The sequence below is a fragment of the Poecilia mexicana genome, unplaced genomic scaffold (assembly GCF_051168715.1).
Source record: "Poecilia mexicana isolate PSO_F unplaced genomic scaffold, ASM5116871v1 scaffold_2, whole genome shotgun sequence".
Classification (NCBI taxonomy): Eukaryota; Metazoa; Chordata; class Actinopteri; order Cyprinodontiformes; family Poeciliidae; genus Poecilia; species Poecilia mexicana.
The window spans coordinates 52,298,521-52,418,434 of record NW_028263371.1 but is presented as its reverse complement, the minus strand read 5'-3'; the positions used below and the strand labels follow the sequence as shown (position 1 = coordinate 52,418,434).

Genomic DNA, 119,914 nt, shown 5'->3' with positions numbered 1-119,914 from the left:
TTCACACAGTCTACGTAAAGCCCCCCCGGAAAACGTCCCAGTTAAACAAATCTATATCTAGGGGTGTGAGAATCCTTGTTAAATGACATCTTAACTAAAAAGTGTGAGACGTTTAACTAAAGTCCTACGGGGTTTAGAGTCCCAGTTGACGGCGTTTCAACTAAAAACCTAGAGGTTGGAGTCCTTGTCAAACGGTGTTTTTGACTAAAGTCCCAGAGGGTTAGAGTCCCAGTTAAACAACGTTTAACTGAAATTTAATTTAATTTTTTTATCTTTTTTTTCTTTATAAACTTTTTCAAAATGTCTTTTTCTTTCTCACTGTTTATTCAATGTCACATGCTGTTTTTATTTTAATTATGTAAAGCACTTTGAAATGCCTTGCTGCTGAAATGTGCTAAACAAATACAATTTGATTGATTGATTGATTGATTGATTGATTGATTGATTGATTGATTGATTGATTGATTGATTGATTGATTGATTGATTGATTGATTGATTGATACTAGTATGCTCATTCTTAGGGCCAAAAGACTCTTAATGGTTTCTGTAAGGAGTTTGAATTATAAATATGGGAATTTCGTGGATTTGAATATATAGTATTTAAGAGGCTAGTCCATTATTGAAAGTAATTGGATGAACATTAAGATAATATCACTTTTACTATAACCACAAAATGTTTTTCTATCATCATTATATCTCAGAAGGTTTATAAAACAATTTCAGTTAAGAATTTTTTAACTGGCATTGCTGTACATCTTTTATCTGGTCATTTTGTGCAAGATTGAGCAACTAACATCAGAAAATTGCACAGAACAAGAATATTTTTTTTCCACTCTGATTGGCTCCTGTAAGCCCTACCGATTTTAAGTTGAATGTCCATTGCATTTTTCGTAGATGTCTGTAAAAATTATTTCTATTCCCATGGCTTTTTTGTTCTCTGGAAAATTACTTTGGATGATAAATACAGAAACAAGCATAAAAATCAAAACATCAACAATAGTGATATTAATATTAATAAAAAATAATAAAATTCAGTGCAAAGTAGTCTACAGTTTGTTTGATGGAGGGCGGTGAGGGACCTGCATAATGGATATGGCGGCGATGGCCCAAAAAGGGTTGAGAAACACTGCTTTAACTTATCAACCATAAATCTGATTTCTAAGATGTCTGGACTTCCACTAATCTTAAATAATTGTGAGATGTTTTCCCAGAAGCTCATCCACGATCACTATTTAACATAAAAAGTAAAAAAAAAAGAAAAAAAAAAGAGATAAAATACTTGGGTCTAGTGATAAAGAATAAATCGTTATCTGATATGGTCAATTTTTTGAACAACATTGACAAATACAAGTAGATTCTAATAAGTGACTGCAGAGGAACAGCTCAACCTTTGGTAGGATTTTATGGGATGAAGAGTCTCTCCAGATTTATCTTCTCGGCTTGTTTTCTTCCTGTATTGACCAAGATGGTTAAAGCTATTAATAAATAAAGTTTTAATTTTATTTCAAGGCATAAAAATAATCATATATACAAAGATGAGCTGACTAACCCATAAAACTTATGAAGTAGGTGGAGGAAATGCAAGATACTTTGAAATTATAAATGGTATTTTAATTTTTTTTTCTCTCTAGCTCTCTGTGAAGGTGGACGCTTTTTTCCTCTCCTCCCTTTCCTGCCCTGCTGGATCGATTCTGTTGTCTTTTACTCTTTTTTGGAGCCTTTCTTAGGACATATTCCAAATCTACAAATTATGGATCTGGTTAACTGGTCACTCAATACAATTGATGAACTCTATTGATCAATTGTATTGATCAATACAATACAACTGATCAAGTCCACTTGGCCTGTGGGGACTTACCAACGAGATACATTTATTTATTCATGAGAACAGGATTTCTGCTCTTTGGAGCTTGCGTATACTTAACGTATCAACAAATCTGTGACGGACTTTACTGAACTAGCAAACACTCAGACTGACATACTGTGGGGCAGAGACACAAGGTGGATGTGAGTGTTGCTGAGACTCAGGATTCTTCTGGAGGAGCTGGAACAAGTGGCTGGGGAGAGGGACGTCTGGGCCTCGATTCATAGGCTGCTACCCCTGTGAATTGACTCCACATCACCGGAAGATGGATGGATGGATGGATGGATGGATGGATGGATGGATGGATGGATGGATGGATGGATGGATGGATGGATGGATGGATGGATGGATGGATGGATGGATGGATGATAATTTTTCATCAATTTTCAATGGATATTTTTTCCCAGAGTCTTGATTCCATTATATTTTAAAAGGAAAAAAGCTACAAGAGCAACAAAATGCTTAATCCTGAAGCTCAGCCCTCACATGTTCCCTCACCACTCAACACAATCTTCAGGAAGCTACATTAATGAACAGAAACCAGAGCACAAGAAATAAGTTTAAAAACAAAAGAATAGCACAATCGGCAAGACCATAACAAAAGTAATGAACAACGCAGAAGTGATCAGAATGGAAACAAATTGAAAACAAATGCTAGTAGATTGTGACAAAGATTGTCACAGAATAATCAAAGGACACTGAATGCAATTAAATCCCATGAAGATAAAAGAAGATGGTTGCAGAATTCTTGCATGGTGAATGTTGTCAAAACTTTTAAAGTTTAGGAAACAAAGATCAGTTTGATGACTCTTCTTTATCATTGTGCTGTAAAGCAAATTCCCCTCAAGGGAGTTTCTGGTTTGATTCACACTGACTTCTCTGGAAACGCAAAGAACAACAAGAAAAGAATGCCAGAAACCGGTTCAGGAGGTCCAACACACCCACACACTCTACTGTTTCCTTCTCACCTTTTCCAAACCTGAAATCAGCTCTAAAGGCTCTACATGAAACTAGTCTTTAGCTAAGATTATTTTTTCCGTGTGATCAAAGAGGGTAAAACATTTCTGGAACAAAATTTCTTTAAATCCATGAAAAAAACTCCTTTTGATAACAGAATGAAGTATTTTTAACACTAGTGCATGACTGTAGAAAATACAGGCTCTATATGTCATCACAAATGAGTTTAGGTTATTATTTTTAATCACTCAGAGGGATTTTTATAAATTATTTATCCTCAAACCAAATTAAGTTGTGAATTGTCTTAGTAGTGGCCTGTTTCCTCATTTTTCATGCCACTTTCTGTGGAATAGCTGGAGGATTGAGGTCAATGTGGCTGATGATAAAACACATTATTACCAAGGACGAGGTGTATATCAATGAAAAAACCACTGTCGAGAAAAGTCAAGCTCATCCCACTTCCCCATGCTGGAAATTTTAGTTTAATAATAACGATGAATAAAGTTATCTTTGAAAATAATTACACAGGTGACATCAAGACCCAACAGTAGACTCAGACGGTAATAAAATTAATCTGGTTGTTATTGTGTCCTACAAATTTGCTTTAATTCTACTTTTTTCTATTTAATCATAAGAAATCATAGTCAGGCAGAAAAAGAGTCATGGAACAGGAAGAGCAGGTTTCCTGAAGAAAGGGGAAGTTTCCAGCCTGCATGGGTATAAAAATAGTTCAGATTGCTCATTTTAAGCATTAAAGGTTTAAATAATAAAATCTAAACATTTTGAGTAATTGGATAAAACCCAGAGTAAAATTAATAATAATGACTTATAATTAAGTTAATAATTAATATTGGTTTAACCAGTGGTTGATGTTGGTTTGATTATAAGAATATTTACACTTACCCTTAAACTTATGGAAGTACTTAAAGGTGAAACAAGTAACTGTAACTTTGGTATCAAATAATTAGAATAATGGATTATTCTTGGTTTCTTTTCAGAAATGTCTGTAATAACTCACATTATGATTATAATAGGAGTAACTAATAAGTAATGGTTATTACAAAATTATAAGTGAATGCTAAATCAGAGAAACTAAAAGATTATAAATGTGTTTTTGACATTGAACTTGAAATGGTGTAAAATGTGTAACTAATTAAAGGTCACTGATGTTGTGTAGGAGGTAGATGGTAGGTGAAAGGTCAGGGGGAAAAGAGGAACCGAAAGGAGAGCGGAGGTAACCAAGACATTAGGTCATTAGAACAGACATCATGTCTCCACCCTGTTTCTTGGTGGGTTTGTGAATTGGAACAGCCAGCGACTATAAAAGGCTGCATGTTGGCCACAGTGGGGGTTGCTGCTCAGACCCTTGGCCACTGTAAGCAGGGTTGTTTGTCTGTTAAATGTTGGTGAATAAACACCCAGTGGGTTTGCACAGTTTCTCTGCCTCAAGTCTCCTACTTCCTCCAGCCGCTAAGGGCCATCCTAACACTATTTTTCAAAAGATGGACAAACATTCTTGTTTAAAGAAAAAAGTCCAACAGCCGCATAACATTCAAATAAAAATAAGGGTAATACAAATTTTCAATAAAGTTCAGGTTAATGATTCATTTTCACTAGTCATTATCCTGAACTTCTACCTTGATAATAAACTGGTTTTAGGTTTATTAATCATATTAATTTAGTAAAATGTTTTTCAAATAACTGGAAATCCATAATTTTTAGTAGATTTTATTTAATTTCTGGGGCAGCAGATCCCACTAGGACTGTGTCACTCTATAGCTGCTTGTGTCTCATTGATGTTAGCAGATTTTGACTGTATGATGTAGTCTGATTCTGTTTCAAACTGAGAATATACACCTCTGAAAAAAATTTAGTTTCTCTGATTTTACTCTTTATAAGTTTATGTTTGAGTAAAATGAACATTATTCTTTTATTCTATGAATTACTGACAACATGTCTTAATTTTGTTTGTGAATGTATGTAAATAAGCAGTTAGATTTAGAAAACTGCAGCAACAAATATCTTCTCATGGGTCTTAGTCGTGCTGGGGGCTAAGCACCCCTGAAGAACAGATCCTAGAATCGCCCCTGCTGGACACCACACATTCTATCCCATTATACTGTACCTATGATTTTTGTTGGCTAGTGTGTGGTCTCTCATGTTATGAAAATTCTAAAATCGTGTAGAGTGATATTTACACATTGAAGTTGTTGTCCGACCGCAGCAGCATATTGACAACTTAATCCTCACATGATCTGTCATGCTGTTGTTTTTCTTCCCGCTTGCATGTATCAAGACGCAGAAGAGTGAGATTTGTTGAGTATCAGTGACGCTCAATTTGGGTGAATGAGACCTGAACGTCAGGTCGCATTTGAATCGGATAGGTATCAGATATGCGTCGCATTCGAAAAGAATCTGACCTGTGCTGTTCAGGTCAGCACATCTGACCAGGTCAGCTCTTCTAACAGTTGCTGTTAGAAGAATTGCTGTTCTGATGGCAACTGTTCCGTTACAACAGCAACGATACCAGTAATGTGATATGAATAGGTGGATGTTAGTTATCACTTCTGACAGTGTATGTCAAGACTATAGTTGTTATTTAGGATTTAACCGTTACTCTTGACTTTGAGCAGTTAGAGCCAGATTGATTCCAGGTACTATTCTGCATCATACACATATAAACAGAACGGTCTATTTGCTCACTTGTGTTATTTTTTTTACATTTATATAATATATCACAACAGTAAATCAGAACTTATTTGATTTATTACTTATTTTGCTCTATTGTATACTGGAATGCACTATTGTACATCACAGTTTGTCAGCAAGCCCAACATAAATGACTGATGACCAGCATGCTTTCTGACCCAAGCCCTGTAGCGGTCAATTGGGCAAATAGAGTAACAGAGGTCAAAATCCTCAATACCTTGTTTGTCAAGCCAAACTTCCAAAAGGAACAACTTGTTGCAAATGTGCCATTGGCATAATTGGGATGGAGGCAAAAGAGAAAGAGGCAAAACTTTTCCAAATATGATGCTTGGAACATGGTTTATTAACACATTGCATCAAGCAAAAGACAAAGCAAAGTTATGGAACACAGAAATAAGTTTGTGCTATATAATATGCTCAACTGAATGCATTCCTCATTTTCTAAAAGCAAAAAGTAAAAATGTGAACCTGAGCACAAAGCAATCTTCATTACAAATAAGATAAAAGCACCATGGCCTGTAATATAAAAGAGCCCCAAACGTTTCTTCCTTTTTAACTGTGAACACCTGCAAGTGTGATATTATAAATGTTTCACAGGGTCTTAAGGTCAAATTTAAGTGACCTTTTCTCTCCAGTACTCAGGTCAGTCCCTGTAGCTGTTATCTCTGGGGAGCCAAACTTTAGTTCCACTTTCACTTTACGTTCTTTGTTTCTTTCAGGATCACAGAGTTTAACTATAAATGAACCTACTTCTTCCACCCCCCAATCATCTACATATCTTGGATTTTTTCTTTTACTTCTAAACAATCTAACACTCATCTGTGTCTGTTTTGGATCTACTGCATCAAGGACATGCTCTCTGGTTTCATCCCAGCCCACATCTTCACCTTCTTCCAGCAGTATTTTAAAAACGTCCTGACACCACTCTTTTCCATCAGCTGTGATTTTCTTCTCTTGTCTATGTTCAGACTCATCAAACCTTTCTAATGTGTCCACCCCATAAGTAAAGCGACTTCTCCGAGATGCCACTATCTTTGGGTTTCTTCCAAACTCTACAGCTCCTCTAAGAATCGCTTCCTGAGGTCTAACAGGACACAGGATCTTATATTCTTCTCCAAACTGTTCATTAATGAGCTGACGCAGTATTTGACTCTCTGCAAACCCCCCCACTAAGAGAATGAAGCCAATGTGGAGATCTTTTTTTAATATTTCTCTGAGACTCATAGTGATCCCCTGAAGACTCTCATCATAGAAAGTTTTCAGTTTCTCTCTGGTGATTATGATAGATCCTTCATTCCACGAAGCTCCTTCTACCGACTCAAAGAACGTTTCTATGTCTTTCTTTTTCCGAGCCAGTTTCCCCAGATTATATGGACATGTGATCTCAATATCATCATCTACCTGTTTGAGACGAGTAAAATCAAATATTATCCTCTGAACCTCACTGGGATATTTTTTTTTATATTCATCCCAGACTCCATCAGAGAATATTTGTTTGAGGAACTTTTTAAACTTTCTGTCCACTGCTTGTCCTCCCAGATCATTTCCAGATGCCTTGTACAGCTCCTTTAAGGCTCCTCCTTTCAGGACTTTATGAACAGTGATGTCAATGGTTCCTCCTGAAACCCACAAAATGTCATAAAGCTTAGTATATAATGTAGATCACTGTTAGTCGTCTTCAACAATCCTGTCACTATTAAAAGTTTTACTGTAGCATAGCTTTACAGACGATTACCTCCACAATCAACAATAAGATACTGAGTTCCTGGAGTCTGATCCAGAGAATCTCTCCTGTGGTTTTCTGAGATGAATCCATCAGCTGGAAGTTTCTTACACCAGACTGAAGCAGCTTCTGGTTCCAGTGCAATCACCAGTTTTTTATCATATCCTTCAGGTACAATTCCTGCCTGGATGAGGAATATAATAAAATCAATCCTGAACATTTCAGAACTTCATTGGTCTCTGTAAAACCTGATGTTACCTGGGTTGCAGCTTCTCTCATGAACTGTTTTGCTGAAAAATCCCAGATGGCAGGAACAGTCAGGACCCAGGTGAAGTTAGAGGAAGTCAATTTTGTTCTTGTTTTGGCATTGATTGTTTCCAGTGCGTCATCCTTCAGGAATCTCAGGGATTCAGAGAAAACCTTCAGAGCCGTCATTTCCTCACCATTTGCTGCTTTAATCTTAAGGTTCCTGTTAAGATCCTAGAAGATCACAATTATATGAAAAAATATTTATTAAACATGTATGACTGAGTTCTTTTCAACTTCATTCAAAACAGCATAAAATCAACAAATGCAGTGTTTTGGGGTACTTTCTTGGTGTTGTAAAATATTTTAGTTCTTTCTTACTATCCGTATCTTATTGTACTGTAAATAAACTATAACCCAACACTAACAAACGCACTGCTTTTATTTCCGGGTTTGTTAGAGAGGCAGATTTTCTACAAAAAAATATATATTTTTCTAATCTTATTATTACTTCTATGAACACATTTTGTTTTTACACTGGGAATATTAAAATTGCTTAAAGGTGTAATTTTCAGCAGCCCACACATTCTCAGTTAATCTGCTCTGCTAACAATTAACAGCAAGTAATGAAATGTCATGTATTATGTTTCCCCTGATTTTATTCAAGTCACCATAAGCTTCTGTTTTAGTGTGTGGAAAAGTATGGAGTTTAGATCTCACTTAATGTGCTAAATAAACTGTAAAACCTTTTCATTTAGAACCTAAACAGGCATCTTACCCATATCGCTCCACTCCTTCCTCAGTTACCTTGAGCAGTAGTCAGAAAATATTAACAATAAATATTTAAATTATAACTCACTCTGTCATATAGGATCAATTTGAATCCTTCAAAGAAATAATGTTTCTTTGCTTCTTCTCCTCTCATTTTGATGTATGTTGTTTTGGCTTCATAACCAAACTTCAGAAATGTTTCATCTTGATCAAACAGGATGCAGGTTGGAGTCTTTGGGGTGTCCAGTCCATGTTTTGCTCCCCATCTCTTTAAAATGGGATCACTTTCTTCATCTCTGGCTGTGATATTGAAGGCATATCCACTGTAAGCAGTACCAAAGTCTATGGCTATAACATAGGAGTCACCCATTGTAGAATCATGTTCTGCAAGTCAGGATGAAAACCAGAATACCAGTGGGAGCGCTAACAGCTTGTTTTTTTTTATCTGTCAGCTCCTCCTCCCTGGAGCTGCTTATCTGGTCAGACAGGAAAAGTTGGTTTCAATGCAGAGACTTCATTCTCATTTTTAAGAGATTTATATTTTTAAATTAATTCTTGACATTTATTTTTACCGATCAGAGAATTGTGTTTGAATATCACATATGGACTTGTGATATTGTGGACCTGTTGTTTAGAGATTAGACAGTAAAGTTCCACAGTGGAAACAAAATTCTCACTGTGTCTATAAAGGTTGACTGTTGTGGTGTGGACATTCTGCTTCACAGAAGCTTTGCATGTCTTTCTGCTAATTTTTCCTTGTTTATTGCACTTTAGAGTATCTTCTTTGTGGTGTCTCCTCTTTGTGCTGGGATGTGAAGTTTAAAACTCCTTCCCAGGGGATTGTAATACAACAGAAGAGATATGATTTCGTAGTTCTCTGTCTTAGTAGATGTGGACTTCAACTATTCTGACTTGAGCTGCTTACAGGTTCAAATTATCAAGTTGTGTAATTTGATTCCCAGTAGCCATTGCCATGACAATGGCTACTCTTGGTCCACATCATAAAAACATGACAAAAACAGCTACACATTAATTCATGCCACATCAGTGCATATGTATGTTATATAATTATGCATATAAATGTTTAATTAAATAACACTGTGATACAATGATTTAACAGAGATTTTTTAAAAGTTGTAGCAGTTCTGACTTTTAAAAAAAGATCAAAATGTTTTTGTCACTTGTTGCTGCTGAGCCTCCCCTGTTTAGATGGAGTAATTCACCAGGTCTGGTATGTACAGAGAGCTGAATTCAACACTTTGAACGTGTCTATGTTGGTCCACTCTTGATTGTGTTAAAATGACACTTTTGAAACTGTTATTTGTGATAAGGTTGAATCAACACTCTCAGTAATTGAAATTTAACACACATTAGTGTTGATTTACTTAACACTAGTATATAGTGACAAAAGTTAACACAATGAATGTGTTAATTTGACACAGAAGTGTTAAATATAGATCAGCATAGAAATCCGAGTTTTAAAATACTAATGGTAGGGTGTGCTGTGGTGGTGCAGGGATTAAGCACAACCGTCATACACTGAAAGAAATAACTCTTTGGATTAACATAAAAAAATCATGTTAAGATTTTCCACCTGATTACTTTGCTTTATTTCAGCACTATGTAATTCTGTTACTCCAATTTAAAGCAAATGTGTTGGCTCAACTTAATTTATTAAGGTTATTCCAATTTAAAGCAAATGTGTTGGTTCAACTTAATTTATTAAGGTTATTCCAATTTAAAGGAAATGTGTTGGTTCAACTTAACTTTTGTGGTTGATTCAACTTATTTACTTTAGTTGGACCCAATGTAATTTAATAGAACCAGACCAACTAATTTGCAATGTTTTGGACCAAATAATTGACTTCACTTGATTAAGATGAATGCAAATTTAGTTGAAACCAACTTATTTAACAGTGATACCTTCACACTACTTAATTAAGTTGATCCAACCCATGAAAATTAAGTTAGCTGAACAAACATGCTTCATGCTGAAAGAAAGCTATTTAATCGTGTGGAAAATCTTTCCATGATTGAATTATGTTAATTCAAAGACATTTTCTTAAGTGCTATTAAATTAAGTGTTTTAACACCACACTGAAAGAAGAAAGAACACTCAACAATGAGAAAAAGTACAACATGAACTGTATTTTCAAAATTGTTATCCATTTTCTTTTTACACAGCACAAAAAACAGCTGAGTTGAAAATTGAAATAAACAACAAAAGGTCAGTTTTGTTTTTCCAGAAAAAAACTGGGCTGTGTTTAGCATAGATCAAATTCTTAACAACATAAAAAGTGTCAGTAAATTCGCTCAACTTTGCGAACTGTAACAGTTAAAATTTAGTTTTTGATTGCGGTCTTTAGAAAAACATATAAAGATGCATTGTCCAAGTTGTTCATCACTTCCACCCCGTCCAGGAGAATCCCAACATCCTCATTGGCATCGCCAGGCTCTGCACTCTCCGGTCGAATAACGAAGATTCCACAGACGGTCTCGGCCATTTGTGCACCTTGATGATGGGAACATGGGTGGGGTTTTGGGGGGGAGAGATTTCACATCTCATTAAATAAAAAAATAACTTTACACTTATTTGGCTGACTCACCAACAGCTAAGGTCCATCAAAGACCTGTCTGTGTTAATTGTGAGTCCAGTGGTAAGATTTCCCATTTAGAAAAGGTACCATATTTTCTACATTTTCACAAAAATTGTCTTATAATGCGGTGCACCTTGTGGTGCGGAAAATACGGTATATTGTCTCATATGGAAAAACATGAAGAGAAGGGATGAATCCCAAACAGGCCCCATATTCCATGGCCTGTTCTCCTCAATTGAAATGACAGTCTGAGGATCCACCACACAGACTGTCATTCCAAACCAGTCCTACTTATGTGCAAGTACAAAGCCCTGACTCTGTACACAAACCAAACATCTTATACATGAAGAACCTGTCTTATTTTCTGGATGGAGGAAATGTCATGACTATGTGTGGTAGTTATTTCCAAATAGATCTGTACTAACATCTTAGGTAAAGTTACTTAATATTTTTGTCTGCGTATGAAACAATGCTGTTAGAAAAAAAGGCTAAATAAAACAGGCCAAAGATCTTTTTGTGGACTTTAACTCACCTAAAAATCCTCATTTTAAACCCACTTAACAATAACTGTAATTATATCAATCTTACTAATGATTATCCTTTTCTGTGGGAGAAATCTAAAAGCATCTCAAAAGTCAAATTAAAATTGAATGTACCCAAGTGAAAAAAAGAAGAGTTTTAATGATCTTCTCTTACTTTAAATTTATTGGTAATTCACAGGAAGTCCAATTAACTCCAACTATAATCACCTCTTTTGTGGACACAAAGATAAATTAACATACCATGTACTCTTTCTCCAGCTTCTCTGGATCTTCATTCAGGTATGCACACAGACCTTTTAGGATCCACTCTCGTCTGACTTCAGCCGTGTTTTCCTAAATATGCAGATCAGAAAACAATGAGAACAACCGCAAAAATCCAGCAGTATAGTATAGGGTCACATACTTGAAAACTTAGCTAAATTGAAATGAAGTCACAACGAAAGTGATCAGTGGCTTGCAGCCTATTTGAAAGATCTTTAAAATTGTTATTCTCCTTTCATTATGCCATGACTAAAATTAAGTTTAACATTTTATTTAAACTTCTAACTGAAGCTGTCACCTAAGAAATATTTATGTCTGAAACAAGGGTACAGTATAGGGGGATATACTGTGAAAAATCTATTTCCTCTGCCTTCTCCCAGTGCTAGAAACAACCAGTCAGTGGCAGGAGAGTTTTAGTGCTGTCAATCACAATCTCATGTTGCTGCTCATCCTTCTTCCCCCTTGCTCTGTACTATTCTGTAGCTAGCATAGGACTGATAGCAGCTCATATCTACTAGACAGAGAGAGACAACACTCCTTACAGTTCCACATCCCCACGCAAATAAAGACAAATAAAACTGACTTGCCAAATACAAGTTTAGCTGAACCCTTATAATCGCTCTAACACTAGATTCAGTCATTTTAGATCTGGCAAAACTTACCATTAGCCACTGCAAACTAAAACTTGATGGCCGATGACCCCCTTCACCAGTGCTTATGTAGGTGGATAACAGACAGGTGATGTTCTGAAAGAGATCAGATTTTCAAACATTAAAATATGTAATTCACCGTGAGCAGAGTTGTATCTGAACATTCAAACTTTTAGTACAAGTCTCTTGAATGCATCATGAATCAATCAATCAAATTTTATTTGTACAGCACATTTCAGCAGAAAGGCATTTCAAAGTGCTTTACATAATTAAAAACAGAAACACAGAGTCATGCAACATTTAATATACAGTGAAACAGATAAAAAGTAAAGTCAAAAACATTAAAAACATTGAAGACATTAAAACCGCACTAAGCCTAATTTAGCTATAAGCAACTCTAAACAGGTGGGTTTTAAGTTGAGATTAAAGGCACCCAGTGTTTCAGCTGTTCTGAAACTGAATATAACCACTGGGCACATGCAAGCATGTATGTGCAGAACAGTGGTGAATTGAACATGGTAGAAAGCAATGAAAATATAAAACATAAAAACCAAAACAAAAACCTCAACATTTCAAAATTAAACCGATAAACTTAAAAATTGTTTTTGAACTACAATTATTTATGGAAAAACAAGTACAATAACAAAATACAACTTTAGAGCAGAGGAATATATGCATTTAAAAAAAAGGAAAGCTCAAGTCTGTTCATGGACTAATAGGAATAATGGACAATCCTCTGAGTGTTTCAGCCAGAAGAAAATACTAGAAATCCATAGTTAGAAGGTGGACATTTATGTGGACATTGCAAGCACATTTAAAGCTCTAACAGCAAATGTTTCCACAGGTTCCTCTGACTCAAATTTAATACTTTTTATTATTAATAAGTGAAGAATCTGTATTACGATAGAAAGCCACAAAAGTGTGTGTGCATCCAATGTCCACTCTGCATTTACCTACATAATAACAGTACTGAAATAAAATAATAATAAAAAAAAACATTTAAATAGACTTATGTTTGGCCCCAGTGTTTAAAATCCACTAAACCTCAGACTTCAGAGTTTGTATGGCACCAGATGCTGAATTTACATCAGTCCAACTTTTTTCCAGGGAGTTTTAACAACCTGAGGAGGAGCAAAACTGTGGGGTTACATTTATGGGGTCCGTTTTTCGTCTTGACAGCAGCTTTGTGACCCTTACACTGCTTCATGTGATGTTAGCATGATTTGAGTACATCAATTACATAGAAACGTGACCGAACATAGAAAAAAATGTTTTGTTTTAAAAGTCTGATGATTTTAATTTGCATCTTTTTATTTCGATTTTTATTTTGATTTAGACGGATGAAAATGGACTGAATCTTACCTTTTTCAAATTAAGCAGATCCAAATCAGGAATTTTCCCGCTTCTCTTGAAAGAACAGTTTGAAGTTTTCCGACACAAGATCTCGCGTGATCTCGCTAGCATCTCGCGCATCTCGCGTGATCATCCATAGACATGTCTATGTGATCATAGACATAATATAAGGATAGACGCCTCATGGACCGTTCTCGCCTATTGTCGCTGACGAGATTTAGGGCGGCCATCTTGGAGCGGTACTCCACTCCACTCAGCCTTATGTGTTTAGCAGGCACAATGACGTATCAGCGGATTTAATCGATCATAACACACTTTTTTGTTACTGTAAACCATATTGAAACATCTATCAAAGCAACATTTATAAACAATTATATTTTTTAAGTATGGTTTTAATACATAGTTCATCATATTTAAATATGCTTAGTGGCTATAACAATAGAATAGGAATGGAATATTATGATATCGATGTATGATGAGCATATTAAAAAGCACACAGCCGTTCATAATTTATTTAATAAATTATTTAGTAATATCAATATATATTTATATAACTATACAAACACTAATAAATAAAGATTAATAATGGCACAAATAAATGATTAATACTGAATTTTATATATATATATATATATATATATTTATAAACTAAAATATGTTTTTCAGCCGACGAGTCCAAAATCCGATGCGAGATTTATCCGTGCTGCAGTGAATCCGTCTCTCTGACTAGGGTTACTTGAGTAGTGGCATTCCAACAGATCCATGTTTTCGTCTCTCGCCCATTTCCGTCTTGTTCCAGTAGCCCATTTTTCATCTGGTTCCCCAGCACCTGACGCAGACCTTGTTTGGCCGGGCGACGTCTGAGCCGGCATGTTATGCATATCAATGTCTCTCATGGTATGAGGTAGGCTATATAGCTCCAAGGGTCTTGCCTAAGGACCCACACTGCATAGCTCAATTGCACTGTTGTAACTCGCCCCAGCCCGGATTCGAGCCCCGGTCTCCCGGGTGGTAGACTGGTGTCCACCCACTGAGCTATACAGTCAGCTATATATATATATAGCTGACTGTATATATATATATATATATATATATATATATATATATATATATATATATATATATATATATATATATACTGTATAGCTATATATATATATATGTTTTTCAGCCGACGAGTCCAAAATCCGATGTGAGATTCATCTGTGCTGCAGTGAATCCGTCTCTCTTTATAGATTTCTCCCTCTTCTTCCTCACATCGTGTCTTTAGGAAACTTTCAAAACAAAAACGGAAGATTTAGGATGTATCTTACTTTTGACAGAGTGAAAGAATATAAATAATAGTCTTTACCACCTGTGTAAACTTTGCCGGTGAATGTTATAACACATAATATAAGTTTTATAATATGTATTATATTGTTTCCTTTCTAATATAGGCCCTTGTGTCAGATAATCTAAGTCAATGTTAGAGAATAATTAATTTTTTTAGATTTACGGAATCTCAGTTAGCCTTCATAGCGGGGCTGAACCCGTATTACACCAAGCACTGTAGCTAAAATTAGCTGGTATCTCGCCGGTGGACATAAATACAGTAAACTAATATTCTAATCACAATATATACACAATAATATGTCCATCTTACTTGTGAAATGTTGTCTGTGGAGCCCTCACATCAATAATCCATCGACCAGAACAACAATATCCCTCAGTGCTGAGGCATCTTCTGCTGTTTTGATTGAGCAAAGTAGGAGGGTATACCGCTCCAAAATGGCCGCCGTATTTCCTGCGCCGGAGCGGTCCATGAGGCGTCCTTACGGCTCGTGTACAGTCTCAGGGTGCTGGATTTGGGGTGGAACCCTCCATGCATGGTTAGTAGCTTCCGAGTCTTAACATCCGTGGCCTTCATTTCTTCCATTGGCCAGCTAATTATTCCGGCAGGGTATATAGCTGACTGTATATAGCTATACAGCTGACTGTATAGCTATATACAGTATAGCTATATATATATAGCTATACTGACTGTATATATAGCTGACTGTATAGCTCAGTGGGTAGACACCAGTCTACCACCCGGGAGACCGGGGCTCGAATCCGGGCTGGGGCGAGTTACAACAGTGCAATTGAGCTATGCAGTGTGGGTCCTTAGGCAAGACCCTTGGAGCTATATAGCCTACCTCATACCATGAGAGACATTGATATGCATAACATGCTGGCTCAGACGTCGCCCGGCCAAACAAGGTCTGCGTCAGGTGCTGGGGAACCAGATGAAAAATGGGCTACTGGAACAAGACGGAAATGGGCGAGAGACGAAAACATGGATCTGTTGGAATGCTACTACTCAAGTAACCCTAGTCAGAGGGGCTACATGCAAAGACTGAGGGTGGAATGGTTACTTCGACACCCACAGTCTACAATGACTGCCAAACAACTAGTAGCTCAGTGCTCCAACATCCGCAAACGGCAACTGCTATCACAACTTGAGATTGACGAGGTATAACACAAATGCTACGGCAAAAGGGAGGAGCCCAAAGGTAAGGTCAGGGGGGAGTTAACTACAACTCCCTACCCCGAGACTGGGTATGCAGCCCCAGTAATGAACGAACTATCGAAGCTGAACGAGACAGCAACTGACCTGAGAGAGAGAATCGTGGCCCGAATTTTCCATGATGGAAAAGACGGTTAGAGGCTAAGATCAAGATAACAAGGACTCCTTTGAGAGGAGGAGTCCCTTTGCTCTTCTCCACCCAACCAGCTAAAGTGTACTCTCAATGGCAGGGTACTAACAACAGGCTGGAGACTGAACGATGTGCTCAACGAATGTCTCAGGGGCTATTCCTTACCAGTAATCAGATATCCTGCAGACATAATTAGCTGGCCAATGGAAGAAATGAAGGCTATCAGGAAATCCTACCAAACTGGAGCAGTTTGGGGGTGACTGCTCCAGTTTGGGGCCAGTTGTTCCTGTTCCTCAGACATCTCAGTCCAGTATTAAAAGTGTCATAATTTAACGAATGACGCTTTATGACAACAGTCATAAATATTCATGAAGGCTTATTCATGTTCATCACAGGTGTTATGTCATGTTACGCCCAGTGTTATGAGCAATTTTCTGTTGTCCTTCCATAAGTTGCTGCTTTAACATGACCACAGAACTGCCAAAACATACGTTCAAAAATCCTCAATAAAACATAAAATATTAGAAAATCAGACAGCAGACAAAGTGAATCACAGCAACGTCATTAGCCAGTGTAACTCTGATCTGATGCAGTGAAGCTACTAGTAGCAGGAGCAGAGCTACAGGCTACAAACACTGAATAGAAGAAGAGCTGCCATCGATAGAGTTGCAGCCAAGGATGTTTTAATGTTACAAAACACAGTTTTACCAAGTTGCTCAAAGTCTAAACTGGTATTGTTGTGATTGTAAGGTGTAAAGTTTACCTTCGACCAAACGCCCCCAAAGGAATCCCAGCGCCCCACTTTTGTAAAAATTTCTGCTAGCTTCCCGTCTTGTCCCCTGTCCTCTAGCCATCCCCAGCGCCACTTGTTTTTAATTCCTTTCTCAAGTAAACGTGTTTCTTTACCAGGTGAGACAAACTCCACCTTCTTTCATATTGCATACGAAGCTGAAGTTGGTTTCCAATTCTAGCTTCCAATAGCTAAAGGGCAATTCCACTTAATTTTTCACAACTTTCCGCATCTATAATCAACTCTAGTTTAAAAACTGATTTGTGAAAATTCAATAAAGTTCGATTTTCAACATTTTTGGCACCTCTTTCATTACTACAACTGCTCTAATAAAAAAAAAAAAAACTACAACTCATATACTCTTCAAACCTGGACTAGGTTTGGGATTTGTGAAACCTTTTTCTGATTTGTGAAACTTCAATAAAGGCTGATTTCGGACATTTTCACAAATCAGAAAAAGGTTTTGCAAATCCCAAGCAAGGTTCTAAATATTCTGCTTGAAGAGAAGAATAATGTATTCCATGTTTGAAGTGTCTCGGAGTTGTAGTTTTTTATTTAGAGCAGATCTATAGTGATCCAAATGAAAAACAAATGGTGAAATTCGAATTTTACTGAGTTTTCACAAATCAGAAAAATGTTTTGCAAATCCCAAGCAAGGTTCTAAATATTCTGCTTGAAGAGGAGAATAATCTATTCCAGGTCTGAAGTGTCTCGGAGTTGTAGTTTTTTTAATTAGAGTAGATGTATGGTGATCCAGATGCCAAAAAATTGTGAAAATTGAACTTTTGAGTTTTCACAAATCAGAAAAAGGTTTCACAAATCCCAAACATGGTTATAAATATTCTGCTTGAAGGGGAGAATAATCTAGTCCAGGTTTGAAGTGTCTAGGTGTAGTAGGATCTACAGCACTGACACCAAGATCTGCAGCACTGACACCAAGATCTACAGCACTGACACCAGGATCTACAGCACTGACATTGGGATGTCATTCGGACTAGAGAAGTGTGGCTGGATGGTTACAAAGAGAGGGAAGGTCGTCCACACAGAAGGGGTCTCACTCCCAGAAGGAACAATAGCAGACATAGAGCACAGCTACAAGTACCTGGGAATACAGCAAGCAAATGGTAACCTCGATGAGGTCACAAGGAAAGGAGCCACAGCCAAATACTTCCAACGAATAAGGCAAGTCCTGAGAAGCCAGCTCAATGGCAAGAACAAGATCCGTACAATAAACAGCTATGCCTTGCCAGTAATCAGATACCCTGCCGGAATAATTAGCTGGCCAATGGAAGAAATGAAGGCCACGGATGTTAAGACTCGGAAGCTACTAACCATGCATGGAGGGTTCCACCCCAAATCCAGCACCCTGAGACTGTACACGAGCCGTAAGGAAGGAGGCAGAGGACTAGTGAGTGTGAGAGCCACTGTCCAGGATGAAACATCCAAGATCCATAAATACATCAAGGACAAAGCCTCAACAGACGATGTGCTCAGCGAATGTCTCAGGCAGTGGGGAAATAACTGAAGTGGCTGATATCAGGAAATCCTACCAATGGCTGGAGAAAGCTGGACTCAAGGACCGCACAGAGGCCCTCATCCTGGCCGCCCAGGAACAGGCCCTAAACACCAGAGCAATAGAGGCTCAGATCTACCACACCAGACAAGACCCAAGGTGTAGGTTGTGCAAGAAGGCCTCTGAGACAGTCCAGCACATAACAGCAGGATGCAAGATGCTGGCAGGGAAAGCGTACATGGAACGACATAACCAAGTGGCGGGCATAGTGTACAGGAACATCTGTGCAGAATATGGACTGGAAGCCCCGAGGTCAAAGTGGGGAACATCCCCAAAAGTGGTGGAGAATGACCGAGCTAAGATCTATGAGGGGCCGTTTAGGACAAAATTTAGGTTTTGTCCCTCACACACTACCAAAAAGTCTCGCATACTCCAAAAAAGTAGCCACGCACACTCCAAAAAATTACGTTTTGTCCCTCACATACTACCAAAAACTCTCGCATACTCAAAAAAATTACATTTTGTCTCTCACACACTACCAAAAACTCACGCATACTCATAAAAATAGCCACGCACACTCAAAAAATACTCACGCACATTCAAAAAATACTCAAATTGCGTATACACATACTACTAAAATGTCACACACACACACAAACGTTAACTTTCTCGCTCACATACACTACTACCAGCTCGCACACATACACACAAACGTTAACTTTCTCGCTCACATACACTGCTAACAGCTTGCACACACACACAGACGTTTATCTCTCACATACACAAGACTAAAGTTGAACACACACACAGTACTAAGACTCGTTTTATGTATGTGTGAGAGCGAGACTTTTTATGAATGTGTGAGAGCGAGACTCTTTTTGAATGTGTGAGAGTTGTCACGGAAGAGGCGGGGCATAATTTTTTGATCAAACTGCGCATGCGTAGATCCTAAACTATAAGTTTCGATTGTTGAGTCACTGTATGTTCTATTACTTAGTATATTTGTGCTTTTAAACATATATAGAACGTTTAACTTTCTTGTAGATTAAATGTGCTATAGAAATAAATAAATCTGATTGATTGATTAAAAATAGCTAAATTGCTGTAGTACAATCTGTCCACTGGGTGCCAGAAGAAAGAGTTTGCTATACCGAACATGGCTAACTCTAACTCTACCGCAGTGGTACAGTGGATTCAGAACTCTCATCTCTGTTCCGTTCTGGAGCGGCCAGAGATGAGAGTTCTGAATCCACTGTACCACTGCGGGCAGTCGTTGAATCGTTTAATGCGCCTGTCAAAGTACTGGTTGCCTCCGGAGAAGATAGAATGGTGTTTAAAATGGCAGCTGCCTGACCAATTCTCTCTCGTTTCGAATTACAGTTAGCCATGTTCGGTATAGCAAACTCTTTCTTCTTCGGCACTAGTCGGCGCCAGTGGACAGATTGTACTACAGCAATTTTGCTATTTTTAATCAATCAATCAGATCCAAAAATTATGCCCTGCCTCTTCCGTGACAACTCTCACACATTCAAAGAGTCTCGCTCTCACACATTCATAAAAAGTCTCGCTCTCACACATACATAAAACGAGTCTTAGTACTGTGTGTGTGTTCAACTTTAGTCTTGTGTATGTGAGAGATAAACGTCTGTGTATGTGCGCGAGCTGGTAGTAGTGTATGTGTGCGAGCTGGTAGTAGTGTATGCGCGTGAGCTGTTAGCAGTGTATGTGAGCGAGCTGGTAGTAGTGTATGTGAGCGAGCTGGTAGCAGTGTATGTGCGCGAGGTGTTAGCAGTGTATGTGAGCGAGAAAGTTAATGTTTGTGTGTGTGTGTGTGACATTTTAGTAGTATGTGTATACGCAATTTGAGTATTTTTTTGAATGTGCGTGAGTATTTTTTGAGTGTGCGTGGCTATTTTTTTGAGTATGCGTGAGTTTTTGGTAGTGTGTGAGAGACAAAACGTAATTTTTTTGAGTATGCGAGAGTTTTTGGTAGTGTGTGAGAGACAAAACGTAATTTTTTGGAGTGTGCGTGGCTACTTTTTTGGAGTATGCGAGACTTTTTGGTAGTGTGTGAGAGACAAAACGTAATTTTTTGGAGTGTGCGTGGCTACTTTTTTGGAGTATGCGAGACTTTTTGGTAGTGTGTGAGAGACAAAACGTAATTTTTTGGAGTGTGCGTGGCTACTTTTTTGGAGTATGCGAGACTTTTTGGTAGTGTGTGAGACAAAACCTAAATTTTGTCCTAAACGGCCCCTCATAAAGATCCTGTGGGACTTCCAGATCCAGACAGACAAGATGGTAATGGCGAACCAACCGGACATTGTGGTGGTGGATAAAGAACAGAGGAAAGCCGTTGTGGTGGATGTAGCAATACCAAGTGACCACAACATCAGGAAAAAGGAGAAACTGGAGAAATACCAGGGCCTCAGAGAGGAACTGGAGAAGGCCTGGAAGGTGAAGACCACAGTGGTGCTTGTGGTCATCGGGGCCCTCGGGGCAGTCACCCCCAAACTGGAGCAGTGGCTCAAACAGATCCCAGGAACAACATCAGACATCTCAGTCCAGAGTGAGAGAGACTTTCTGAAGGCTGAGTTTCAGACCCAATTTAAATTAGGAAGTAAACTTCCATATGTCATATTTACTTTAGAGCCACCATATATAAAAATTGAAGGAAATGTAGTAGTTACTTGATTGTACCATAATGCTGCACTATGTGCATGGAAAACGTAAACTAATGTTTCCAGTCCTGAACAAATGTTTCCAAATTAGAGACTTTAGTGATGTTGTAATGGAAATTGTTGGAGCCAAATACAGTCAAGGACAGAGTAGGGCTGAAACGATTCCTCGAATGATTCGAGTACCTCGATTACTAAAATTCCTCGAGGAAAATTTACCTGCCTCGAAGCTTCGTTAATTTATGTTTTATTAGTTAGCGCACCATGTTCCGGCCGGGACTTCATTTGCGTTGCGCGGAGCTCTCACTTCCGCCTCTGAGTTGTTGACAAAAGCTACGTCTCAGCGGCATAAAGTCCAATCTTCAAGATTGGCCCGTGGGGATTTTATTGATTGATGATAATGCCCGACTTTTGATCGTTTTTGGGGAACCAATAAGCATCCTTAAAATGACTGGGGAATGCCTGGAGTACGGCAGCATTTCTCCTCCGGGGCTGCTGGTTGAAAGCGAACGGCGGGAAGAGCGCTGAGGTGAGCGGATAGCCTGAACAGGGCGGGCGGCTGAGTAGCTGATGCTTACCGTGTAAATGTAGCTTTACCGACGAACCGCACAATAAATTTCATATCCCGGTCTGAAGAAACGGGTGGCGGAGCGCATCGTACATGGCTGGTAGATGAGTTTCTGAGTGTGACTAGTGAAGGTGTCGTAAATATCCCGTATTGCTTCCCCCGTGTTCGTCCCCCGGTCTAACGGTTCGTCAGTCCGCTGGTCTATTTCCTCCCCTCCACCCCATCTTACGTTCGTTCATTCGCCCTCTCCTCCCACTCCAGGCGGCATTTCCCGTATTTTCAAACCCAAAGCGTGACAGGTTAGGTGGCAAGGTGAGTTTAATTAATCTATTAAACTCACTGAAGATGAATACATAAACTAAAAGCTGGGTTGTAGACATTTTTTATATGCATATTTGTGAGCCTGCCTCTTTGTTATTAAATTCAATATAATTTCAGATTTTTCTATAACTTTTCTTCTGGTTAACTTAGAAAGTGAGCTATTATTGTTACAGGTTAGTTTTCTAAACTACAAAAAAGCAACTGTTAGGGATGCTCAAATATGAAAAATTGGACTGATATTGATATCTGATAGTAACACCGGTATTATGCCAGATTTACCAATATTTATTTATTTTTTTTATCCGATTACTCGATTAATCGTAAGAATAATCGTTAGATTACTCGATTACTAAAATATTCGTTTACAACAGCCCTAGGACAGAGTCTGAAATAGGTTGATTTAATTAAACAAAACTTACTAAGCAAGGGCATAAATCCACATTTAAACCTGAAACAGAAGGCAAGCAAGAAATTATAGATTATGACTGATTTATGAATACATCTCTTGTAAAACTAGTGGTGCTTCATCTTTTGCCTATAATTTATCAAACACAGGAGATATTTGACATTGAAGCAATTGGGAGTGCCTTTGTATATGGCACATAATTGGGGAAATTATGGTTGCCGATTTTAAAGAAGAGTTATGGATTCAACACATTGGTATGACACGTTTTATGAATTGTGTGATGCTGTGAGAGCTGGTGGAGCTGCACATAATTGATAGTTGATCACATGACTTGTGCGATGAGAAGAAAATGTTTAGGTAGAGCTGAAAATCCAACTCCTAGAGCAAAAACGTTTTACTGAAAAACATGTTTTTTCAAAATTGTCTTTCCATCAGGCTAATTTATTTTCTTATTTTCAATTTCCATAATTAATCGTTTAATGGAAACAACTAATTACTGACAATCAAAGTCAAATACATACTACAAAAGTGGATCAGTGAAATGTCCAATTATACAGTCAAAATAGTTGAGAGGGAAAACCAGAGAACATAATCGAAACATTTCCTCATCATCTCCATCTTCAGTTACATCAAAAACATTTTTTTGTTCAACTTTTATTAGATAGTTATATCAATCATGTACAAATGTATTTCAAACCTGTTTCATATATTTTTTGTCAAATTGACACATACATCCCATCTTAACATGTCACATCAAGTTCAAGAAGAAGTTCAAGCATCAGTTATTGTGACTTACAAACTACCCTCAGACATAACCAAAGGTTTAACCACTTAAGAGTGATGCATAATCAACAAATGTTTATGAGACTATAGCTACTGTCAACATAGAACTAACTCTTAATTATGTACAATAGTTCTCCAGCAGAAAATGGTAACTGTACAGATTGCATTGTTTGGACAATTTTCAGCAGCAGATAGTTGTAATCTCTAAAATTATTTATTTAATTTATTCAAATCCAAAGACACATTCATCTGTGTTAATGAAGATGCTGACCAAAAAAACATCTTCTTTACAACTGTTTTCCCAAATGCTGAAGACTATTACCAGAAAATATAGTTAAAGAAACTATTTTTTACTCTTTAAATTTTTCACAAATGAAATTCAACCAAGCTGGACGTTTCCTTTGAGGCTCCACCATCTCTGGGTTTCTCCCCAGCTCTACGGCTCCTTTCAGAATCGCTTCCTGGGGTCTAAGAGGACACAGGACTTTATACTGACGTCCAAACTGATCAGTGATGTGCTGACGTAGAATCTGGCTCTCAGCCAATCCTCCCACTAACACAGTAAACCCAATGTTGGGATCTTTGTCTAATATTTCTCTGAGGCTCTCTGTGATTCCCTGCAGACTCTCATCATAGAAAGATTTCAGTTTCTCTCTAGAGATTCTGATATATCCATCATCCCAGGAAGCTCCTTCCACTGAATCAAAGTATGCTTCAATATCTTTCTCTTTCTCAGCCAACTCACCCAGGTTATATGAACAACTGATCTGAATATCTTCATCCAGTTGTTTAAGAGAAATAAAATTATACATAATTTTCTGAACCTCGCTGGGGAAACTTTGTTCATATTCATCCCAGACTCCATTAGAGAAAATTTCTTTCAGAAACAATTTAAATTTTCTGTCCACAGTTTGTCCTCCCAGTTGGTTCTTAGGGGCCTCATACAGCTTCTTCAGGGATCCTCCTTTCAGCACTTTGTGAACGGTGAAGTCAACTGTTTCATCTGTTTACAAACAAAGTGAGAGGACCGATTAAAATCCTCTAAAATATAAGAAAAAGGAGTTACACATTCAACAAACACTCAAAATGACAACATCAATACAAGTCTTGGTATTTTTTGTGCCAATGCAAAGGTTTTTCAGATTTGTTTCCTTTACAATTATTCAATCTTGTCTTGATCTTTCTGAAAAAAAGAACCAGATTTGTTCTGTGTAATTTCTGTCCAGTAAAACTATAAATCTATAAATCAGTAGACGGGTCTATTTAAAAATATCATCCATGTTTCTATCCTATATATGGCATTAAAAGGAACTTTTGTTTTTCAACTGAAAGCTCTGGTTTGCACAGTAAATGCCATGTGGGAAAAATTTTATGGATGATCCTCTGATGTCCCATTCTCCTGAAGGCAGCACAGAGCTGCACCACCAGAAACCAACAGAAACACTGAAGAGAAGAGTTAATGTAGCTGCCATTGACAGTTATACAGTTTGGTTTAATTTCATGATTTAAGTTAGTGTAGACAAAGTGATGTAAAATACTTTATGTTTATTATAAGTTGTGCAGAGGTTACCGGAGTGGAACCAATGTTTAATTTGTTGTTTCATTTAGGCACATATTTTTAGTTACATGTCACACTCTGTAGAGGGCAGCATGCTTTATTTTTCTAGATAGATTTAGTGAGGCACCAAGTATCGTTTAGCTGGATTGGAAGAAGAAGCTACACGGAGTTTCTGTGTTAACCCTTTCAGGTTGAGGTACACATTTTTGTATTTTAATTTTGTTTGTAATAATGTTTATTTTAAGAATTTGTCGAGTTTGTTAGCCAAGTGTTTTAAAGATGACGTAATGAGTCTTTTTGTAAGTCAAGCCACTTTATTGTAAATGTTTTGCTGTGTAGTAGCTGTCTATTCTTTATGTGAATGTTTTTCGGTAAAAATGTGTTATGTTTTTGTACAGTTCTCACGGCATAGTTTATTAAATGTCAGTAAATTTCAAAGAACAGTTAGAATAGTTAAGATTAATGTAGTTACAGTTCTATCCATGTTTTAATGTTGCTGAGCTCAGTCGTTTTGCAAATAGATCAAAGTTTAAACTGCCATCTTTTGTCTGTTTCATTTTGTGCAATATTTAACTAGAAAATGGCACAGATCAGTATTTTTTCCACTCTGATTGGCTGCTGTTAGGCCTACCGATTTTAAGTTGAATGTCCATTCATTGCATTTCTCGTAAACACCTGTGGAAAGTTCTATTCCCAGGGCTTTTTTGTTCTCTGGGAAATTATTTTTGATAAATACAGAAAAAAGCATAAAAATCAAAACATCTACAATAGTGATAGTAAAGTCAGTGCAAAGTAGCTTACAAATTCTTTGGTGGGGCGGTGAGGGACCTGGATAAAGGCTGGGGGGGCGCTGGCCCAAAGAAAGTTGAGAAACACTGATTTAGATATTATATTTTATTTAATTCATACTCTATTATTACACATCCACATTTATAAAGAAATGGCCCCCCGAGTACTTTATATAGTAGGCTGGCCCTGTCGTTGTTTCACTCACGGTGTTGCGATATTGTGCCCAACTGCTTTCTGGGTAACACAGACCAACCGACACGCTGCCGCCGCAGTCTCTGTCTCTCTTCCCCTGCCCCTCCCCCCCCTGGCTTTAAATGTATTATCAAACTTTATTAACAAACCAGTGTTCTGACAACTATCCCAGCATGCACCGCGCACTTCTTCTACGGGGGAAAAAGAAGTTGGCGGCTGCTTACCATAGTGGACCAACTACTAAGCAGCCTACTGCATGTCTGTGTAAACATGACGTCTTTCATTTCGATCTGAGTTAATTAGTGTAGCATTTCTGCCGGATTTTCACAAAATATCAGCCAGGACAATGGACAGGGGAACCAACAAGTTCATGTCATCTTTTTTGGACGACATCAAGGTGTTTGAGCCACGGGATGCCTTCAACGTTGTGCGCGTCACAGCTAAAAGCTACCGACAGATGAGGAAAACAGCAGATCCTCACATCCTCAGCATAAATATAGCTGTGGACAAGATCACTGATGCCTGTTGTTCTTGCAAGGCTGCGTAAGTCGGCATTCATGGTTTTGATGGTCCGCAATGTACATTAGCATATGTTTACTACTGTAGCTTGTGTTTGTGAGACGGTCACGCACGTGGTAGCTGCGCTGTGACGTAAAATGGGCATTAGCCAATGAAACGCGGCCCCTGTGGTAAGGTCCGTTGCTGGACCTGTTGTGGCTCAATATTGGTCCATATATAAGGCGCACCGGATTATAAGGCGCACTGTCGGCTTTTGAGGAAATTGAAGGTTTTTAGGTGCGACTTATAGTGCGGAAAATATGGTAACTCGTTTCCTCTGTGATCCACAGATATTGGTTACACAGGGTTTTGCCTGTGTGCCACTTGATGCTGGCTCAGATTCCCTTAGATCTGGTGCACGTAATACATGCACCACAAATCTGGAACAAACTTCCAGAAAACTCCAAAAGAGCTGAAACACTGAGTGCCTTTTAACCTATACTAAAATTCCACCTGTTGGAGTTGCTTTTGAACCAATATAAATCAAATGTTACCACTTTGATGTGCAACAATGGCACTTAAAATGTAATGCTTTACTTGTTCACTCTGTGTTTTATGACTGTATTTTTGTGTTTTTATTATGTAAAGCACTTTTAGCTGCCTGGTTGCTGAAATGTGCTATACAAATAAACTTGACCCATTGATTGAAAAACATCTAATAATGGCGTGGTCACCTTTTAAAGGAGATTTCTGTAGAGTATTTGCTCTCCAACGGGGTCCCCCAGAAAAAGGACACACCATTTTTTACACTTTCTTTGTCAGGTTTCAACAAAATGACAGGACAGACTCAGGATTTGCTCAAACAAGCTTGATACCAAAGAGGGTTGCTTCATGGAGTAAGTTGTGGTTGTAAGTTGACTTGGGATAACGGCTATCTGACTTTCTGAAACCAAAAATACAGGATATGCACATAGTTACCCTAGGACTTATTCAAAAGTTTCATTTAATTCTGCCTTTTGAAATGGGGCCCTGATGGTTTTAAACTTCTAAAATTTAATTGATTTTATTTGTAAAGCACATTTCAGCAACAAGGCAGTTCAAAGTGTCTTAAATCATAAAAACACAAAAATACAAAGTCATAGAAGACATCACGGTGTAAAGATGCCAAGTACCATCATGACACATGAAAATGTTGGTTAATGTTTAACTTGTCAAATGTTTGAATAATCATGAGTAACATGGTTACCTCCACAGTCGACAACGACATATGCTTTTCCGTTTCTGTGATGGTTGTTCAGCAGATCTATGGTTTCTTCTTGTTCCATCTCAATGTCTACTGCCTCCTGACTTTTGGGTAAGCCTGTAAAAACAAAGAATTTGCATCTGAAGCTCCATTAAACAATCAGATAACAGATTGTTGGTCAGAAGCCTGTTAGTAGTATATATTCTCCACTCTATTGCAGTATCACCACAAGTTTGCCCAGACATAAGTAATGTTCATCTGGGAAATGTGAAGAACTTAAAGAGTTTGTACAAAGGGTAGGTTCACTAAAAAGGACTTTTTGATCACATTTGGCAAGACAAAATGAGCTAACATAGTGAAATGTTTGGATAGTTTGTGATTTCTTTTCACTACTATCCACAAAAAAACATACATTTCTAGTTTTGTTGCAAATATACCATAACATTTTGCTGGAAAGCTTTTGCTGAAACAAAAAAAATGTAGAAAGCCATATCCTCCTGACTACCTGGAAAAAAATATTGTCCAATCACCATTTTTTAAATCCCACAGTCTTTGTAAGGTAATAGGTGTTATGCACTTACTTTGTCTCTTCCCATAAAATGTGTTATTACTGATGAACACCATTTTTATGAATTAGAAAAATTTCAGTGATCATTTAATTAATGTCAGACATGGACCTTCAGCCCATGGGCGGTTCTATACGGGGGCCATCAGGGTTACAGAAGAAATTATGCTAAATAAATGTCTTGTTAATACTCAGTGGTGGATTTTTTTAACCTTAATAATTTTACTTTAACATTGAATTAAAAATTATAGTGCTGCACTTTTAGCTGCTGTATGGGATCACACTTTCCATCTGCCAGGGATCTGCAAACTGTATCTCTGGAGACACAAGTGGCTCTTTGGCTCACTTGATATAACACATTTTGAAATATTGCTCAGTTTTTTTTTTTTTTTATTTGTTTCATTTTTTTAAGTGTCCCTATGAAAAAGCACCAACTAACTTTGGCCCTTGTGGTAAATTTGATCTAGAACCAGCCTTCAAACCTAACTACTTATTTGTATAAATATTTTGATAATACTCTTTACGTACCATAATTTTCACATAACTTATGCTTTTGGAGCCCTGTCTGAGGACACATATTGATTATTAAATCAGGTATTATGATCAGTTACTCGGTACTTGAGCAGTTTATCAAATACATTTTACATTTGCTTAATTAAACTTGTTTAAGGTATGCTCTGATTGGAGTAAAATTTTGGAGTGCTCTATGTATGAATGATTGCTCTATGGATCACTTTTTAAAAACAAAAACACTGCCATAAAATATTGTCTATCACTGCAGCGGCCATCCCACCCATGAGAGTAGGGAGACACGCCATGGTGGGCGTACCTTGTTACTTCTGAAAGGTGGCAGCCCAGCCTGAGCTGTTGAAGAAAGCTAAATGTTAGCAGTATAATGTCCAATTTTCAAGCTCGGCCTGGGAGGATTTTACTGATTCATGATAACGTCTGGGTTTTTGTCTTATTTCGGGGCACCAGTAAACATCCTGACGGGACCAATGCTTGGAGTACGGCAGCTTTTCTCCTTCCAGAGCTGCTGGTTCAGAGCGAAGGACAGGAAGAGTGCTGAGGAGTATTTATACAGGTGAGCAGATACACTGAACAGCTGTGCTTTAGATGCGTAGCTTTACTGAAAATACTGGAAAATTAACTTCATATCATCCTGATCGCAACAAATGGGTGGCGAAGCCCATTGTGACGTTACATACCTGGTAGATATTTCTGTGTGACGAATCATCACGCACATGTCAGCGACCAGTGATGGCATAGTTTGAAAAAATAACTTTAATCAGATTTCTAACTTAGTTAAATTACTACTTGATTTGGAAAGTAACTAAGTTACACTAAAACTAACTTTTTTAGTTACTCTCAGAAGCTCCTGTCAACAACGCTCCAACCCCTTTGAAAATTACTTTGACCTTTGCCAATGCTTAATTGAAAGTTATTTTATAATATCAATAATGTATTTCCACTTATAAGGTTGAACTGAAGGGGACATTGTTTATGGTTACAACAGTACAAAAAAGTTTGTAATTTGTGTGCTCCACTATTGTGTGGAAAACTAAGAAGGATTTAAAAATATCTTAACTTGACATTAACAAAGTCACAGCGGGACGGATCATCTGGGAAATGATGGACAGGGAGAGTCTGATGTAAACGACCTGGATGGCAGATGCATTCTGGGATTTATTGTGTCTCTGCTTATTTCCAAGCCCATGTGAGTAACGTCACGTTCAAAAACGAACCCAAAAAGCACAACCCGCGACTCATTAAATTTGCAAGCGACTTTAGAAACAAAACAAGCCCAAAGCCTCTTATAATAATCGGACTTGGCAACGAAACCTAAAAATAGTTCCTGTTTTTATAGCAACGAAATGCACATCTCCCTCCATTGTTTACATTTCTGTCGCATTTCTTCTATTTTGGCATTTTTCTCTTATCGTATTTGTCTCAGGTAAATGAATGTATGCTTTCTGTTGTTTTGTTTTTGATTAAACTCTGTGATGTCAAACTCTGATTGTTGTTCTGTGTGGTTTCACTTCGGCTTGTGAGAGATCTGGGAGAGCTTGGGATCTCAGAAAAGAAGATTGTGCCAGAGGTCTCTTCAAAATATATGTACCCAGAGTTCTCGTGGAGAAAATTTGATCAATTGCATTGAGATAATTTGTAGATTTGGAGGATATGCAAAGAAAGGATCCAAAAACATAAAAAGACAGGAGAAAAACAGAGCAAGCAGGACAGGGAGGAAGCAGAGGAAAAAAGCATCCGCCTTCACGTAGAGCAAGAAAGGGCGAAAAAAGAGGTACTCAGTGTTTTTTCAAGAGAATAAAACAAAACAAAAAAACAGAATACTTCATCATTTTATATTATAAGTGAGCCAAAGAGCTACTTGTGTTTCCAGAGATCCAGGTTGCAGATCCCTGACTTGGTAGATGGAAAGTGTGACCCTATTTTGATACAGCAGCTAAAACTGCAGCACTGCAATGTTTAATTCAATGTTAAAGTAAAATTGTGAAGGTTAAAAAAATGCACCACTGAGTATTGATATAAGACATGTAGCATATTTTTTTCTGTACCCCTGATGGCCCCCATCTAGAACCACCCATGGGCTGCAGGTCTGTGTTTGACATTATTAATACATTGAATAAAAACTGAATTAATAAAATATGTCAACATTTCTTAATAAAGTAAACAGAAATCCCTAACAAACATTTTCAGAGTATGAAATATGTATTTACTGTTAATCTATTTGTATGATTTGTTCTTTAAATGGCCACTTATATTATTTTGGCTGATATTATTATACATTAAATAAGCAAATAATCAAACCAACATAGTCTACTAAAAGCACAATAAGAAACTTAATCATAGCAAAATGGTCTGTACCATATCAGCCTCAAGACATGGTTGAGGGATGAAGAGAGACTGATATCTGGTTCTTTAGGTTCTGACGGTTCTTCAGTGTTCCTCGTCATGTCTTATCTATAAAACAGGATTAATAATCCTCTTTTATTGCAGAATGGATTATTAATCCATTCTGTTTTTTGAATGGATTAGTTCTGTTCATTCTCCCTGACATCATACAGCACACTGCACCAAGACGAACATGTTTAAATTGCCTGTATTCATCCTCACACTAACATTATTCAGCCTGGGATTGGTGCCTTTCTTCTCAGGTCTGTATCTTTGAGGTTTTGCTTTTATTGACATGATGGCATCGGGTTGAGGATGTTTTAAAAAGATGGGGGTTGATAGCAGCTCACTGCGGCTGCGTAGTGTCTGTCTCAGGCAACCACAACAACCCTCAGAACCCGTCCGTCTGTAGCGTTCTGGGGGGTCTTATTTACGTCCCGCCACGACAATTTAACAGTCCTTAATATTTCCTGTGTTTTATTTTGGTCATTATTGTTACACTTAGTGTTGATATGTGTGTGATAGGCATGTCTATCGGACATTTATAAAAATCGTGTCCTGTATCGGTTCAATCCGGGATGCAATATTTAACAGCCAAAAGATTCTGTATACGGGTGGCAGCCTTATTCCTATCTCCCATGAGGCTTTGTGTGATTTATGGGCACAACTTCCACCACAAACTGGAGCCACCATTTGTTTACATGTTAGCAACTCGCTAACCAGCTTTCCAAAGAGGTTTTAGGCTATAAAATATGTGGGAACTCCAGCTATCACAGCATACATGTGGCAATATTGTTTTACTGCAGCCTACAGCTAATGCAGGGAGGGATGCTATGGAGTGAAAATAGTCTCAAAATATCTGTGCATGTGTAAAAAGATTTGTGTGTGTGTAAAAATGTCTATTATATCTATGTGTGTGTAATACTTGATTTGTAAAACTTAAAAATAAAATAAACCTTTTCCTACACCTATACATGTTGAAAAAGTACACACAAATCACCTGGTATACAAAACTGCATTTACACACATCCGTTTACGAGTGCACAACTATTTTTGAGACTCATTTAACGCTTCAGGGAAGCTCCCAGATTTGTGTAGATGGTGCGTTTACATGCTAGTAAAAGGTGGGACATCTGAGTTTTGCTCTGAGTCTAGTCTTCTGACGTTTCTCACTGTGCTTGTGCCGAAGTTAGTTAAATAAGTTAGTTCGCTGGAACACGGTATATCTCAGCACTTCCTTATAATATCCTAAAATTATTTATAGACATATATTGCGTTTTTGAGCGGTACAGGAGACTTAAGTAGTCTGAAAAGCGACCACTGGGTGGCGGAATGGTTCCCTGCCGGGAAAAATAGCCAGACAAACCCAGAAGCAAGACGGAGCGTCCCGGTGGTCTGTCCTCTGAAGTAAGTAGGAGCTAAACCTGCAGGCTTTGCCCTCCGATTATAATGAGACATAGAGTAATTATAAATGATATCAGGTTACGTTTTATATGTCTGGTATTTGATACGCTGCCCTCCTCATGTTTCTGTTAGCGGGAGCTAAAGTTTATGTCAGCTATGCTACGTTAGCTGTTGGAAGCTAATCGTGGATTTGACACAGTTTGATAGTCTGTCTTCAGTCTTAATTTTAACCCAGGTTGATCTAGTTTTATGATGCCGAAGCATCTTCAGGAGATTATGGCAGTTACGGATGTTGGTCATTATCACTGAAACCGTATTTTGTTGCTTCAGCAGTAATGAAGGTAGATCTGTACCTGCAGGAACATCATCTGCTGCTAGACTTTATTCACCAGAACAAAATGAAAGTTATGTAATTTATGTTGACTTTTCAACATACTTAAGGATTTAATCTAATGTTCACACATAGGCCTGTCAGAATAATCAATTAAACGGATGATAAATTAATACAAAGTCAATCATTTCCATGAGCCTGATTTTTTGTTTCTCTTTTTTTCTCTACCAAAAACTGGATAATTTCAAAATTCACTAGTTTTATTTATTCTGGATATTAAAAATGTCTTCCAGTTCCAGTGTTAAATGTTCATTAGAATCTGAGAATGTGTTGCATTAGTATTTCATCATTACCATTATATAACTTAAAAAATGGTCTCAAAAGAACTATAATATGTTTGTTGAGAACTTTGGAACAACTTATACAGTAAAATGTTTCATGGTGACAGACCTATTCACACATCCTCCAGAATCTTCAGATTAAACTGCTTGTGTCTGAACCTCCTTTCATTGACCCTTAAACAAATATATACCTTGTCTGCAAACCAGGACAAACCTGCTGCTCCTGTTTGTCTTCATTTCAAGTTGATTAATATAAATGGTAAAATGTATGTAGATGGTTTAGATTTTCACAAGCAGTAAATTTATTTCTCAATTGATATTATGGACACGATTAACAGCTAATAAACACATACTTAAGAAAATAAATATTTTATGCATTTGTAGCACATCTGCAAAAATAGCCTCCACAGAAAAACATTTAATGTAAAACCTTTGATCAACATAAAAATAAACATTTCTACATACATTGTGATGATTCAAGTCATTTTCAGGTTCAGTAATGTTCTGTCAGTCAGGTATCTTGGTGCATCAACTGTTCAGGAAAATCAACATAAATTTTTCTAACACTGTCTATTTTTCTCTGCATCTTCAGCCAATCTGCAGCAGCTGAGATTCTAGGAGGTTCAACACCAAAACCTGAAGCTTCAAACTGAGCCGTCAACTGAACCAAGACGCCTTTCAAACTACAGTAGTTAACCTGCTCTGGTGGTAGATGTTATGGTATATCCTCAATCTGTACAGACTGGCCTTGGTTCTTTGAATACACAGTTTTATGGTGTTTTCCTTTGTTAATTGATTATAGTCAATATTTGAACATCCATGTAAGTTTTAAGACATTTCATTGTTAACTTTAGGTAGCTGTGACCCATGTAAATCTGAACTTATTTTGTTAAAGATTCAACATATTTGTTGCATTCTTAAATATTTAATCTGTCCTTTTTGTGCAGTAAAATGAACTTTAAAGTTAATTCAGGAAACACTTTTGTCACCTTCTTTCTACAGTACAAACTGAATGATGCCTCTATTAAAATCATATATTTGTGACATCAAACTTTGTTTCTGTCATAAAGCAGTGGTCAAACTATGGCTAAATGTTTGTAATTTACTTTCAACAAATGGAAACCAAAATGGTTTTAAAGTAAAGACATTATGAATACACCTCATCTACGTCAACACAGGTAAAGTTTCCACTGTATGCAAGTAAATGTGATTACGATTGAATAACAATGGACCTTACCAAGCTCCGCCTAGAAACGCCCCTCTGCATGTCTCACAAACAAAGCCTCGCGGGGCTTAGTTTCTATGTGTAAACATGGCGCCTTTCGTTTCGATTGACTCTCTACAAAGTATTTCTGAGTCGATTAGTGTATCCTTTCTGCCTTATTTTCACAAAAATATCAGCCACGACAATGGACAGGGGAACCAACAAGTTCATATCATTTATGGACGACATCAAGGTGTTTGAGCCACGCGATGCCTCCAACGTTGTGTGCGTCGCAGCTAAAAGCTACCGGTCGATGAGGAAAACAGCAGATCCTCACACCCTCAGCATAAATATAGCTGTGGACAAGATCACTGATGCCTATTGTTCTTGCAAGGCTGGGTAAGTCGGGCATTCATGGTTTTGAGGATTACTTTTGAAATCAGTGATTTCTGTTGTTGGCAAATGTTTGAGTGTGCCTAGGCCTGTTACTCGGTACTCAGTGCTAGCGTGGCTAACACGATTACAGTTTAGTAAAAAGCCTTTTCAGGTCAAATAAAATCTTTAATGCATATCAGATACGGTACACATTGCATATTGATCTGTTCAGCTAACGTAAGACTGTGTAACAGACAGGCTTCAAGGTGTAGAAGTTGTATCGGTACTGCCATTATGCTGTACTTAGCTAAAAGGTTTTCATAATGAATGTGTTTATTATTGACTTTTTTTTCAGACTTGGGGGTCATTGTTCACACATTATAGGCCTCCTTAAGACTTTACAATATTTCAAGCTTCAAAATTCAAAAGGGATCGGGAGGTGCTGGTGCCTATCTCTAGCTAACGTTCCGGACGAGAGGCGGGGTCACCCTGGACAGGTCGCCTGTCTGGAAGGGCCACTCAAAATATCCCCATTCACTAAACACAAAGAAAGCAAAGTAATAATACTTAGACCAGCACACACTCCTTTGTTTTCATTGATCTTACGACGGTTGAGCTGCAAATGCGGTCGTGCACAAGCTTTAATCCAAGCTAGGCATTCCGTATCAGAGTTGGGAAATCTGTGAATTTTATTTCCACAAATACAATCAGGATGCCTGACATCGCCTGTACAGATTCCTCACTGACAGTGGAGAACCATTCTTATTTGAGTTCTGTCGCAAAAACTTTGTGTAGATTGTGGTCTGCTAGTCCACAATGTACATTAGCATGTGTATACTACTTTAGCTTTTGTTTGTGAGACGGTCACGCACTGGTAGCTGCGCAGTGACGTCAAATGGGCATTAGCCAATGAAACGCGGCCCCTGTGGTAAGGTCCATTGTACAGCAGGGCTTTAACTCCAGTTCATAAGGATTGGTGTCCTCCAATCTTAAGATGTCTCTTCTTTAACACACCTGAGTCAAATCATGAGGTCAGAGGTCATTATCACAACTCTGGAGAACTTGACTGTCCTAAGCAGCCATTTAATTCAGGCGTGCTGGACCAGGACGTATCTAAATGTTGCAGGACACCAGACATCAATGTCTGGATCTGAGGATCCTGTTAGAGGATCAGTGTGTTCCTCCAGCAGATCCATCGGATCAGAACCAGATCTGAAAGATCCTGATGCTCCAGAAAGTGAAATAACACCAGAACCCGAGCCAACAGTCAGCTGTTTCGTCCTGTGTAGAGATGAATATAAAATGCTATTTACACACATAGAAACTCAATAAACTAGAATCGAAAGGCAATTTATTTCATTTAATTTTATTCACTTAGTGAATAAAGTAAAACGCAAATCAGAATGTCTCACAAACTATATATACAAATATCAGTCAGCAACATGACTTAGGAATCTGATTGGAACCTTTTGGGCAAAACAGATACTGTAAGAACCACACAGATATTTTTTTTATGGATTAAAGATTCAAACTGTGGAGAATGAGACAATAAAAATCCACGTTTGGCTTCCAACAGCTAACGTAGCATAGCCGACATAAACTTTAGCTCCCGCTAACAGAAACATGAGGAGGGCAGCGTATCAAATACCAGACATTTAAAACGTAACCTGAAATCATTTAGAATTACTCTATGTCTCATTATAATCAGAGAGCGAAGCCTGCAGGTTTAGCTTGTACTTACTTCAGAGGACAGACCACCGGGACGCTCCGTCTTGCTTCTGGGTTGCCTGGCTATTTATCCGGCTAGCGAAGCATTCCGCCACCCAGTGGTCGCTTTTCAGACTACTTAGTCTCCTGTACCGCTCAAAAACGCAATATATGTCTATAAATAATTTTAGGATATTATAAGGAAGTGCTGAGATATACAGTTTTCTACCGAACTAACTTATTTGGCACTTCGGCACAAGCACAGTGAGAAACGTCAGAAGACTAGACTCAGAGCAAAACTCAGTTGTCCCACCTTTTACTAGCATGTAAACGTACCATCTACACAAATCTGGGAGCTTCCCTGAAGCGTTAAATGAGTCTCAAAAATAGTTGTGCACTCGTAAACGGATCTGTGTGTAAATGCAGTTTTGTGTGTGCGTACCAGGTGATTTGTGTGTACTTTTTCAACATGTATAGGCATAGGAGAAGGTTTATTTCATTTTTAAGGTTTACAAATCCAGTATTACACACGCATAGATATTTTTACACACACACAAATCTTTTTACACACGCACAGATATTTTAAGACTATTGTCACTCCATAAAATACTGCCTATTTGTTTCACACTTGCTGCAGCCACAAATTAAACTTGGTCTGATTATTAAAGTGCAGCCACGAACAGCACAACAGTTACTCGAGCTCTACAAGGGCATCTTACATTTTCCAGTGGAAAGTTGCTCTCTATAACAGGTTAATGTGTGATTCGGTTCAGTTCTAGTCCAGTGGGGAGATTCTCTGTATTACGGTCAGGAGCGCAGCAGCTGCGGTTATTTCTCCACTGATCTGCAGCGACACTCAGCAACTGAGAACCTCGAGGTTCTGGTTGTGATGGACTATATAAACCCATATATTTTATTTTGTCATAAAAATGTATTGCTGGCCCAAATATAAATGATAAAAACACAGATGATTAACTATTATTTTTTAAATCCTAACGAAAAATAAAATTCACATCACACCAAGCTAATATTGTGTAGTTCTGGTGTTTAATGCTGTCGGCACAAACCTGCAGCTGAGATCTCTGACCAGCTTCTCTGCTTTTCTCTTTATTCCTGTCAGTTCTTCAGAGAAAAGAGCTGCTAATTCACGGTCATTCCGTTACAAAACTTAACGATCATGTTCCTGTCGCTCCCTTTGATTAAACTCACAATTATGATCCTCTGTATGGAGCAGCTCTCTGCGTCTGTAAACATGTTTTACTAAATATTGTATTATAACCGAAAAGAGAGATGAAACTTCCATCATGAATATGGATTAGTAAAAAACCCTACAAATTACATTAAAATATTGCTACTTCCGGTGGGCAGAATCAAAGCATCATGGGACGTAGGAATAAGTTGGATAGAGCTTTGGAACGTGACATCACTGTTGTAAACATTCTCTGCAGCGAAGGATATGAGCGCCATTTTTCAGGGCCATAAACATAACCAGCAAAAACAACTTTCTCTCATATTTTTTTTAATTGAAGCTACTTAAAATAATTTAGCTATGGTACGAACTTGCTGCATTATTGGTTGTAATGTCTGATCACACGACTGAACGGTAAAAAGATGAAAAACAGATTTTCGTTTCACTGTTTGCCTGCCTGGAAACAACACGAGGAGGCTAAGCTATCAGAGCTATCAAAAAAAAAAAAAAAAAACCTAATGGCCTGGGTATCAGCGGTTGAGACGTCCTATTATTACCTTCTATAAAAATCCCCAGACACAAGTTTCCTCCAGACATTTTCATTCTGGTGAGTGTCTAAATTTGCTTTGATGGTTTTGCATCATACTTTTTTGCTAGGATTTTGTCTGAGTATACTCACATTCAGTTTCTGTTGAGTTAATTTAAGTGTTGTCAACCTTGTTTATATCGGGCTATAATTGTTTATGTAGCGTAGTCCGAGTTTTGTCGGTGGACATCGAGGTTCTTACATCATTGTGAAGTAAACTATTTTACTAGTGTTATCAAATTTACAGCTTTAATACTGATGTGTGTTCTGATATGTCCTCTTGAAGGCAAACCGATGTGTGAAATGGATGAGCTCAATCCTGACTGGGTTCCAGCGCTGAATATGGGTCATTGCGAGGTAAACGACATGGGCGTCAATTAAAGAGGCGATACAGCAAAACCATCAACAAGTGGGGGAGCAAGTTACTGAGACTGATTTCATTATTTACCCCAGAAGAGGTAAATAATGAAAACAGAGTAGCGGAGGCAACAGAAGAGGAGCAAGTTGGAGAGGCTGAGGAGGAAACCCCAGGAGAGGAGCTCAGCAAGGCTGCAGACTCTGAAGAGAAACATGAACCAGCAGCAAAAAAGCAACAAATAGAATGTCACTTGTGTGAAGAGAGAAGAGAAGAAATAAATCGCTTGTTACAGGAGAACAGGGAGCTCAGCTCAGAGCTGAATAAAAAACAGCTGGCCACAGATTTTCTTAAGGATGACACAAAAAAAAAACTATTATACAGGACGTCCTTGCTTTGTCATCTTGTTATTTAACACGATTTAACAGGCCTTTTCTGTTGGCATCAAAAAACCTTTCACAGGTTCAAATAACTTTACTTACACTAATGCATCTAAGACTCGAACTGTTCAGCATCTTTGCCATCTTTTTAATGTGTCACATAAAACTGTCTAATGCCTTTGTTGACACCCTAGATGTGTTGTATGCGCACCCTAAGCCCATGGTAAGCTGGCCTGATAGGCCACAATGCCTCCTCAGTTATTGGAAACATTTGGAAAATGTGTGGCAATTATTGTTCGCTGTTTTGAATTAGGAACAGAAAAACCCTCAAATTTAAAAACGTGCACATTCCGTCTCTTGGTACAATGGCAGACACACTATGAAATAACTACACTATGAAATACATTCTTAAGTAAGAATGATGTGTGCTGAGGTCAAAATGCCATCATTCACTAAATGGAGATCTCAACTTGATGCTAAAGATGTTGACACACAAGCTGTAGCTCTCCTCAGAACTTATGTGGGAAGAGTGATTGGTTGCATGAGGAACAAATACAAAATGTTACACAGAACTATAATGATTAGTTTGCTGCTTACATGTGAGGGTGAAGAGGTGAGACTTCTTGACGAGATCACATAAAGAATCCAATCATATGTACAACTTGTCCAATCAAAAAGTCTAAAACCTGTTAAATGTTTGTCTGCCAGACGTTACAGATCCACACAGTACCGTTACAGCTGGTATCAGGTTCTGCTGCTCCTGCAGGTTGATCTTGTGAGTCTCTGATCCTGTCAGATTGAAGCTTCAAACACCAGGTCAAAGCTGCTTCTGACTCCAGAACAACCATCAGTTTGTCTTTAGTGGCGTCTGTTACAAGACCAGCCTGAAAAAGAAATTAAACGTCTCATTGTTCTGAACATTTCAGAGCTCTGCTGCTCTCTGAAATTATAATATTACCTTGGTTGCAGAATCTGTCATAAACTGTTTAGCTGGATGACCCCAGTTGGCAGGAACAGTTAGGACCCAGGTGAAGTCAGAGGCCTTAAACTCGCCCTCTTTGGCCTGGGCTTTGATGGTTTCCAGAACGTCATCCTTCAGATATTCAAGAACGTTTGTGAAGACCTCGAAGGCCTTAAAGGACTTATTATTGGCTGCTTTGATTGTCTGATTCCTGAGGTCCTGGAAATATGTTTTAGTAATTAGATTGTATTCACACACATATTATGTTGTCAGATTTAAAGAAGACTACACTGGCCGCCCTATGTAAAACTATACATCTATAAAGATCTTCAAAGTAAGTTAAGCTCTTGTTCCTACAATCTGGTTAAGTTTTGTAATTCATATCTCAAAGCTGGCAATTAAAAACATATCAGTCCATTTTCATTTGCTTCTGTTTTAATGCAACATGCATATATCATTATGACTGGCATTGTAAAGTTTATTATGCAAACATGATTTTGCAGATGCTAGTCTCTGATTGGTTCCCTGAAGACGACATCCAAGAGGTGACGGATATAAAAGCTGCTGACGGACTTCCTGCCATCCATCCTCAGCTCATCTCAACTGGCAACATGCTCCTCCGCAGCACTGATTGGCTGAGCAATGTAACGTGATTGATATTGTATTAAGTGATGCATTAAGTGATGACAAAGCGGGGCGTCATCACGACTTTACACAAGTGTGTCTTTACCACCGCGGCAGAGGCTCCACCGAACCCCTGAGACCGAGTCCATGATCGAACCCAGGTTAAGAACCACTGGTCTAGAATGAATGTGTTATATTGAAAATGCTCAGGTATATTCTATAAGTGTTTTATTCTTAAAATCTGTGCTTTGATCCAAGGGGATGCTGAAGTTCTGAACCATGTTGCGCACCAGACTTTATGTCAATTTAAAATTACTGCACTGATCTGTATTTGTAGGAATTTGCCCGGCAGGAAATAAAATAGGTTTAAGACAGGTTGGCTTTTGGTTGAACTCTGGTAAATGACTAGAGACTTTGTTCCAACCAGGTATTAGGTAGGAGTAACATCATATTTCAAACTGGCAGGATGTCATAAGGTGTGGTTGAGGTGGTGAGGAGAGACGCAGAGACCCATGTAAGAATATGAGGGGCCGTTTAGGACAAAATCTACGTTTTGTCTCTCACACACTACCAAAAACTCACGCATACTCAAAAAAATACTCAAATTGCATATACACACTACTAAAATGTCACACACGCACACATCTCGCACACATACACTAACAGCTCGCACATTCACAAAAATGTTTATCTCTCATACACAAGACTAAAGTTGAACACACACATACACACAGTACTAAGACTCGTTTTATGTATGTGTGAGAGCGAGACTCTTTTTGAATGTGTGAGAGCGAGACTCTTTTTGAATGTGTGAGAGTTGTCACGGAAGAGGCGGGGCATAATTTTTGGATCAAACTGCGCATGCGTAGATCCTAAACTATAAGTTTCGATTGTTGACTCACTGTATGTTCTATTACTTAGTATATTTGTGCTTTTAAATATATATAGAACTTTTAACTTTCTTGTAGCTTAAATGTGCTATAGAAATAAATGAATCTGATTGATTGATTAAAAATAGCAAAATCGCTGTATTACAATCTGTCCACTGGGTGCCAGCATTACAGGAATTATTAAGAGGTCTTGTGAGAAATTCTGTTCCCCCGTGAAAATCTGTTCCCCCTGTGACGGGAGCGCGCATTGCAGCCAGAGACGCGGATCCGGTGAATCTGACCATTTTCACGGCGCTTCTGATCGATTTCTCGGTAAAAACTACTCATATGATCATATCAATGTGTAACTTTGAGTTTAATCGGCAGCTATCAAAATAAAATACATACATAAATAAACGAGGTCTGGTGTGGAGGTCTTTTTTTGCTGTTTTGTGTTATTTTGAAAGCGAAGAGAATCGATCTTTTTTCAGCTTTTGTCTCGTAAGCCTGACAAATAAAAGTCAGTCAACAAACACAGGTTCCCAACACGTAGTGTGCATTTATAATTTTTCATTTCTGATAAAGGAGGAGGGAGATTAATATATCTGCAAGATCTTTTACTTTGTTTTCAAAATATTTGCACTTCATTGTGTATGTTTGACATTTGTTCTTAACATAGTTTAAATAAGGTAGCTATTGAAAGATAGTTTCAATCACACAATTAAGTGCAAATATTTTGAAAACAACAGGTTCCCAACACTACGTGTTTTTACCGAGAAATCGATCAGAAGCGCCGTGAAAATGGTCATATTCAGCGGATCCGCGGTGGAACGAGAAACACCTGGGAACAATCAACGGGAAAGACTCAGAGACAGAGACTCACAGGAAGGAACTAAACACAAAAAACTAAAAATAAACAGAAACATGGATCCTGACACAGAAGAGTTTACTCTAAATGACCCTATAGGTCTCTCTTGTCTAGAGAAGCACAGTAGCCCTGAAATTAAACAGGTCTCAGAAGGTAATAAAATTGCTTCAGTTGTCCCAACTTAGTAATTTGAAACAGTTGTAGCCGTATAAGGGAAACAACACGCCTTAATTTCATAAATTTAAAACAAAAGGAAACACCCTTTTGAATAAAAGAACCCCAGAGGAATAAATCAGATTTGCTTTTGCAATTCTCTAAAGACGTCTTTGCTTTTTGTTTGTCGTTTCCATTTTCCTCTCTCAGGTAAATTCATGTGGTGTTTGTTGTTTGAGAGCACATCTGATGTGTTGTGATGTGCTCTTGTGGTGATAGTATGCATCTGTCTTGAATAAATATTGATTATTGGGACGCTGTTACCTCTGTGTGATCTCAGTTTTTTTGCACACTGGATTTTTTGAATTTGGGCATGAGAGGATATAACGAGTCAAAAGGTTTTAAAAAGGGTTAATAAGCTTTAAAATTTTCCTCTCTCAATATTGGTTAATATTAATATAGTTTTCTTTTGCTTGTTTTTGGCATTATAGCTCACTCTGAAGTCACATGCTCCACTTGTAACATCTCAAACAAAAATACATGTTTTTAAGATAAATAACATAAATGTTCAACTTTGTGTGTGTCGGCTGCAGGACGGATCCTTCATGTCATGATCAGACCACCCCTTGATGGATTGTAATCACACTTCTGATTGTGATATGTTGTGATTTGTTACTGATAAAACAATGACTGTATTGTGCAACAGTATTTTGCATAATACACAATAAGTGGCTAGGGCAATTGATAGAACTGTAACTACATTAATCATCTGTCAGCTCTGTGCTGCCCTCAGGCAGCATATCATCCATAAAAATTCACCCACATGGCATTTACTGTGCAAACCAGAGCTTTCAGTGGAAAAACAAAAGTTCCTTTTAATGTCATACAAATATGAGACAGGAACATGGATTATATATTTATATAGACCTGTCTATTGATTTATAGATTAATAGTTTTACTGGACAGAAATGACAAAGAACAAATCTGGTTCTTAATCAAATCCTAATGGGTCAAACTGAACGCGTCATGGAGTGTCAGCCTCATGACAATAACATTGACATGAAAAATAATATTGAAGAAATAAATATATCAAATTAAAAACTTTTTCAAATTACCCCGCAGATAACATGCATTTCATGCGCTTCGGCACACAAACCTATGCATTGCATCTTTATGTGACAAAAACTGAGTAGATTTACTATTTATATTTGAGTGAGGTTTTCAAAACTTTTATTTATTTTGTGTGTGTTTGTGTGTGTGTGTGTGTGTGTGTGTGTGTGTGTGTGTGTGTGTGTGTGTGTGTGTGTGTGTGGGGTGTGTGTGTGGGTGTGTGTGTGTTGTTATTGTTTGAGGATAAATGTCATTCAGTTACATCATTTAAGTTTAAACAATAAAAGATTGAGATAATGGAATAACATTGGGTTTGATGCTTGGTCTAAATAACACAGACTGTCAGCTTTCACTGTATTTAGGTGAGTTTTGTGCTTTGTAGTTATTTACAAAATGGGTTTGCATGGCTGATGCACATTTTCATGGCAGGTAAGTGGTTGGATATATTTACATTAACTTTAATGCACATTAATTTTTATACCTGCCAACATGTACGCATAATAAGGTGCTGCAAATGTTTTGTATGTATGCGTGAGGCCCCTGATCATTCTTCAACTTACACTGCATTCAAGGGCCGTCTTGAAATTTTCAAAGAAATAATGTTTCTTAGCTTCTTCTTCTTCTCTCATATTATTAAATGCTGTTTTAGCTTCATAACCAAACTTCATAAATTTTCCACGTTCATCAAACAGGATGCAGGTTGGAGTCTTTGGGGTGTCTAGTCCAAGTTCCTTTCCCCATCTCTTTATCTGGGTCTCACTTCCTTCCTCTCTGGGTTTAGCATTGAAGGCGTAGCCACTGAATCCTGAACCAAAGTCTATGGCTATGATGAGAGAGTCAGGACCAGCTGGATGGAGGAGAGGAGAAAGTTAGAATATGAAAAAAACAGAGACTATTGATCTGATTGAATAGTTTTGATCACAATTAATTATGGCCTAATCAAACTTAAGACTATCCATGATAGTATACATAAGCTGTTTGCATAAAAACAGAAAATAGAGATCACACACTGAAATTTTAACAAATTACAAAAGTTGAACTGGGAAAAAATTACATATATATTCAGTTTTTTCTTAGTTGTCACAATTATATGTTTCAAATTATCAAACTAATTTTAATATCAGAAAAAGTTAACCTAATAATCCAAATGAAACATTCTGTTTTCAAACAACAATTTTACTTTTATAGGCAAAACAAAAATCTATTCAAACCAACCAGATCCAATGTGAAACATATTCAACCTGAAACCAGTTTGGCTTCTCTGACAAACTTTCAAGGTCCACAAGACTCACTGAGCTGAGCTCCTGTGAAACCCCTCCCACTGCAGCGAACATCATGGTGTTTTGTCCTATGTGTAGTTTACAACAGTAAGCACTGCAATGATGGCAGAGAGGAATAACTATTACGGATTCACAAGTTTGGAGGAAAAATGTCTCCTGGAAGCAATAATCCACCTTCCTAAGTACATCCTTGTAAACACTTTTCAGTTTTATTCTTGTAAAACCCATTGGTTTAGTTAAGATATAACACATGAATGAATGGGGGAACTGGTTGACCTTTCATGACCTCTGGAAACATTTTTTAATATCTTTAAAATGAACAGCATAAACAAAAAAAATTGCTGCACAAACATTTGACACCTTGAGACATTTGTACAACTGATGCAGACCGGGAAGTTGTAAGATTATATACATTCAGTTTACAGCAGAGGAATAGCTCATAATTTAGGTGCCATTGTTAATTTTATTGTTTATTCGCAGTTTTAGTGGAACCCATAGTGTATGTTGGTTTTTTTCTTTCACTGTGGAAAAAGGTTACATATATTCATCTGCTTGATGTCTGATGGCACAATGTGGATCCTTCATTTGGCTTGTTGAATATTATTTCAACCAAAAGAAAATAAAATGCAAATGAATATGTAACTATTATCATTTAGCAACTTACAGGTAAGAGTAGTTTATGACATGCAATTTTTGACACTGCATGTTATAATGACAGACATGCTCAAATCACTCCAAACCAGCCATGTCAGGCTGGCCCGATTGGAACCACAGCAAACTGGGTGGGAGATTTTTAACTCCAAAAAGTAATTAAAAAATAAGTGAAATTATGCACAAAAATAAAACTGTTGTACTGTTGTAAAAAGGATACAATAATATATCACACAGAATTTTTCTCTCTTTCCTGTCAGGAACAAAACAGATTAAATGAAGATAACTTGAATCCATATCTGCCAGGTGTAGTAAATACTTTGAGATAAACTATAGATGCCAATTACATTGTTCCTACTTTATTTTCTTAAATTTATTTTTTGGTTGGTACATAACCTATAGCTTTATAAAGTCTCAGATCCTAAATTTTGTTTGGACAATTTTTCTATTCTTGCAGAATAGCTTTTTAAGGAATGAAATAAATGTGACAAATTTTTCAGCAAAAAAGCTGAAAATTGATTAAAATTATAAAGTGGATTTCTTGTTATATTGACGACTCAAAGTGGCGTAACGATGCATTCACCCATTCACACTGACATTTAAATATGATGCATGGATTAACAATTAATTGGAAGTGCCTTGCCCACAGACACATTATCATTTAGTGAGTGAAAGCTGGAATTCAACCTACAGGAATAAGTAAAATGTGAAACCTCCATCAGTTCTTACCTTTGACATTGAGCAGCACTTGTTTCTTGATCAAGATCTTCCCCCATTTGTTGGAGACGGTGCAGGTGTAGGTGTCTGTATCTCTGTCTGTCGGGTTCTTCAGGATCAAACTGCAGTCTCCATATTTTACATTTCCCTTCATCTCAGTTCGGTCTTTGTACTGCTTGTGCTGTTCTTCAGGCATTTTGCCACTGGCCTCATACATGTGGACTAATCGGCCGGTGTTATTTTTCCATGTTACTGTTAATTCTTTGGGCAGACAAACGATGGTTTTACAGGGCAGCGTAACAAACTCCATTCCTGAATTCACCTCCACTCTGTAGACTGAAAAAATACAAACCAAAGAATCAGCTGCTTTGACATCATAGCTGCATCAGATATATTTTCAATAATATCTGTGTGGTTACAATTTCTTCCATAAGTACCTTTGCATTTAAGGACAATACACAACTGGGATCAAATATTCACACCAAAGACACAATATACTCATGAGAAAAGATGCAGAACTATCTACATTTGTTTCTGGACAAGAGATTATTAAGAGTACAAGCAAGTAGAACAGATACTAAATACAAGGATGTGTGAATGGATCACTTCAGTTCCAGACTCTCACCTCATAATGGAGGATGAGTTTCCAAATTAAAAAGTGCCTTTATCCTCAGTGAACCAAGACCAACCTTCTATCTTTGTCAGATATTGACAAGTAATTTTCATCAAACTAAGTAAAATCCTAAGTTTTTGCCTCCAATCTGAGTCAAGTCTCAAGATCCTAACTACTAAAATCAACAATTTCCTGTCATATTCACAACATCTAGGTACCTCTAATCCTCTATGGCTGTAAGTTAAATCAAGTCAAGTTTATTTGTATAACACGTCAGTAATAAAACATTTCAAAGTGCTTTATATAATAAAAACATCATAGTCTTCAACTATGAATCAAGCAATAACATTTTGTTTTTCATTTTGACCTTACAATGTCATGGTAACGAAGGTCTTCATTACTTATTTTGGTGCACTTAAAATGCAGATTGAACATTTTAAATGAAAAAATTCCTAGTACACGCAGATTCAAGTATTTTATTGTTAGTTTGTGGGTGTTTGTAGGCAGCGTCTTCTCAGCTGTTACTGATTATGATCTGTTAGCAAAATAAATAGATTAATAAAATATAAGTGACTAATCTTTGAAATTGAGTGACAGATGTTTGAATTCCTCTGGGTGTTCAGATTGAAAGATATATTTTGGGTCCTGAGCACCTTTTAAAGGTTCTGGAAGAGACTATTATGATTGAAGGGAGTAAACTGGATTTTAGAAGTTAAATATTAGATTTATATCTAAAGAAGTGTGTTTTTATAGTGGTGCTTAGTGTTAGGAAAATAAATTTTAAATATGTTAGTTTTGAAACTCAACCACATGTACAATATTAGCTAAAATTAATAGAGTTTTAAATAAAAATATTTGCTCCAAATTATATCCATGGTTCAATCGGCGTAATCTCTTATGTAGGATATTTCTATTGAAACATTATACACTATGTTGAATTAAAATAATTTGGCTTGTAGTTCTGTATAATTTAAAACACAGTTCTTAACCTCTCTGTGGACTGAGCAGGCATTCACAGGGGGTAATGGCTGTTTGTGTGAGTTTAACCTTTTGACCATCTTGATAAGATTTAAACAGCTGGTGTAAAACTGAATGCATCATAGAATATCTGTAAAACACATGATCTAATTTGTAATCTCTCCCAGTTGTTAACATGTCTTGATTGAAATAGCCTAATTATAGTTGTCAGATTAATAACTTATTCTGCCCTATTGACCTTTAAGTTACCTGTAGTTACAGCAGATTGTCTGCTAAGATCTTTTGAACTGCCATTTGTCTGTGTGGGAAACAATCAGGAGAAATTCCAGCTTCACACTGATCTGTGAAAAGCCATAAAACAGCTGGAGTTCAGGAGAAGCTCTGCTTCCACTTTGTTTAGACAAAAGGGACAAATGGCCTTTGATCTTGAAAACAAATTACAGGGAGTTTCTAACTTTAAAGAGGGTCAGAGATAGCTCCTGGTTGGATGAGCAAAGATACGCCTTATTTGAATAAATTAAAGACAAGAATACGCCTTTACTATAAAAATTTGTACACAGGAGTAACAAATTAGATTTGCTCTTGCAGCTTTCCAAAGACGTCTTTGCCTTTCTTTCTTTCTTTCTTTCTTTCTTTCTTTCTTTCTTTTCCATCTGTCTCAGGTAAATGAATGTCTGTTGTAGTGTGTTTGAAGTGTCTGTGTTGTCAATGTGAATTTATACTTTTTAAATGTTGGAATAAACTCTGAAAATGTATGACGTGGAGCATTGACTGTCATCTCTGTGTGGCTTTTGTTTCAACGCATGGAATCATTGAATCTGGGAGGATAAGAGAATATAACGAGTCAGAAGTGAATGATTTTATTCTCTTAACACTGGATAAAAAAAAAACTAGAAGCAAATGGGGGAGAGAATTGCAATGTCATGTATTTACTATTAAAAATAAAAATGTTACTGTCCTCACAGAACTTCATCTGTGCTCTGTGATCCGGAGCACCTAGTTTACATACATTAGATTAGTTTTCTTTTGCTCTCTTCTTTTATCTTTCCTTTGGTTTATTTTGTTTGTATTTCCTTTCAATTAATGTACAGCACTTTGAATTGCCTTGTTGCTGAAAATGTGCTATATAAATACAATTTCCTTACCTTATAATAAATAAATGTTTTATTCTTTCACTTTTTGTGTATTTTTAAATATATCAATCTGAAGTATTAATGTATTAATAAAGCTTATGTAATGAAATAAAAAATAATTTACTCTGTTAAAATTATTTTCACTCTTTGCTGTCAATAGCAGAGTTAACATACTGTAATATTTTTTCTCTGGAAAGAAGTAAGAAAAATATGTAGTTCAATGTTTGACAATGACTGGTCATTGTCAAACATTGTCACAATTGTGTAAAATTTAATTATTCTCCAATATTTAAAAAATTGTTTAGTGCTCTGGCATTTTGCCTTAAGAACAAAGTTTGAGAAGCAATTTACTGGCTTTTTCTCTATCAAACATGCGTCTCTTATTTAGTGGAAATATTGATGTTGAAGAGACTTTCTCCAAAATTACAGCGTTTTACAACCAGCATGGTTGTGCTGTTGAAAATGAGGAGCTGACATTCCCAAATCACATTGAAATAAAATCCAGTCCATGTAAAGATAATGGAAGGATGGGTCTGTTGGTAGATTTATTTGCAGTGTTTTATTAATTTGTTTATGTTAAAAAATATTTGATTAAAATATTATACAAAGTTAGAATGTCTGCTTTCACAACAGAAAAAACACATATAAGGATCAAAGGAAGCATAAAGATTCTCATATAGAGAACATTCAATGCAAAAGGATTTATCATATAACATTCCTATTTGCCAAGGTATGTTAATATATGGGATTGCAGATGATAATACATTAAGAGCTGTGTCAGAGCTGAAAGAGATGACTCTTCTTTGGGAGCCAAGCCACAAGAGCTGGCTCTGAAAAGAGATGAAATTCCCATCACTACTAGCTTGTCCTTAAGGATAGAAGGTTGAATTGTGCTAAATGAACTCAAGATGTCAAGAAGCTACCTGGTCACATAGCTACCAGGTGTGTCCACATAGGTGTTTGCAAACACACAACGCATATTACCAACGTAAATTAGCATGATATTAGTATAACCATAATATCGTTTGACATGTTAACCTATGTTATTCTCCTCTAACCTTGCAAATATGATACAATTTGAAAATTTGTGCTATACTGTGCGACAAATGTCACATTTGCAATGAAAACTGTCTGCATGTGCAACATATTGTGCTACTGCTGGGCCTGTCTGGCAGTGTTGTGAACAATGTCTGCAGGAGTTGTCAGTCTTAGTGCAGAGACTTTAGGTGAGAGATGGGAGCTGAATTATTTATGATTTAAATTGCAAATAACTACATGCTAATATTTGCAATCTCTCTTTTTTCTGTTGTTTGATCCAACAAATTATTTCTGATACTCAAAGTTATTTCTAAAACAAAAACCCCACACACTCACAAAACCCTAACAGGGTTAACATAAAACCTGTTAGGGTTTTATGTATTATAAAATAAAACTTACCTGGCTGGAGATATTGTCGGAAGTGAAACAAAAGGCCTCCAAAACCAAGAAGAAAGACGAGAAGAACCAGGAAAGCTTTGGCCCATCTCGGAAATTTCTCTGTTGACAAACAAAAAACTTGTAAGCTCTCTGTAATGATTGCACATTAATAAGCTATTTGTAGGCATTTGTTACATAAAACTATATATATATATATATATATATATATATATATATATATATATATATATATATATATATATAATATAACGCTAAGAAAAGCAATGTCATGATTGTTAGAAGTAGAGCAGATAAGCATCTGATAACCCCTGACTTCTCTTTATCTGGCATTGTCCTCAATATATGCAATGAAATTAAATATTTGGGACATTACATAACTGATGACCTATCTGATGATCGTGACATCTGTAGGCAGTATTGTATGATGTATGCACAGGCTAATATTCTGATCAGAAAGTTTGGTATGTGTTCATCCTCTGTGAAGGTAGCTCTTTTTAAAGTTTTTTGCACTTCACTTTACACAGCCATCTATGGCGAAGATACAAAAAAAGTAGCCTGCAGAAACTTTATGTGGCAAACAATGATGGCATGAGGCTCCTACTCAAAGTGCCTAGATGAAGCAGTGCTAGCCACATGTTTGCACATAACGCTGTTCCCACATGTGCAGCTGTGCTCAGGAATCTCATGTATAAATGCATGTGTAGATTATCCGTGTCATACAATAATATAATAGCAATTTTAGTAAACCCTGTTTTTAGTACAGTGAGATTTCTCTCAAGATTGTGGAAACATTGGCGTCATCATTTATTTGAATATGTCAGTGAATATGTCATGTTTATTTTTGTTTTTTCTCTTATTTTGTTTTTACCTTTTTTACTATGGACCTTTTTTGTGTCTGGAATAAAGATTGATTGATTGATTGATTGATTGATTGATTGATTGATTGATTGATTGATATACATATATATATATATATATATATATATATATATATATATATATATATATATATATATATCAGTAAGGTGAGTTCTAAAATACTAACTTGTTTAGAATAAATTATTCTGTGTTTTCCTTATATCTCTGTTAGCTAGTTGCTAAGATAAAACTAAAAGAAATGACATGTTCGGGAAGACCCTCAAAGATGAGATTACAGCAGGGGTGTCCAAAGTCGGTCCTGGATGGCCGGCATCCTGCATGTTTTAGTTCTCTCCCTGGTTTAATGCACCTGCATCAAAGGATGGCTCATTAGAGGCCTAAGAAGAACATTGACCTCCTGAAAAGGTTTTTAGTACCACCAGGGAGAAAACTAAAATGTGCAGGATGCCGGGCCACTAGGACCGACTTTGGGGACCACTGGATTACTAGGAGCTAGGTAACGCCCTCTTTGGGGCATAATTTCGGTAGAGGCTAACAAAGGAGATCACAACCCCTTCTGGGGGGCCATTTTGACTTTCTACCTTTTAAAGGTGGCATGTGAAATGGACCAGCTGTATTTTACCAGCTGTATTTTGGTAATAATAAATGGAATTCATGAATTCAACTCACTGACTCTTCTATAATTCTTCACAAAATGGACTGTTTTTCTCCCTTTTAACCACTATTAAGCAGTGCCCACAGCTGCTCTGAGTGCTCTCAGAGTACAAACATCACAGTGCAAGAAGAGAGATGGAGAAGAGGGAGAGTGCAGCTGTTTCTTTTTTTGAAGAAACAGATTAACTCCATAGAGAAACAACTGAACCTGAGAAGGAAATAATGCTCAAACTACAGAGCAGACGAGTTCTAAAAAGTACAGAAACCTATTAGCTGCATGTTTCAAAAATAATTCTGTTAAAAGTAATTTGTGATAATGTCCGATTTCCGTGTTATTTGACAGCCCTAATGCTATTTTTGGATCAATCTATTTGCTAAATTTCTGTGGAAGGTAGCTCCAAATTACTTGTCTGCCATCTGGTGTCCTTGCTTCGTCAAGTAGCATGCTTGGTGATAAGCCAACCTTTTCACACACAATGGTGTTGTATTGTTGATGAACAATTTGTTCAACCAAATCATTTGAGTGAACGAACTGAAGCAAATCACTTCATCAATTGATTTGTTCACAGGTGAAACGTTCGTCTTTTGTGATTCACAGAAACTATAACAAATATTTACTTAATGAGACACAGAACCACTCCAGCACGGTAGCTCTACTGAGAATCAGAACATGATCCATATATGCTCTGACAAAATACTACAGCACAGTGTGAGGGATTCACATACTATACAAATCATGATGTTCATGCCATCTAATCTCCGAGTGTAGATTGGAGACTTGATGGAAAGCAAGTTGTTGTGGTGCTGTGCCATAGCATGTCCAGAGTCATGCAGTACATGGATTTTGCTCGAATGTTTCGATGTTTCACTCTGCATGAATGTGCAGATCCAGTGAATGGATATCGTGAACAAATAATTTTAATGTTCTGATTCTAGATATGCAGTACACTAAAACGAACTGCTGGTTCTATCACTAACACACATGCAAATATCAGTGATTCTTTGTTAATTTTACAGTTAAATAGTCTTTATTGCTAGCTTGTCAGAACACACTGTACTCATATTTTAAATGAAAAGTTGAGGTATTGTGTTAATAAATTCCTTTATTTTGGAGAAACTTACTTTGTGTTTTTCTGTGCTTATGTGCAGTGGCACCCGCTTTGGATGTTAAGCGGCATTAAAAGGCAGTCATTTAATGGGCTAATAACGACGTTTAACTAAAGTTCTACAGGGTTTAGAGTCCCAGTTGACGGCGTTAAAACTAAAAACCTAGAGGTTGGAGACCTTGTCAAACGGCGTTTTTGACTAAAGTCCCAGAGGGTTTGAGTCCCAGTTAAATGACGTTTAACTGAAGTCCTAAAAGGGGTTTTAATGTTTTTATCTTTTTTTTTTCAAAATCTCTTTCTCTTTCTTACTGTTTATTCAATGTCACATGCTGTTTTTTTTATTATGTAAAGCACTTTGAAATACCTTGCTGCTGAAATGTGGTATACAAATAAAATTTGATTGATTGATTGATTGATTGATTGATTGATTGATTGATTGATTGATTGATTGATTGATAATAATGGTCATTCAATGGGCTGCTAACATCCAAATCAGGTGGCAGTGTGTGATGGCTGCAGATACAGCCACACAAATGTGGTAACATTCAATCACACCACACAATAGTTCAGTCAGTCTCTCTACACTTATATTTTGTTTCTTTAAATATGAGATTTAATTTACAGAATAACTTTTTTTTTGTTTAGAATTCTACTCATCATATAACACTGTATTCTGGAATAAGTGCTCACATTTTAGTTTACACTGTTATATGTTTTACATGATTTGACCTTTGTTTGCTTTGAGTTACTTGAGTGCCAGCTGCTCCAGTCCTTCAAAGAGGTGGAGAGGGGATGGAGCAAACCTATGGAGGCTGCAAATTGGTCCATACCACAACGCAGCATTAAGGAGAGGGAATGGGAGTTTCTTATGTTAGCTTCAGTTAGGTTTTTGTGTGTTCTCCCCTTTGTGTCTTCTATGTGGCCTGATCACCCAGTATTTAAGTTTCCCCTTTGTCTCATTTAGAGAGGTCTGTTTGTTTGAGTTAGTCTGAGTTGAATTCTGTTGCTTTGACCTCTTTTATGGGCCCAACTTTGACATTTTTTCATTATTTAGCCCAGTTTCTGTTTGGATTTAAACATGTGGCTGACTCTCCTTTTACTGCTCAGTCCATCACACAGTGCACGTTTTCTGAGACGGTATAATTCATTATAAATCATATAGTCTTTTATAGCCAAGCTAATTCTTTGACAACAGTGAAAATAAGAATATTTCCTTTTCCAAGCCTGCAGTGAATTAATCACCTCTCCCACATCCTCATCCTCTTGGCACGTACCTGTGTTTGTCTGTTTTTAGTTCTTCTGTTCCCATTGCATGCTGTCAAATCTAATCTAATCTAATCTAATCTAATCTAATCTAATCTAATCTGACCAGTGTTTTCTTTCTGTGGATCTGTAAGTTTTATTCAATCTGTTCATTGAATTTTGGTCCATGGTTCTGTTGCCTGAGATAAAAAGACTTGTATTGAGTGGTCTCTCACGTTTCCCTTTCTTTCCTGCTGTTTTGTCTAATTGGATGGTTGAGCTGTTGAGATTCCTTCAATTTGTGGACCACAAGCAGGATCTGATCTTCCACAAGGTCATCTTTCACTTATGTATATCTTGACTAGTTTCGATTTAGGTTTTGTGTGTGAGCAATGTGTGACCTTTTATTTGCTGCAGTGTAAGTACATTTTTCTTAATAAATATTGTGCTGTGAGGATCAATTGCTTCTTATTGGGCCCAAAGCTGGATCTTATTAGAAGAAGTTCTGTTTTTTGAGTTAGAGGTTAGGTTTAGGACAAAGATGTCAATTGCATTTATTTTAGGGTTAACCGTGTACTGGTAATGGTTATGTTTAGAGTAAGGGTCACGGTTAGGCTATAATATGAATTAAAAATGATTGCAATTCAATGCAAAGTACCAGAGTAAGATAGAAAGGCATTTATATCTAAGGGGGTGAAAGGGGATGGGGTGAGGTTGTGACGGGTGGAAGTAGGGGTGCATTCAAAGACCGGGAAGGGGTTGATTTCATATGTATATGCAAGTAGAATACAAAATGTCTCTTAGCACAATCAAATAAGAAAAACTCCTTTCTAAATTAATGGCAACACTTAATGATATAATAGAATAGATCATATAACTGTCCTGGGTGATCAATAAAACAATAATCCCAATCATGGTGTAGCAGCAAATTAACCAAAAAATAGTTGTCAAAGAATCAAGGTGTTCTAACCCTCTAGTCAAAGTCTAGGTCAGGGGTGTCAAACTCAATTTCACTGAGGGCCACTTCAGCATATTGGCCACCCTCAACGGGCCACATTGACGGTACAAATCAGGAGTGGCCAGCTGCAGTCCTCCAGACTGCAACTTTTAGATGCATCCCTGCTAAAACACACCCTAGACAAAAGGCTGACTTCCCTCATTAGCAGCAACTCAGTTCTGTAGACCTTTATAATGAGTAAATGATCCAGGTGTGTTAGAGAAGGAACGCATCTAAAGTTGCAGATGGTAGCTCTGGAAAACTAGACTTGGGCACCCCTAGCATAAATGTATGAAAATACAGTGTTAAAAAATAAATTAAACACCTCATATTGTTAAATAACGCTTTGGAACGTCTGGTTAGGAAGCCCATTCAAAACCTTTGTTTGAAATGGCGCGTTTAATTCAAGTTTCCATTACAGACCAGAGAAAACTTAAGAGAATGAAACATGTTAATCCATTTGAGGAGCCGGTAGTTTATCTTGAGGAAATAAATGACGATGCAAAAGTTAATTAGACTGTAACATACGCAGTGCGCTGCTCAACCACTGCGGAGGCAGTTACGCTACGCCACTGCGAAGAATTAAAATCCGCTGGAAGTAACTCATCCAGCGGATTTAACAAATGGAGCCTTCTGGGTTCACGTTACCCAGGAGAGCGGCGGTCTGGAGGAGCAGCAGACATAACATCTGTCCGTTTCGGAAAAGCTAAAAAAAATAATTTAAAAAAAAAATCCTTAAAGCGCACACCGGACCGCGCAGGGTAAAACACTCAGAGTTCAGTTGATCTGTTTGGATCAGACAGATCCAACTGACTGATGAATTAGTGCAGATTTTTCTACAGATGGGAACCAGGAGGAAGTGCGTTCAGACCCCAGCGGGTGAAGTGATGCTAATTTAAGTGAAGTCGCTTAATTTAATTTATTAAAAGTTATTGGGGCCTCAGTCAGTGGTTTTTGTCACTACGAGAAAAATGTAGATGCATTTATCTGCTTAATTGGTGATGGGATCAGGATTCACGGTGAATATTAACTAAACCGCATAAAATGCTGCTAAATAGCCGATGTTTATATTATTGTAATTTCACGGATAAAAATAGTACATGACCGATTTTTTTTTATGTTGCCGGTCAAGATAACGGATAACAAAAAAAGTCTAGCGCCACCTGCCGTCCTGACACCAACTCACACACATCTTCATTCACAGTCTTACTTGTAAATCGATTTTTCTTTTCTTGGACGTTTTAATGTTAGCTTGTCAATGTCTCAGTTTTATTCGCTGGTAAAATCAATAAGCAGCTTAAGGTGACTCTGCTGCTCTCTAGTGGCGAGAAGCCGTAATGTTTGCTAGTAACAATCGGAATGCATTATGGGAGATGTAGTTTGTAGTCAATTCGTGCTCAAAACCTATTTTAAGTCAATCATGGGCCTATAAAACGCTCCGGGGGCCACATAAAATGACATGGCGGGCCACATGTGGCCCGCGGGCCTTGAGTTTGACACATGTGGTCTAGGTAGTGAAATGCTATAATGGGTTATTATGGGAGTTCTACAAATTCCTCCCACAGCTTTTCAAGCAGAACACGACAACTACTATTCTGTTTGAATAGCTGTTATAGCTGTAACCGCTTCTACAAGCTTTTGTATAGTAGAGAACAGAGGTGGGGACTTGAGTCACATGACTTGGACTCGAGTCAGACTAGAGTCGTTAAAATCACGACTTGAGACTTGACTTGAAAAAATGCTCAAAGACTCGGACTTGACTTTGACTTTCATGCCATTGACTTGAGACTTGACTCGACTTGAAGCTGTTTACTTGAAAAGACTTTATATTTTTACTCAAAGTCTTAAACATATTATTTATAAAGTGGCGTCATTAATTAATTTCACTCATTCCGTATCAATATGCGCAGACCGTCACTCTGTTTTTCCTCTCTCCTTATGTATGTATGTGTGCGTAGCTGCAGCACAACCAATCAAATGAACGGGATTTGGACATTTAAAAAAAACTTAGCGATCCTACAGAGCTCAGGGAATGAAAGACGAAATAACCGCTGGAATATTCTTCCGCGAGTAACTTCTTTTGGCTACGTAGATTCTGAACTTTCGAATAAAAAACGAACTGCAACTTGTAAAACATGCAAGAAGAGAATATCGGATGGAGATGTCACGACTCCAACTTTGTCCGGCATTTGAAGCTTCACAAAGCTCGGTAGGTGGCACTTTTCTTTTGCTGTAAGATTGTTGACTCTAGCTAACTTCGTGTTAGCATGTGTACTCCGGGTTAAATTGGTGATGATTTACCATAAATCCGGTCCATCAAATGCCTCCACACATAATGTGCACCGTGTTAGCTCAGGATTCAGATTCTGGACCTGAACAGAGTCTCTCTGTCCCATCATGATGATGAGCCGGGTCTAGTATCATCCAAGGATGGTTGGTGTATTTGAAGACATCTACGTTGGGAAATTATATTGATATTATATTGTTTACTGCAGTCAGTGCATTAAGTCTACTGTGACCAGCGTTACTGTCACATGTCGCACAAAAGCCTTTTCCAAGTAGTATAGCTTTGCTGGAAAAACAAATAAATAAATAAAAATCCCGTTTTTTTATTTTATTTTATTTTTTTGTTTGTTTTTGGCCATCTTTCAAAAAATTTCTGTAAAAATAAAAAATTTACAATCTCACTGACCCTGAATATAACACTAAGTGGGATAGTTAACTGAGCAAGACATAAAATAATGAGCTCCTTATTTTGTGTTTAGTGATTCTGACCAGCTTGATTCACACATGTTTTTATCAATATTGAGATGTGAAATTGGCTGTAGATTTAACCCACTTGGCCTGACAGATTTATTTTACCATCACATCCAAATTCAAAACCACTCCACTTTATTTGCAATGATTTTGATTTTTTTCATGTGGTTTATTTATTAAAACAGACCAAATACAGTGACTGTCCCAAATAAATTTTGTGTTTAGAATATCTGGCCCATATTTACTTACATATTTTGGCCAGTTTGGTCTTCTGCAAATGCAATGCAGAATAGTTAAATGAAATACAGTATCCTTCAATTGCATTTTTTGTTAATTGTTCAGTTGATATATTTGTTGTTTCTCGTGTCACTCAAACATGGACACATAAAAATACATGTTCACTCAGTGACCAGGTCAGAGAAAAGAGGAAAAAACTGCTGTGTGTATTGTGCTGTGGAAATGTCAGCATTTTCGTCTTTTTATTGAATATCAAGTTTAACAGAACTGCGCAATAAAGATGTTTAAAAATGTTTTTTATACTTAGTGTTCAGTTGCACATGTTCTATCATTTGAGATAAGTACAGATTTTAAAAAGAACAAATGGTCTATTATTTGAATTTTATGTATAATTGCAAATTATATTAAAAAAAATAAAAATGACTCGAAATGACTTGAAATTAAAGGTTCCTGACTTGAGACTTGACTCGACTTGAGGACAGAGACTCGAGACTTACTTGAGACTTGCAACACAGTGACTTGGTCACACCTCTGGTAGAGAAGACTGGATTTTTCCACACAAAGCTCTTCTATTCTCATTTAATATTTGTTTAATAGGAATACAGTAAGAAATGTGTTTGTTTGTCTTCACTAGATTTAAACATAATAAATGTTGGACCGGATCATTTCTATTGTTAAAAAGATACTAGAATAAAAAAACACTGACTCCACTGTAAACTCATAAAAATATTCTATCCAGCAACATACCTCATCATCATCATCATTTATTAATAAAGTGGTTTAAAAACCAAAGTGCTGTAGAGGTAGCTCTTCAGTCAGTCAAAACTGTAGATTGCATCAGAAATGTTTCCCAGCTTGCACAGATAAGCTTCATGTAAATCTGCTCCACTGACCTTTGACAAAATGAAGAATAACTTTCTGTCTGACGACGTCATTTTTCCTGTTGATGGTGCAGATGTAGACTCCACTATCTTTCTCTCTGGGGTCTCTGAGGGTCAGACTGAGGTCTCCACTTTTAACTTGCTCTTTATTCATTCTTGTACGTTCACAGTAAGACTTGTCTTGTTCTTTAGCTTTGTTGCTGCCGTTCTGATACACATGGACAATCATGAATTCTGGTTCAGAGCGGGTCCACTCCACAGTGTCGTCGTCCTCAATGTCAGCTGTTTCACAGGGCAGAATTGCAGACTCTTCTCCTTCCTGCACCGTTACCTCCACCTGTTGAACTGAGAAAACAAAAGTGCAAAGTCAATTTTACTTGTTTATGCTATTCTGTAAGCATCTCTATTCTGTAAATGTACAACTTAGACACATGATTCTGCTGTTTAGAATAAACATCCATATTACCCACTGACACGCTGACTGTCTTTAAATCCCGGTTGAACGCGCTACTGTTCAAACACGCATTTGCTCGATCTCTTTATTTATGTATTTATTTGGAATTTTTTCTTTAAAATGTGTTATTTTTATTTTTGTGAGGTGACATTATGTGCCCTGAAAGCACTTTTTCAGGGCACATTTTATTTAAAATGTATTATTATTATAAATACTTAAACTGCTTTATAAACAAGGACGTTGCCATGGTTACTGCTTCACATGGTGGCAGACTTCCAGGTATTTCTACTTATGTACATATGTATTTATGGGTGGCGATAGGCAGACCAGTAGCTGCGCTCCATTTCCCACAAATCAGGATTTATAAAGGAAAGGTGTACGGTAGGGGTTACACCAATTAGTCGACTAGTCGATTCTTTTCTCTGCAATGACTTTTTTCTGGGCCAGTCGACTAGTCGCAGTCACGACTAAACAGATTTTTCCAAGGAAATGAAAGAAGGTGGATTAGGTGAGTTCGTCAGAAAGCTCAAATTGTATGAAAATGTAAATAATTTAACAAAGACAAACTGTAAATTACAGCATAGGCTACCGCAATAGGGGCGTTGCGCGGCGCGGTGGTTAACACGGCGCCCCGCATACACAGACCCTAGCCCACGGTAGTCAGGAGTCCAACTCCCGTCCTCCATTCGCTGGGCCCATGCCTCCCTCCCCCCGCTCCGCTCTCTCTGCCCCCTTACAGTCAGATTGCTTTGAAATAAACTAGTGCCGAAATTTCCTTAAAAAAAAAAAGAAAGAAAAAAGACTACCGGAGTAATGTGGGACAACGTGTCATGATGTCAGGCTTTTTTTATCCCTCAACTACCCCCAACTGATCAGCGTTACCCTGCGTATTGAAGATTTTAACCTTCAATACGCTCTTTAGATCTTTACGCTTCTAAAGAGCGTAAAGATCTTTATAAGATCGCTCTTATAAAGTTATGGTTTGACTACATCTGGAAACTAAGTCGGAGGATCTGATAGAGGCGATCTCAGGCGCCGTCTGCATGTCGGTTCAGAGAGCCGAACCGACTCAGTCAGCAGAGCGCCCTGCTGCGCATCGGGCGGAGGAGCAGCAGGAGGCTCTGTTGAATTCAACTGTAACCAAACGGGATCCGTTCATAATAAGTTTAGTTTGTGATGTTCCAAAAGCACCATTGTGGTCAGTGTGATAATTTGACTCCTATACGAGTAACTATCCAGAGATCATCAGCATCAGCCGGTGTTTGGAAAAAAAAAGTCCGACACGACTTTGTGCAATGAACTTTTCTCTGCTGCTCACGAAGAATGATCTGTTTATTGCTCTTTTAATTCTGCATACTAGACTCAGTAAAAGCGGCAGAAGGGGAGTGGGTGTCAATAATTGCCGTGAAAATAGCTGATAAAGCCCCCAAGTAGTTGTGAAGGGTTTTTGCGCTTACGTCACTATGACATCCATAGACTCGACTATTATCATGATGTAGTCGACCTTAAAAAATATGTAGTCGTTCAACCCCTAGTGTGCGGCCACATGCATGAGGACGGCTTTATGCATCCGATTTTTCTAAATTTTTTTGTACTTCAGGTTTTAGTGTGAAAACTGTGCACTCTTTTATGCTTGAGGCCCCAGGTAATTTGAAAGCTTGGATTGCTTGAATGCAACAGGAATATAAAGGAATATGAAGCTGACCTTTATTTTACTTTTACTAAAGAAAGATCTTCAGGTATGGATGTGTACAAGCCTCTTCACAAACTCTGTACTAGTACCCTAACATAAAAGTACATATGTATCTCTATAAAATCTCTATTTTGTGTTTTTACATTTATATATCATTCATTATTACTTCAGATTACTAATCAGTCTTACATTAAGCAGTAGTGATGTGATTTTCTTGTCTGTGCTAAAACTTTTTGACTGATGTGTTGAATACTTTTGGTACCAAGTATCTGTGTTCCAAGAAGAACTGATCGTTCCCTCCACCTTTGGGAGAAATCATTCTCAAGGAAAAGGGTTAGATGACCTGTGTGTGTAGATAGAGCTTGCCATCTGTCTCTTGCTGTTTATCTTTTACATTCTTCCTTTTCCCAAATAAAAGGCCGTCTCTAGCTGATAGAGGGCAGAATGCTCTGTGAACGGCCCGGAGGAGCAGTTTGCCAAGTCTTATCAGCAAACTGAGTCTTTTCAAAAAGTTTGGCCATAAAATTCATATGTTGCCTGGTTCTTTTATGTAGATTTGGAAAATACCTATAACAGGAGTCAATTTTCACTGCAAACCTAAAGATTCCTTAGATATATTAACTAGAGGTGTGCCGATCGATCGGTCACCGATCATAATCGGGCCGATTTTTGTGAAAAAGTGCATGATCGGTGATCGGCGATCATTGTCTCTTTTACCGATACCGATCACCTACTTCTCATTTCGCAGCCTGCCTGTGCAGCTGGTCTCCTCTTTCCTTCACTCTGCGCAAACGCGCAGCAACAAATCTTAAGCGATGTGCAACTATAATGCACTGAGTGAATGGGGAAGTTTGCTGCGTGTTGCTGCGGAAAATTGAAGCAGGTCAAAATGCATCAACACAACGAAGCTAATACGACATGAAAACAATGCCAAACTTGACGGAGTTTGGCTACATTGAGGCTTACTGCAGTAAAAAAGACATACGGAGGATCAGATAGCAGGTAAAGCAGCGCACAGCTACAAACACTCACCCGGATTAGTATGACGGTCAGAAAGCTAAACAAATAACCCGCAAAATTATTTAAGTCTTCGTGCTGCGATGTAAGACGCTGGTTCTTCTCTCGCTGTTAAACCGCTGCTACGCTACAGGTAGTAATATCTGACAGACGGAGCTTCGCTTCTGCTCCACCTGGTAGTGACTCTCACACCGAACCTCTGCTTAAAGCTGCAGCATCTAACTTTAAAAAAATACATTTTACATACATATTAAAACTTTCGCTGTCCTAACATGAGACAGATAATCTCTGAAAAAATAATCGATCTCCTCCCTGATCTGCATAATTACTCCTCTCAGTCAGAAACAGCCAATCAGAACTAGCAGTAATCAGCTAGCCGCCATGCTATCAGGAAGTTTTCTTTCAGTAACTCTGGATTGTTTATTGTAATGGATCGTGTATTTGCCTTTGAATGTTAAGTTTTATACTTGAACTTTTTGGCAATGTTGAGAGGTTTTATGCCTTCATATGGTATCAGTCTGTTAAAGATGGTATTATCAATAGCAGTACAATTTGCACAATGCCTGTTTTGTTTAGTTTTCTTCTTGGAAAAAGTTATTAAAAACAAGTTTTTGTCTAAATTACGGTGAATTCATGGTTCCTTTTTCCACATAATGTAACCGGTAGTGTTTATGATAAAAAATAAATAAATAATAATTATGTGATCGGTATCGGTGATCGGTATCGGTGTATCGGCCATCATGGGTGATCGGTATCGGTATCGGCAGGAAAAAACCTGATCGGCACATCTCTAATATTAACCCATTAGCCCTCGCCCCCAAAATCCCTAAAAATGCCTGAAAAGGTATACCCAATTTAATTCAGCTACTGCTCTTGAACAATTTGGAGTACATACAAACGTTTGGTCTCTTTATGAAGATGGTAAGCTAAATGTTCTATTTTTGCAGTCAAAAACACTGTAAGTAGTTTGTAGCTATTACGTTTGTAGCACAAAATAAAATAAATCTTTGCTTCACCCAGATTTTTCATTTTTGTTTCTTGTAAATGCATGTTGAATGTTGAATGTATGGACTGGAAAATACAATAAATGTGAAGAATAAAGTATTCTGCTTGTGGATTTCAAGAATGATCAAAATAGCACAAAAAATAAATGTCACTTTGGACATGTTTATTTTTGAGGATGTACAGTATCTTTATCAGTATCTGCATATCAGATGTTGTCCAAGTGTGCCATTTGGAAACTCCAAATGGCACACTTGGACAACAGACTTACAAACTTCAATACAAACTTCAAATATACACATTTCAAATGTCTGTAACTCCTCAATTCTTCGACATACAGTCATCAATGAGGGCTCTAATGAAAGTTAATGACTAGAGGAATTCTCTGGTAGACACATTACTGAATTACAGTAAATCAGTAATGTTTATTTATATAATTACTCATAATTACATAAATAAAATAGCATATCTGTCAAGTTTTGGATTTGAGAATACTTTCCTGCTACTGAGAATACTTTCCTACTACTGTCAAAGCTGGGGACGGATGTACGGAAGAGGGATGGGGGTGTCAGTGTACAATCAGACCTCCAGACCCCCACCCTCTTTTGCAATCCTCTAACCCACAACCCCCCGCATTCTAACAGTATGCTAAGCCTCCCCTCCCTCAGCCTGAAGTGACTCAGTTCCGATTTTTTTTTTTTGACTTAATGTGACCTGTATCTGATCTTTTCATGGGTGTTTGAACAGCACAGGTCAGATTCTTTTTCGAATGTGACCCGTATCCGATACGTATCCGATTCGTATCCGACCTAACGTCCAGGTCGTATTCATCCAAACTGAACATCACTGATTCTTAACAAATCTCACTATTATGCGTCCTGATACACGCAAGCAGGAAGAAAAACAACAACATGATGGATTATACGAGGATTAAGTTAATATGCTGCTTCGGCCGGACAACAACTTCAAACATGTAAGCTAAGCTCCACCGTTAGCCTCCATGTTTACTTCCGCAAGCACTGAGCACTTCTTCTTTTTATGACAGTTGGCAGAACACTTAGAACGCTGACGCTATAGCGTCCTCTGCTGCGCATGCGGGACACTTTCAGGTCGTTGGCCTGTTAACACTGCATAACGCATACAGGTCGCATTTACTGGCAGTGTGAACAGCCCCGGCAAAAAAAATCGGTATTGCCAAAAAATCGAAATTGAGTCACTTCAGGCTGCAGTGTGAACGCACCTATAATGGACATCGGCAGAGTGTCCATCATGAGCAGCACGCAGCCGATCTGGTGTGGGTTAAGAAGTTTTTAAGTTGCAGTACATTTAACTTTTATTGTCCAGTTCTCTCACTAATGTAGAACCATGGCTTATTCATAAAAGAAAAAGGCTGTTTTTTTTTCTGTGGAGCAATTTTTTTTTCTTATTAGGAGGTCTTCGTCCACAATGTGGCTGTCGCAGGTTCAATTCCTGGCCCGATGACCTTTGCCGCATGTGTTAACTCTCATTATTCACCTTCCTGTCTAACTACTCTCAAATGAAGGCCACCTGAGCCAAAAAAACTTTAAGGAAAAAAAATCCTTTGTTAGATTAGCTCTTTATGTGAAGCAAACTAAATGATTTGCATAAGATTGACTTAAAATTGTCAAGTTAATCCACATTAATAAATTAACTTGGATAAACTTAATTTAATTACTTGTTACCAATTGAAGAAATTCAATTAAGTTGGTTCAACTATTTTCTTTTTTCATTGTAGGAGGATTTTGTTTTTTTAAAGCATTTTTTTTTATTTGTTTATCAGGAGATCATACATTCATTGATACTCCACCGCCATTCAGCCAGAAGTCCTTTAAAGCATTTTTTACCTATTTAACCTATTTCTAATTCTGGAATCATGTCTCAGATGTCACAACTGTCAGTTTTGAGTTTCTTGGTGACTGAAAGCCTTTTTGGCAGAAAGGATGCCGGAATAGATGTTGTACCGTGCAACCAGCTCACGACATCCTGCACTCCTTTAGCGAGGGTTGGGCAAACTTTGTGCTGACCCGCTCTCAGACTGGTCCTCAGATTCAGAGTAGGATTTCCAGGAAAGATCCTGCTCATTGTGCAGTGCTTCCGGCTCCTCCTGAACCTTGTCTTCCAGTGGGTTTCTGCATCAATGCTGCCGGCCTCCTGCATGGGTTCTCCATGGTCCGTCTGGCCGAAGGCCATATCCTCTTTGTGGTTTCCACCGGCTGCACAACACGCCACCAGACTGAACTTGAACATCTTTTTGATGTTTCCCTGGAAATTGGTTACAGCTGTTTGTCATTTTGTTGATTGATCTTTTGTGTATATAGTCTCACGTGTCGTTTTTTCCGCTGGATCCTTATGTCGTCTCCCTGTGTCTACTCCTGGTACCTTCTTCCCATGACTTTGGACCCTGTAGCAACTTCCGCTCCTGTCTCTACCTTTTAATCTATTACTCACCTTCACAAATCATCTGTGCTTCTATATGTGTATTTTATAGCAATGGGTCAGTCATAAATGTTTCAACTCCTTCATTACAGTATGAGGGGGGACCTACCAACATAGCAGTGCAGCAAGTACATCATATGAGAGGTCTAGCAAAGAAAAAAAAAATGAGAGAGCCAGCTACCCAGTTTTTTTCCCTCTGGTTGCTCAGCTCTCACTCTTTCAATCAATCTACCATTTCCTTGGTAAAATTTCCAGTGTAGCGTTGTTATTTTTGAGGTGGGAGAACTTATAAGTTTCATAATTTTTATGAGCTCCACGTAGTGCTGCCACAGCCTTTACAAAAAAAATCCCTTGAAAATCATGTTTTCACATGTGATCACAAGTGAAAACGTGTATCACATGGGAATCACATGGGACTTTACCATGAAACGTTCCAAAATCACATATGTGCCTTCACATGTGAACCACATGTGCAGTTTTCATGTGGTCACATGTGAAAGTCACATGTGACCACATTTCAATGGCCAGTAAACATAAAAAAATCAACATGTATTACTTTAAAATTAGTTACTAACCTTCAACCTGCAGATGAACATCTGTCACTTTGATTTCTTCTCTGTCATCACTGAGGATGCAGGTGTAGGTACCGCTGTCAGAGAGGTGAGGTTTTCTCAGGGTGAGGCTGAAGTCAAGAGAATCTAAAGCATCAGATTTCATTGATGTTCGTCCACTGAAACGTTGATTTTGTCCACGAAGATCATCTTCTTCTCGCCGCAGATGGATAATTTGTGGTTTGAGATCATAGCGTCTCCAGATCACTGTGGGGTTTCGCTCTGGTAAAATACCTGAGTAGTGGCATGGTAGCACAACTGATTCTGCTCCCTCAATAACATTTTCTCCAACCGCCAAAGAATACAGGGAGGCTTAAAGAAAAGAAAAAACAGACAATTAGTCTTTAGCTCAATATTAAACTCTGAGATTTAATTATTTTCTTACTTATATTTGTACTACTGTCCATGGATGAGATGGCATTTTGTGGGATATAGAAAAAACATAAATTATATTTATTGGATTTAATGCTCTCCAAAAATCACTTAAGTGAAAGTTTTAGCTATTGGCTCAGATGATGCAGCTTGAGGTGTTTATATATAGGAAAGATATCTCTCAATGTTTTGGTTAGAAAGGTGGTGTAGTGGATGTTTTATAGGTGAAGTCACACCAGCTTCTCTCTGCCAATCCACCTAATTGCTAATATTTGTGACACTCTTTTAGCAAGGTCTATCAACAGTGAACGTGTGCCAATGTCACTGCTCTACAATACAAAATGACCCATGTTTAATATTGTTTAATTATCCGCTGCTTATCCGACCCCGGATAAGCAGCAGAAAATGGATAGATGGATGAATGGATAGATTCCCTCATTTTAACATGAGTACAGCATCATAAATGCTACACTATACTGCAGCTTTCTAGGTAAATGTAGTTGTATACGTAAACATTAAGATAAATATTAATTTAACAGTGAGTGTACATAGGGAACTATATGGTTTGTATTTGTTCTCAGACCTGTAACCAGTACAGTGTTTAATCTTTCAATGTCTTTCAGAACTTTTCAAATGTTTATCATCTTTCTAATCGGCACCTTCCTCACTTTTATTCTTGTGTTTTTCAGCTATTTTCATGGACTCTGTTCTTCTGTGGACAATAGACTGTTGTTCTGACAGTCAAAAAGGAGTTAAATATGTTTAAAGATCTGTCCCTCTTTTCTTAAATAATGTTATATCAAACCCATGTTGTCATTTTAAACCTTTTGTACACAGTTTACCCATCATCTGCCAAAGAAATAGTGTTTAACACTAGAGAAGAAACTTTAAGTGGCATGTTATGATGTAGACCTATCAGACCTAAAAATGTACATTAATCCTTACCTTTCATTCAATATAAAATCAACCAAATCTGCATGTAGATCCACATTCAGATGATGGTTGAATCAATATTGATATAATGTCAGTTATAATTGAAACCCTAATGTTGATTCAACATACAAGTCACCGACCACTTTCAACGTTGATTCAATCATTCTCTGCTATCTGGGTAGGAAATCACATCAATAGAGAAATTGGAAGACACTTTTTTCTTCTGTTCTCAGGAGGTTCTGTATAGAGTATTTTGATTTGGTTTAAAGTAGGACACTTTTTCAAATCCTGATTCAAACTATTCCATAATTTGACTCCATGCACCAAAATACATATTTGTTTAAAGTAATCTGTGCAAATCTACTTTTGAAATCATACTTCCTTCAGTTATTTCTGTCACTTGAGCTTAAGACAAAAAATACTTTTGTAAATTAAATGGCAATAATGCCTTTCTAGTTTTAAATGTAACTGGTGAAATGTTTAAATGAACCTAATCAATTTGAAAATATTTGATTGGATAAACAATGTATTTGTATATTCTCTAGGAATCACTTTGTACAAAATTATTAGTGTTTTTTTGTGTCACAAACAAAGGCTTAGTGTTAGTTTTATATGTGTTGCCCCAAACCTCCATACAATAAGTCAGATATGGAACAACAAAGGAATAATATAAAGTCTGGAGTGTTGAGAATTCTAAAATATTTTTTACTTTGTTTAAAACTCCAATACCTTTGCAAAGTTTTTGTTTTCTATACTTTATATGAGATTTTACACAAGTGTCCATCAAATGTGGCATATACCAAGGAGATGCTCTGTCCCCACTGCTGTTCTGCAGCAGTGGGGACAGATAGGCCCCTCATGTAGAGGAGTCACCTCCTCTACATGGATGACATCAAGCTGTACGCCAAGAACGAGCGAGACATCGACTCACTGATCCACACCACCAGGATCTACAGCACTGACATTGGGATGTCATTCGAACTAGAGAAATGTGGTCGGATGGTTACAAAGAGAGGGAAGGTCGTCTGCACAGAAGGGGTTTCACTCCCAGACATTGAGGACAACAAAAGCAGACATTGAGGACAGCTACAAGTACCTGGGAATACAGCAAGCAAATGGCAACCTCGATGAGGTCACAAGGAAAGGAGCCACAGCCAAATACCTCCAACGAACAAGGCAAGTCCTGAGAAGCCAGCTCAATGGCAAGAACAAGATCCGTACAATAAACAGCTATGCCTTACCAGTAATCAGATACCCTACCAGAATAATTAGCTGGCCAATGGAATAGATGAAGGTCCCGATGAAGATTAAGATTTGGAAGCTACTAACCATGCATGGAGGGTTCCACCCCAAATCCAGCAACCTGAGACTGTACACGAGCCGTAAGGAAGGAGGCAGAGTACTGGTGAGTGTGAGAGCCACTATCCAGGATGAAACATCCAAGATCCATAAATACATCAAGGACAAAGCCTCAACGGACGATGTGCTCAACGAATGTCTCATGCAATGGGGAACAGAGGACAAGGTGCTGGAGGAACCATCATGGGAGGACAAGCCCCTACATGGGATGTACCACCGACAAATAACTGAAGTGGCTGATATCAGGAAATCCTACCAATGGCTGGAAAAAGCTGGACTCAAGGACAGCACGGAGGCCCTCATCTTGGCCGCCCAGGAACAGGCCCTAAACACCAGAGCAATAGAAGCTCAGATCTACCACACCAGACAAGACCCAAGGTGTAGGTTGTGCAAGGAGGCCCCTGAGACAGTCCAGCACATAGCAGCAAGGTGCAAGATGCTGGCAGGGAAAACGTACATGGAACGACATAACCAAGTGGCGGGCATAGTGTACAGGAACATCTGTGCAGAATATGGACTGGAAGCCCCGAGGTCAAAGTGGGGGACACCCCCAAAGGTGGTGGAGAATGACCGAGCTAAGATCCTGTGGGACTTCCAGATCCAGACAGACAAGATGGTAATGGCGAACCAACCGGACATTGTGGTGGTGGATAAAGAACAGAGGAAAGCCTTTGTGGTGGATGTAGCAATACCAAGTGACCACAACATCAGGAAAAAGGAGCATGAGAAACTGGAGAAATACCAGGGCCTAAGAGAGGAACTGGAGAAGGCCTGGAAGGTGAAGACCACAGTGGTGCCTGTGGTCATCGGGGCCCTCGGGGCAGTCACCCCCAAACTGGAGCAGTGGCTCAAACAGATCCCAGGAACAACATCAGACATCTCAGTCCAGAAATGTGCAGTTCTAGGCACAGCCAAGATACTGCGCAGAACCCTCAAGCTCCCAGGCCTCTGGTAGAGGACCCGACCTCTGAGGATGAAAGACACCGCCCGCGGAGGGTGAGAGGGGAATTTAAATTTATATATAACGTATTGCTTTTTAGGCTGGCCAATTAAAATTCTCCCCTTCTCCAAGATTTCACTGAATCTAACACAGAAGTTGTTAGAGGTGCTGATGTTTTTAGCAGCAAGTTGGGCTCTTAAGACAAATTCTGCCCAAGGCCTCATACAGCCTTGGACAGACCCTGCATGATCAGTTAAGTCTGCTGCACTACGCAGAGATGCTCAACGAACGGGAGATTTAATTCAATGCTGCTAATGTGGCTCTAGTAACTCTGACATTTCGTGTCTGTTGAGTTTTTAATAAACGTCACAGAAACCCCACCCACGTAAAAAAATCCAGCAAATAGCCTGTGCAGGTTTAGTGCCATTAGAATTTTCATTTCTGCATCTTTGGTTTCTGAGATATTAAAAATTATTTTTTAGGTCATCCATCTTGCCCCCCTAGATGGATGACCATCTTGCTTATCCCCATCTTGCTCCAAAACAAGATGGATCCCCCCATCTTGCTCCAAAACAAACCAAAGTGGGCTACTTTGTTAGTGCAGGTTTGTGCCGTTAAATCTACCGCAGCGAAGTTGTTTTCAAGTTGAATATTTGAGCTCCGCGTAGTAAGCGGCGCCTAGCTCAATGTTGATCTGATTTATGAACGCTAATTTTGGCCAGCCGTTCTCACCGATCCCTCCTCAAGTGCTCGGAGGTTCACAGGACTGTCAACAAATTGCCAAACCAAACACTCCTAAGACAGAAAAAATATATACTTTTTAATATTACAAATATTAAAAATATTGAGAACAGTACATCTCGTGTGGCAGCATGAATTTTGTGTCAGTTGGTCACAAGGCAAGATATCTATTTACATTTGTTTCTTAGAAGTGTTTGGTTCCATCCATCCTTTTTTTAAAATCTGCATGTAGCACATCTAACTCTGCGTTTAAAGAGCTGAAACAAACTATTGTTTCAGATCAAAACTCTTTCAGTTCTTTGAGTATTTCAGCCATACCTGTTGCTTTAACTTAAGATGCATCCTCTATTGTCTCTTGATTGATCTCCATTTGCATAAGTCCACAAGCCTCCAATTGTTTGAAAGATTGCTTTTATTTCTTCTTGGACATTTCTTACTGTCCTTCTTCTCCACTCAATTGTCAGTAATCTGAAGTCTTTCAAGGTGTTTTATCCAAAGTTTTTGTCCACTTTCCACTTAATTGTTTACAGACATTCACAAACATGCTTGACCGGCAGCTATCTTGGATGTGACTGTTTTGAAGCCTTAAACTATATTTGAGTTAGAAATATTTTACTATGAATGTTGAATCTGGTTGATTGTGCTTACCATTCCGAGTATCAGGAATTTTCTAACTCTTTCCCTCAAATAATTTATCGACTTTCATCTTTAGCTGAAACTTTCAGAAATTCAATTAATTATTTTATAATTTATTGATCATTGTTTGATCATTGCTTTTTTACACTGGATCTGCTGCATCTCTTACCTAATGGTACACAACTTGTAGACTATCATGGAGTAATGATACTTACCGAAGCTCTGCATGATTCAATTAGTTAATCCATTTTTCCAAAAATAGTTTGTAGGGTTAAATTATTACTATCTAAAGTGATCATGATGCAAAACTGTCTTTTTTAATAATGCCTTTAATTAATTTATATTTTATTATTGTTAAGCTTCTAAAGGTATAAAATAGTTGCCATGCTGGCTGATACTGTTGTTTTAGTAAGACATTACATATCTGAACAACAAAGTTTAACAGTTTCATGCCTTGTTAGTGCCAAGCATAATATTACAGTGTGATAAATTTATTTATTGTTATTCAACACCAGTGAATTGCCAGGTACACAATGACCAATCTGTTAGAGGTTATTAAATAGAAAAGGTTAAAAATTATCCCAACACATTGACCTTTAATAGAATAATTTCTTACCTTGTAGGAAAATCACAAGGATCATTATATTCTTGAAAATCCAGCCACTAAATTTTTCTCTTGTTATGAAGAACATAACTTTTTCAAGTAACAACTTCACAGAGACGTTTAATCTTTGTTGCTGTGGCTGTTGTGAAGGGAGCGGCTGCTAGAATGAGCATAAACCAGCTTGGCAGCTTTCAGGCTGACAGTTTAGTTCTCCTTTACTTTGCTACTCCTCTGCCAGTTAAGCACTTAAATATATTCAAATGGAGGTTTCTACTCTACACTTATGTGATGAAATGCAAAATCCTTTAAATATCAAATAATGAATTCTTTCTGAACATGGATAATATATCCATTTAGAAAATGGTTTATGAGGAGTTTGAAAGCTTCAGTCTTTTTATAACCTTTGTTGGAAGGTTTTTTTTTTGCAGAAAAAAACCCTACTGTCCCATGACTGTGACTCTTCTTGTGTCCCAGAGTGTCTGCTTTTTAAATTCCCTTTCATGCTCAATACAATTTAATTTACATACAGCATGGCTCCCACTCACTACAAATATCATTTAAAGGCACTTCATTTTGGCTGTGCTGGGTGGTTTCTCTTATTAAAACAGTGTTTCTGTATGCTCTCTCATGTTGCTCAGTAATGTTGTTTGAAAATATTGAACTTATTCTTCATTGGCTTTACAATTCTGAAAATGATACAGCAATGACAACTTGGGTAGGGAAAAGTATAAAATATATAGCACTATTCTGCTTTAAAAGTTCATTTTTTATGAAAATAGAAATACTGTATATAAGATTTTTTTCTTGACTTTTTTATGAGTATGAATATACGATTAAAGCATTTAAAATTACATTGCTTTAAGGTTTGGTTTGCATGGTCCTGAAATGACATGTAGTTCTTACTTATGAGGAAATATTTAATAAAGTGTTGAAACAAAATATCTGGACAAACTGAAAGTTGTTCTTGTGCTGACAGTTGATGATTCACCTTTGTGGAATGTTCACATTATTGTTTGTGCCACGTTTCTGTTTAAATGATGGGTTGTTCACTGGAAACGTAGATACGGCAAAGAGGATAAACAAGTCCAACACATCCACACACACAGACGATCCCTTCCAGGAAGAATTCTACAGGAAACTTCTAACGACCAGTGTGGCAAGTATTTGCTTAACTTTGACTTAAAATCACCACTGTAGCAAGAAAAGATTAGAAAATATTTAAACTTAGGATTCAGTTTTGTGTAGCTTGTAAACTTCTGACTATTTATAGGAAACAGAACTTCAAATTTAAATAACTAAAAATGTATGTGTCATGTAGCTTTGTTATAAAAGTCCTTCACCTGAGTGAAGTTGGCCCCCCCACCTTCTTCAAATCAGACAAAATTGGTGTCAAACATTTGTGCTACGTTTGTGCAGGTTTGTGCAGCAAAAATTTTCGTTTGTGCTGCTACCGTGTTTCCCCGAAAGTAAGACAGTGTCTTACTTTCTTTTTATCCCCTAAAGCCCCACTATGTCTTATTTTCGGGATATGTCTTATATTGGAAAAAAATTTGTCGAATTTTTTGTTTCAACCATAAAACAAAAATGAGCGGCGCTCATTTGGATCAGACGGAAGCGGCAGACGCGGTGATGTATGGAGAGGGGGACGGTGCGGACGTGGGCAGGAGGCGGCGTGCAGCTAGATGAGAGGGAGGCGGCAATATCCCCGTGTTTCCCCGAAAGTCAGAGGCGCAAAAAGTGGGTATGCAGCGTATGCAACGCATAGGGGCACAGCACCAGCGGGGGCGAGAAAACCCCGCCTGGAGGGGGCGACGCGCCGATTATGTTTTCCCATACACTTCAGGGCGCCTCACGCTCCTTCACCTCTCGCATTTACTTGGTAAATGTAACAATTTTTACACTTCATGCACCTTCGCCCCGGGGGGGGAAGAGCGTCGCTCCTTCATCCTGACGGTCCTTCCCGGGGGGGGGGGGAGATTTATGTTTTCGCATCCACTTGAATAATGTCCAGTTGCGCCACTGCCGAAAGTGTCTTACTTTCGGGGAAACACAAAAGTAAGATACACGGGGGTATTGCCGCCTCCCTCTCATCTAGCTGCGCGCCGCCTCCTGCCCACGTCCGCACCGTCCCCCTCTCCATACATCACCGCATCTGCCGCCTCCGTCTGATCCAAATGAGCGCCACTCATTTCTGTTTTATGGTTAAAATAAAAAATTCGACAATTTTTTTCCCAAAAGTAAGACATATGTCTTACTTTCGGGGTACGGCTTATATTAGCCGACCCCCCTGAAACCCCCGATACGTCTTACAATCGGGGGTGTCTTACTATCGGGGAAACACGGTATCATTTTAAAGATATAAAGAAATGTTTCTAGAGGTCATCCAAGGTCAAACAACCCCCCACATTCTTCAAATCAAACAAAATGGGTGTCATTCAACTCAGCTATGTTTGTGTTGGTTTGTGCAGCAAAAATTTTCGTTTGTGCTGCTTTGGCTTTGAAGATATTAATGAAAGTGTAAAGGTCAACCAGCCCCCCACTTTTATGAAATCAAACAACATTGGTGTCATTGGTGCTATGTTTGTGCTGGTTTGTGCTGCAAAGATTTTCTTTTGTGCCACTATCATTTTAAAGATACATATAGAAAGTTGACCCTGTCAGGTCCTGGTGCTGTCCATTTTTTCATACCCGAGACTCTTTCTTGGACATTTGCCACAGTGATGGTTACCGGGGCTTGTTCAGGGAGGTTGCTGTGGTCCTCTCGTAGAGAGGTTAGCCACTGTGCATTGCTGTTGTGGGACGCCTCCCTTTCCCATATGCCTTTCCAGTATTGTTCAGTTTCCAGCCTTGGTGGGTCTGCTCTGTTGTTATTACCCTGCCATTGAGAGTACACTTTAGCTGGTTGGGTGGAGAAGAGCCGGTTAATCCTCCGGGCTTCATTCTCTCTTGGGTACTGATCTTTTCATTGCACCCCTTTGGAGCTCTGACAGTTGGCTCACTTCCCTCCTTGTTATCTTGATCTTAGCCTCTAACCGTCTTTTCCATGGTGGATATTGGGTCTCATGGTTGCTCTTATAGCCAAGCATCTCAAGGATCACTGATGCTGAGTTGTATAACAGCTTATTGGTTTCTGTTATGGTGTTGGTAGGGATTGTTCTCAATGCTGCATTCACATCTTCAATGAGACTTTCTGATGGTACTTCACTCAGCCGTTGTAATTGTACCTCGTCAATCTCAAGTTGTGACAGCAGTTGCCGTTTGCGGAGTTGCCGTTTGCGGATGTTGGAACACTGAGCTACTAGTTGTTTAGCAGTCATTGTAGACTGTGGGTGTCGAAGTAACCATTCCACCCTCAGTCTTTGCATGTAGCCCCTCTGACTAGGGTTACTTGAGTAGTAGAATTCCAACAGATCCATGTTTTCATCTCTCGCCCATTTCCGTCTTGTTCCAGTAGCCCATTTTTCATCAAGGTGCTCTGGTTCCCCAGCACCTGACGCAGACCTTGTTTGGCCGGGCGACGTCTGAGCCGGCATGTCGTGCTTATCAATGTCTCCCATGGTATGAGGTAGGCTATATAGCTCCAAGGGTCTTGCCTAAGGACCCACATTGCATAGCTCAATTTCACTGTTGTAACTTGCCCCAGCCTGGATTCGAACCCCGGTCTCCCGGGTGGTAGTCTGGTGACTTACCCACTGAGTAATATATATATTACTCAGTGGGTAATATATAAGAAAAAAATAAAAATTCCCCTCTCACCCTCCACGGGTGGTCTCTCTCTCTTTCATCCTCTGAGCTCGGGTCCTCTACCAGAGGCCTGGGAGCTTGAGGGTTCTGCGCAGTATCTTGGCTGTGCCTAGAACTGCACATTTCTGGACTGAGATGTCTGATGTTGTTCCTGGGATCTGTTTGAGCCACTGCTCCAGTTTGGGGGTGACTGCCCCGAGGGCCCCGATGACCACAGGCACCACTGTGGTCTTCACCTTCCAGGCCTTCTCCAGTTCCTCTCTGAGGCCCTGGTATTTCTCCAGTTTCTCATGCTCCTTTTTCCTGATGTTGTGGTCACTTGGTATTGCTACATCCACCACAACGGCTTTCCTCTGTTCTTTGTCCACCACTACAATGTCCGGTTGGTTCGCCATTACCATCTTGTCTGTCTGGATCTGGAAGTCCCACAGGATCTTAGCTCGGTCATTCTCCACCACCTTTGAGGGTGTCCCCCACTTTGACCTCGGGGCTTCCAGTCCATATTCTGCACAGATGTTCCTGTACACTATGCCCGCCACTTGGTTATGTCGTTCCATGTACGCTTTCCCTGCCAGCATCTTGCATCCTGCTGTTATGTGCTGGACTGTCTCAGAGGCCTCCTTGCACAACCTACACCTTGGGTCTTGTCTGGTGTGGTAGATCTGAGCCTCTATTGCTCTGGTGTTTAGGGCCTGTTCCTGGGCGGCCAGGATGAGGGCCTCTGTGCTGTCCTTGAGTCCAGCTTTCTCCAGCCATTGGTAGGATTTCCTGATATTAGCCACTTCAGTTATTTGTCGGTGGTACATCCCATGTAGGGGCTTGTCCTCCCATGATGGTTCCTCCTGCACCTTGTCCTCTGTTCCCCACTGCCTGAGACATTCGCTGAGCACATCGTCCATTGAGGCTTTGTCCTTGATGTATTTATGGATCTTGGATGTTTCATCCTGGACAGTGGCTCTCACACTCACTAGTCCTCTGCCTCCTTCCTTACGGCTCGTGTACAGTCTCAGGGTGCTGGATTTGGGGTGGAACCCTCCATCCATGGTTAGTAGCTTCCGAGTCTTAACATCCGTGGCCTTCATTTCTTCCATTGGCCAGCTAATTATTCCGGCAGGGTATCTGATTACTGGTAAGGCATAGCTGTTTATTGTACGGATCTTGTTCTTGCCATTGAGCTGGCTTCTCAGGACTTGCCTTATTCGTTGGAGGTATTTGGCTGTGGCTCCTGTCCTTGTGACCTCATCGAGGTTACCATTTGCTTGTGGTATTCCCAGCTACTTGTAGCTGTGCTCTATGTCTGCTATTGTTCCTTCTGGGAGTGAGACCCCTTCTGTGTGGACGACCTTCCCTCTCTTTGTAACCATATAAGCTGACTGTATAGCTCAGTGGGTAAGACACCAGTCTACCACCCGGGAGACCGGGGTTCGAATCCAGGCTGGTGCAAGTTACCAGCCTATGACTCAATGCCACACACCTGGATCATTGAATGCTTAGAGATGTACAACATCAATAGGACTCTAAGAGCCTTCATTGCAAACTCGATGGGGCTGTGGAAAACCACCCTTGAAGCCAACTGCAAACCACTTGCACAAGTGTCCATCAAATGTGGCATATACCAAGGAGATGCTACGGATAGGCTACGGATACCGACTTAAGAATGGGGCCACAATCAGTCACCTCCTCTACATGGATGACATCAAGCTGTACGCCAAGAGCGAGCGAGACATCGACTCACTGATCCACACCACCAGGATCTACAGCACTGACATTGGGATGTCATTCGGACTAGAGAAGTGTGGCCCGATGGTTACAAAGAGAGGGAAGGTCCCCTACATGGGATGTACCACCGACAAATAACTGAAGTGGCTGATATCAGGAAATCATGATGGTATGTAACCATATATATATATATATATATATATATATATATATATATATATATATGGCTTCAAGGGTAGAAAACCACCCTTGAAGCCAACTGCAAGGAGATGCTCTGTCCCCACTGCTGTTCTGCATAGGCCTGAATCCCCTCAGCCAAATCATCAGCAAGACTGGCTACGGATCCATACTGACTTAAGAATGGGGCCACGATCAGTCACCTCCTCTACATGGATGACATCATGCTGTACGCCAAGAGCGAGCGAGACATCGACTCACTGATCCACACCACCAGGATCTACAGCACTGACATTGGGATGTCATTCGGACTAGAGAAGTGTGGTCGGATGGTTACGAAGAGAGGGAAGGTCGTCCACACAGAAGGGGTCTCACTCCCAGAAGGAACAATAGCAGACATAGAGCACAGGAAGGAGGCAGAGGACTAGTGAGTGTGAGAGCCACTGTCCAGGATGAAACATCCAAGATCCATAAATACATCAAGGACAAAGCCTCAACAGACGATGTGCTCAGCGAATGTCTCAGGCAATGGGGAACAGAGGATGAGGTGCTAGAGGTACCATCATGGGAGGACAAGCCCCTACATGGGATGTACCACCGACAAACAACTGAAGTGGCTGATATCAGGAAATCCTACCAATGGCTGGAAAAAGCTGGACTCAAGGACAGCACAGAGGCCCTCATCCTGGCTGCACAGGAACAGGCCCTAAACACCAGAGCAATAGAGGCTCAGATCTACCACACCAGACAAGACCCAAGGTGTAGGTTGTGCAAGGAGGCCTCTGAGACAGTCCAGCACATAACAGCAAGGTGCAAGATGCTGGCAGGTAAAGTATACATGGAACAACATAACCAAGTGGTGGGCATAGTGTACAGGAACATCTGTGCAGAATATGGACTGGAAGCCCCGAGGTCAAAGTGGGGGACACCCCCAAAGGTGGTGGAGAATGACCGAGCTAAGATCCTGTGGGACTTCCAGATCCAGACAGACAAGATGGTAATGGCGAACCAACCGGACATTGTGGTGGTGGACAAAGAACAGAGGAAAGCCGTTGTGGTGGATGTAGCAATACCAAGTGACAACATCAGGAAGAAGGAGCATGAGAAACTGGAGAAATACCAGGGCCTCAGAGAGGAACTGGAGAAGGCCTGGAAGGTGAAGACCACAGTGGTGCCTGTGGTCATCGGGGCCCTCGGGGCAGTCACCCCCAAACTGGAGCAGTGGCTACAACAGATCCCAGGAACAACATCAGACATCTCAGTCCAGAAATGTGCAGTTCTAGGCACAGCCAAGATACTGCGCAGAACCCTCAAGCTCCCAGGCCTCTGGTAGAGGACCCGAGCTCAGAGGATGAAAGAGACCACCCGCAGAAGGGAATTTTTTATTTTTTAAAGAGAGAGAGAGAATATTTCTCCAACGAAATGTTAATATCTATCTATCTATCTATCTATCTAAAACAGCGTCTTCCTCCTCATGTCTTGATCGTATCGTAGTAAGAGTTTAACTTCTCAGGACGTGATGGAGCAGCGGGTGTTTGGCATAATTGTCAAGTTTTGGACGTGTGGCTACAGGTAATGTCGCTACTGAGCGGGTGGTGAAACTTGCGTAAATGAGGAGTGTTTAATATGATAACGCATTTTCCATGACGGGTGGCAACCCCAGTCTATACTATAAAAATGTGAATAAGATTAGAGCCTAAATACGTTCTATTTCCAAAACAGAAATGCTACGTAATGTTAGCCAGCTAACAAATTACTATTGCTATTTTAGCATATCAACTAACAGCTAGAAAAAAAACAAAACTATGAACAAAACCTTGATGGTCAACCTGGTATCAATCAGCAAGGAATTTGTCCAGTTTAGATTATGTATAGATAGTGGATGTTAAACGGAAGTTGTTTGACGTCTTGTGAAAAGGCTCTATAAGGCTCTCTCCGAAGAGGACCTCAGCGCAGGCATTCACAATCGATCTGCACACGGATCGTTCCCTTTCCTGTTTATTTACCAATAGAGAGTGGGACGTAGAAGGCAGCTGCCCACCTCATTTACATGACGATGCAGCGAGAAAACAATACAGAAATAAATACCGAAATAAATACAACAAACGAAAATACAGCAAACTGAAAAGGGAGAAGCAAAAAAATCAAAGTATATATTTATGCTTTTATTTCTTATCAAAATGTATATTCTTTTATTTATATATTTCTACTTTTATATTGATTCTTTTATTTATATATTTCTAGTTTTATTTTTATATTGATTCTTTTATTTATTTATATTTATATATATTTATTATTTTATTGATATATTTATTCTTTTATTTAATATTATGTCAGTTTTGGTCCTCCATAGAATCCTTGGCCCACTGCATCAGTGAAGACTGTCATATGGGAGCAGGCATAGCAGTGATGTTCAAGAAGAAGTTTGGACGAGTCTCGGAGTTAAAGGAGCAGAGTGAGACAGACTAGTGTTATTAAAAGTCTTTGGGAAAATATGTTTCATGTTTATGCAATTCGTTCAAATGTCTGATTTCAACAGTAGGTACTAAATCATATCCTGTTTTTTATTTTTTAATTATGTATGTCCTAATAGAGAAGCTGCCAGGGCAGTGTGCTATCCTGCCACATGATCAACGTTTCATCTACTATCTTTCAAATAAACCACGGTCAATTATACCACATAGGACCAAAAGATACCATTTTATAATAAACTACAATAAGCTGGATTTTCTGTTTGCCTCAAAAATGTACTTTTGTTATCAACCTATAAAACATTGCTCATCATTTCTCTTCAGTCCAGTCCGTTGGGGAAATTGTAACATTTCTTAATGCAATTCAGTTGATTTATAAAACACTAATTTATAATAGGTAATCTGAAGAATATTTACCAAAAAGTCATTTCCATTTTACTTACCAGTGCAGCAATTTAAATGTATTATTTAAGTCAGTAAAAAAAAAGTTAAGTTATCTGAGTTAAAAATGCAGATTGCATCGTGTCATTGACTTGTTATTGACTTGACTTGTTTATACGCTTCCCCCCTCTTCAAATTACTTTTGCCCTGTAATGTCTGATTGAATCCATATTTTCAGGGGAACCCTGTGGAACTAACATGTACATTTGATGCCTTCTTTCTTTGTTTCTTTATTACTGGACACAACTGAAGTTCCATAAAATCTATACTAAAGGTAACATTAAGACAAAATCAGAATGCCTCATGCTGAACCGATCCTCTTCATTGTGCAAACTGCTCTCTTTGTTGAATTCTTCTTGGTTCGACTGTAAATTTCAACAAGTGGTCTGCACAGGACACTGTTAGGGCTGCAGTAAAAAGGTCCTAGATATAAATTTGCATATTCTCAGTGTCACAGGGCCCCTAACCAATCACCGGGTCCCTAAGGAATCACTGGGCCCCTTGGAAAGAAACTGAAACTGTTGAGCTGGGAGGGCGGGTGGGTGTATTTAACATTAAATACCCTCCCAGCCCTCATCCAGCCCGGTTTGGGAGGCAGCATCCCCCAAGTCCCCCCATAGCTCCGCGCCTGCCTGAAGTATTCAGTTTGTCTAAAAAAAATAGAGGGATAGAATTAAGAAAGCAATATTTTTATGTGTTTCTCATTAAATACAAACTGCTCCAAGTGTTTTGGCTAGTGATTTTCCAGAAAAGAGCAGGCTGACATTTTAGCTCTTTAAAATGAAGAGAGTGACATCTTGTGGTCTTTTGAAAAATGAGAATTGGTGAATGCACACACTTTCTTTTCATCTTTTCAGATAAAAGCTAAACATATACTGTATTAACAAAAAGATTCTTCATATGTTTCATTGTACAAGAAATGTTTTATTCGGCTGTTTGATTTCCTGAATCATTTCCAAAACGGATAATTTCTTCTATATAATAAAATTAGGAAGATACTTCTTTCCACCACTTTAAAACCAGATCTGTTGCATTGTTTTGTATGAAACAGTAAGTACATCTTCTTGGTGCGGTGCCAAAGCCTGCCACTGTGATTAATGAGTCACACATTCCTGAAACAAGTCAAGTAAGTCCTGGTGTTAAGTAAAAAGTAAGAGAGTAAAACTTCATCAGAGTGTGCTGCTGTTTTCTACTTCTCAACTCCATCGACAGACTGATGTAGCCAGACAGTTTAGAAGAGAGCGGACATAATTGGGGAACTGGTAAGATCTTTCACCAGCTTTTATTAAAAAAAAACGGTTATAATTTTAGAATAAGATTATTGTGACTATCAATTAAAAATAGTGACTTTAAAAATGAATATGTAATCAGTCTATAAATCAGTTCTGCCTCTGTGAGTGTAGGAATTACTGGATCATGACACCCAAATGATGAGTTACACTTTAAAATTTTAATTGTAGATTAACAGAAGAAATGTCTTTGATGAAACATGCTTCTGATGCTCACTTATTAGTTTCATTAACGTTTACAAAGATGTGAGATAAAACTACATCTTAGAATAAGATAAAATTATTCAGTGGTACATGACAGATCTACAAGGTTGGTCTATGTCTGCTAAACAACAGCTACCTCTGTTGTTCAGGTGACCTGGTTAAACCTGTTCAGATCATTTAAAATGCAGGTCCCCAAACCTGGTCCTCAGGCTCCAATGTCCTGCATGTTTTAGATGTTTTACTGTTGCTGCTCCTGGCTTAAATGAGTGGGAGATTAAGAGGGTTCTGCAGCAATGTATGCTAAGGAGGTCATGGAATCATTTAAATCAGCTGTGTTGGAGCAGAGACACATCTAAAACATGCATGATTGTGTAGTCTGAGGGACCAGGTTAGGAACCTCTGATAAAGAGGACTGGAGTCTATCCTGCACTATAGGAGGATATGACATCATTATTGTGCCTTTCAGCTACAACAACGTTGTGGGAGAACCAGCAAACTAATACTGAGACATGAAAATATGCTATGCTATCTTCGTAATCTATCTGATTATTATGTATTGGGACTTTGATTCCTTGCATTGAATGGGTGTCACAAAATACTTGACAGGTAAAGAATACTGAGTCATAACAAGGAGCTGTCATGATGTGTGTTTGATGGTGGACCCAAATGCAGAAAGGCAGACGCAGCTTGTAGGTTAAGAATGGTTTAATGGAAAAAGTATGAAAAACTACCAAAAAACAAAACAAAACACAGGGAGCCACGGGAGAACAAAATCCTAAATCCAAGAGAAATGCCAACAGGGAATAAACAGGGAAAATAAGTTTAACCAGCAAGGAGTTTGGGCAAGTAAAGGGTTTAAACACTGTGAGGATGAATACTGGGGAAAAAAAAGACCTGTGCTGAAGAGCTAATGGTTTGCAGGGGTGAGGGGATAGAACAAAAGGCAGCCTGAGGAGAGGAAGAGAAAATGGCACAGGGGCGAGAGTACCCACTAGAGGTAGGATATCTGAAGCCAGGTTTCGAGGCATGTATCAAGTGTGGAGAATTTATCCGTTCTCCTTGCTAAGTTCTTGATGTATGATGTTGAAAAGAGTCAGTGAGCTGAATTCATGAATTCCATTTATTAATACCAAATTTAGCTAGTCCATAGTTCATGCTATCCTTAAGGGCTAGCACAACAAAATGGCAACAAGCAACTTGTCGCGGCCTTCTCAATTCCAAAAAACAATATTCCAACCAAGCCCGTCGGTGTTAACAGGTGGTTTTTGATTTGAACGCACTTCTGATTTAATTTGTTTGAAAAAATATATTCATTTCTTGTAAAAAAAAATTACAAGTAGTAATTTATTGCAGGCCTCCCTACAATGTCTGGGCATGCTCCTGATATGGTGACAGATGGTCTCCTGAGGGATCTCCTCCCAGATCTGGACTATAGTTTCTTCCAACTCTTGGACAGTCTGTGGTGGAACGTGATGTTGGTGGATAGAGCGGGACCTGATGTCCCAGATGTCCTCAATTGGTTTCAGGTCTGGGGAACAGGCAGGCCAGTCCATAGCTTCAATGCCTTTATCTTACTGACACACTCCGGCTACATGAGGTCCAGCATCATCCGGCATTAGGAAGAATCCAGGGCCAACTGCACCAGCATATGGTCTCACAAGGGGTCTGAGGATTTCGTCTCTGTACTTAATGGCAGTCATGTAACCTCTGGCGAGCACATGGAGGGCTGTGCAGCCCTCCAAAGAAATGTCACCCCACACTATTATGACCGACTGCCAAACCAGTCATGCTGAAGGATGTTGCTGGCAGCAGATCGCTCTCCATGGTGTCTCCAGATTCTGTCACGTCTGGCCCATGCTGAGTGTGAATCTGCTTTCATCTGTGAAGAGCACAGGGCGCCAGTGGCAAATTTGCCAGTCCTGGTGTTCTCTGGCAAATGCCAAGTGTCCTGCACGGTGATGGTCTGTGAGCACAACCCCATCTATGGATGTTGGGCCCTTGTACCATCCTCATGAAGTTGGTTTATAACCGTTTGTGCAGACACATGCACATTTGTGGCCTGCTGGAGGTCATTTTGGAGGACTCTGGCAGTGCTCCTCCTGGTCCTCCTTGCACAAAGGCGGATGTAGCGGTCCTGCTGCTGGGTTGTTGCCCTCCTATGGCCTCCTTCACATCTCCTGGTGTACTGGCCTGTCTCTTGGTGGTGCCTCCAGCCTCTGGGCGCTACGCTGCCAGATGCAGCAAATCTCCTAGCCACACATTGATGTCCCATCCTGGATGAGCTGCACTACCTCAGCCACTTGTCTGGGTTGTAGAGTCCGTCTCATGCTACCACTAGTGTGAAAGCACCACCAACATTCAAAAGTGACCAAAACATCAGCCAGAAAGCATAGGTACTGAGAAGTGGTCTGTGTTCCCCACCTGCAGAACCACTCCTTTACTGAGTGTGTCTTGCTAATTGCCAATAATTTCCCCCTGTTTGGTCCATTTGCACAACAGCATGTGAAATTGATTGTCAATCAGTGCTGCTTCCTAAGTGGATAGTTTGATTTCACAGAAGTTTGATTTAATTGGAGTTATATTGTGTTGTCTAAGTGTTCCCTTTATTTTTATTTTTTGAGCAGTGTGAACTCATTTTCTCTTACTATTATTATTATTACCATCAGATTTTAAACTCATATCTTACAAAATAAGATATGAGTAAAAATGTTTTCATGAAAATGTATTTATTGGAATAAACAAGCAGATAACCAAGCAACATGCTAGGGCAATCATGGGAAAATATTCCAATGTAAGTATGTAAAAAATGAGGCAGTGAAGAAGATGACAGTGAAGGTCCTCCTGACTTCAGGAGGAGCAAGAGCCACATAGCTCTGTTAGCGGAGCTATGCTGCTCTGAAAACTCTGGAGCACATTTCAAAGAAGTCTAATTTTTGATGAATGGAGAGGACAGATTAAGCTATGAGGACTACTTTCTCTATTAGACAGTGAACAAAAAACTTCAATGTCGATTGTGTTCTGAGCTTTTATGTAAACCTGAAAAATAAGCATAAAAAAGATATACATTAACATTTTGCACATCTCAAGTACATATTTGGTCTTAAAATAAACATAAAACAAAAAGGAAAAGGTTTGAAGCTTGTAGAATAAACATGTTGCAGATTTAAACCATTTTCGTACATACACTGACACATGGAAGACTATTACAAATTTCACAAGTGGTGCTATGAAGGCTTTTTGAACACATTTAACACGGTTAAAGCTAACATAACAGTACAAATAGACAAATTTAATTACTTTATAATACATTAGACAATATTCAAGTACAATAACACACACTTACGGACAAAGATACGTCGAGACTGGAAGAAAGGTTGAAACTGTCCCTGTGTCACGTTGCACTCTGGACAGACTGAATTTTGATTAAAGCAAAACCTAATCCAAATCCTGTCACAAAGGGGTTGAAAATCAACAGAAAATAAATACAAACATTTCTAAGAAAGCTTCTGAGTAAAGGTGTTCAATTTGTGAGAAAGAGGAGACAAGGTAAAAGTGAACTCTCCAGTTAGTGCATGGTAACTTTAACTGTTTGTGTTATGTAAAGAAACTTTTGACAATTAGATCATATAAAATGCTCTGAGAAAGTATTTGCCCACTTAGACATTTTAATTTTTTTTTCTTTTTTCACACAAATGTTTAAATCCTCAAATTAATGTTATTTTTTAAATTAAAAAAATGTATTCAAATTTCAATAAATATTTTATTAAGGGAAAAAGCTATTCATTCCAACCTGGTCTTATGTCAGAAAGTAATCCACTCACAACCCGCACATCTTACCCCGCATTTCCTCTGTCAATGCCTGAGAGACCTGTGATGTATGTGTGATGTGGCAGGGCTTGCTATCCAAAATAGCCTGTGAGAATGTATCCTGGAGTGAGATGCTGAGAATAGGGACGGAGAGAGCATAACCCAGACACAGCGATGTGATTGTGTTATTCAGCTGAATAAGTTTCTACAAATGTCCATCACACTTTGTATTACCTGATCACAGAATCAGGTTATCTTGAGAAATTTTAAAGACAAACCGTTTCATAAATAAATACAAACTATCCATCTATGATAGTTTGCAGTGTTGTGTTCAAGACCACCTAACCCGAGACCAAGACAAGACCAAGACCGAGGGAAGTCGAGACCGAGTCAAGACCAAGACCAGCGGCCTGCGCTACATGACACAATAAAATGTAAAATATGATCGAAATTGCTTTTCAAAATAATCTGAAAGATCCATATTCCCATAAAAACACCTAGATATTAAATACTTAACACATTTTACCAATATTAAATATTCCATTTCTGTGTAACAATGTGTGATGGTCTCGTGCCATCCCTAAAAACATAACACCCTGGGCATTTGCCAATATTGCTCATATAAGAAACCACCACTGTTGCACCATTAAACATAGCAATTGAGGCAATGCCCTGACGGTAAATAACACTCAACTATGAACACTGACCAAGGAGCAACAAGCAAGAAGTGACCAAACAGAAGGCGCTCATCGGGACTGTTTTCACTCTCTATCCCAGGACATGAAGCCAGGTAGTCTGACACCATGGCAGACATTACAGCTGCCACTTTGAACAAAAACAAAGAGCAATGTGCATGCTCTGCGTGCTCTTTCGTTCTTGTGTTTTAGTTATTTGTTAATTTAAATATCAACGTACATAATTAAATTAAATAATGATGCAGTGTACACAAACCATTACTAGAACAAAGAACGGGTGTTCTGTCAGGTCAGATCGTCATACGCTTAACACGAACTCACGGTGTTCTGTCAGATCAGCATATGTTGTCAGATAGTCGTACGCTTAGCTCAGACATGCATACGCTGTCATTACCATATGATTTTATTTAATCAGCAACATAGAATCATGACGTAGATCATCATACACTTGGTTATTAACAGTTGTATGGCATCCAGCTGCAGCCAGACCTGCTTTAAATACACTTTGAAACAACGACAACGCATGTATATCCATCTAGTTATCATATTATGTCATATTATAAACAATTTAATGACTTATTTTCGTCATAACTTGTTGCATATGCTGAACTGACAACTCCTCTGACGGTCGGACTTCTTAATGCATGCGCAGGCATGGTACCCACTGCATGTATGCTATTCTGACAGCGTATGGCTATCTGATAGAACAACGGCTCTCAGCGACACTCCAGTTCTATCTAATAAGTAAAGAGCCGTGGAGAAGAATCGACTGTTTCTGAATGTCACATCACTATATTGCAGACTTTTGGACATAGCGTTGTCCCATATGTGCGACAAGTCAGTCAACACCTCCGCACAATAATTCAGACAGTGAGTGACTTTTTTTCATCATAAATTCTCATGTGTCTCTGTACAGCTAGCTTTGCTAACATCACGTTAACGGAGCTTACCTTCTTTGAGCTACTTTTCTAAGTGACGAAAAAAGTTAGACGTTGTCCCCACCGTCTGTGAAAGCGAAGCGCTGCTGAGTTAGCTGTGGCCATCGGATTTCTTACTATTTATGCAGCGATATTCCATTACTGACAATTAGACAAACATTTTCTGCCACTGAGAGGAAACCACTGCGCATGTCCTGGAGCGCCGCACGCGAGTGAAAGGTGGGGAGGGGAGGGGAGAGGGGAGTAACAGAAACACGTAGTTGCTTGGATTTTAATCGGTGCGTTTTGCATCCACTGAAAACAAAGATGTTAACAAATAAACTGGACAGTATGCTGTACATTTAGTGATATTTTCACAGTTGCGGTCTTGACTGGTCTTGAAATAAATTGCCGAGTCCTCAGCGCCCGAGACCGAGACAAGACCGAGACCATCAGAAAATGGTCTTAAGACCGGACTCGAGACCAAGACCGATCTCGAGTACCACAACACTGATAGTTTGTATGCTTAAAAAAATGCAAAATCATTTTGATGATTTTACTGTAGACTCAGTGTTTAGAAGGATTTTAATCTGTTGCCTTTTTATAACAGCCAGAGAGAATCTCAGAATCTACTTCAACAGGCGAGGTCAGTATTTTACTGGATGAGTTCCTTCAGGTGGGATCCGTTTCTGCTGATTGCAATTATGACAGCTTTGATTGGAAGTGACAGACATTTATTAGATTTAAGACTTTCATTTTGAATATTGGACAAAATCCGTGTTTTGAAGGGTTTTAATTTGTTCTGTTTTTAAACAGCCTATTTGAAACCCAGAGTGAACTTCATCGGTCGAGATCAGTCATTCATTGGATCTATCAATGTTGATTGCAATCAAAACAATGTTGTTAGTAATTTTTAATCTTGAGACTTGAAGCTTTCTAAATGTTGCTGAAATACTGCTATTTTTCTTTCTCTAGAAATACTTTAAAACAAAAAAAAACAACTGACATTGGTGAATCAAAGGTATTGCTCACATAAAAGCTCAGCTGTCATATAATGAAATGCAACCATATTGACTTTGAGAATATGAAAAACATTTGCAGATTTTACAATATAATGTGTGCTGTGAATTGCTGCTAATCTGTTTTGCTTGACTGTTTGAAACCCAGGATGAGTTCCTTAAGGTGAGATCACTGATTCACTTAGTGTCATGTCAGTCTTATGCACTCCCCTTCAAATGAAGTGTTGACACATATTTTTTGTTCTCCAGATTTGCTGAAGAAGAGATAGAGGAACTGAACTCAGATAAAGGAAGGTACTGTTCACACACAAGAAGCTGATGGGCCACATTAAAGTTTAGTTTTAAACTAAATACTAAATAAATACTAAAATGTTTACGTTTATGTTTTTCTTCTCCAGCATGGCTTGGTTCCAGAGTTTTAAAGAACAGAACTTGGAAAGGTACTGTTCACACACAACAAGCTGATGGGCCACATTAAAGTTTAGTCTTCAAGTTGTGTAACATTTTGCTGATGATGTCAGAAAATTAAAAAAAAAACATACTGCCAGATTTGTGGTTTTATTGCAATTGAAAAACATTCTTTAAATTTGAGACTTTCATTTTGTAACTTTCACTGTTGGGCTTAAATTATGTTTTTTTTTTATTTCTGTAGATATATTCTAAAACAAGAACGAGAATGGAAAGCAGTTAATCAGCAGTATTGTTCACATACAAGCTAAAAAAACTACTTTAAAAACTATAATGTTCATTTTTTTGACATCATAAAACGTATTGCTGGTCATGTGGACATAAAAACTGTCAGATATTCAGTCATTTTACAACAAAATCTGTGTTTTGAAGAGTTTTAATGTGTTTTGTTTCTGAACAGCCTGTTTGAAACCCAGGATGAATTCTTTAAGGCGAGGTCAGTGATTCACTGAGTCAGTTTCTTTAATTGTCAATCACACTTTGTATAAACTGATCACAGAATCAGTCTATCATGAGTTAATTGTAAAGACGAAAGATTACATTAGAATAAATATAAACTGTCTAAATGTGATGCTCCAAGCTTTGCTGCAAAACATTTTTTTCTGGTTTTCTTCTCCAGCATGGCTAATTTCAAGAGTTTTAAAGAACAGAAATCAGGAAGGTACTGTTCACACACAACAAGCTGATGGGTCACATTAAAGTTTAGTCTTCAAGTTGTGTAACAGTTTGCTGATGATGTCAGAAAATTTAAAAAACATACTGCCAGATTTGTGGTTTTTACTGCAATTGATAAACATTCTTTAAATTTGAGACTTTCATTTGTAGCTTTCACTGTTGGGTTTAAATTATCTTTTTCTTTCTGTAGAAATATTCTAATACAACAAGAACGAGAATGGAAATCAGTTAGTCAGCAGTATTATTCACATACAAGCTAAAAAAAAAACTTTAAAAACTATAATGTTCATTCTTTGATGTCAAAAAACGTATTGCTGGTCAGGTGGACATAGAAACTATATCAGATATTTAGTCATTTTACAACAGAGTCTGTTGTAAAATGACTTGTTTTTTAGGGTTTTAATCTGTTTTAATCTGTTTTGTTTCTGAACAGCCTGTTTGAAACCCGTGATGAACGCCGTAAGACGAGGTCAGTGATTCACTGAGTCAGTTGTTGCTGATTGCAATCAGTTCACTGTTGCTTGGAATTCATAGACATTTTTCAAACTTGAGACTTTAAACTTAAAGCTTTCAATGTTTTTCTAAAATTATGTTTTTTTTTTCCTTTTCTAACCAGTACTATACAACAAATTGAAACACACTGTATATCAGCCAATTAAAGTATTGTTCACATACAATCTAAAAACCTACTTTAAAAAACTGTAATGTTCATTATTTAATGTATCATATTGCTGGTCGTGTGGACATCAAACTATGTCAGATATTCAGTGATTTTACAACAGAATCTGTGTTTTGAAGGGTTTTAATGTGTTTTATTTTTCAACAGCCTGTTTGAATCCCAGGATGAATTCTTTAAGGCGAGGTCAGTGATTCACTGTTTCTTTAATTGTCAATCACACTTTGTATAAACTGATCACAGAATCAGTCTATCATGAGTTAATTGTAAAGACGAAAGATTACATTAGAATAAATATAAACTGTCTAAATGTGATGCTCCGAGCTTTGCTGCAAAATATTTTCTTCATGTTTTTCTTCTCCAGCATGGCTAAGTTTGAGAAGATGAAAAAACAGAACTTGGAAAGGTACTGTTCACACACAACAAGCTGATGGGCCACATTAAAGTTTAGTCTTCAAGCTGTGTAACAGTTTGCTGATGATGTCAGAAAATTTAAAAAACATACAGCCAGATTTGTGGTTTTTACTGCAATTGAAAAACATTCTTTAAATTTGAGACTTTCATATTATAGCTTTTACTGTTGGGCTTAAATTTTTTTTCTTTCTGTAGAAATATTCTAATATAACAAGAACGAGAATGGAAATCAGTTAGTCAGCAGTATTGTTCACATACAAGCTAAAAAACTACTTTTAAACTATTAATGTTCATTATTTTTAAATCATAAAACGTATTGCTGGTCATGTAGACATAGAAACTATGTCAGATTTTTAGTCATTTTACAACAGAATCTGTGTTTTGAAGGGTTTTAATCTGTTTTGTTTCTGAACAGCCTGTTTGAATCCCGTGATGAACTCCGTAAGGCGAGGTCAGTGATTCACTGAGTCAGTTGTTGCTGTCAATCACAAAAGTGAGAAAAGATAAACAATAAAAACAGATGGCAAGCTCTAACTACACACATACAGGTCATCAAGCCCTTTCCCATGAGAGCGATTTCTCCCAAGGGTGGAAGGAACAATCAGTTCCAAAAGCCAAAAAGTCTTCACGCAGACAAGAAAATCACATCAATGCTGATTAATATAAAACTGATTAATGGATTAAAGTAATAATGAAAATGACAACACAGAAAATCCCCAACAGATTTTAATCTGTTATTTTTTTATAACAGTTTGACTGAAACAAATAAACTCCTTTTGGCAAGGTCATTAGTTCCCTCAATCAGTTTCTCAATCACATTTTGTATTAACTGATCATTGGATCCAGCTATTTTGAGTTAATGTAAAGACAAAATATTTGATCATTTTTCAGCATTAAAGCTTGTTGTATATTTAACCAAATGTAATTGACAGCCCTAAGTCCCTCCTCCTGGTTCTGATTGGTTGTTTACAGTTAGCACTGGGGAAGGCAGAGGAGATTGTTTTCATAGAGATCTACCTCATTCTATGCTGTCATGACACAGTAACAGTTTCAACAAATATGCAAAAAACTAATTTTTATAAGCTACTGCAGCTTATAAAAATCATTGTTTCTAGCAGTTTGACAGACATGGAGAAAAACCTCATTGAGACACAATATCTATTCTTTTTTTGCCTTTTTATGTAAAATAGACATCAGTTCAAAAGAGCTACATAACATCCTGAAAATATCTCAACTCATAAGGGTTGTAACATTAGTGCAATTATCAATATATTTGTTTTATTACAGTAACATGAAGCATTTTGCTTTAACTGAACCTCTTTGTGGAAAAAAAACCCCATCAAGAGCTGTCTTCCTCCAAAGACAAATACTTTAAAATAGACAAAAATGAAAGGATTCAAATGATTGAAAATATTTTCGGTAAAGCATCCCAAGAAATTTAAGAATGTTAGGAAGTGAAATATGAGAAGATCACTCTTCTTATTTCTGTTACAAAATGGCAGAACAGCTTTTTATTTCCATAAAGACTGTCATGAAACCTGGTTGGGACTGATTGAGATCTTTTCAGGACACAGAAAACCGGTTGCAGAAACCTGGTGGCAACAAGCAATCTTGTTTCATGATTTAATGTTGATTGAAACTTATGGAATCTTTGTTTTAAATGCACTAATAATTAATGTTATGAGTTATGTGATTTTGGTTGGAAAGTAAAAAAGGAAAAATCCTAAATGAATAAATGTAATGACTGCAGGTTAAATGGAAATGTCTTATACTGTGTCGCAGCAAGACAGAAACCAAACCTGAAACTGAGAACCTCCACAAGAAATTAGAAGAAATGATGTAAAGTTCCTTAGAAATTAAATTGAGTGATTCTTTAGTTTACTTATGTTTTTACATCTATTTATACCTTTGTTTTTGAAGGACTTGCATTTATTATAAAACTAAATTTTCAGTTCTTCCCACTTTGTATACTTGGCTACTTGGACTTACTTGGTGGAAAAATAATTTCCACCAAGTAAGTGGTGGGTCAACGGAGGAGCGTTTACCGAACGCTCCTCCGAGCTTCACTCTCCACTGAGTTTCCACCTCATTGAGAACCCATTCGCTAAGCCTCCCTCACAAAGCTCCACCAGGCTGGTGCCACTGCGAGTCTAAAGAGCTCATTCTCCAAACTACTTCTCAGTACAAAAATCCTAACAATGGTTTTAAATAGCATAATGGAGAAATGTTATTATGATGATGTACTGAAATAAGAGCTTCTGAAAGAGACAAAGGTCCAATCTCAAGACATCAAAATATAACTTTTAAGTTATGTTTAACATATGCAGCATTTTAATAACTGAAGGTAGGTTAGTTACCTTCACATTCACATAGCGCTATAAAACGGCACTGTGTCTGGAAAATACAAAATAATGCATTTTTCATTGATGAAAATGTAAATCATACATGTTTAGTTAAAATGCCAACAGTTTCCCTAAGATATATCCAGAATATCTGTGGCTGGAGTTTAATGGTATTGTTTGCTCTCTATTATTTATTTAATAACTTGGTTTAATTTTTTTTCCCTTCATAGATCTGAATTGAAACAAGAGGATGAAGAAGTGAATTTCTTCAAACAGAGGTACTATTCATGTAACAAGCTCAGCTATCGTATTTACAAGCAGTTGTGGCAAATCCACATTATGGTAGACATTGCAGATAAGACAATATATATCAAATTTGATTTTTAAAAAGTGTTAACATTCCACTGAAAGTGGTCCTCAAAGCTTCACCTGTGATCTAGAGCACAAACAATTGACTACAAGTGGGGGGAGATTTAGCAAATAGTTTATTAATCCAGGAAACTGCATTCTCTATGCAGCAGGTTATCTAACTTAGGTTTGAATAGATGGACAAAACTCTCCTGCAAGGAAATATGGAACACATTTTTTCCTCCATTATTACGTGTTGCGGAAAGTGCCTCCACTTGATGTGATGATTAGCTCAGTGAGTGGCGTGTATGTTGTGTGTGGGTGAGTGAGATGTGTGGCAGCCGTCCTCCGGTCAGAAGGGGGCGCTGCGTGCTGAAACCCGCATGCTTGAGGAGTGAGTGGGAGTTGGTATGTGTGGCGGAGTGAGTGTGGACGATGACCGGAGCAGCGGCTATTAAGAAAAGTCTGTGCAGCCTTCACCTGTTAGCTGGAGCTATTAAAGTTACTCTCCAACCGCCTCCGTGCCACTGCGTGGTTCATGTTCAAAACTAGTGAGGGAGTTAACCCCGAAGTAGAGACTTGGGTCCTGGAGGAAGATCTGCCCTGTGAATCTGAGGACGGTGAAAGGACTGAGCAGGAATGGTTAACGTGTAAATTGAACAAATATTAAACAATTGTTAGTTGCGAATCAGCACAATATCAATTAACTAAACTCAACTACCTTCTACCTTCAGTCCTGCACATTCATGTCAATGATGATATTTTATGTACTTAAAGACTGCAGAAGTCAGCGCATGTGGGCTCCAGCCCCCAGCGTTGTAACCCACAGGGATGTGAACACAAAACAAAGAAAAGTCTGCTTTTTAAAATTAATCATAAAATACCATGAATAAAAACTGATCAGAAAACTGATGATTTTCATAACATGTATCTTAACAGAATGACTCAGATGGAGACGTTTTACAAAGAGAAGCTACTTTATGCCCGGTAATAAATTTTCTAATGTTATTTTATGTAGCTAGTACTAGCTAATATTTACCTTAATAGTTTATCTCTGCAGGTCTGTATTCGACTCAAAGCTTAAATTTTCCCCTCCACAGATTTGAAACGGCCAAAAGAGAAGAAGAACTGAAATCACTCAAAGACAGGTACAGAAAGATGAAACTTCATATTTACTGACCTGCTGCATAAATAACCAAACTAACTGTCTGACAGCCTGGCAGCTCAGGTAGCAGCTTCACTGACAACAGGAGACACAGAGAGCATGAACAACCCGGTCAGTAAAACCAGACTGACTGAGATGTACGACAACCTGAAGCTGCTGCAGTGGCCAAAGGTCAAAGATCAGCTGAAGTTCAGGAAGAGGAACCCAAAAGAGGCCAAAGATCTGATTCAGGTAGATCTGATCTCAGGAGGTTTACCTGTTGGGTTTAATGTCACTGTGGGTCTCACTTGATATTGAACTGATGTTTGTAGAAAACTTTTGGAAATGCATCAGATGAAATGAAGAGAAGGAGGCAGCAGATAGAAAAAATGTTCCAACTGACTGAGTCCAGCAGTGAACCGACTCCTCAGAAGGTAACTGGACTGTAGAACAGCTTTCTGCACAGAATCACTAAAGCAGCATGAGGAAGTGTGTGAGCAGCAGCTTCCTGTGTTCCAGGTTAAAGAGTACAGACAGCTAGCAGTTCAGAACCTGCAGATGGCGCTGTTCCACACCAACAAAGAAGAACTTCTGAAGGTTTGTTTACAGATGATCCAGTTTGGAAACCAAACAGAACACAGAGACATTTATAGATCAATCAGTGTGTAACATTGAACCTTTCCTTCTCAGTCTGGTTTCCCAGAATGTTTAGATGAATTTCAAGGGGAAGTGAAGGTGCATCTGAGACCTCTGACCTCTGAATGCTACTGGCTGAGCTGCTTGATGGCTTTAAACAATCCTCCTCTTCAGCCGGACTGGAAGAACCATGTTCCTTCAATGGACCCATGGGACATTTTTCCTAGAGAAATCAAACCGTCTGTCATGTAGAGGAAGCAGATGCAGCAATGAGGAAAACAGATCCTGACATCACTTCCTGTTTCTTAATTTTATTGTAGATAATTGTTCATGTGGGGTTTCCTTTGTATAACAACATGAATTAAGAAACTAGAAAAGAATGGGGAATTCTTTCAAATTTGAAGCTGGAGATCTTACAGGGAAACATAGATGCTATATTTTGACAATACTTGTAATTATTTCTATATCTTTATTCTTTTTCTGGATTCTGAAAAAATCCAGTGAAGATCCTTAGAAAACACATCACGTTAATTTTATAAACCTTCTGATGCATGTCTTGCTTCATCTGCACTCAGTGAGCATGAATATTTTATGTAGCAGATGGAATTATCTCAAAACAAAGAAACCACCTAAACTTGAACAAACTAGTTCAGTTAAAGCACAGTTAAAGTTTTTATTTTTAAGTAATAAAAGAAAAATGTAACTTTCTCCCTAGTGACAAAGCTTGGTTAGAGTAACAACCAGTCATAACTCTCTCCCATTTGTGTCCAGTTTTCTTTGTGATCCAGACATTGTTTCATGTAAACAGATTAAGATTCTGATCAAAATATGCAAAATCAGAATCACAAAAATCATTTTACTTGTTAATTCAATTCCAAGCTTCATATATTTTTACATTGCCTATTTCACATATATTGTCCACTTGATGTCGCAGTAGAGCAATGAAGCACAGCGGCGCATCAGGTCATGAGTTGGACAGTTGGATTGAATGCCTCAGTGCCTCATGAAGCTTCAGCTCACCATGACTACTTACAGAGGCGCAAAAAGGGGGTATGCAGCGTATGCAACGCATAGGGGCGCAGCACCAGAGGGGGCGCCAAAACCCTGTCTGGAGGGGGCTACGCGCCGATTATGTTTTCCCATACAGTTCAGCGCCCTTCACGCTCCTTCACCTCTCGCACATAACGAGGTAAATGTAGCGAGTTTTACACTCCACGCAGCTTCGCCTCGGGGTGGGGGGTGGGGGGGGCTGAGCGTCGGACTTTCAGCCTGAAGTTCCTTCCGTCGGGGGGGGGGGGGGCGCCGATTTATGTTTTCACATCCACCTGAATAATGTGCAGTTGCGCCACTGACTACTTACTATGTTTAAGAAGTTTCACAGATAGACCCCAGGAGGTATTCAGGGAGACTTTGAGGAGAGGAAAGGAGTAACACTGGGCTCAGATAGTTCACACACAGGTTCACAAAGAGGGCTTGACATTACCACATGAGTTAACACTAGTGATGAGCCAAATAACACCGAAACCTCAGCACATGTGCAGAGCAGACAAGATGAAACCCTGTGTTGGAGCGGGTATCACTTTAAGGAAACCATGTGACCGATACAGTTCCCATGTTGTTTGAATGTGACTAAATTGTATTGATGAGGGAGAAACTGTCTAAACGTTTGTGGGTTTTGTTGGATGGAGATACTTTGTGGTCTTTGCTTTGTGTTGGTTTTTTGCTTGTATTTGAACACCAGAATAAATCAACAGAGAAAGTTTTCTCCCGTTTGGGATCATTTTGATCTTATAAAGGAAAATAATTATCCCGTTCTCATTTCCACGCTTGATCATTTTTCTATTGGATTATTCAAATTTCTTTCATCGTCACATTAGGCATCAATGTGCCTGACATGATGGGGATGAACCATTTAACATGCCTGTCTTTATTTAATTTGCCTTCAATGACTTTCTAAATCCAGAAGACGTCACTGTAAGCAAGGGCACCGCCAGGAGTCTTGGGCCCCGTGGCAAAAAGCCACCCATTCACAGCTGCTTTTACAATTTCTTGAGTCTATCTGACCCATCAAAAGCATCAGAATTTTAAAGGCTTGCAATTGCCTTGTTTCATTGGTCCAATGCTGATACTAGCACAATATTCACTGCTAGTGAAATTTACATGCGACAGTCCACATACTGCATGCAAAAAGGTTGCTTAATTTTTTTATTATTATTATTAGTTTTGACTTATTAAAATGTCTCTCCCCATCAGAAACAGTCACAGGCAATGTGCAAAACATACATGAAGCAATCCAGATTTCTAAAAGAAAAAATACTATGTAGTTGCATTTTTTTCAAGCTGCAGACTATAACTTAAGTAAAAAAATTTATTTCCACATTTGTTAAAGCTGTCACCATGTCATGACGGTTTGCTCTAAAACAGATAATCTATGGAAAGACCAATCTCCTCATCCTGCTCCCTGAGCTGCCTGCTGTCTAAAGAAATGCAAAAACAACCAATCAGAACCAGGAGGAGTCTTAGCACTGTAAATCAACCTCATTCACTCACTGCTAAGTGTGTTCATGGAAGGTTTTATAAAGATTTGTTTTTATTTTTGTGAATAATAGGTACATTGTTTTCATTGTGTAACTGTAAAAAGAGAAGAGAGACAGGAAAAATCCACAAAGATTCCCTGGAATGATGCTAACTTGTTGTTGAATACAGTGTTGCTCACCTTTTTCACTGGGACAGGGGGGAGAGGTTATGATGGTATCGGGGCTAGAGGTACCATCATAACCTCTAAAATGTACAGGGACAGGTAAAAGGTACAGGGACAAGTTAAATATATGAATATGTTGTTAAATTCTTCCCTTCATTCATTACATGCCAGTGAAATGGAGGCAAACAGTAGCCTGTAGCTAAGCTAACTATGCTAAATGGTTGACAATCTCGCACAGTCTACTCACCTTTCTTAGAGAAAAACTGGGCTATAGTATTTTTTTCTAGGCAGCATAGTAACTACCACAGTCTCTTATGAACCAGAAAGAAAGTTGATAATTTTTCATCAATTTTAAATTGATAATTTTTCCTGTAGATTTTCGAGTCAATGATATTTTAAAAGGAGAAAAAATCTACTACAGCAACAAAATGCTTAATACTGAGACTCTGAAGGCCTCACATGTTGCCTCACCACTGGACACAATCTGTAGAAAGCTACATGAATGAACAGAAAACAGAGCAACAGAGCACAAGAAATACGTTCAAAACCCCAAAAAATACCCATACAGCAAGATCTTAACAAAAGTAAGGAACAACCCAGAAGTGATCAGAACGGAAACAAATAGAAAACAAATGCTAGTGGACTATGATAGAAAAATTGTCACAGAATAATTATAGGACACTGAATGCCATTAAATCCAATAAAGATAATAATAATAATAATAAATTTAATTTGTACTGCACTTTTCATTAGCAAAAATCTCAAAGTGCTACACAGTGCAACTAAAATCATAGATAAAATCAACATCATAAAAATCATGTGGAGGCAGAATAGGCTTGCTTAAATAAAAAAGTCTTTAAGCATCTTTTAAAGCCAACCAGTGGTTGCGGAGCTCTCAAATAGTCCGGGAGAGAATTCCAGAGACGGGGGCAGCCACAGCAAATGCCTGATCTCCCATGGTCCTTAATCTAGATCGAGGAAGGTGGAGGAAGTTGCAGTCTTGTGGTTATAGAGATCTGGTGGATGAATGTGGAGTGAGAAGGTCCTTCAGATAATCCAGTGAGGTTCTGTTTAAACTCTGATGTGTAATGAGAGCAATCTTGTACTGAATTCTGTAGGTGACAGAAAGCCAGTGAAGGTCATCCAGAATAGGTGTAATACGGGCGGATTTACGGGCCCTCGATAGAATTCTGGCTGCACTGTTTTGAATGTATTGAAGCTTCTGGAGATGTTCTTTTGCGGATTTCAACAAACAGAGAATTGCAGTAGTCGAGCCTGGAGGAGACAATGGCATTGATGAGAATCCAGAGAAAGAAAGAAATGGACGAATTTTGGAGATATTACGAAGATGAAAGAAACAGATTTTAAACAGATGTTTAATGTGATTTTCAAATGTAAGATGATAAAAGGTGGTTGCAGAATTTGGGGACTGAAGTTATTCTTAAAGTCTTATATGGTTATTCTTAAAAGTCTTACATGGGGAATGTTGTCTACAGATGAAACTTTTAAACTTTAAGAAGCAAAGATCATCTTTATGACTCTTCTTTATTACTGTGTTGTAAAGCAAATCCCCCTCCAGAGAGTTTCTGGTTTGATTCACAGTAAAACCTCAACAACATTAATGAACAAACTATAAATTATCAGAATGAAAACAAATGAAAAAGCAAAAAACACCAGCAGATCTGAGATCATAACAGAAAAACTGCCAGAATAATTATTGGGCACTGAAATGCACTAAATATGAAACAATATGGCTGCAGAATTTGTGGACTGAAGGTTTTTCCTAGTGCCACACTAGGTGAAAGATGAAACATTTAACCTTTAGGAGACAAAGATCAGTTTGATGACTCTACTTCATCCATGTCCAGTAAAATACCATTTTCCCATCAGGTGAGTTTCTGTTTTTATTCAGTGAGTTCTCTGGAAATTAAAATAATAAGGACAGAACACCAGTAACTGGATCAGCAGGTTCAGCACTCACACACTGATGCTTGACAAGATTTGTTTCAACTGAAGGAAATGAGAAAACTCTTTTTGTTACATTGATGCATGGCTGTAGAAAATACAGACTCTGTAGGTCACCAAATAAGAGTTCAAGTGATTAATGTTAATCAATTAGAAGCTTTTTTACAGATAATTTTGCTCTAAAAAATTCAGCGCAGATTAATAAGTTGTTATTTTAACAACTACAGTCTCAACCCCCCAGCAGTATCATCATGAGCAAACCATCAACAGCAATACATCAGGGAAAACATAGGCTACATTTGCTTTGCATTGTCTTTAAATAATGACAATATAGTATGATCGGGTTCTACATGAGATTCTTGATTAATATTGCTGTTACCTTGTAAGAGATTTTATGAGTTTTCTCTATGAAGCCCCCTTTTTACCCAGAGCACAGTCCTGATCCAGACTCTGACCCAGAACAAAAAGATAGTTTTAACCAGGCTAGCAAAAACAGGAAACTTTATGAAAATGTTATTAAACCACCTTCAGCTTCAGTTTAACTGTAATAGTTAGTTTTGCATGAAGAGTGCAGCAACATCCCATGATCTGCAGATTGAAGATCATGGAGACACCTGCAGAAGGTGAGGAGAATAAATTCCTTTTAAAACATGTTTGTTACTAAAAGAGTGGGCAGCTCCATTAAATCTATGTACAATTACAGAATAACAGGTCAGTAGCAAATCCTGGAAAAGGAAAACAAGAGTATTAAAAAGAAAATAAAGAATGTTTTGATTAAGAAAATATGACATTTGATCTACTAGTATGCTCCTTTTTAGGGTCAAAAGACTTTTAAAGGTTTCTGTAAGGAGCTTGAATTATAAATGTGGAAATTTTATGGATTGAAATTAACCGGATGATCTCTTCATTAAGAATTTAGGTTACATATTAGGATTTATTATTGCACGTTAATTTGCGGACACTGATCTCAGTTTCTGTCCTCTTCACTGTCTGCTTGTTGTATTTGGGTTCACAAATATTAGAACAAGGTTTTCTGAGGTTTAGGGACCCTGTAGGGAACGCTGCTCGCCTGTTCCTCATTACCTTCTCTGCTTCAGACTCACAACTCATTGCTATCGTTAGACAGCTCACTTCAATTTTGTTTTATGTCTAGTCTTTTTACTGAAATGCATTTACAAACTTGTATTTTGTAGTTATTCTAGTTTCAGTCTTATTTTAGCCAAATAATTTGAGTACAATTTTGTATGCTGAAGCACAAATGCTATGGGCAAATGTTTTTTCCAGGGTCTCTTAAATCCTTTTTTTAATTTTTTTTTCACAAGATTAAAAAATATCCAAGATGGATTGGAATTAAAGCTACATTTTGCAAAACAGAGTCCAACCATATATCCTTTCAAAAACTGAAACAGTTAAAATTTAAAATGAAACTTTGGCAATAAGCCTTTTGAACCTGAAATATGATATAAATATGTAAGATTTTTTTTGTAACAATTATGTTGAATAAGTAAAATCTAAAAAGATGGATTTAAAATGAACAATTGAACTTTCCAAATAAGATTCCTGAAGACAGGGTCACTAAGAGTTTCCAGGGCAAAAGACAAACTGTTTGACCTCAAAGGAAGGACTCAGATGATTTGTCAAGTTATTCCTGGCATTTTAATTTTGGGGATTTCAGAATTTTTTGGCCTGTGCCGTAGGCAGCACTGTTGCCTTGCCAGCCAAGGATTTTCTTGTAGTAAGAAGGTTCTGTGTCTGTCTTTTATCCTCATGCACGCTGCTGCCCACCTACATCACCAAAGCATGTAAAACTGGTGCCGGTCCGATATAGTTCTGGATAAACCGATAACAACAGGTTAACACCCCTTAGAGAGGGTGCAGAACAAGGCATAGATGAAAGCAGAAAGCATCGCTGGATGTTGACTGATTCTCTATTATCTTTATCTCTGTTTCAAAATGAGTTTGTATTTTCCACTGAAACATTGGGCATTAAATATCTTTTATACCTAATTAGTAATATACTTGTTTCTTAACATTGAATGAATAGAACTCGGATCTGATCTCCACTGGAATAAGGTCTTGGGTTATGCAGACAAAAACACAACAGACTTAGTTGATGAAAATGGATTTATTTTATAAAGCATTCCATTCTGTTGAACATTTATTTATTTTTAAAACACTTATTCATATAGGATTAGGAGAAAAAATATAGAAAATGTATTATCAAGCTATATACAAGCATCTGTAGCCCTTAGCCATGGAACAGGTAATAAATTCAACATTAATAGAGGAATCTGTCAAGGTTAAAGTTCACCATAATTATTTATAATGAAGGTTCTGGGTTTGATTCCCGGCCCCGGTCTTTTTGCATGTTCTCCCTGTGCATGCGTGGGTTTTCTAGGTACTCCAGGTTCCTGCCACAAAAACATGATTGTCAGGTTAACTGGCCTCTCCGAATTCTCCCTAGGGGTGTGTGTGTGTGTGTGTATGTGCGTGCGTGCGTGCGTGCGTGCGTGCGTGCGTGCGTGCGTGCGTGCGTGCGTGCGTGCGTGCGTGCGTGTGGTTGTTTGTCTCTGTGTTGTCTTGTGACACACTGGCGACCTGTCCAGGTGACCCCGCCTCTTGCCTGGAACGATAGCTGGAGAGGCACCAGCCTGAACCCCCCGGGGTTTAAGAAAATGGATGGATGGACAGAATTCAGTTTCTTTTGTCAGAAAGGTTGCTAAGTTTTTGCGACACTGCTTCTTATCTATCGTCTCTGTCAAAGCAAGATAATTCTACTTTTCAAGAGAAGAGTAAATCCTTAAAACAGAGTATTTGCTTATTCATCCAAACCATTTATTTAAAGGGACTACTTTACTACATTTATGTCTAACCTATATTTAAACAGGTGCAAAAAAGACAGAATTAGTTTTCACAAATTAAATGACAACACATTTACATGTACTACAAAGCTTTGTAGTACATGTAAATTTAATTTTCTTTTGACTTTAAAAGTTTTTTGTTTTCACAAATATAATAAAAGGTTTGCGAATCATACACTGCTTTGTATTTTGCCTTTAGTTTAGAAAGTTCCAAAACAATTTTGGTAACTAGGAGGATTTTTTGTACTTTGAGAGGTAAATCAGATTTTCTCAAAGCAGAAATATCCTTTTACCCAAACTAATATCTACACACCAACTTCTGCATCATCCTATAGAGAAAACAAGGAAATGAAAACAAACATACTATTATTCCAACAACACTTTATTGATTTTTAGGGATTCATAGTAGAAAGTTAACAAGAAGAGAATTTCAATCATCATCTTAATTGATTTGGATGTAATTAAAGTTTAACCCTGATTTATGCAGAGCTTAGCAGAAATGAACCCCTGGAGATATGAATGTCCAACAATTGACAAGATGCAGTTTAATTAAACTAGAGATTCACTAGTCTGTCAAAATAAAACATTCAAGGGAAAAAAGGAGGCTCAATTGCATCATGGATAGCCTACAATATAGATGGAGAAAGAAAATGTGAAGTTTTGTCTGATGATTTATTCATAAACGTTGGCAAACAAAAAAACAAGGTTATTCTTATAAATATAGAAAACAAATTTGTGGTATTAATATGCTCCAATAAAAGTCCTTTCTTTTTTATAAAAGTAAAAAGCATAATTTTGAGCCTGAACACAAAACTGTTTGATGTTACAGGTCTGATTTATGCAATGAAGTCTATAATATGAAAACAGTTGCCAAACATTTCTTCTGTTTGTTTTTTAACTGTAAAGAGTTGCAGTGTCAAATATAATAAGCAGTTTTTATAAGTTCGTGAAATAGAACTTGTGCTTTTCTTTACAGTTCTGTGGTCAGTCATTGTAGCTGTCATCTCTGTGGAGCCAAACTTTACTTTCAGTTCCACTTTATGTTCTTTATTTCTTTTGTGTAGTAGAACTTTTAAGTAAAATTACTTCTTCTACTCCCCGAATCATCTACATATTTTGGATCTTTGCTTTGAGTCCTAAAGAAATTAATGGTTATCATTTTATGACTTAGATCGGCTACATTAAGGACATACCTTTGGTTTCATCCCAGCCCACATAACATATGTGTCTTACTTCTCTTGTTTATGTTTAGACTCAACCCTTTATAACATGTTCACCACATGGGTAAAGCACAGCTCCTCTAAGAATCGCTTCCTGAGGTCTAGCAGGACACAGGACTTTATATTCTTCACTAAACTCTTTATTAATGAGCTGACGCACTATTTGACTTTCTGCTAACCCCCCCACTGTGAGAATGAAGTCAATGTTCAGATTTTTATTTAATATTTCTCTGAGACTCTGAGTGATGTCCTTAAGAATCTTATCAAAGAAAGTTTTCAGTTTCTCTCTGGAGATTATGATATATCCTTCATCCCACGAAGCTCCTTCTATTGACTCAAAGAACTTCTCTATGTCTTTCTTTTGCTCAGCCAGTTCTCCCAGACTATCTGGACATTGGATCTCAACATTCTCATCTACCTGCTTGAGACGAGTAAACTCATACATCATCCTCTGAACCTCATTGGGATATTTTAGTTCATATTCATCCCAGACTCCATCAGAGAATATTTCTCTGAGGAACTTTTTGAACTTTCTGTCCACATTTTGTCCTCCCATGTTGTTTCCAGATGCCTTGTGCAGCTCCTTTAAGGCTCCTCCTTCCAGGACTTCATGAACAGTGATGTCAATGGTTCCTCCTGAAACCCACAATGTCATAAAGCTTAGCATATAATGTAGATCATTGTTAGTCTTCCATAACAATATGATCAATATTAAAGGTTTTACTATAGACCACATCAGATTTACAGACAGTTACCTCCACAATCAACAATAAGATACTGAGTTCCTGGAGTCTGATCCAGTGACTTTGTGTTGTGGTTCTCTGTGATGAATCCATCAGCTGGAAGCTTCTTACACCAGATTGAAGCAGCTTCTAGTTCCAGTGTAATCATCAGTTTTTCCTCATCTCCTTCTGTTATAATTCCTGCCTGGATGAGGAATATAATAAAATCAATGCTGAACATTTCAGAACTTCATTGGTCTCTGTAAAACCTGATGTTACCTGAATTGCAGCTTCTTTCATGAACCGTTTTGCTGACTCATCACAGATGGCAGGAACTGTCAGCACCCAGGTGAAGTTAGAGGCTGTGAACGGTGAACCTGCGTTGTTGGCACTGATTGTTTTCAGTGCGTCATCCTTCAGGAATCTCAGGGATTCAGAGAAAACCTTCAGAGCCGTCATTTCCTCACCATTTTTTGCTTTAATCTTTAGGTCCTTGTTAAAATCCTACAAGATCACAATTATATGACAAATTTTTATTAAACATGGATAAAATTGAAAATAATATAAAATCATCCAATGCAGTATTTGGGAGTACTTTTTCGGTGGTGTTGTAAAATTCTTAAAAAACTTTAATGCTTTGTTACTTTACATATGTTATTGTACTGTAATTAAGCTATAACCCCAAACCTAACAAATGAGATACGGTGGTTTTAGATCCTGGTTTGTCAGCTAGGCTGATTTTCCTCTTTCCCTTTTGTTCTATTCTTACTATAACTATGAACAAAGTTTTGTTTTTTTCCACTGGGAAATATTCTTTAACAACAATATGAAAAATATTAAAAGCTGTAATTTTTAGCTGCAAAAATGCTTTCACTTCATGTGCTCTACTAACAATCAGTAGCAAGTAATTAAATTTTATATATACTTCTCGTTATTTTACTTAAGTCAACATGAGATTCTTTTTTTAGTGTGTGTGGAAAATTTAAGAGTTAAGATTTTCAATCAGCATACAGGGTCCCAAATGAGATAAATGAGAACAAACAATATGAGTCCCAGAAGGTTTGGTTGGTGCTTTCCATGCTGGCCCTACATGGGTTTACCCAGATAGAAAACCTACCTGGGTAATTCATCCCCCCTATGTATGTTGATATCATATCTTGCCATTTAGGACTAACATATACTGTATATCTTACCCAGTGTCTGTTGGGATAGGCTCCACTCCTACCTCAGTTACTCTTAACAGAAAAAAACAATCATTAACAATATTTAAATCTTCACTTACTTTATTATAAAGATCCATCTTGAATCCTTCAAAGAAATAATGTTTCTTTGCTTCTTCTCCTCTCATTTTGAGGTATGCTTTTTTGGCTTCATAACCAAACTTCAGAAATTCTCTTTTTTCATTAAACAGGATGCAGGTTGGAGTCTTTGGGGTGTCTAGTCCTTCTCCTGCTCCCCATCTCTTTAAAATGGGATAATTTTCTTTCTCTCTGGTTGAGGTATTGAAGGTATATCCACTGTAAGCAGTACCAAAGTCTACGGCTATAACAAAGGACTCACCCATTGTAGAATCATGTTCTACAAGTCAGGATGAAAACCAGAATACCAGTGGGAGCGTTAACAGCTTGTTTTTTTTTATCTGTCAGCTCCTCCTCCCTGGAGCTGCTTATCTGGTCAGACAGGAAAGGTTGGTTTCACGTCAGTCTAATTTTTAAGAGATTTATTTGCTCAGGTTAATTTGACATTTGTATTGGTGATGTTATTTTCTTTGATAAATGTCACTTGTGATATTGTGAGACTGTTAAGAGATTAGAAAAGTCCAGAATTGTTCAAGACTAAAACTTTCACTGTGTTTATACAGGTTGACTTAATCACCTTGTTTTTTTGCACTTTAAACTATTCTGTTTCTATCTGCTGTTTGTGCTTGAGTGAAGTTTGAAACTCATCCTCAGGGGATCATGATACAACAGAAAAGATATGTTTTGCACTGTTCTGTTAGTAGATCAAGGGCCTGCAATGCTCAGAACTGAGGACCCAATTTTTCAGCCAAATAAGAGTAACACAATGAATGGTTTATTGAGAATAGGAATGTGTGGGACTGTGATAAGTAGGCAGTGGCGAGGTGTTGTTCATGAACAGCACAAACACTGCTAGCACAGCAGTCTAGTTGCAGGTTATCATCCCATGAAATGTGATGATAAGACGTCAAGAGGCCAAGGCTGGGTCAGAACCAGGGAAGCAGAATCTAACAGACTTATGAGGCGTCAGGTGAAAATCAGGAGTCACAGCACAGAAAAAGTTCAGGCACAAACAGACAATCTCAGGCTGACAGATCCAGGGACGAAACACAGGGCAGAAGTCGATAAGCAGAAACAGGGACCATGTCCAGAAAATAGAAGCCAGTTGAGTATCAAATGTGTGTGAGACAAGACAGGGAAATCCATAAGACAAAACAGGAGGAAAACAGAGCAGACCGATGGGCCAGAACCATAACAGGGCCTGATGTATGAAGCAGTGTTTCCTGACCCTCTTCAAGGCACACTGTCCTGGATTTACAGATGTTTCTCCAATTAAATACTCCTGATTCCACTGAAGACAGTTTAGTAAGTGCCTGTCAGCCATCAATTGGAATCAGCTGGTCTGAAGCAAGTTAAACACCTAAATGGCAGAGAGCCTTGAAGATCAGGGTTGGGGAACATTCATATAAAGTGTGCATATGCACACAAAAAATGTGCAGCACAATATTTTACGCACAACTCTGGATGTCTAAAAATGAACATGGTGTAAATGTTTGCGCAAACGTTTTACCTGCAGTGAAAACATGAGGCAGCCATGCAAACCTTTTCAGTGGATAATAATGAACTACAAAGCACCAAAGCTGACCTGAATGCACTGGAATCTCTCTCCATTCAGTTATTGATCCCAAAGTGCATCAAACCTAATATTTGCTTTGATGATTTTAATTTTTGTTTAAATTTATATGATGAAACTTAAACCAAGTTTATCCTTATACAATTATAATAATCACACCTACACACACAACTTAATAATGTCTGTTACTTTTTGTGTATGAAAGCACATCATAAGTGCCGTGAAGAACTGGCTTTGTCTCCAAGGCACTTGCATCCTTACATCCTCAATGTGAGGATGCAAAATAAAGTAATAGTGTGGAATCGCCTGTCCATGTGTTCTGCTGACTCCTAAGACAAACGATGTTACTTCAAGTCAAAGAGGCTAATCACCTGTTACCAACACTGTAGTGACCATTTGTCCCATTTGTTTTTTGATTCAAAAATCAAAAAATTCAAAACTCGAATGTGATCAAAATAAAGGTGAATCCAACTCAAATAGTCACCTGATCCACCATGGATTCTGGTTTCCGCAGCAAAAAAAGGATCAAAAGTCAAAATATAGTTATTTGGTTTTATTTGCAGTTCAGGCAAAAGGTTACAGGCTTCTGCTCCTATTCCTTACCTGTTCTCTGACTGACAATGGAAACCGATGTGACTGATTAGCTGATTCCATAGGCTGGTAAAAAACCTTGTGACCACCCACATGCATAATAAGCTACCTAAGACCCACCTATTTATACCGTGAAATACCCACATCCAAACCTGAAATTAATTAACTAATTATGTGAATTCCTAATCAAATAACTTATTATAAATAACAAATCAAACAAAAATTCTAATGATAAATCAACTAGAAAATAAATAATAAGAATAAACTAAAAAATTTAAATTCTAAGATTTAACCAAAAAATGGTAAAATAGCTCCTACAAACGCTCTCTCCTCATTAACCTCGCAGCATACCATTACTATATCTCATTATTTCAGAAAGCAGTCTTAATATGACACAGCAAATGCATAATGAGGTATGTAGTAATCAGTTTTATTGAAGTGTATTGACAAAAACAATGTCAAGTATAAAACTAGGAGTGACTGTTCGGATGCTTAGACAAGGCAAAGATAAAAGGCACTTTTAGATAACTAATGATCAGTTGGCCTATGGAACTATAAAATCTGCTGTTGCTGCAACACTCAAAAAAGAAATTTCAAATATGATTCATGAAATCCAATCAGTTTTCTTGAAATAAGATCTATTCATTATATTAGACTTGGTTACAATGACTTGATATAGATTTATGATTTTGTGTCTGTCTTTTATCCTCATGCACGCTGCTGCCCACCTACATCACCAAAGCATGTAAAACTGGTGCCGGTCCGATATAGTTCTGGATAAACCGATAACAACAGGTTAACACCCCTTAGAGAGGGTGCAGAACAAGGCATAGATGAAAGCAGAAAGCATCGCTGGATGTTGACTGATTCTCTATTATCTTTATCTCTGTTTCAAAATGAGTTTGTATTTTCCACTGAAACATTGGGCATTAAATATCTTTTATACCTAATTAGTAATATACTTGTTTCTTAACATTGAATGAATAGAACTCGGATCTGATCTCCACTGGAATAAGGTCTTGGGTTATGCAGACAAAAACACAACAGACTTAGTTGATGAAAATGGATTTATTTTATAAAGCATTCCATTCTGTTGAACATTTATTTATTTTTAAAACACTTATTCATATAGGATTAGGAGAAAAAATATAGAAAATGTATTATCAAGCTATATACAAGCATCTGTAGCCCTTAGCCATGGAACAGGTAATAAATTCAACATTAATAGAGGAATCTGTCAAGGTTAAAGTTCACCATAATTATTTATAATGGTTGTAGACTGATTAAAACAGTAATTAGTCAGTAGAATAACTGGAATTGATGTAATTGTCAAGCCAATAATAATAAGTCAGTTGGCAGATGATACAATCCTTTTGTTGAAAAGTGAAGATAAAAAATCCTTTAGCTCATCAAACATAAATCTGATTTCTAAGACGTCTGGACTTCAACTATTCTAAATAATTGTGAGATGTTTTCCCAGAAGCTCATCCACGATCACTATTTAACATAAAGGTAAAAAAGGGAAAAATACTTAGTAGCAGTGATAAAGAATAAATCAGTATTTAATATGGTAATTTTTTAACAATATTAACCAATATAATTTGATTATAATAAGTGACTACAGAAGGACAGCTCAATCTTTGGTAATATTCTATAAGATGAAGAGTCCCTCCGGATTTAAATACTCGGTTTGTTTCTTCCAGTATTGATAAAGGCCTTTTGAACATAAATAACAATAAACAATAAATAGTTTTAATGTTTTAATTTTATTTGGAGGCATAATATATATAAAAAAAATTCCCCTCTCACCCTCTGTGGGTGGTCTCTTTCATCTTCTGAGCTCGGGTCCTCTACCAGAGGCCTGGGAGCTTGAGGGTTCTGCGCAGTATCTTGGCTGTGCCTAGAACTGCACATTTCTGGACTGAGATGTCTGATGTTGTTCCTGGGATCTGTTTGAGCCACTGCTCCAGTTTGGGGGTGACTGCCCCGAGGGCCCCGATGACCACAGGCATCACTGTGGTCTTCACCTTCCAGGCCTTCTCCAGTTCCTCTCTGAGGCCCTGGTATTTCTCCAGTTTCTCATGCTCCTTTTTCCTGATGTTGTGGTCACTTGGTATTGCTACATCCACCACAACGGCTTTCCTCTGCTCTTTATCCACCACCACAATGTCCGGTTGGTTCGCCATTACCATTTTGTCTGTCTGGATCTGGAAGTCCCACAGGATCTTAGCTCGGTCATTCTCCACCACCTTTGGGGGTGTTCCCCACTTTGACCTCGGGGCTTCCAGTCCATATTCTGCACAGATGTTCCTGTACACTATGCCCGCCACTTGGTTATGTCGTTCCATGTACACTTTCCCTGCCAGCATCTTGCACCCTGCTGTTATGTGCTGGACTGTCTCAGAGGCCTCCTTGCACAACCTACACCTTGGGTCTTGTCTGGTGCGGTAGATCTGAGCCTCTATTGCTCTGGTGTTTAGGGCCTGTTCCTGGGCGGCCAAGATGAGGGCCTCCGTGCTGTCCTTGAGTCCAGCTTTCTCCAGCCATTGGTAGGATTTCCTGATATCAGCCACTTCAGTTATTTGTCGGTGGTACATCCCATGTAGGGGCTTGTCCTCCCATGATGGTTCCTCCAGCACCTTGTCCTCTGTTCCCCATTGCCTGAGACATTCGCTGAGCACATCGTCCGTTGAGGCTTTGTCCTTGATGTATTTATGGATCTTGGATGTTTCATCCTGGACAGTGGCTCTCACACTCACTAGTCCTCTGCCTCCTTCCTTACGGCTCGTGTACAGTCTCAGGGTGCTGGATTTGGGGTGGAACCCTCCATGCATGGTTAGTAGCTTCCGAGTCTTAACATCCGTGGCCTTCATCTCTTCCATTGGCCAGCTAATTATTCCGGCAGGGTATCTGATTACTGGCAAGGCATAGCTGTTTATTGCACGGATCTTGTTCTTGCCATTGAGCTGGCTTCTCAGGACTTGCCTTATTCGTTGGAGGTATTTGGCTGTGGCTCCTGTCCTTGTGACCTCATCGATGTTGCCATTTGCTTGCTGTATTCCCAGGTACTTGTAGCTGTGCTCTATGTCTGCTATTGTTCCTTCTGGGAGTGAGACCCCTTCTGTGTGGACGACCTTCCCTCTCTTTGTAACCATCCGGCCACACTTCTCTAGTCCGAATGACATCCCAATGTCAGTGCTGTAGATCCTGGTGGTGTGGATCAGTGAGTCGATGTCTCGCTCGCTCTTGGCGTACAGCTTGATGTCATCCATGTAGAGGAGGTGACTGATTGTGGTCCCATTCTTAAGTCGGTATCTGTAGCCAGTCTTGTTGATGATTTGGCTGAGGGGGTTCAGGCCTATATATATATATATAATGGGCTACTGGAACAAGACGGAAATGGGCGAGAGACGAAAACATGGATCTGTTGGAATGCTACTACTCAAGTAACCCTAGTCAGAGGGGTTACATGCAAAGACTGAGGGTGGAATGGTTACTTCGACACCCACAGTCTACAATGACTGCCAAACAACTAGTAGCTCAGTGCTCCAACATCCGCAAACGGCAACTGCTATCACAACTTGAGATTGACGAGGTACAACACAAATGCTACGGCAAAAGGGAGGAGCCCAAAGGTAAGGTCAGGGGGGAGTTAACTACTCCCCACCCCGAGACTGGGTATGCAGCCCCAGTAATGAACGAACTATCAAAGCTGAACGAGACAGCAACTGACCTGAGAGAGAGAATCGTGGCCCGAATGAACACCAGGCAACCCCGACGCCAATTACAACGGCTGAGTGAAGTACCATCAGAAAGTCTCATTCAAGATGTGAATGCAGCATTGAGAACAATCCCTACCAACACCATAACAGAAACCAATGAGCTGATATACAACTCAGCATCAGTGATCCTTGAAATGCTTGGCTATAAGAGCAACCATGAGACCCAATATCCATCATGGAAAAGACCGGTTAGAGGCTAAGATCAAGATAACAAGGAGGGAAGTGAGCCAGCTGTCAGAGCTCCTAAGGGGTGCAATGAAAAGATCAGTACCCAAGAAGTACAGCCAGATGTCCATACCTGAAGCACTCGAAACTGCCAAACAAAGACTCCAAGCCTTGGCCAGCCGCCTAAAGAGATACACAAGAGAGAATGAAGCCAGGAGGATTAACCGGCTCTTCTCCACCCAACCAGCTAAAGTGTACTCTCAATGGCAGGGTACTAACAACAGAGCAGACCCACCAAGGCTGGAGACTGAACAATACTGGAAAGGCATATGGGAAAGGGAGGCGTCCCACAACAGCAATGCACAGTGGCTAACCTCTCTACGAGAGGACCACAGCAACCTCCCTGAACAAGCCCCAATAACCATCACTGTGGCAAATGTCCAAGAAAGAGTCTCAGGTATGAAAAACTGGACAGCACCAGGGCCTGACATGATCCATGCCTACTGGCTAAAGAAACTCACTGCCCTCCATGAGCGACTGGCAGCTCAACTGAACCAGCTGCTACAAAATGGGACTCACCCTGAATGGTTAACTGAAGGACGTACAATCCTGATCCAGAAGGACCCCTCAAAGGGTTCAGTCCCATCCAACTATCGGCCGATAACCTGTCTCTCTACAACATGGAAGCTCATGTCAGGCATCATAGCGGCTAAGATAAGCGGACACATGGATAAATACATGAGCACGGCACAGAAGGGCATCGGCATAAATAGTAGAGGAGCCAAACACCAACTCCTTGTAGACCACACAGTCGCCCGAGACTGCAAAACCCAACACACCAACCTGTGCACCGCTTGGATTGATTACAAGAAAGCCTATGACTCAATGCCACACACCTGGATCACTGAATGCTTAGAGATGTACAACATCAATAGGACTCTAAGAGCCTTCATTGCAAACTCGATGGGGCTGTGGAAAACCACCCTTGAAGCCAACTGCAAACCGCTTGCACAAGTGTCCATCAAATGTGGCATATACCAAGGAGATGCTCTGTCCCCACTGCTGTTCTGCATAGGCCTGAACCCCCTCAGCCAAATCATCAACAAGACTGGCTACGGATACCGACTTAAGAATGGGGCCACAATCAGTCACCTCCTCTACATGGATGACATCAAGCTGTACGCCAAGAGCGAGCGAGACATCGACTCACTGATCCACACCACCAGGATCTACAGCACTGACATTGGGATGTCATTCGGACTAGAGAAATGTGGCCGGATGGTTACAAAGAGAGGGAAGGTCGTCCACACAGAAGGGGTATCACTCCCAGAAGGAACAATAGCAGACATAGAGCACAGCTACAAGTACCTGGGAATACAGCAAGCAAATGGCAACATCGATGAGGTCACAAGGAAAGGAGCCACAGCCAAATACCTCCAACGAATAAGGCAAGTCCTGAGAAGCCAGCTCAATGGCAAGAACAAGATCCGTGCAATAAACAGCTATGCCTTGCCAGTAATCAGATACCCTGCCGGAATAATTAGCTGGCCAATGGAAGAGATGAAGGCTACGGATGTTAAGACTCGGAAGCTACTAACCATGCATGGAGGGTTCCACCCCAAATCCAGCACCCTGAGACTGTACACGAGCCGTAAGGAAGGAGGCAGAGGACTAGTGAGTGTGAGAGCCACTGTCCAGGATGAGACATCCAAGATCCATAAATACATCAAGGACAAAGCCTCAACGGACGATGTGCTCAGCGAATGTCTCAGGCAATGGGGAACAGAGGACAAGGTGCTGGAGGAACCATCATGGGAGGACAAGCCCCTACATGGGATGTACCACCGACAAATAACTGAAGTGGCTGATATCAGGAAATCCTACCAATGGCTGGAGAAAGCTGGACTCAAGGACAGCACGGAGGCCCTCATCCTGGCCGCCCAGGAACATGCCCTAAACACCAGAGCAATAGAAGCTCAGATCTACCACACCAGACAAGACCCAAGGTGTAGGTTGTGCAAGGAGGCCTCTGAGACAGTCCAGCACATAACAGCAGGGTGCAAGATGCTGGCAGGGAAAGCGTACATGGAACGACATAACCAAGTGGCGGGCATAGTGTACAGGAACATCTGTGCAGAATATGGACTGGAAGCCCCGAGGTCAAAATGGGGGACACCCCCAAAGGTGGTGGAGAATGACCGAGCTAAGATCCTGTGGGACTTCCAGATCCAGACAGACAAGATGGTAATGGCGAACCAACCGGACATTGTGGTGGTGGACAAAGAACAGAGGAAAGCCGTTGTGGTGGATGTAGCAATACCAAGTGACCACAACATCAGGAAAAAGGAGCATGAGAAACTGGAGAAATACCAGGGCCTCAGAGAGGAACTGGAAAAGGCCTGGAAGGTGAAGACCACAGTGGTGCCTGTGGTCATCGGGGCCCTCGGGGCAGTCACCCCCAAATTGGAGCAGTGGCTCAAACAGATCCCAGGAACAACATCAGACATCTCAGTCCAGAAATGTGCAGTTCTAGGCACAGCCAAGATACTGCGCAGAACCCTCAAGCTCCCAGGCCTCTGGTAGAGGACCCGAGCTCAGAGGATGAAAGAGACCACCCACGGAGGGTGAGAGGGGAATTTTTATTTTTTATTTTTTATATGAAATTCCATTCTCACCCTCTGCGGGTGGTCTCTCTCTCTCTCTCTCTCTCTCTCTCTCTGTCTCTCTCTCTCTCTCTCTATCTCTCTCTCTCTCTCTCTCTCCCTCTTTCATCCTCTGAGCTCGGGTCCTCTACCAGAGGCCTGGGAGCTTGAGGTTCTCCTCCAGTATCTTGGCTGTGCCTAGAACTCCACATTTCTGGACTGAGATGTCTGATGTTGTTCCTGGGATGTGTTTTAGCCACTGCTCCAGTTTGGGGGTGACTGCCCCGAGGGCCCCGATGACCACAGGCACCACTGTGGTCTTCACCTTCCAGGCCTTCTCCAGTTCCTCTCTTAGGCCCTGGTATTTCTCCAGTTTCTCGTGCTCCTTTTTCCTGATGTTGTGGTCACTTGGTATTGCTACATCCACCACAACGGCTTTCCTCTGTTCTTTGTCCACCACCACAATGTCCGGTTGGTTCGCCATTACCATCTTGTCTGTCTGGATCTGGAAGTCCCACAGGATCTTAGCTCGGTCATTCTCCACCACCTTTGGGGGTGTCCCCCACTTTGACCTCGGGGCTTCCAGTCCATATTCTGCACAGATGTTCCTGTACACTATGCCCTCCACTTGGTTATGTCGTTCCATGTATGCTTTCCCTGCCAGCATCTTGCACCCTGCTGTTATGTGCTGGACTGTCTCAGAGGCCTCCTTGCACAACCTACACCTTGGGTCTTGTCTAGTGTGGTAGATCTGAGCCTCTATTGCTCTGGTGTTTAGGGCCTGTTCCTGGGCGGCCAGGATGAGGGCCTCCATGCTGTCCTTGAGTCCAGCTTTCTCCAGCCATTGGTAGGATTTCCTGATATCAGCCACTTCAGTTATTTGTCAGTGGTACATCCCATGTAGGGGCTTGTCCTACCATGATGGTTCCTCCAGCACCTCGTCCTCTGTTCCCCATTGCCTGAGACATTCGCTGAGCACATCGTCCGTTGAGGCTTTGTCCTTGATGTATTTATGGATCTTGGATGTTTCATCCTGGACAGTGGCTCTCACACTCACTAGTCCTCTGCCTCCTTCCTTACGGTTTGAGTACAGTCTCAGGGTGCTGGATTTGGGGTGGAACCCTCCATGCATGGTTAGTATCTTCCGAGTCTTAACATCCGTGGCCTTCATCTCTTCCATTGGCCAGCTAATTATTCCGGCAGGGTATCTGATTACTGGCAAGGCATAGCTGTTTATTGCACGGATCTTGTTCTTGCCATTGAGCTGGCTTCTCAGGACTTGCCTTATTCATTGGAGGTATTTGGCTGTGGATATATATATATATATATATATATATATATATATATATATAGCTGACTGTATAGCTCAGCTATATATATATATAGCTGAGCTATATATATATATATATATATATATATATATATATAGACGTCGCCCGGCCAATCAAGGTCTGCGTCAGGTGCTGGGGAACCAGAGCACCCTGATGAAAAATGGGCTACTGGAACAAGACGGTAATGGGCGAGAGGTATGCAGCCCCAGTAATGAACGAACTGAACGAGACAGCAACTGACCTGAGAGAGAGAATCGTGGCCCGAATGAACACCAGGCAACCCCGACGCCAATTACAACGGCTGAGTGAAGTACCATCAGAAAGTCTCATTCAAGATGTGAATGCAGCATTGAGAACAATCCCTACCAACACCATAACAGAAACCAATGACCTGATATACAACTCAGCATCAGTAATCCTTGAAATGCTTGGCTATAAGAGCAACCATGAGACCCAATATCCACCATGGAAAAGACGGTTAGAGGCTAAGATCAAGATAACAAGGAGGGAAGTGAGCCAGCTGTCAGAGCTCCTAAGGGGTGCAATGAAAAGATCAGTACCCAAGAAGTACAGCCAGATGCCCATACCTGAAGCACTCGAAACTGCCAAACAAAGACTCCAAGCCTTGGCCAGCCGCCTAAAGAGATACACAAGAGAGAATGAAGCCAGGAGGATTAACCGGCTCTTCTCTACCCAACCAGCTGTAAACAAATGTCCAAGAAAGAGTCTCGGGTATGAAAAACTGGACAGCACCAGGGCCTGACAGGGCCTCCATGAGCGACTGGCAGCTCAACTGAACCAGCTGCTACAAAATGGGACTCACCCTGAATGGTTAACTGAAGGGCGTACAATCCTGATCCAGAAGGACCCCTCAAAGGGTTCAGTCCCATCCAACTATCGGCCGATAACCTGTCTCTCTACAACATGGAAGCTCATGTCAGGCATCATAGCGGCTAAGATAAGTGGACACATGGATAAATACATGAGCACGGCACAGAATGGCATCGGCATAAATAGTAGAGGAGCCAAACACCAACTCCTTGTAGACCACACAGTCGCCCGAGACTGCAAAACCCGACACACCAACCTGTGCACCGCTTGGATTGATTACAAGAAAGCCTATGACTCAATGCCACACACCTGGATCATTGAATGCTTAGCGATGTACAACATCAATAGGACTCTAAGAGCCTTCATTGCAAACTCGATGGGGCTGTGGAAAACCACCCTTGAAGCCAACTGCAAACCGCTTGCACAAGTGTCCATCAAATGTGGCATATACCAAGGAGATGCTCTGTCCCCACTGCTGTTCTGCATAGGCCTGAACCCCCTCAGCCAAATCATCAACAAGACTGGCTACGGATACCGACTTAAGAATGGGGCCACAATCAGTCACCTCCTCTACATGGATGACATCAAGCTGTACGCCAAGAGCGAGCGAGACATCGACTCACTGATCCACACCACCAGGATCTACAGCACTGACATTGGGATGTCATTCGGACTAGAGAAGTGTGGCCGGATGGTTACAAAGAGAGGGAAGGTCGTCCACACAGAAGGGGTCTCACTCCCAGAAGGAACAATAGCAGACATAGAGCACAGCTACAAGTACCTGGGAATACAGCAAGCAAATGGCAACCTCGATGAGGTCACAAGGACAGGAGCCACAGCCAAATACCTCCAACGAATAAGGCAAGTCCTGAGAAGCCAGCTCAATGGCAAGAACAAGATCCGTGCAATAAACAGCTATGCCTTGCCAGTAATCAGATACCCTGCCAGAATAATTAGCTGGCCAATGGAAGAGATGAAGGCCACGGATGTTAAGACTCGGAAGCTACTAACCATGCATGGAGGGTTCCACCCCAAATCCAGCACCCTGAGACTGTACACGAGCCGTAAGGAAGGAGGCAGAGGACTAGGCAGAGGATGAAAGAGACCACCCACGGAGGGTGAGAGGGGAATTTTTTTTTTTTTAATTGGCCAGCTAATTATTCCGGCAGGGTATCTGATTACTGGTAAGGCATAGCTGTTTATATATATATATATATATATCCAGGCTGGGGCAAAAGTTACAACAGTGAAACTGAGCTATGCAGTGTGGGTCCTTAGGCAAGACCCTTGGAGCTATATAGCCTACCTCATACCATGAGAGACACCTGAGAGAGAGAATCATGGCCCAAATTAACACCAGAAAACCCCGACACCAATTACAACGGCTGAGTGAAGTACCATCAAAAAGTCTCATTGAAGATCTGAATGCAGCATTGAGAACAATCCCTACCAACACCATAACTAAAACCAATGAACTGATATACAACTCAGCATCAGTGATCCTTGAGATGCTTGGCTATAAGAGCAACCATGAGACCCAATATCCACCATGGAAAAGACGGTTAGAGGCTAAGATCAAGATAACAAGGAGGGAAGTGAGCCAGCTGTCAGAGCTCCTAAGGGGTGAAATGAAAAGATCAGTACCCAAGAAGTACAGCCAGATGCCCATACCTGAAGCACTCGAAACTGCCAAACAAAGACTCCAAGCCTTGGCCAGCCGCCTAAAGAGATACACAAGAGAGAATGAAGCCAGGAGAACTAACCGACTCTTCTCCACCCAACCAGCTAAACTGTACTCTCAATGGCAGGGCACTAACAACAGAGCAGACCCACCAAGGCTGGAGACTGAACAATACTGGAAAGGCATATGGGAAAGGGAGGCGTCCCACAACAGCAATGCACAGTGGCTAACCTCTCTACGAGAGGACCACAGCAACCTCCCTGAACAAGCCCCGGTAACCATCACTGTGGCAAATGTCCAAGAAAGAGTCAGCCAAGATACTGCGCAGAACCCTCAAGCTCCCAGGCCCACAATTTAGCAAGATATGTAAATCAGAACTGGACCAGAACTAAATTAGAACTGGAACTAAATTATAAATTGCATTTTAACTTTTAGTTGTTTTTTTTTCTCTCTAGCTCTCGGTGAAGGCGGACATTTTTTTTCTCTCTCCTCCCTTTCCTGCCCTGCTGGATTTGTTTTTCTGTTGTCTTTTACTCTTTTTTTGGAGCCTTTCTTTTCACATCTTCCAAATCTACAAATTATGGATCTGTCACTCAATACAATACAATTGGTCAAGTCCACTTGACCTCCGGGGACTTACCCTGCGAGATACATTTATTTATTCGTGATAAATGGATTTCTGCTGTTTGGAGCTTGCGTATACCTGATTTATTGACAGGGCCGTGCAGAGACCACTAAAAGGGCAGGTGCTCAACAACAAAAAAAGGGCACATCTAACCGCATTCTAGGACAGAATATCAACAAAGCCTCTCAGCTTTCAGAGTTTAATAAACAATGATAATTTACAAAATTGTGAGATATACAATCAAAGCTAAGGTAAATCTCTATATAGAGCATAACACTATGTATATGTAAGATATTTTATTAGTAATTTATTTCTGCAGGTCTACTTTGTTATAGGAAAGTATTGCAATATTCAAACCTGCAATTTAGCAAGAAATGTAACTCAGAACTGGTACTAAATCAGAACTGGACCATCTTCATCTCCACTGCAAGTGGAGATGAAGATGGTCCATTCAGGAAAGCAGATCTGCATCAAACTTTAACGTGGAACTGCAGAAAAAAGAAAAAAAAAAACAAAAGCAAATATTTAATTGTTAATGCATGTCACCATGGGAAAAGCCTACTGAGTTTTGCTTAAAAAACTTTGTTCTCACATGACGTTGTGGGCAGGGGCCAAAATCGCAACAAAAGATTTCTGATGTGTGCAAACAAAAGTTTATGTTTGGCAAATAACTTTTTAAGTTCATGAGACAAAAATTAGTTATTTAATTAAAAAAAAAGTTTTTTAAACAAAACAATTT

At 38.9% G+C, this 119,914-nt stretch overlaps 4 protein-coding genes and 1 pseudogene across 8 annotated transcripts; 2 read left to right on the top strand and 3 right to left on the bottom strand.

The window, feature by feature from the left end:
* Positions 1-5,851: 5,851 nt before the first annotated feature.
* Positions 5,852-8,705, bottom strand: LOC106903727 (heat shock 70 kDa protein 12A-like). The gene is made up of 4 exons (XM_014967701.2): positions 8,360-8,705; positions 7,513-7,734; positions 7,267-7,438; positions 5,852-7,150 (listed from the first exon to the last, which is right to left on the bottom strand). The coding sequence occupies exons 1-4, from the start codon at positions 8,639-8,641 to the stop codon at positions 6,123-6,125; spliced, it is 1,704 nt and encodes a 567-aa protein (XP_014823187.2). The 5' UTR covers positions 8,642-8,705; the 3' UTR covers positions 5,852-6,122.
* A 14,337-nt stretch (positions 8,706-23,042) lies between these two features.
* LOC106913126 (heat shock 70 kDa protein 12A-like) lies at positions 23,043-72,225 on the bottom strand. The gene is made up of 10 exons (XM_088002619.1): positions 72,014-72,225; positions 66,381-66,728; positions 59,195-59,527; positions 50,430-50,528; positions 46,281-46,604; positions 44,181-44,467; positions 39,994-40,215; positions 39,766-39,919; positions 27,689-27,802; positions 23,043-24,408 (listed from the first exon to the last, which is right to left on the bottom strand). Exons 1-10 carry the CDS (start codon positions 72,087-72,089, stop codon positions 23,756-23,758), a joined length of 2,610 nt encoding a protein of 869 aa, XP_087858745.1. The 5' UTR covers positions 72,090-72,225; the 3' UTR covers positions 23,043-23,755.
* On the top strand, positions 38,075-44,170 carry LOC148160924 (uncharacterized; annotated as a pseudogene).
* Positions 72,226-80,040: 7,815 nt separating the features above from the next.
* Positions 80,041-96,951, top strand: LOC106911136 (uncharacterized). Of its 5 annotated transcripts, none has more exons than XM_088002779.1 (19): positions 80,041-80,096; positions 88,076-88,111; positions 88,441-88,486; positions 88,633-88,647; positions 88,734-88,778; positions 88,883-88,924; positions 89,353-89,388; positions 89,572-89,613; positions 90,061-90,096; positions 90,454-90,489; positions 90,668-90,709; positions 91,133-91,168; positions 93,290-93,337; positions 94,347-94,394; positions 94,508-94,555; positions 94,623-94,803; positions 94,884-94,985; positions 95,071-95,148; positions 95,242-96,951. In XM_088002779.1, the coding sequence occupies exons 4-19, from the start codon at positions 88,634-88,636 to the stop codon at positions 95,437-95,439; spliced, it is 1,032 nt and encodes a 343-aa protein (XP_087858905.1). In that variant the 5' UTR covers positions 80,041-80,096; positions 88,076-88,111; positions 88,441-88,486; position 88,633; the 3' UTR covers positions 95,440-96,951. The 5 variants fall into 5 exon arrangements, with proteins under 5 accessions (XP_087858905.1, XP_087858902.1, XP_087858922.1 ...); XM_088002776.1 differs by lacking the exon at positions 80,041-80,096 and adding an exon at positions 81,689-81,815; XM_088002796.1 differs by lacking the exons at positions 80,041-80,096; positions 89,572-89,613 and adding an exon at positions 81,689-81,815.
* A 7,724-nt stretch (positions 96,952-104,675) lies between these two features.
* LOC106911135 (heat shock 70 kDa protein 12A-like) lies at positions 104,676-106,279 on the bottom strand. The gene is made up of 3 exons (XM_088002463.1): positions 105,939-106,279; positions 104,936-105,160; positions 104,676-104,861 (listed from the first exon to the last, which is right to left on the bottom strand). The coding sequence occupies exons 1-3, from the start codon at positions 106,218-106,220 to the stop codon at positions 104,676-104,678; spliced, it is 693 nt and encodes a 230-aa protein (XP_087858589.1). The 5' UTR covers positions 106,221-106,279.
* Between the last annotated feature and the right edge of the window lie 13,635 nt (positions 106,280-119,914).

What these genes read in the sequence shown, in the direction of transcription:
- LOC106903727 (XM_014967701.2), bottom strand. Translation starts at nt 8,641, where the DNA reads ATGGGTGACTCCTATGTTATAGCCATAGACTTTGGTACTGCTTACAGT. An exon ending in AATTGATCCTATATGACAGA is followed by an intron (nt 7,735 to 8,359) that starts GTGAGTTATAAT and finishes GTGATCTTCTAG; the next exon opens with GATCTTAACAGGAACCTTAA. An exon ending in TCTTATTGTTGATTGTGGAG is followed by an intron (nt 7,151 to 7,266) that starts GTAATCGTCTGT and finishes TGTGGGTTTCAG; the next exon opens with GAGGAACCATTGACATCACT.
- LOC106913126 (XM_088002619.1), bottom strand. Translation starts at nt 72,089, where the DNA reads ATGTTCTTCATAACAAGAGAAAAATTTAGTGGCTGGATTTTCAAGAAT. An exon ending in AGACGGCCCTTGAATGCAGT is followed by an intron (nt 40,216 to 44,180) that starts GTAAGTTGAAGA and finishes ACATATTTCCAG; the next exon opens with GACCTCAGGAATCAGACAAT. An exon ending in TGTCGTTGTCGACTGTGGAG is followed by an intron (nt 24,409 to 27,688) that starts GTAACCATGTTA and finishes GTTTGTAAACAG; the next exon opens with ATGAAACAGTTGACTTCACC.
- LOC106911136 (XM_088002779.1), top strand. An exon ending in GATGAATTCTTTAAGGCGAG is followed by an intron (nt 90,490 to 90,667) that starts GTCAGTGATTCA and finishes TTTCTTCTCCAG; the next exon opens with CATGGCTAAGTTTGAGAAGA. An exon ending in GATGAACTCCGTAAGGCGAG is followed by an intron (nt 91,169 to 93,289) that starts GTCAGTGATTCA and finishes TTCCCTTCATAG; the next exon opens with ATCTGAATTGAAACAAGAGG.
- LOC106911135 (XM_088002463.1), bottom strand. Translation starts at nt 106,220, where the DNA reads ATGGGTGAGTCCTTTGTTATAGCCGTAGACTTTGGTACTGCTTACAGT. An exon ending in AGATGGATCTTTATAATAAA is followed by an intron (nt 105,161 to 105,938) that starts GTAAGTGAAGAT and finishes GTGATCTTGTAG; the next exon opens with GATTTTAACAAGGACCTAAA. An exon ending in TGAAAGAAGCTGCAATTCAG is followed by an intron (nt 104,862 to 104,935) that starts GTAACATCAGGT and finishes TTCCTCATCCAG; the next exon opens with GCAGGAATTATAACAGAAGG.